Genomic DNA, 143,455 nt, shown 5'->3' with positions numbered 1-143,455 from the left:
TTGTGTGTGTCTTTTTCCGTGAAGCGAATTTGCGAACCTGGAGAAAAGCAGCTTGTTTCTTTCCACGCCTTTTTTCTGTCGCCTGATTTTCGCAGCGAGCGAGAGAGAGCGAGAGAGAGAGAGAGAGAGAGAGGGAGGAGGGATCTGCGGCGGAGAAGAGGAAATTCACACTCGCTTTTTTTTTTTTTTTTAGGAGAGTGAAAACAGCAGACGAGAGAGAGAAACGTCTGATCAATCTGTTGGTGTTTGCGTCGGCCATCTTTGAAAACAGACGAGGGAGAGACAGGTGGGAGACAAAGGAGGGAGAGGAAAGGCTTTTTTAGGGCTGTTTGGGAGTCGAGAGGAGGCCCCGCTTTGTGAACACGACACGGCTGTAACAACAGTTCTTAAAGGGGGGGTATTATGCAAAATGGACTTTTTCAAGCTTTACATCATGTTATTATGTCACTCCCTCATTAAAAACATGCCTGAAGTGTTGCCTTGGCACATTCACGTATTTTTGTGTAATCTGTAAAAACTCTGATGGCGGCCATTTTAGGGATAGGTTTGCCTGAGTCCTCCTAGGAACGCCCCCACCTCCTGGAGACGCCTCCGAGCTTTCGTCACCAGCCGAGTAACCAACCACTGCTCCTCAGCAGAACCCCCTCCCCACTGATGCCACAGACAGCGTGTGGAGGGGGCGTGTCTGAAAGAGTCAGAGGTTCTTAAAGAGACAGAGGCCTATTTCAAGACATTCACTACAGCCATTTTGAGAGAGACATTTTATACAAGGCAGTTATTCTAATTTACTGCATTTACAGACCAACAGAAGGTTTGGTCATCATTGTAGTGTGATATAGACTGGTGCTATGGGACTGAAAAAAGCACAATACCCCCTCTTTAACAGTGATCAAAGTGATCATTTCAGCTGATAAATATCGGCCCTCACTGACTGCCCTGCCCAAAGCAAGTCTCCCTCAATCTAAAATGACGGTACTGCTACTGCCTTTATGTTTGTTTGTTTTGTACGTTTTTTCCCTATAGGGTCTTAGTTTTAGGATTTTTGGAATGCGTTCATGTGCCCTCTCGGCATCTGACAAAAAAAATAATATTTTTTTAACAATGCTGAGCACTCCACGCTGACTCACAGACAAAACAGTTAAGACACACAAGAAGGAAACTATATGTTTATATATGCACGCACTGTCCATGTACACAGGTATATATAGATATAGCAATGATGGTACTATATGGGGCAGTATCAGACGCAGCAATAACCTGTTATCATTCCATATTTAAGAACGCACAGTACAATGTAAGACGGTATTCTAAACCAGATTCTATACATCAAAAGACTATGTAAACTTATTTCCTATGTTTGATTATGGTTATGTATCTATATCCTAAACCTGGGGTAGGCAACAAGGGCCAAGGGCCAAATCCGGGCCAAATCCGGCCCTTCAGCACAGAACCTCTGGCCCTCAAGATGATTTTGAGAAACATTATCACACAAATCAGAGAGTACTTTTAACATTTTTAGAGTTAAATGGGAGAAAAAAAGGTATAAATACTGTCAATACACACAATTAGGTCATGTATTATGTACAACACTGGCATTTGAAGGAAGTGCACTGGAAAAAGAATAATCGTTTTAAGGAAGAAATAACATAAATCTACTTGAATTAAGAGATTAAATCTAAGGTTTGAGTTGATTTGGTCTGGTCTTAGATGAGATAAAACCTCTAGTAGTAGATATTCTCTTAATTCAGATAATTTTGTGTCATTTCAAGTGAAAAACAATTATTTGTCTGATTCCAAGTGGGTTTTATTCTTGTTCCATTGGCGCTACAGCATTTGTATCTTGGATTAGTTCAAACCGACGCAAATTCAACATAGAAGAACTTTAATTCAAGCATTTTTAAGTCATTTATCTCATTTAAGATGCTCATTTTTCCAGTGTTGTGCTTTACTTTGGGCTAATAATCAGCGCCTTCGGCCCTCGGTCTATTTACAATAAAGAAAATCGGCCCCTCCGCCAAGAAAACCTGCCTACCCCTGTCCTAAACCATGTGATGATTATGGTTATGTATCTAAATCCTAAACCATGTGTTGATTATGGTTATGTATATCTTTAATTGTACCAAAATGAGCTGGTTTCAGAGAACAAACCGGAATGTAAAAGAACGGCAGTTGTAAAGTTTGTAAATACGTTTAAAGGGGTCGGCATAAATAAGCATTGTTTGCTTCGGCCTACTCCCTTTTGGGCATTATTGTGTTTCTTTTCTTTTTTCTAGCAACTTTGAACTTGGAATTGAACTAAAACTAAAGGGATTTTTCAGGATTTTTGACATAGGGCCTCATTTCCTCGTTATCCTCGAGTGTTGCTGATTTCTGGAGATATTGTTTTTGTAATTCATGCAGTTCTTATATTTGAAGAGTTTCGTGGTGCTAGGCTGGTGCAAGGCTAGCGCATGTCTATGGTATCAGCTAGCCTGCATTAAAAACAGTCTGACCCGCTCCACAGAGCACCTGAGGCAAATCACTTATAACACCAGACTAACCATATAAATGTTTGTGTCTATACGAGTCTCTATACCAGGGGTAGGCAACGTCAGGCCCGGGGGCCAAATCCGGCTCTCCAGCACAGAACCTCTGGCCCCCAAGATGATCTTGAGAAATATTATTATGTAAATAAAAGATCAAATACCTGTTTAAGTAAGTCTAAAAATGCGAGAAATAGTGTCAGTATTTTAATGTCCTGTCAGAACATCCCGCTTGGTCATATATAATGTTAAACAGTGATTCTCTACTGGTGGGTCGGGACCCAGAAGTGGATCATGGAACTATTTTCAGTGGGTCGCGAGTCTACAGGGAACTTTCATTCAATATTTTCCATCTGAAACTGCACGGAAACACTAACTGTGTCTGTTAAAATGAATGTTATTGGGTTGTTTCAGTCTTAATGGGAAATCTACTGCTTGTTCAACAAAAACTTGTGGAAAATACAAAATTGTATACGATATATGACAAATGACAGTTTTATTTTATCATCCGAATGGTGGTAATGGTGGATCCCAGAGCCCTGCCACCTGAGAGCTGATGAAAAACATTGGCATTTGCAGAAAATAGTTCTTTACTTTAGGCCACAATGTTGAGGTTCGGCCCTTGGGTGTTTTGGGAATGATGAAAATCGGCCTCCACGACGCACACTTGCCTAACCCTGCTCTGTACGATTACAAGAGGCCCTTCGCCAGCCCTGATGGAGCTCGGGCCTAATAATTAATAACTGGTGTAAATTTACTGTCACTATAGTGAAAACTGTAGAAGCATCATTAAAGGATGTAGGGCATGAGCAAAACATTTAGCCCAAAGTGACATTCAAAACAACAAGTCACACATTTCATTATTTGCTCACGTAACCAAGGGAGTTTCCCGTTTTCTCAGTGTCATACAAACACCAGGAATATTGCTAAAAACCGGGAAACTCAAGCCCTTGTAAACGCAGAGTCAGTCAGGGAGGAGTGTGATCGTAACAAATGTGAAGGTTTATCCAGTTTATCCAGAGAGTAACCGAGAACAGTAAAGACAAGTCGAGATCCGAGGGACGACAGCCCGTCTGTGAGAAATATACAAGTGGATTTGCTTCTCGTTAACGTCCCTCAGGTTCTGCAGGAAGTGTCTTGCTCCAGGACGTCAGCGAGTCACGTCCGAGAGGAAAATGAAAGGTCTTGGATTTGGGAACAGGTTCAGGCGGCGGAACGTGGTGAAGCCAAATGTTTCTGGATCGTAATCATATTTTCATAGAAATACTGAGAGAAGCTTACATTAGTTTTGTGGGTCTTAGCTTTCAAATGCACTGGCCTATAGACTTTAAGCTCCAGTCCAGAAGCTTGTAGATTAAGGTAAAGCCGAACTGGACTTTCTGCCATAATTCCTGCCCCCCCCCCCCTCCATCTGTTCTCCCAGGGGTGTAAAGGATTTCCTCCTCTCGTCTCCTCTCACACCTCTGCCCTGTCCACTTCAGACCACCGCACCCTCTACAGGAGGCACGCGGAACTGCAGCTGACCACGGCCAGAGGGAGCAGGGAGTCTCCGAACCGTTTATCCAGGCTGAAGGAGGAGAAGGAAATGTTTTCACAGATATCTGACTCAAAATAGTCTCTTTGCATTTAAACTTTCACCTGGAAACAAAACCATCCCTAATCTTCACAACAACATGTTTAAATATTCACAGATTCAAAGTTTCTCCGTAGGTTTATGTGAGAAATTGTCATTATTTCAAGGCCCATTTTCTTTAGTAGCTCCTACAGACTTTCTTATTTTCTCCAGTTCAGTTTTACCCAAATCTAAAAGCTTCTCGACTGGATCTTACAGCCTACACTGCAAAAAGTATTTAGCTAGATCAGTATAAAGATCTCAATTTGAGCATAATAATCCAAATTTTAGTTGTTTTGACTAGTTAAGAAGTTCTTGGGCATTTGTCCTGGATTATTTCACTTGTTCCGAGATGTTTCTGACTCGTTTCGATGCATTTCGTCCTTATTTCAGGTCAATTTCTTCTAAGAAAATTGTTCTTATCTCATTGGCAATTTTACTTTCTTATTTCAAGCGAGATTTACCCTAGAACTGGTCTGAAATGTCCTCAAACAAGCAAAGTAAACTTGGTCCGATCAGGAAAAGTGTCTAAATGAGTGAAAACCGACAAAAACAAGATACATTTCCTCAATTCAAGTCATTTAAGCCAATGCTTGATATTCACTTTTGTAGTGTACAGGCCAGGGTAACGCTTCATTTGAAAGCTAAGACCGACAAAGCTGATCAGAACCTTTTTGTCGCTGCTTTTTTGGTCGTGTTTTTGTCTCTTTTTCGTTTTGTTTTCATAGTTTTTTTTAAATGTTTTTGTTCTGTTTTTTTTTTCTTCTTTCGTCACGTTTTTGTCACTTTTTATTGTGTTATTGTTGTGCTTCTAGTTCATTTTTGTTGCTCTTTTGTGTCTCTTTTTCATCAGTTTTTCAATCTTGTTTTTTTTTTTTCAGCGTATTTTCACCCTCATTTGGCTTTACCCAAATCTAAAAGCTTCTTGGAGAAAATGTGCCCGGTTCAGGTTGGGGTTAAGGAGTTAATATCTCATTCCTAATCTGATTTATTAGTTTATTTCAACAGGTCAATGTGCAAAAACCTTTAATTAAAGATACTTTGCACCAGCTTCAGCCTGAGCGTGTTTCCATCTGCAGACCCTGAGCAGGTGAGTCACAAAATACACAATATATAATATATTTAAACACTCAGATACTAATATTCATTCATTCAACCAGTCACCCGTTACAGCCACAGAGAATCAGGCTAAAATTACTACAATAAAACTCACTAAAGTCCATACTGGTTTTCTAACAGCACTTTCCTTGTATTTGCGAGAGACTTTTGACTTTTATTTCAGATTTTCCCACAAATAAACAACTTATTTTAGTTTTTATTGACAAAGCGAGCATTGTCAGAGGACGAGCTTCTCTCTCAGTCTCAGAAAGAGCCTGAATCTTTTCGAATGTTTTGCTCCGACAGGTCGAAGGCAGAGAATGAATTTCCCTACGGGGATTAATCGAGTATATTTTAACTTATTTCACTTAATGCCGCGTCATTCTGTGACTTTCCAGACAAGTCTTGCAATTAGACAAGCAAATACAGCAGGATTCAGTTCATTATCATTCGAGGACAGAAGCTTTTGATACAGAGTTGAAAATATTCCACTTTTCGCTATAGTTTCCTCCCTTAAAATCTTAGTTTTCACGTCATGTTTATCCACGTGTCCTGTGTCAGGTGATCAAGATGACGCTCTAATCCAAATATGGTCATTTCCTTTCTGAGGGGAACCTGCAGCACTGCAAAAGCTGTATATCAAGGGTTTAAATGACTTGAATCGAGAATATTAATCTTGTTTTGAACTTGAAATAAGAAAGTGAACAACTCTCTTTCCCCACAGGCAGATAAATCAACGTGAAAGGAAGACAAAATGTTTTGAATCGAGTCAGAAACATCTTAGAAAGAGTAAAATAATTGGAGACATTTAACTAATCTAGATATTCATTTTTTTGGAGTGGATTTTGGTTTAAAAATAAGCTGTTTACTTGTGGGAAAATCTGTAAAAAAAAATTGCTTTGTTTTTTGCTATTCAAAACTCAATAAATCAGGTTAGGAATTAGATATATTAACGCCTTAACCCCCACCTGAACCGGGCACATTCTCTCCAGTTTGGCTTTACCCAAATCCAAAAGCTTCTTGAACAAAGCGTCAAAATGGAAACGAAAACGAGGGAGAAAATACGATGAAAAAAACACGATGACAAAAGAGCAAAAAAACACAATAGTATATCCTACACTGCAAAAAGTAATTAACGAGATAATGATTGATCTAGTTAATGAGTTAAATGTCTGAATTTGAGCATAATAATCCACATTTTAGTTGTTTTGATTAATTCAAATGATGTTGGGCATTCTGAGAATCGTTTTACTATGTTTTGTCTTTATTTCTGGTAAGTTTCTTGGAAAATTGGTCTTATCTTATTTCAAGAAAGATTTTTCTTAGAACTCAGTCTGAAATGTCCTCAATCGAGCAAAGTAAACTCCTAAAGTCCTATCAGGGAAAAGTCTAAATGAGTGAAAACCGCTCAAAACAAGATTAATATTCTCAATTCAAGTCATTAAAGCCAGCGTTTGATATTCACTGTTTGTAGTGCTTAAAGCTTAAAGCTACCTTGTCTGTGAAGCAGGTAGAAGAAGAAGAAGAAGAAGAAGAAGAAGAAGAAGAAGAAGAAGAAGAAGAAGAAGAAGAAGAAGAAGAAGAAGAAGAAGAAGAAGAAGAAGAAGAAGAAGAAGAAGAAGAAGAAGAAGAAGAAGAAGAAGAAGAATGAAATGTTTGTTTTTTGGCAAATGAATGATCTGCCCGTGTCCAGCTTTGAGGAGCGGCAAAGTGAAGCGGGGGGAGAACCACGGTCTGGGTGAATGCTCCACTCTGATTGGCTGGAGCTGGAACTAGCTTCAGGTAAAACAGCTTAAAAAAGTGAAATAACTCTAATAATAAAAATATTCAAACAGGCCCCAAATGAACGGGTTCAGTTTGCAGGACCATCATGCAGATCCGAGGCGTCCATTATCAGAATAACTGGACTCTGCAGAAGCAACAGGGTCACACAGAGCTTAAAGTCATCCCCCATTTGTTTGTTTGTATGTTTGATTTGAGCAGTTAACATTTTCTCTTTCTCCAGAGTTTCACAGTCACACAGTTAATGGAAGCTCAGAGGGAATAATCTGAAGCTTAGAAGCGCCTTTTAATTTACATCAAATAATGCATTCCCCCAATTTTCAGCTTTTCAGGGTAAAGGATCCGTCAAAAACTGGATCTGATACAACGGTGTTTAATGAGAGTGTTTTGGCCTGTGCCCGAATAAAGTGTTCCTGAAAATACTCCTTTACAAATGAAGTTCTCGCCTCCACATCAGTGATTCCTGATACTGGACACTCGTCGCGCTTTATCCTTTACATCAATATTTGGGTGAAGACGATGCAACAATGGGCGGGGCCTTTCTGTGTGGAGTTTACATGTTCTCCACTAAAAACATGTACGACAGACTCCCCTCTGGGGCCAGGACTCCCCTGAAAAAGAGGTTCTTGATCTCAGTGGGACTATCCTGGTTAAATAAAGGTCAATAAAGAAATAATAATAACAAGATCTGTTTTTTCTGAGATGGCAAATATCAATCAGGTAGCCCGGCTTTAACAATGTTTAGAACCCAGAGAAACAAGGCAACACTTGAGTTCCAGCAAATAAAAAACACTTTTGATGAGATTCAAAAACTATGTAAAGGTGACGCAGACATCGTGCAGGATCCAAATAACTGTAAGTTGTGAAAGAAAAAAAAGATCCGTGCAGCTTAAATGCTCCCTAACTATTATTTATTTCACGTACCAGGAAAGTGACGTTTCGGGCACAAATCAGTCCCTCATCAGAAATAAAACAGGGGGAGAAAAACCTGCATCTGTAGTGCCCCGAATGAAAAAAAAATACAATTTACAAAATATTTTTTTTCTCAAAACCAAAGGTGACTGCACCAATACACACACCACTACTCACTACTACCTCGTACTCAGTCATCACTGCAGTATTGTTGATTGAATTGTGTCATTCCTATACATTCCTACTATATATATATATTTTCCTTTAAATATAAAAACGCACAATTGTGTATAATGTATTATGTATATACACTTTTGTGGTTCACTTCATATATTTCTACCATCTATCACTCTGTGGGTACTTGCCACTACTTTTAATAGGAGTTGGAACAAACTGTGCCAAATGACGCTCTATTTGTAACGCTGTTGTAAATTGTATTTTTGGGTCATGTGACCTCGCTGGAGTACTACAAATACAGGTGTTTTCTCCTCCTGCTTTAAGTCTGATGTCGGGCTGATCTGTGCCCGAAACGTCACTTTCCTGGTGTGTGAAATAAAAAGCATTCAAGCAACTTATTCAAAAACTAAATCCAAAACCCCCTCTGAAAACGTCTCTCCTACTAACACGTCAGCAAATAAAAACATGCATTTAAATCTGGCTCTGTCCTTATACAGAAAATATGTTTCCCTCATGTCTATATCAGCATCAGAAACTTCAATGTGATCATTCTAAATGATTATTGTTTCCTCATTCACCTGCAGCATCGGGTTTCTTTCTCTCTCCTCTCTCCTCCCTCCTCCCTCCTCTCTCCTCTCTCCATCCTCCTCTCTCCTCCCTCCTCCTTCCTCTCTCCTCCCTCCTCTCTCCTCCCTCCTCTCTCCTCCTTCCTCTCTCCTCCCTCCTCTCTCCTCTCTCCTCCCTCCTCCTTCCTCTCTCCTCCCTCCTCCCTCTTCTCTCCTCTCTCCTCCCTCCTCTCTCCCCCTCCTCTCTCCTCCCTCCTCTCTCCATCCTCCTCTCTCCTCTCTCCCCCCTCCTCCCTCTTCTCTCCTTTCTCCTCCCTCCTCTCTCCCCCTCTCTCCTCCCTCTTCTCTCCTTTCTCCTCTCTCCTCTCTCCTCCCTCCTCTCTCCTCTCTCCTCCCTCCGCCCTCCTCCCTCCTCCCTCCTCCCTCCTCTCTCCTCTCTCCATCCTCCTCTCTCCTCTCTCCCCCTCCTCTCTCTTCTCTCCTCTCTCCCCCTCTTCTCTCCTCTCTCCGCCCTCCTCTCTCCTCCCTCCTCCCTCCTCTCTCCATCCTCCTCTCTCCTCTCTCCTCTCTCCGCCCTCCTCTCTCTTCTCTCCTCTCTCCTCTCTCCGCCCTCCTCTCTCCTCTCTCCTCCCTCCTCTCTCCTCCCTCTTCTCTCCTCTCTCCTCCCTCCTCTCTCCTCCATCCTCTCTCCTCTCTCCTCCCTCCTCTCTCCTCCATCCTCTCTCCTCCCTCTTCTCTCCTCTCTCCTCCCTCCTCTCTCCTCCATCCTCTCTCCTCCCTCTTCTCTCCTCTCTCCTCCCTCCTCTCTCCTCCCTCTTCTCTCTCCTCCCTCCTCTCTCCTCCCTCCTCTCTCCTCCCTCTTCTCTCCTCTCTCCTCCCTCTTCTCTCCTCTCTCCTCCCTCCTCTCTCCTCCATCCTCTCTCCTCCCTCTTCTCTCCTCTCTCCTCCCTCTTCTCTCTTCTCTCCTCTCTCCTCCCTCCTCCCTCCTCTCTCCTCTCTCCTCTCTCCTCTCTCCTCTCTCCTCTTCTCTCCTCTCTCCTCCCTCCTCCCTCCTCTCTCCTCTCTCCTCTCTCCTCCCTCTTCTCTCTTCTCTCCTCTCTCCTCCCCCCTCTCTCCTCTCTCCTCTCTCCTCTCTCCTCCCTCTTCTCTCTTCTCTCCTCTCTCCTCCCTCCTCCCTCCTCTCTCCTCTCTCCTCTCTCCTCTCTCCTCCCCCCTCTCTCCTCTCTCCTCTTTCAGTCCTTCCTTCATTCTGGTCCGAAGCCTTGATCCAAACCCGGTCTGACCCGCGGCCCCTCTCTCTGTGACACGTCTCTGTTAAATAGAAAAACCACCTCCTCTCAGAGACCGGACTCCGGCGGCACGGTGCCCTCTTTTGGCGGGTCGGGGTACTGCGGCCCCTCGTGTGCACCGCTCGGCCTCACGGCGGGGGGCTGGAGGAGTCTGAGATCGGCTGGTGCTGTGTGTGTGTTTTAATCGGAGAAGAGACGGATGGAAGTGTTATTAAAGCTGCAGTCGCTCAGCGATAGAGAATTAAAGGAAATAAATATTCACCTGCACGTTTTTATGTCACTTTCAAAACTATGTCTCACCAAACAAGCAAACAATTCTACCTCCATTACTCTTGGAATAAGGACATTTGAGTGACTAATTTGAAGAAACCTGTGCATTTGGCAAGTTTTTTATCCTGAAATGAAGAAAAAAGATCTCATCACATTCAAAATTAAAAGAAATGAACAAGAGTGAAAAAATGAGTGACATCAAGGACAGATTATCTTATTTTTGTGATGTATGTGTGAGTGTAAATGTGCTGTTTACACTGAAGGCTCTTAAATGTTTGTGGTGTGGGTTTAAACCCGGACCCTGAATTTCATGCTGCGTCCCTGATCGATAAGACAGAACATTTAAAGTAAAGACAAAATATAACTATATTATATTATCTAGAACAGTGGTTCCCAAAGTGGGGGCCTCAGAGGCGCTGCAGGGGGGCCCCCTAAAGCTTGTTTACAAAACAAGTACATTGAAAACCACAGATTTTGAAAACAAATATACATTGATTGTGTTCCTCTTTAATCAGTATTTAGCTTGTAGATGATTTTCATGTATTTTTAGCTGTAAAATAATAACTCATTATTCAGAATAGAGTGACTTATTATTATTGGGGGGCCCTGGGAGATTTTTGGAGCAGTAAGGGGGCCGTGATGTCCCGGACTTCATGGCTGATCTAGAACATAAGGATCTGTATTGTCCTGCTTCATTTATACATTTTATACAAAGGATCGGTCATGTCCCCAGAGGCCTTTGATGAAGATGAACTCGGAATATAAAATATGTGACGTTCACGACCGGAACGGTTTGTATCAGATCTCAGTTTTGAAACTTTGCACGAAAAATGATTTGTCGGTCTCTTTTTTATTCATTGTTGCACAAGATTTTACTGACACACTTTGTCAAAGCATAAAAATCTATGTTTTGGTCAGTTTGGAGGATTTTGATGAAAAGAAATCAATTGTATTTTTCCCAAAATATTATAATTCAATATTAATATTCCATGGGTCATTTGTGTCAAAGTGTAAGTGTTACTATAGAGTAAGTAGAGTCTGCTCATGGGACGGACTGCTGTGATTCTGGAGGAATCTATGGAGCTGGATTGTCTGAAGATAAATAATAGGTATGGGACAATACACTTGTCACGATCCGTATCATGATACTCCGGGACGGATCCGATACGAACAACAGTCATGTGTCCAAAGTTTATAAACCAAAAGCCATTTATTGAAGTGTTCAGATTGAAAAGTGCATTAACACAATACGTAACAAAGTGCTGAGTAACTGTTACAGGAAAACAAAGGCGTGATGATAAAAAAACCTCCAAACACAAGCGCTCAAAGTATTGCGATACTTGGTATTGCAGCAAAAAGTATTGCTTTACGATATTTAGTCCCAGCCCTAGAGAATAACGCTGAAGCTAACCATGTCTTACAGATCTCAGGTTTTCACAGCTGACAGACAGAAAACCAGAGGAAGAGCGAGCAGGAGAGAGAGGAGGTGGAAAAACTACAGCCACCGCTCGAGCACGAGGAAGGAAACAGCAGTTCACACAAAATCTACATCTCTACAAACTAATCCATAAATGTTGTCCGCCCATTTCGAGATAACAATTGGCTTTTATGATCAGACAGATTTTTTCACATTTCGGCCTTTTCCACTCGTGCATGAGCCCATTACAAAATGTAAAGTCCCGGCTAAAGTTTTGACTCCAGTGATGTTTGGAGTCTGAGTCCATTCCACTCTCGAGGTGCAGCTCAAAGACGGAGCAGGAACAGGGGGGGTCAAAGTCTTTACACTATAAAGACTTTGACTGTAAACAAAATAGTACATACATGAAACTAATAGCAGCTTTAAACGTGTGGGTGTTGCTGCAATAAACAACGGTTCCACCTCCTAAATAGGTTAAATAACACTATTATGGTATTGGAGAAAAAGTACAACCAGTATAGAAAAAATAAAAGCATCGAAAGCAGTCACTGAGAAAAAAAAAAGAGTTCAGGACTGTGATGTCATATCGCTAAGCATTATGGGATTTGCAGCAATAATGGGACTGCGGACGGATATTTACAGCACTAGTTGTCTGTTCATTAATATGCATTGTCCCATTCAAATAAATTAATAAATGAATGAAAAATAAAAAAACTAATGGAGATTACATTTTTTTTCTTTTTACAATTTTTTTCTTACTTTTGCCCCCATTTTTTTTCTTTTTCCCAATTTTTTTATTACTAATATTTTCCCTATGTCCCTAATTTTTTATTTAAAGACACTTTTTCCTTATTTTTGCCACGATTTCTCTCAATTTTCCTCCCAAATTATTCCCCGTTTTTCACACACATTGGAGGTGAACCCGATATTGTAAATTTGCAGATCTTCCACACATTACTGTAACGTTTTCTGGTTCTAGACGACAAATATTTTCGTAAAGGTATTGGAAAAAGTATCGTTCAGGTCTCGGTATCACAAACCAAGTATCGTTAAAGTACTTAAGAACCCACTCCTAAAGTCAACTGAAGACAACAAACAACAACAAAGACCATAAGCCGTATTATAGCAGGGAAAAAAGAAAATGTTCTTTTCTTCATCACTTCTTGCTCGATCGTAGTTGTTGTTTTGCGCAGGAGCCGCAGAATGGCTCATTTAGCGAGTCATGACTCAAAATCCCAGAGAGCCATTCGGGAGCCAAAAGAAACGGCTCTTTTTGGTGAGCCGATCCCAGTAATGTGGTCGCCCAAAAAGAGCCGGAAATCCCATCACTTAAAGCTGATGGTGCTCAGGAATAACTCCGATGCAAATCCTCCACACAGTCCTCCTCCTCCTCCTCCTCCTCCTCCTCCTCCCTCTCCATCGATCCTCGCTCTCTCCATATCATTTCACACAACTGTAATAATTACCGCCGTTATTAATTTCTCCTTAAAACGCTCGGCGACTCCGGGCCGGAGCGGAGGGACGCCGGGAATAAGCCGATCGCAAATGCGCGCGTTACGGAGATCGATGCGCCGGAATGGATATCCCGATAAAAGTCCACCTGAGGACCCCCCCCCTCGGCCCCCCCCCCAGTGCGTTTGGCGCTCGTGCGTGTCGGGCCGCCGCCTGCCGTGCGCTCCCCTCACGCCGCGGTCTGTGAAGGAAAGAAAATGTAGGAATGAGCGGCATATTTCAGGGCAGAGCGTATGGATCTGCGAGGCATTTTAATAAACACGTATCGATCGCGTTGGCGGCGGCGGCGGGGGCGGATCGAGCGGCGGAGGAGTGGGCCGCGGCGGCTACTGGAATTATGTCACGGTTCGGGGAGAGGAGAGAGAGATGCACGAGCACATGGGGCTCCTCTCCCGTCAAGGAAAGACAGTTGTCATTTATATGAACTGTTTAAAACCAAACGTGACATTATTTGATACAAAGAAATCACAGAAGCGGCGCTAGCTAGCTGAGCCTGTTCCTACAAATGCTACGTCTGTTTACAAACGTCTTCATGAACCTGTTTATGGCATTTATAAAATCATATAATGTCTGTGGTTTCCCGAACATTATATAGGATGATTGGATTGCACAGAAATAACGTAAGCAGACAGTTAGCGGCTAGTTCAGGGAGACTGTTGACATTAGCCTGCTGTATTTTCCCTATACATGCCTTTCAGTCATGTGACTTTTGTTGTTATGGCGGCCATTTTGAATACTGAAGCAGCATTATGCAGCACTACAACAAATAATATCTCTACTTAGGATATAAATGAAAGACGACTGATGACAGTGGCCTTTTAATGCACTCGTGATCATTGATCAAGAAGAAAACAGTAAAAACACGGCCCCAAAGACGCACATTTATGTGAAGAAACCAGTGAGTCCGTATTTAAGCTGCTCAAGATGTTAGCATGCTACCAGTTAGCATTCAGCTTCAACAGCTCAGCTCTGACATCTGAAAAAGAAAGCCCTGAACGACACTCAGAGCTCAGAGCTGTTACTGTATTTCCTCAGTGTTCACAGATGTGAGCCACACATGTGTTTATCGTGTTGAAGCCACTGACAGATGATGACAGTTGCTAACCAGTAGCATGCTAACGTCTTGAGCAGCTTAAACACACACTTAAACACTTAAAAGACGCTGTTGACAAACTGTAAAAATCACAGAGAAAGGTTTTCTGTTTTCTCTTTGGTGTGTTAATTGTGGGGCGACAGCGGCGCAGCTGGTCGAGCGGGTCGCCTCATGATCGGAAGGTCGGGGGTTTGAATCCCACCTCCTGAAAGTGCACACCGTCGTTGTGTCCTTGGGCAAGACACTTCCCCCACATTGCCCCCAGTGTCTGCGTACATTGGTGTATGAATGAGAGTATGAATGGGTGAGTGGATCCTTGCTGTAAAGCGCTTTGAGTGGCTAATGTAGGTGGAAAAGCGCTTTTCATCGCTCTTTAGTCGTGTTTCTGTCACGTTTTGGAAGTGTTTTTGTTGCTTTTTCGTCACTTTTCTCGTTGCTTTTTCGTCATGTTATTGTCACTTTTTGATGCCTTTTCATCGCTCTGTAGTGGCTTTTTTATTGTGCTATTGTTGCATTTCCGGTGCGTTTTTGTCGCTCCTTTGACACTTTTTTTGCTTCTAGATTTGGGTAAAGCCGAACTGGAGCATGTGCTTGGTTCATGGGGGTTAGGAGGTTAATATAATAACCTAATAAGGTTAATATAATAAGGTTATATTATATAAGGTTAATATAATATTATATAAGGTTAATATAATAACCTCCTAACTTAACAAAAGTCCACAAACCACATTTTCTCTTATATTTCTTTCTTATATATTTACAGTTTTCAAATTAATAACTTACATTTTATTTTTCACCTTTTCACCTGCATTCAAAACTCTAATTGCACTTTATAATGACACAGTTTTCCATTTCACCACGGCTTCCATATCTGCTTTTTTAAATGTACACAGACTCATTGTGCGATGCGCCTGCATTTGCATGTCTGAGTATTGGTTTCTGCGTGGGCACGTTTTTGTTTTTGTCTTTGAGTCGGAGCGACAGACGAGGCGTTTGATTGTTGCTGAAATAATTAATGAAACGATCCACTCCTCCTCAGTCTGAGTCTAGACACCTGCAGCCCCCGAAGACATCGCCACCGCCGCCGCCGCCATCGCTGCTGCTGCTGCGCACGGGGGCGGGGCTGCAGAAAACACCCAAATACGACTCAATCACATCTGAAAAAAACCCAACACAATCTAAAGTGTTTTTAAACCAATCAGGCGCCGGATTCCCAAACAGGCCGCCCTCCTCCACACTGTGATGACAATACGCACAAATGATCTGTTATTACTGCAAATATCCTGCACAAGATGGAGACTTCAGGAATGCATTCGGAGCAGTGACGAGTGTGGGATACATGGCTCTTCAACTGGAGATGAAATGACACCAGAAAAAAACCCCTCTATTGTCCGAGATCTCGTTTGCTCAGAGGTTTGGCTTTTTAAAAACGATTAAAATGACTAGAACTTACTGTGAGAATTGCAATAATACAGATTATTTTGTTCATACATTTCCTTTGTATGGAGGAATTGTATAGTATTTTTTCTAACAAAATTTAAAAAAACAAAAAGGATGGGAATTTAAGATTCAGGAATCATGCAGGGGCTATTTGTGCGCAAAGTTTAATATTAGAACAAGGCTAATACATCTGACAGAAGGTGGATTCTGATCAAATTTCCTATTGTAATAATTAAAGAGAATTCAAAGTTGATTTCAGGAGGAGGAATCACCGACTTAGATCTAGTATCTCAACAGGAGGCTTTAAACATTAAACAGAGAGGGATTCTTAGACTGACATCTTTCTTCCTCAAATGGCCCGCTGTAAATCATTCCTTCGTATTCCTTTCGGTCTCCCCCTCCCGCGTTGTTTTGCTGCTTCCGACAATCACAAAAATGCGCAGCTGTAAACCGGAGCTTCCAAACACGGAGCCTTTAGTGCGAAATGAAAGAGAAAGTAACGAGGTGAGAGTGTGTATCTGCGGGCGTGAATCTGCAGCGGCTCCAGTCTGCAGGTTTAGCGCCTGAACATGAAAACTAATCTGTTTTTTCTTTCTTTTTCAAGCGCCAATCAGTATATTGAGTACACACAGTTAAAGAACTATGGTCTAAATATTCTCTTAAGCCCTAAAAGCAATCGACAGGAAGTAGGTCTATATCTAACTAGCAGCCTAATAAGAAATAAAATAAAAAGATATCTATTACGAGATTACTTTACACCATGACGAGAACTTACTACTTACTAGGTCTGGGCGTTAGTGACAAATATGAACATCTTTTAAGGACTTTCTCGATAACGATGATGAAGCAATATTCTTGTAAACCCTCAGGAATATGTAAAAATGTGAACATGCAAACATTTTCATTTGCTTTGTTGCTTAAAAAAGATAATTGTCCTGAATAGACTACAAAAGGGCAGAAAAAATCTCCCTTTTACTTTTTTTTTTAGTATTTAAAAATAAATAAATAAATAATACTTTCCCCTCTCTTTCTTCCCAATTTTTTCCTCAAATTTCCCCCCATTTTTCTTACATTTTCCCACTATTTTTTCCACCATGTTTTCCCCCATTTTTCTATTTTTTCCAAAATTTCACCTTAACTTTTTTTTACAATTTTCCCCTGTTTTTTTTGCCATGTTTTGTCTATTTTCCTTTAACTTTCCACCAATGTATTACTAATTTTTCCCCAACTTTTTTCTAAAATTTCCACCAATTTTTCCTAAATTTTTCCACCATGTTTTCCCCCATTTAATTTTTTTTTCTTCAAAAATTTGCCCCTAATTTTTTTTTACAATTTTCCCCTTTTTTTCCCCCATGTTTTGTCTATTTTCCTTCAACTTTCCACCAATGTATTACTCATTACTTTTTTCTAAAATTACCCCATTTCTTCCTTCATTTTTTCTTTCGCAAATCTTCCAAACAACAATTTCAATATTATCTTGTGGACGACGTCTTGCCGAGCTCTGGTTCTTACAGCAGGAAGTGTCTAATTATTTGAAATGCCGCTCATGTGACTAAAACTTTGAGCCACAATTAACAAAAACAAACCGTTCAATGAGCTTTACAGTGAGCACGAGCACCTACAGGATCACAAACAGAGGCTCATGGCTTTGAGGATAATGACTTTAACAGCAGGGGCATCGTGAGCGCCTGATTAGAAAGACTAATTTTAAGAGCCGCCTGATTGAGGTTGGACTGGGCCTTTTTTTTTGGTTTGTAGGAAGATTCTGCAGAGGTTTCCCCTACCACTAAAAACATGTACAATAGGCCAGGATGGATGATAAGACAAGCCTTTATAGATCTGGAGAAATTCACTTGTTAATCAGCTCTCAAGAAACACTGTGCAAAAAGGAAATAGAGGTGTCTTATTTTCAATGAATCAAAAAAAGCTTAAATAATAATTTAAAAAAAAGAGATGATGTGTGTGTGCAGTCGCGACCGTGTTTCTGTCAGTCTCAAACTGAAGCAAACGTAGCTTACCAGGACTAAGTGTGTCTTGAATGCGGAGTTGTCTCATGTAAAGCGCTTTGTGATTATGTCTGTGAAAAGTGTTATACAAATAAAGCTCTTCTTCTATGTTTTTCAGGGTTTCTGCCACTACAAAACCAGTACAATGACAATGCTCAACGATTTTTCTGAACAATCTGCTGTGAACAAACATCCATGTTGACATGATTTAGACTTGACTTTATTTGTATGTGATAAATAAGTTTATATTTCACCAGAAAATGGCTAAAAAGTGTGAAAAACTGATGCGCTGCCGTCTGTATCTATGCTGCGTGAGTCAGAAATGTGCAAATGGCTCTGCTGCTAATCCAAGTGCTGCTTGTTTTGCACATGAGAAAACACTTGATAAATGACCCCCCATGTCACTTCCTTTAAAGAGGGGGTATTATGCTTTTTTCAATCACATAGCACCAGTCTATAGCACACTACAATGATGACCAAACCTTCTGTTGGTCTGTAAATGCAGTAAATTAGAATAACTGCCTTGTATAAAATGTCTCTCTCAAAATGGCTGTAGTGAATGTCTTGAAATAGGCCTCTGTCTCTTTAAGAACCTCTGAGCCTTTCCGACACGCCCCCTCCACACACTGTCTGTGGCATCAGTGGGGAGGGGGTTCTGCTGAGGAGCAGTGGTTGGTTACTCGGCTGGTGACAAAAGCTCGGAGGCGTCTCCAGGAGGTGGGGGCGTTCCTAGGAGGACTCAGGCAAACCTATCCCTAAAATGGCCGCCATCAGAGTTTTTACAGATTACTCAAAAATACGTGAATGTGCCAAGGCAACACTTCAGGCATGTTTTTAATGAGGGAATGACATAATAACATGATGTAAAGCTTGAAAAAGTCGAGTTTGCATAATACCCCCCCTTTAATGCTGTCCCTGGACCAACAGCATCGAAACTTCATCCCCAAACATACTTTAATTTTTTCAATACCAGCAGTAACTAAAGCTATTTTTCGTGATACCATACTGTTAAACCGTACCAGGCCCAATTTAAAACGCATTCAGCTGCATGGAAATTTGACACTACTTTTCTCAAACGTTGCCCGTTCTGCCCAATTTGCTTTTGAATATCAAGGCATTGCATTTGAAAAGTAAAGTTTGAGATCTCACGTGACACTCCTGAATCCTCCGTTCGCAGGTACAGGGCAGCGAGACGGTTTTAATTACCGCTCGCGCCTCGTGATTTCAATTTGTCGGCGTCGAGGTGGGAACGAACGGCAACCCCAACCCCCCCCTTCACTCTCTCTTCTACTTAACTTCTCTTATTTTGTTCTAAAACGCTGGGAGGGAGCGGCGGTAATGTTATTTTTTTTTCTTTTTCTTCGGCACAGATCAATGTGGAATGTATTAGAGACTCGCCTCAGTAATAACGCCATTGATTCCTTTATTTCAGCACGTGACGAGTGTGGGCCGGCCGGAAGTGGATGAGAGACTTCTGTCTGTGATCTTTCAGGGTAATTAAAGAAATGGTCACTGACAGAGCGAAATGACAGTATACAGTTCTATTTATATTCTGAGTACTTTGAGATATTTTGGTTGTTGGGTGATATGCGTTTGCTCATAAAAACCTCAAAAATGCACCAAAATCTAAAAAACTTTGATATGGTATATGGAATGGGCCCAGGGACAAGAATATGTGAATAAATACATTTTGGAGTTTTGTCTTGTATAAAACCTCCAGGCCAATTTAACGTCTCATTTGAAAGCTAAGACCTACATAACGGATTGTTGATAAGTTTCGACATAACAATTCAAAATGTACACAATGAAAACAAACTAAGTGATAAAAAGAAAATCAGATCTTTAAAGGACCTTTAACTCATTGACCGCCAGCCATTTTCAAATCAGAGAGCCCCCCACTGCCAGAGGTTTTTCAGGATTTTGACTGTTTTTTCAAGACCCACAGGAAATTTAGGTCTAGGTCTATGTCAACACGAAACCCACCAAAAGAAAGATTAGACTTTCTTCTTTCATTTAAAAAAAAAGTTTGTTTGTACCTCTTTCCATTCTTTAGTAATCGTCCATAGAAAATAGGTGAAATCACACAAAATGCTGTTTTCTGACCAAAAAGAAAACGAAAGAGCAATGCTGCCACTTAGTGACTCAATAAAAGAACTTGTTGTTCTTTTTTTGAGTCAATAGGTGGCGGCATTAGGCAGCACAACTAAGGTTTTAACACCAGACATAAACAAGGCTTTGCTGCAGCTGTTCCCATTGAAAAACCTAATTGACATCTATAGACGTCATTGGCAGTCAATGAGTTGAACGTCAATACTCATAAGCCACTTGTTTTTGGTTTTCAAAAATTGCGTGGGCATGACTTAACCTTGTAATCCCCACCTGAACCAAGTGCATTCTCGCCTGTCCGGCTTTAGCTAAATCTAAAAGCTTCTCGACTGGAGAGCAACAGTGTAATGCCTCACACACAGCTAAGACCTACAAAAGTGATTGTAACATTTTTTAAGCGTTTTTGTCTCTTTTTTGTTGATTTTTATCATTGCTTTTTTGTCGTGTTTTTGTTGCTTTTTCGGCATTTAGGTTGTCGCTCTTCTGTCACTTTTTCGTTGCGTTTTTAATTCTTGTTTTTGTCACTATTTTTATGTGTTTTTAATCTTTTTTTAGCTTTTATGTGCTCAGTTCAGGTGGGGGTTAAGAGGTTAAAAACACTAAACTGGGAAGGAAACAAGGCCAAGATGGAACAAAATGATGTAAATTGTGACAAAAACACGTTATATTTGTAGGTCATGCTTTCTACAAATGCTTCGTAAGTTTGTCTCTGAAATGTTACTGCTCCTGTACAAGTTTAGACTGAGCACAACAAGCGTTAAAGCTAACTAAAAGCACAGCTGGACATAACGTATAACTTACTATATCGTAGCAACATTAACAACACAAGCTCCAACAAGATCTATTTCAAACCGTTGTAGCTCCTGATTTTACAGGGTTTTTTTTTGCTGGACGTAGAGACCAATAACGCGGCATATGGAGAAACATATTCTCCGATTAAGCCGTGGCTAAAAAAAGACTCGCCGAAGAGGAGGAGGAGGAGGAGGAGGTGAGAGGAGGAAGAGGGAAGCGTCTACAGCGAGAGCGGAAGGTAAAGAGGCTCGTTTAGATGTGGAGAGTTCAGGAGAAATATTGGTGAACATGACGTGAGATTATATAGTGAGGCTTCAGGATGGAAATAAGGAATCTTTCATTACATTATTATCATTTTTACACTTACAGTATTTAGAGGCTTTCTGTAATCAAAATAATAACTTACACTTTTAACTGTAAGTAAAATGTATATTATGATTATGGACTTTTATTATTAGGACACAATATGTAAGGGTAAGAATATTGTTGTGTTTTTTTACATGTGATGGTGATGATGGTGATGATGAGGATGAAATGTAATAAGAGACTGAGTGACTTCTGTTATGGATGTGATGCTGATGAATGACCCCTGACTGCACTGTATATTTATGACACTTTCCCCCAAGGACTACAGATGGAAATTAGCTTGAGAAGCTACAGTCTGGTACGGTCATCTTTGCTCTCGAGCATAATGGAATTGTACACTGTCCTGATAAATAAATAATAATTAAAAAAAAAACACTCACTCCATTCATCCTGGCCTATTGTACATGTTTTTAGTGGTAGGGGCTGTGGTGGAAGAAGCACTCAATATTCTTGAAGCTGCTCTAAGTGATCCCGTTTTGTCGGTCCGGCACGATGCATCACCAATAAGCTCCACTAGATGCACTATCGTGTGGCACACAGGCAGACTGTAGAAGAAGACCTGCACCAATTATGCAAAAACTGCTTTAGCAAATGCTGAATTATGAATATAGTTTCTACTAAATAAAAATACAAAGACATTGGGAGGAGCAAAGAGGTTCAACTGCCCATAAATACATAAACAACAGAGAATGCTAACAGGATGCTTCATATTAGCATTGGGCTAATGCTAACGGTTAGCTAGCACTAGCTATAATTGCTGTTTTTTCACTTCTACTGAACAATCTGCTGTGAGAAAATATCCATATGGGCCCGATTTACACTTGACTTTATTTGTGTGATAAATAAGTTCATATTCCACCAGAAAATGTCTAAAAAGAGTGAAAAAACTGTGTTTCTCTAAAGATTCTATTTTCCCCCTCGGCGAAGCCACGCCCCCTTCTTTGACAAGATGCCGTGTATCTATGTAAAAACGGTGAACTATGCTTTTAACCCCGCCCTTTCCCTTGAGTCTCCATGGAGTCAATCACAGCCGAGGCATGAAGACGATCAAACTAAAACACTTTAGGTTTTACTTTTGAGAGCAGACGAGGAATTTCTAAAACAGAAAGAACTTTTTTTTTTTAAATAAAGGGTTATGTTTTCTCAATGGGCCTAATTGTAGCTACATTATGAATTATTAATGAGCAAATTTGAGTCGGTTTGAACTCATGTAAAATCAGATAAAAATGCCAATGAAACAAGCACAAATCTCACTCGAAATCAGACAAATTCACTTATTTTTCACTTGAAATTATACAAAATAAACTGAATTAAGATGAAATGTGCTTGTTCCATTAGTGATCAGAGGTTTTATCTAATACAAGACCAAACTTAGGCTTCCACTGTAAAAAAAATCAAGTCTACCATAACACACGTAGCTTCACTTTCACCGATCATCAAGGACAATGCGCCAATCTGGTCTCCCTATATTAAAACAAAAAATCGTGAGCGATATAATATATCGTTGTGACAATTTCCCATCCCTTTTCTGGAACGAGTTTCGATGAACAACTGATGAAAAGTGATCAGAAAAACCTGTACCATTTCCCCCCTTCGTCCTGAAAGTAGATCCGGTTGTTTTATGAACATTCTTCCCCAAAGCAAAAGGGGAAACGTGGCCCAAATGCATCCGGACAAAGCCATTACGGCGGATCAGGACGTGTGTAATGGCATCAGAGCTGTGTTTCTGTGAAGTGAGATTGCTTATTTACAAATGCATGTTTTTCCAATCAAGCGAGAAAACAATACGTCGGCCGCGTCGTTCATGCAAAGCAGCGGAAGTGGGAAACAGCAATTTCTTTTAATCCTGCACGCTCCAAAGTTTAGTGAGAAATGTGGCTTATAACAGTTACAGCGATACACAATTATATCCAGCACAATATTAATGGCACGGACAGATTTCTGAAGCCCTAAAGCCACAGGAATGACACAGCAACAGACGCGGCGCTAAAACAGGAGAAACAGAAACATTTAGAGACATCACTTTGAAACCTCTGATGCAACATGACAGCAGGAAATCATTGAAAACTCACAATATTTTTGTTTGGTAGCACTTTATAATAACTATAGCTTTTTTAGCCTCAATAAATTCTTTATTTAAGGATCCCCATTAGTCTTTACCAACACAAAGACTCTACCTGGGGTCCATTCTCATTATAAAGAAGTCAGGTGCATAACAATAAATGCGTTTCCAATGACATCATGCATAATTCTGGCGGACATTTTGAATGCCAAAGTAGAAATATGCAGAACTACAACATGCAACTATATCTCTACTCAGGATGAAAATGAAAGACAACTGATTGGCATTTTTATGAACTTAATCATTCATCAAGAAGATAACAGTTAAAAAACGGCCCCAGAGACGCCCCTTTATGTGATATAACCAGCAGTTTGTCATGTCAACAGAGTCTGAGTCAGTGTTTAAGCTGCTCAAGACGCTAGCATGCTACCGGTTAGCATTTAGCTTCAATCAACTGTCAGTCGCTTCAACACGATAAATGTGTGGCTCACTTCTATGAACATTCTGGAAATACTACAGTAACATGTTGTCTCCAAGGCCAGATGTTTGTGGTTCTCTTGGAGAGGTCAGAGCTGAGCTGTTGAACATGAATGCTAACCGGTAGCATGCTAACGCCTTGAGCAGCTTAAGCACGGACTCACTGGTTTCTTCACATAAACTCTCTGTTTTCTTCTTGAGCAATGATTACGAGTACATAAAAATGTCACTCTCAATCAATACTTTTACATGTATAGTACTGATTCCACTTCAGTATTCAAAATGGCCGCCATAACAACAAAAGTCACATGACTGAAAAGCATATATAGTAAGCAACATTAAAGGGATACGTTTAAAACGTATACGTTTAAAAATGTTAAAATTAAGTATTTTCCTCTAACCTGCAGTTATGCGTAAGACCTGAGGTGGCAGTAGTGAGCATAAAAATGACCAACTTGCATCTAGCCCCTTTAAGTCAGGCTTTATTTTTTATTTTTTGACTGATTTTAAAAGAAACATGACTCTTAATTTCCTGAGGCAGCATATTCCAGTGTGAGACGGCTCGGTATATACATTTACCGTCCGTCTACACCTGGGGCGGCTGTGGCTACAACAGTAACTCCCCATTGTCAGTGAATGAGAGTGTGGCAGGGCAGGGCTGGTACCGTTTCGGAACAGCAGGAAGCCTGGGAGAGTGTCAGAGGGGCCGAGGGCGCAGACTGGCAGCCTCGCTTTCATCAGTCTACCCCCAGGGCAGCTGGTCGTTAAGTATGGAGTGAATGAATAATGTAAAGCACTTTTTGACAAAGGCTTGAAGAAACCAGCAATATGTTTTCTAAAATGTTAATATATACGAGACCAGCACAATAAAGGCTTTTCAGAAAATGTAAACAGAGACTTATGATGTGGGAGGAGTTTTTCTCTGCAATGCAAAGTGTCCAGTACTAGAGGTCGACCAATATGTGTTTTTCTCAGGCCGATGCTGATTATGCACCGCGATTTTTAAAAATGTCCCATCTATAATCCTGTGTGTGATGTTGCTAGACTGTAAAATGTGTTGAGCAGTGACAGCAGGTTTATTAGAGGCAGAGGGCTGATTTATTCAGGACTTTCATGTTTAGGTTCATCAGAGGGAGCTCATATCAAAGACAAAAATCAGTAAATCTATCTGTTATGTAATCCTAATGTAAATGAAATATCAAAGGTACTGGAGAAGGAGTTGGGAGCCGTTCTTCAATGGGTCAAAAACAACAATGTGATTCTAAATGTCTCTCCAAAACTAGATGTAGCTTATTGGGAGTAGAAACAGACTAAATAGTAATACTCAGCTAATACTGAGATCCCATAGTGCTACAGATGAAACTTCTGGGAGTCACAGTGGATCTTTCATGGTGAAAGTAAAATGGGTAAAGCTATAGCTGTGGTCAGAAGGAGCTCATATTACATAACTCTAGCTATTAAAAAAACTAGTAGATCAGTCTTTTGTGTTATCACCTCTGGAATACTGCTCCGTTTTATGGTCCGCTGCAAATAAAACTGACATATAAGGCTTCAGATCGTTCAGAACAGAGCCGCCCGCCTAGTGATCAGGTGTCCATACTCCACCAGTGTTCAGAAAATGCATGCACACCTTAAACTGGCCTTTGCTCCAAAATAAATTCCACTATAATTTATTATTATTTCTAAAGAAAATCATTTTGACTGGGTCCTTAAAGGGATATTTCATGATTTTTGACATAGGGCCTCATTTCCTAGTTATCCAGAGTGTTACATATATATTTTTTTTTTTTGTGATTCATGCAGTTCTTATATTTGAAGAGTTTCGTGGCGCTAGGCTAGCGCATTTCTATGGTATCAGCTAGCCTGCATTAAAAACAGTCTGACCCGCTCCACAGAGCACCTGAGGCAAATCACTTATAACACCAGACTAACCATATAAATGTCTGTGTCCATAGAATAATTTTAACCATTTTGCATTTAAAATAACTTATATTTGAGCGGCATCAGCTTCGTGGTTGTATAAGCTACGCAGCGGCGGAGTGATCTGGGAGAAAATGGTCCCTCAAAATGTGATCATTCACGTGATGCAAGGTCAGTTATATTCCAAAAATTACTCAATGGACACAGACATTTATATGGTTACAAGTGATTTGCCTCAGGTGCTCTGTGGAGCGGGTCAGACTGTTTTTAATGCAGGCTCGCTGATACCATAGAAATGCGCTAGCCTTGCACTAGCCTAGCGCCACGAAACTCTTCAAATATAAGAACTGCATGAATCACAAAAAAAAATATCTCCAGAAATCACTCTGGATAACTAGGAAATGAGGCCCTCAAAAATCCTGAAACATCCCTTTAACAATAAACAATAAAATACATAAAACACGCTCCAAGGTGCACAAACTTGTGACTAATTTTCACTGCGATGTTCCTCTGCTCCTCCGAGGCCGACAGGAGGCTCTGACCAACGCCACAAACAGGTTCAGGAGTGAATTATATCAACACACATATCGCTCGACCTCTAATTATTACAATTATTATTAACATTGCCTTTATATATTTCAAGGGACAAAATCTTAATGCTATAGCACTTCACAGGGAACAACAGAATACATGACATTAATGATAGATTGTTTATTGTATTGACATGTATGATTTAAAAATCCCCATATAAATCCGTGGAGGAAAGTTCACACCGGGAACTAATAAAGGAGATTAAAGACGTAGATCTCACAGTTTCTTTGTTTCCAGGTGAAAGCTCGTCTCTCCCCAAAAAAACCTGACGAGTTCTGCCTGAAGTGCTTTGTCTTAAAACGTACAAATGCATTTTTCCGAAGCGGGATTGCCTTTTCACAAACACATGTTCATCCAATCAACCGGGGGAGAAAAAATATGTCCGCTGTGTCATTCATGCAAAACAGCGAAGGTGACGGGGGGAAAAAAAAGCATTTCTTTTTTCTATTTCTGCAGCAATGGAAGAACAAAGACACTGTTATTTGACCTTCCACAAACAACCAGGCCTGGATCGTGATATTAAAGGGTCGGAAAATATCACGAATAAGCCTCAATTTAACTGGACTAAATGATGAGTCAGAAACTCAGAAAACACATGATTTATCACAGATTCATCACTGACAAAAACACAATCACATCACTAAAAAGGGAAAACAGAGACTATATTGTAATGCTTTACAGTGCGTTTGTGACGATTATTTCTTTTTTTAATATCTTTATTTTATTTATTTATTAATCAAAAAACTATGCTGATATTTTCGGTTTTCTGAACAGTCATAAAAGTACAAATGATTTCAAGTACGCCTCGATTAAGGAGAGGTCTCTGCTTCACACCTGCCCCCTGCTGGCCAGCCCTCACACCGGCGCAAGTAAACTGAGCAGCGCGGCCTGATGACATCATCACACAGCGCTGTTTGTTTTTATGTCAGGCAAAAGCATGAGCCATGGCACGTGAAATGCAAAGGGAAAATAATCCCTGTGCCATGAAATAATGCAAAAATTGAAAAAAATTGAAAAAAGAAAAAATATATATATACTGTATAAGCATTTTTTTGTGATTATGCTAATTTTGGAATCGTTTAGTGTATTAATCGAAATTGTGATCCAATTTTGATGAATTGCACAGCCCTAGTAAGAGTTTATCATAATTGAAGCTGAGGTTGTCGGCCGTGGTTTGTTCTTTGCATGTTGTCAATGTTTGGCTCTGTCTGCTCGTGTGTTTTTACTCACTCAAATTATTATTATTTCCCCACAGGGACAATACATTTCTACAACTGATCTGAACGTGTAAATGCATTGCTCTTAAACAGGGCTGGGTACTGTTACACGATACTAGTGTGGCATTGGGGGGAAAAAAAAAAACATTTTTTAGGTTCTAAATACTTTTAAAAATTAGAGTATTAAAAACAGGAACCTCATTTTTAGATCCAAGTTTTGATGCTGTTGGTCCAGAGAAGCATTAGCCGCTGAACACACAGCTTAAATAAATGTAAGTATTTTCTCCTCTTGTTATTGTAGGGCTGGGCGATATGGACCAAAAGTCATATCCCCGATATATTTAGGTTGAATATCGATATACGATATATATCCCGATATATAAGTCAAAGCCAAATATGAGGAGTTTTATTGAAAATTCACTATAAAATAAAAAAAGCTTGGATAAAATAGCCTATACAATAAAATTGGTCAATCTTTTTCTGAGGGCAGTGTTCATATATAAAGAGAAAACAAAATAAAGTGCTCAGTTTAAGATAAACTTGTTTAAAAATCAGCTTGAGATTACCTGTTTCTTTATATTAACTTAATAGCTTATCTGAATTTGAAATATCCCGATATATGCGATATGGTCTACTTCCATATCTAATTTAAAAATATATCGATCTATATATATATCTATATATCTATATATCTATATATATATCAGCCAGGCTCAGCCCTATGTTATCGCTGTATTGTCTTCACTTTTTCATCGTATTTTTGTCACACTTTTGCTGCTTTTTTGTCGCCTGTTTTGCTGCGTTTTCATCCTCATTTACATCTCATTTTTCTCACCATTTTTTCTCAAGAATATTTAGATTTGGGTAAATTCAAACTGAATATATTGTGCTTGTTTAAGGCGGGAGTTAAGGAAGTGGCTTGGTTGTTTCGCCTCAAGAAAATCATTGTAGGAAGCACTTTATTTTCCACTGCCCTTGATACTTAATGTGGGAGACTGACTGTGCCACATTAAGTACAATGTTTCTGTCGTATATAAATCAGTTTAAGACCATTGTCAGTGAACGGGTTTGCAAACCATCGAATTCTCTTCAGTGCAAATCATGTTTTAATGCAACATGAAACATTTAAACTTTAACGTTACTTGGTTTACGATACCGATACTGATTTATTTGTCGTCTAGAACCAGAAACCAGAACAATTACGTGTGGAAGATCTGCAAATCTCCAACCACAGGAAATGTGTGAAAAATGGGGAATTTGGGGAAAAGTTGGGAGGAATTGTGGCAAAAATACGGAGGCGGACATGGGAAAAACATCAGTAATAAAAAGCAAAAATTAGGGGAAAAAATTAGGGGGGAAAATTGGGAAAACAATTTTTTTTTTTTAGTAAAATAAGGGGAAAAAATGGAAAAATGGGGCAAACACTGGCCCCTCCTGGAACCGCCACCTTATCATGGTGGAGGGGTTTGAGCGCCCGAATGATCCTGGAGCTCTGTTGTCGGGGCTTTGTGCCCCTGTAGGGTCTCCCATGGAGGTGACGGGTCAGACAAAGAGCGGTTCAGAAGCCCCTGACAGACCAACAGGCCTGAGAACCATGAGGCCGTGCTGCCGTGGACCCACCACCTGCAGGAGGAGCCACAGGGGCTGGTGCAATGTGATTTGGGCAGCTCCAACATTTGCCCCACGACTCGGCAACAGGGGGGAAAAAAATGAAAAAATAGGAGGGTAAATCAGGTAGCACTTTATGTTACACTATCTTTGACACACTGTACCTTCCACATCAATGTAACAATGTGTAATAACTTGTACCTACAGGTTACATACACAATGGAATATGTGTATTAGTATTTTGGAGGTGCATAATGTAATAAGACCCAAACTCTAACCTTATGTTTTATTACATTATGTACCTCCAAAGTACTGATACACATTATTCCATTGTGTATGTAACCTGTAGGTACAAGATATTACACATTGTTATAGCACCAGAGCTTAATGTGTAAATGAGTATTTTCAGGAACACTTTTGGTCTCATGTGATGGATTGGTGGAACACTCTCATTTAACACCATTATATCAGATAAATCTTTTGCCGGATCCTCCTAAATATTTCCCGGATCCTTTACCCTGAAAAACTGAGAATTGGAGGAATGCGTTCCCCCAAACAGGGGATCAAATTAAGCACTGCATAGCACATCACATTGTACTAAATTTAGTTAGGCACAATGAATCAAGTATAGTGTAAAATAAAGTGTTACCTGATTTGGTTTTCCTATTGTAAAAATAAAAAATCCACAGTGTTTGCCCAATTTTTCACTTTTTTTTCTTATTTTACTCCTCCTCATTTTGCCCATTTTTTATTACTAATATTTTTCCTCCTTACTTTTATGCAATTTCTCCATCTGTGAGATCAATAAAGTATCATCTTATCTTATCTTATCTTACAACAATTCTTCCCAATTTCCCCCTAAATCATTCCCCATCTTTCACACATTTCCTGTCGCTGGAGATTAGCAGATCTCCCACACATTCTGGTTTCTGGTTCTAGAATCTCGACGACAAATAAATCAGTATCGGTGTCATAAAGCAAGTATCATTAAATTATCTGGAAAAAAAATGTAGCGGTGCCCAGCCCTATATAGCCTTAAGGCATTTCCTGTTCACAAACACGTGATTTTCCAACCAACCAAGAAAAGAATACGTCTGCCGTGTCACTTAAACAAAAGGGAAAGACAGATAAGTCATTCAAAGTGCTTAACGGGACATTAAATAACCTGGATTCGGACATTGTCAGCAAAAAAGGGAGCACATGATTTCCTACAAAGCCTTACAAATGCGACTCTCCTCGCAATATCTGTGAAAAATCTTCAAAGCATTGTCTTAATAAGAGTGGAAAATCCCACGGGGAATGTCGCAATTACGCCCCGATTCTTTGCTTGTTCACAAATACGTGTTTACCCAATCAAGCGAGAAAACAATATGTCCGCCTTGTCATTCATGCAAAACAGCAAAGAGAGAAACAGAAAGAGAGAAGAGAGAGGAGGAAAAAAAAAAAAAAAAAAAGAAACGCTTCTGGTGTCGGACACAGCACCTCTGGCTCGCGGCGGGGAGAGATAGAGAGAGACCGCAGAGCGCGTAGAGGAGGGGAGGGGGCGCCACCGAGCCCGGCTCCAGCCAATAACAATCCAGGGAAACTGACCATAGGGCGCTATCGCCGCAACCACAGACCGGCGTCTCCTCTTGTGGGCACTTTCCGAAAAAAAAAGGAGGAGATTGGGGGGCGAGAGCGCGCGATTCGAGACACAACCCGGCGTGAAATAGCCCGAGAGGGTCCGTCCAGATGCCTTTGAATGTTCTGCAAATAAATCGGGGAAATAAAATGGAGGAAAAAAAGCGCACTTACCTTTATGCAAAATTCACAAATTGGCTGCTAAAAAGCGGCGCCGCGCGTATAACATTGCCTTAAATTCGGCGCGAGCACTAAGTAAGCTTCCCCCTCTTTTGTTCCCAGCCGAAACCCGCCTCCTCCTCCTTCTCTCCTCCTCGCCGCTCGCATCCATTTGCATCTGTTTTTTTTTTCTCCCACTTTTTTTTTTTTTTTTTGCATCTTGCGTTACGGCTTTTGAAGCAGGTGGATGACAAAAACATCCATCCTGACAGGCAGCGCGTGTGTGTGTGTGTGTGTGTGTGTGTGTGTGTGTGTGTGTGTGTGTGTGTGTGTGTGTGTGTGTGTGTGTGTGTGTGTGTGTGTGTGTGTGTGTGTGTGTCTCTCCCCCCCCCCTCTCTCTCTCTCTCTGCTGCATTGACAGTCGACAGTAATCACATGTTAGTTGTTCAGGGAGCCACAATGAAAAAAAAAAAAGGGGAAAACCCAAGGACAAGTGTTTTTATTGTGAGCGTTTGAAGGAGGAGAATGCGGAGCGGCGTAAACAGGAGGGAATTAGCGAGAACGCTCGATGCTGTGGCGGGGAATAAGCGACGCTCCGACAGGCAGCGGCTGGATTATTAAAGACGGCGACTGTGTTATAAACAACAGGAGAGTGTAATGTGGAGATATCGATTTGAAACTGTAGATTACTGAGGTGAAGGGAGAACAAAAAAACGCATTGCAAAGTTTCTGTCATTTTAGGATTCCATATAAATTCACAAACTACAAATTTTCTTCCGTGCAATCATGCAACATTAAACATTAAAACTTGATAGAGATAAATAATACTACTAATAAACTACAACAATGGGGCACGGTAGTTGTGCTTAACCTTAAAGGGATATTTCAGGATTTTTGACATAGGGCCTCATTTCCTAATTATCCAGATTTGTGTTGATTTCCACTTTTTTTTTAAAATATTTTTATTCATGCAGTCCTTATACTTGAAGACTTTAGTGGTGCTAGGCTAGTGCTATGCTAGTGCATGTCTATGGTAACTAGTAGCCTGCATTAAAAACAGTCTGACCCAAGTGCACCTGAGGCAAATCACTTATAACACCAGACTAACCCATATAAATGTCTGTGTTGACTCAATAATTTTTGAAATATAACTTATATTCGAGTAGCATCAGCTTCCTGGTTGTAACTAGCTACGCAGCGGCGGAGTGATCTGCTCGGTTACCGGATCTACAGTAGTTTGTTTACCTGCGGCCGCATTACTACAGGTGGAATTCTACAAATCAGATATGGCAACGTTTGGAGGACGAGCCCATGATTTTGAAGAGGTTTTTAATGCCGGCTACTAGTTACCATAGACATGCACTAGCCTAGCACTAGCCATGACTGCATGAATAAAAAATAAAAATAAATCAACAACACTCTGGATAATTAGGAAATGCGGCCCGAGGTCAAAGGTCCTGAAATATCCCTTAAAGGTCCCGGGTTCTGGACGGGGCCTTTCTATGAGTTTGCATGTTCTCCCTGTGTCTGTCTAGGTTTTCTCCGGTTTTCCCCGACCACTAAAAACATGTAGGTGAATCATCCAGCCAGGTGTTTCTGACCCTCAGCCTGGCTCCACATCTGGAGATGGTCCCCAGACGCTGCACTGTGGTCGCCCACTGCTTCTACAGGTCGCCCAACGGTGTCGAAGGATGGGTCAAATACAGAGGACAAATTTCCAATTTACACGATCTGAGGCTCTTTAAGATTGTCAATAGAAGTTTGGATGATTTGAGTCTATCCTTTTCATTTTTATTTGGTCTTATAATAGTCGACTAAAATATCTGGACATTTTAATCACAGTTTTAGTCATGGAAAACTTTTAGTCCAATTTTTTAGTCGTCAAAAATATCACTTTGACTAAAATGAAGACTAAAAATTTTTCAACACAATTAACACTGTACAGCAAACATTACAGCTGCATTACCTCTGCGAATGAAAGTGTGCTGATGTCAGTTCTGGAGAAGGGTCTCACATGTCCTGGCAAATTGCAGCAGAAGCGGATGAGCTGAATGCAGAAATCCAAGACCCTAGAATAAAATAAAAATGTTTCACTAAAATAAATACAAAATAAATACTCTTTGGTCACATAAATACAGTAAAATGAGATTTCCATAATTTGTTCAAGCAGGTCCACATAAAAAGGTTAAATTACAATGTTAGGTTGAGTTTCCAAATTTTGGCAGAGAGAAAATACTATAATGATAAATTGTTCCCTGTTAACTATTCATGAAAAGCACAAAAGAATGAATTAAGATAATGCTTACATCTTAACAGCTGCAGAACATATTTTTTAACGTGCAGTGGGTTCCCTCCATCTTGAAAGATATGAAAAAAATGTCAATTCATTGTTACTTTTGCAATAATAAAAAAAAAGCTCTGTTCAATAACTCGAAAGAAACTAATATTTTCTACCTCTAATTTACGCCAAAAAAAAAAGGAAATGCAAATAAAAAGTTACAGTTTTCAAAAAGCTCCGAGTTTGTTCGTTCCGTGTTGCGTCATTACGCCTCCTGTGTGACGTCGCACGCTGTTTTGGATTTCGTGGCGCCACCAGGAAGTGAACGTAAACATGAGCAAACTTCGCCAAAAGTGAACTGTAAACGCTCACGCTTTAAACTAACTCCCCTGTTTTACTTTATACTACAGTGCACGAGTCTGCGTCACTTTCACGCGCTCTTCAGACTCGTTTTTGCACGAGTGTTCCATCATTTCGGGAATGCACACGTGCGGATGTTTCGTATTTAACGCTGGGAGCGGATTTATAAAAACATGGACAGTTTGTTGGTGAAAGACAACCCTCTGCTTTTACCCATGAACAAAGAGAGGACCGTCTACGATGGATTTATCACCGTTCAGGTAACAGCACGTGCTTCCAAAGACTTTAATGTAACAAAAAGTCACTCAAGTTGCTTGAAATGTAAAGCAAATCCAGAGCCAGAGAGCAAAACCTTTTAGAGCAGGGGCGTCGAAGTCGTTTGGGTCGTGGGCCGAAATTCAGCCCCCACATAGAGTTCGGGAATGTGACGTCATATCGCTAAACATTATGGGATTAGCAGCAATTGTAAACTAATGGAGATTTTAAAAGTTAAAATACGGGAGTTATTGTTCACATTAAAACACTTGGACACCACAGTGAGTCCGATGTTTTTACCAGCAGTAACTCAGCAGCTAATGGAGTTGTTCCACGGCCCCCTCCACTTTTTATACTGTTTTTAGCTAATGTTAGTCAATGGAAATGTATGCTAACAGCTGCAAAGATGGCGGATCTCCATGGTAACTGGAATTTCCCAAACTCTATTTTGTAAAAGACTGTGCTTCATCAGCCTGTGTCACATGTTTCCCAAAGTGCTACATGAAGTCATTATTCATTCACTCCACACTCGATGGCAGTAAGTTATGATTGGAGCCACAGCCGCCCTGGGGCAGACTGACCTTTTACCACGTGGCTATAATATGCTGTTTAGATCCTGATCTTATTTTCTGTGCCCTCTGCTGGACAGGTGTGGAATTCTTTTCTTTTTTTTCCTCCTTTTTTTTTAAAACTTAACTGCCCCCTAGTGGCTGGAGTGAGCAAACTGGTTATTACTTTAAAACCTCATGACTCAGCACAGGAACGGCCTGGAGACTAAAAAGTGTCAAAAATAGCAACAAAAAAGACAAAAACAAGGATGAAAATGCGACACAAGAGCGACACAAACGTTGCAAAAAAGCAATTAAAAATTCTTAATTAAAGTATGTGACAAAAGTGCAGAAAAGTGATAAGAACGTGACAAAATTACATAAAAGTAAAAAAACCTCAGAAAAGAGCAAGAAAAAAGTGACAAAAACGTGCTGGAAAAGCAACAAATAAATAGGCAAAGCAAAAGTGACCAAAAGATGACAAAAAAAACTACAAAAACATGACAAAAAGTGACAATGTAGTCTTGGAACTGGAGAAAATGCACTTGGTGAAGGTGGGTTAAGTAACTGTAACTGAGTAAATGTATGACTGAATATTAAATGTAACTGAGTAAATGTATGACTAAGTATTAAATGTAACTGAGTACTACACACCTCTGACCTGTATCTCTGTCCTGCTCTTCTGTCTGGGTTATGTGAGTATTTAAATGTCACTCAGACGAATGTTTAATTTGATTTTTCCTCTGTGTTTATTTCAGGAGCAGGATTTCAGAATGAGGATTCTCCTGCCGGCAGATCGACAGATAAAACAGGCCAAGTACAATGTCCTATATTCCCTTTACTATTACTGCAATATACTTTCACAAATGATGAAAACTGATGAGTAAATCTTACCTTTCACTTTGCTTTAAATCAAAAAACGCCATCTTTGCAAGATGGCGCCGCTGTGTTTGGCCTGTCACTTGCTACTCTGTCTTCTGTTGTTTGTTTTAGCTGTCGTTTCGCCGGCAATAGTTTATGATCGGACTACGCTGCTGGAATTGCGTTTTGCATCAAAAAGCCTCCTCAATGTCCAGTCTTTCAAACCACCACCGCCACTGTTCACATCAATTCCTCCGTTTCTGAGACGCCCTGCCTGTCTGCTACCAGGCAGTAAGCGCCGCAGAAGACGCGGTCGGAGGGGCGGGTTGCATGTCAGGCTGAGGACTCACCTGGATTCTCCGTCGTCGAGAAGTGGAGATCGATCGGACCTTGGCAGCGCTAGAAGAACGCGGGATTGTTACGGGTGGCTTAGGCTGGTTAGCCCCGACACCGGCCCTCCGTGTCCGTGCCCCCGCCGCGCAAAAACATCCACTCGGAGCTGCGTCCACGGAAACCTCCGTCCAATTCCTCGCGTGACATCGCCGCCTGTCAGCGCGACCACGTTCCGCATGGCTCCCCCCAGGTGACGTCAGTGCCTTTTCGGAACTCCTCCCCTCTGGCTATAGTTACCTCAACGCCCCACGGCAAACGGGTAGGGGCGGGGGGATAGCCACCACATACAGACAGTCATTGAAGTGCCGCCAGCTGTCCACCAAAGTCTATTCCAGCTTTGAGTTACAAGCATTTGTGCTCTCACTCCCATGTCCTATTTTATGTGCAATAATTTACCGACCGCCTAAATTAAATAAGGACTTCTTAAATGATTTTTCAGAGTTTCTGTCAGAGTTTCTGCCAAAGTTTGACAACATCCTAATCTGTGGTGACTTTAACATCCATGTTTGTTGCCCCTCTGATAAATCTGCTAATGATTTCAAGGCACTTTTAGACTCACTAGATCTGACCCAGTCCATATCCTGCCCAACTCATAGGTTAGGTCACACTCTTGATCTCATCATCTCACGTGGGGTGACAGTGTCAACTTGTGAGGTCCTGGATTTTCCCGTATCTGATCACTCTCTCATACGGTTTGACATCCGTGCTGTTCCACCTGCACCCACATCCACTGCCCCCCAACGTCGGCGCATCATTACCTCATCAACAGTTAATGACTTTACTGCTGCCTTTACTGTCTCTGATCTTTGCTCTACTGCTGATTTGGCATCGCCTCCATGTCCTGACCTTTTCCTCTCCTCCTTTCACACCATTTGCTCCCAGATTATGGACTCTGTTGCGCCCTACAAGGCAATGGGTACCAAAGGCCCATCAGACCCCTGGCTCAATGATACAACTCGGGCTCTTAGGTGTCGGTGTAGACAGGCAGAGCGCAAATGGAAGAAGGATAGGCTGCAGGTGTCACTGGAGATGTTTAGAGACAGTCTTGCCACCTATCAGACAGCAGTGAAGGAAGCTAAAGGACAATACCTTTCCAATCTCATCAATAGCAATAGCCATCGCCCTGGAATCCTGTTCAGCACTATTAACTCTGTGATAAATCCGGTGTCTGTTGGTTTGACTGATGTATCTGAACAAACATGTAACGCATTCAAACAGTACTTTTTGGACAAGGTTTCGTCTGTTAGGCAATCCATCACACAAGCCCCCTCTGTTATCATGCCCTCCCAAGCGGTGCAATGTATGCTGGTGAACTTTGAGGCAGTTACCCTTGTGGACCTCAAAAAAGCGGTCCATGAGTTGAAGGCCACCACCTGCCCTCTAGACACTGTTCCTACCAAAATTATGAAGGAGGCTATTGACATCGTGGGTCCCTGCCTTGTCTCCTTTATAAACAGTTGTCTCAGTTTGGGCACTGTTCCCACTGCTCTCAAACATGCCATTGTCAGACCGCTGCTCAAGAAGCCCAACCTTGATCCCTCCACACTGTCCAACTTCCGCCCAATATCTCATCTGCCGTTCCTGTCTAAGCTGATGGAGAAGCTTGTTGTCTCCCAGCTTCAGTCTCACCTCCAACTGCACGCAATAGCTGATAAGTTCCAGTCCGGCTTCAGGTCTAGGCATAGCACCGAATCAGCGTTACTGAGGGTCCACAATGACATCCTGGGAGCCCTGGACAGTAAAAGCTCTGTGGTTTTGGTGCTACTGGACCTGACCGCTGCATTTGACACCGTGGATCATAACATCCTCATCTCCCGACTTCAACACACTGTCGGTCTGCAGGGCATGGCTCTCAGATGGTTTTCATCATATCTCACAAACAGAACTTTTTCCGTAATGCTCAATGACTGTTCCTCCTCAGCTGCTCCTCTGTCATCCGGTGTGCCCCAAGGATCCATTCTTGGCCCTATTCTGTTTTCACTGTACATGCTGCCACTTGGTCAACTTATCTCTAAACACAACGTCCACTTTCATTTCTATGCAGACGACCTCCAGATCTACCTCCCTGTGACTCTGAGCAACAGTGCTGCATTGGACCCTCTCTACAACTGCCTTCACACCATCAAACAATGGCTCTCCCAGAATTTCCTTCACCTGAATGAAGGAAAGACTGAGTACATCCTGTTCACCCCGGACTCACCTCACAGTTCCCCCAGTTTTGGTCCTCCTACACCTCAGTTTGCCCCCGCCATCCGCAACCTGGGTGTTATTCTTGACAGTGGCATGATCTTTAATAAACAGATAGGTGCAGTTGTGAAAGCAAGCTTTTACCAGCTAAGGCTACTGAGTAAGATCAAGTCTTTCTTGTCCCGAGCTGACTTGGAAAAGGCCATCCATGCCTTCATCAGCTCGAGGATAGACTACTGTAACGCCCTCTACACTGGACTTAACCAATCACTCCTCAATCGGCTTCAACTGGTACAAAACGCAGCAGCTCGTCTCCTCTCCAACACCTCCAGACGCTCACACATCACCCCAGTCCTCCGCTCTCTCCACTGGCTCCCGGTGGCGTTTAGGGTGGACTTTAAGGTCCTGATGTTTGTTTTCAAGGCCATCAATGGTCTGGCCCCGGCCTACCTTGCCGAATTAGTAACGGTCTACGAACCAGCCAGAACTCTGCGCTCCTCTGAACACACCTCCCTGGTCACTCCCAAGTTCAAATACAAAAAGTTTGGAGGCCGGTCATTTGCAGTGCAAGGCCCAAAGCTGTGGAACGCACTTCCGGTCCAGCTTCGAAATATCACAGAGCTGAGTGTTTTTAAATCACAGTTGAAGACACATTTTTTCAGGAAAGCCTTCGATACATAGCCACCGACTCGACTGCTGTTTTTATGTGTCTTTGTATTTATTTTTGTCTACTATGATTCTTGTTTTTATCCTGGAAAGCGCTCTGGGCACCTTCTGGTTGTTGTTGGGCACTATACAAATAAAATTTGATTGATTGATTGATTGAGATCTGTCTCTGTTTCAGACTGCACTGCTGTTGGAAACTCAAACACTTGTTGGCCGGATATGAGCCTATTGTCAAACAGGTATTTCCGTCTTATTTTGATATTTTTCTCTAGAAACTTTGATAAATACAGGGTTTCCGGGGGGCGTTAAAATGCATTAAAAGTCATTAAATTAACGATGCCAAAATGAAGGCCTTAAATGTCATTAAAAAGGATTAACCTCTTACCTCTTACCCCCCATTCTCGGCTGGAGAGTTTAGAGTCTATGGGTCAGTGTAATGCCTCATTTGAAATCTAAGACCTACAAAACTGATCCTAACTTTTTTTGTCGAGTTGTCGCTGTGTTTGTCACAATTTTGTCGTGTTTTTTTGTTGCTTTTTCATAGTTTTTTTGTTGTTGCTTTTTTGTCGTGGTTTTGTCAATTCTTTATCGCTCTTTCACTTTTATGTTGTAGTATTGATGTTGCTTTTTTGGCTCTTTTTCACGCTCTTTTGTGACTTTTGTTGCTTTTTCCATACTTTTTTGTTGTTGCTTTTTCGTCGTTTTCGCCACTAGTTTTTGGAACAGCCTTTTAGATTTGAGTAAAACCAAACTGGAGAAAATGGACTCTGTGAACACATTGAGGCTGCGCTGTTTTGGGGATTTAGCTGTAGAGCGCCAACAATCCAGACCATTTTTCATGATATTTGTAGCACCACAGCGTATTCTATGATATAGCTATGGACAGCTCTAAAAGACGAGACTCTAAGCTCCCCGTAGGTGTTTAATTCTACGTGCCTCGGTTCCTGAGAAATCTAAGCTAAACAGAGGCCAAGTTTGATCAAAATCACAGATTTTTTTTTCTCGATTCTGAGATAATTTATGTTTTATGCAACACTTTCCTTTCTGATTAACTCCTCTCTCCTCTCTGGACAGACACTAACGTTATGGGAAAAGTCAAATGCCTAAATATCTCAGTTTCAAATCAATTTTCAATGACAACATTGTTGACGCGTTTTGAAACACCGCGTGTTATCGATCGCGTGTGCATTTAAAAAGCCTGGTTCTCGGATTGAAGACTTTAACAGGATGTTTCTCAGCCGTCCCTGGACCGATTTTAACCATTTAAAAACTCAGAGAAATGTTAAAATCTCTACTGTTTCGATTTGTCCATGGGAAGTCGCTGTGCTTTGGCAAACGCACTCCAGAGAGCGAGAGAGAAGTGTCGGGCTTACAGCTACACAACACCACGCCCCCTCGGACTAAAAGAAGAGAAAAGAAACGCAACAATATATGAAATGTCCAGATGTGACTCTTCACAAGTTTTGGATCGTCAGTTTTTCACCTCTGTTCATCACAGAGCTCCCAAAATCACACATAAGGTGTGTTAGAGTGTCTAGTTTCGTTTTTTTAAAAATTGGCACTCAATGTGTTAAGGGGTTAAATGTGCACATATGTTTTGTTTGTGACATTAAAAGTATAGCACTGTATTTTATTTTGGCATTACAAAGCATTACATTTGACTTCCTGCTCCCTGTATAAACCCTGTAAATATGGAAAAAGTAATAATAACAACAACATAACAGTTCTTATGATAACAAATGCTACAACCAGGTTAGTTATTTTGAATTATAAAGGAAAGTTCTCATTTAGGTTTAGTGGTTGGTTTAGTTGAACAGGGTCATGTTTATGTTTTTGGAGTTTGGACCTTGTTTAGTCCGGGTTTTGCCTGAACAAATCGAGTGGAGTGTTGGCGTTTGTATCAGAGCTGCCTCTGCCGGCTCTGTGTCTGTGTCTCCCAGGCTTCTTCTTCTTCTGGTTTGCTGCATCACTCCTCTCTCTCTCTCGCTCTCGCTCCTCTCTGTGATGATAACATTTTCTCCTGTTTAATCAAGGCGGCGTGGTGAATGTGCGTATTTGTCATATGTTTGCCCCGCGGGTGATTTGGCCCAGATTGATGCTGCTCCTCCGGCTCCAAAGTTCATTATTTTCTCAGCCTTTAAGCGATCGTTAATTATTTAGGCCAGTGGCAGCCTCCATTAATCAAAAAGCATGTGTTTGATTTGAATGGCTGCGTACACCGGGGCTTCATTACGGACCTGCTCTGGTGAGTGGAGGGACTTTAATGTAGCGCTTCTCAACTGGGGGGTCACGGGCTAAATGTTGTTCTTCGAGCATGGACTTTATAATCGACAGGTTTACAGACATTTCTTTGGCACAAACAGGACCTTGTTTGGGAGTTTGGACGAGACTTTTGTGCGTTGAATGAGACTTGATGAAAGAATTTGTTTTTGTTTGAGCTGAGGTTTGAATAAAAGATGCATGTAATTTTATGAATCAGAAAGATGTAATAAAACTAATTAAGGGATGCACTGATATTGGTTATCGGGCCGATACCACATGCTTGCACTCTTACTCGTACTCATTAATAAGGTCCCGATACCACTTGACGTGTGTCCGGCGCTCCTAAATATCAACAAACTGGAGAATAGTTTAGTGTAAATCCAATATTCCACATAGATCTGACTTTATTACAGACGACACTCCCTAAATCAGAGTCTGTGCTGGATTTAACCAGAGCTAAATGTTGTTAGTGCTGCAGCGTCTGCAGAGTTTACAACATACAGGCTAATGTTGCTAATGTTGCTAACTAGCCGCTAACTCGTGGCTAACAGTTCTGGTGATGCTTACGCCGTTTTATGCCCAGGGGCTTATATATCTGAAAAACTAACCCAGTGACTAAAAAGTCCTCAGAAAATCCAAAATAAAGAGATACAGCATGTTTATATTGAGCCCAAATGAGCTGCAGCAAAATCAAAATCAAAATGCTGAAGCTACTGGATAAGTGTCTATAAACACACGAGAAAATCCACATGGAGCTGAAGTAAAGGAGAAAAGAGACCATTTATTTGCAGTAATAAGTAACATCTCAATACGATTGTGAAAAAAAAATAGATAAATAAATAAAGCATTGAGGAGCTTTTGGACATGAGCTGTTCTGTCTATGATGGACAGAGCAATAAAAATGTAAAATATTAAATGAAAAATACATAAAATGGCATCTGTTCAATTCTGATATAACTTCTCTTAAAAGTGTCGCCTACTTTACTCGGTATTCGGTATCGGCAAGTACTTAAATCAAAGTACTCGAATCGAACTGAAAAATACAGATCGATCAATATGGGGAAAATAATCGTGATTATAGTGGTTAGGGACCACTGTTGTAAGTAATAATACCTTAGGAGCACTTCGACTTTACTGTGTGGACGTGGAAGTGCTTATTTGTCATAATGTTTTGGCAAATTCTTCAGATCATTTTTCATTTCTTTGCTGATCCACAGTGCAAGTAAACTGAGAAACTTAATCAGTTTATTCTTTACAAGCCTCTCTTGTAATGTCCAATGTCATTATCAGTCTGTTTGCACCTGAGCACTGTTTTATTCAGTCTCTCATCCGTATTTTCTGTTGCGTTTCAGAGACTTTCCCAGTCGTCAGATCTGTCCTCGTTCCTCCTGGAGCTGAAGACCGTTCTGGTGAGAAGCAACAGGTCGCGCTGACACTGAACAGGAACTAATCACACAGAGGCCGACGAGGAGCCAATCACACTGTCACTGTAACACGGCTGATGGAGCCGGATAATGGACCATTAGTTTAGCAAACAACACGAGAACAAAATCACAACGCTGTCTCGGATATCGCAGTAAATCGAAAACCTAACCACAAATTTGGGTTCATTCTTGCGATATGGATGATATAAAAATAACTTGATGATATTTTGCGACACTAATGCTCTTCGTGCTCTGGTGCAGGAGGTGTGTGTGCAGAGCCGTCCCTCGCCGCTCTCCATCCTTCGCCCTCAGTCTTACTCTGAGCTCATCGCTGAACTGGAGACCCTCGGCTGGGACAAGTGAGTGGACACGACAGACACACCCCAAGTCCATCAGTAGAAATAAGAGACACTTGATATGGCTATACACTCGTCAATAACAGACCTGGGGTAGATTTTGTTTCATGTGTTCAGTCCCTCCTCCACACTCGGGTGCAGATCTTACGGAGGAATCCAGGAAGTTTTTCTTAAAGGGATATTTCAGGATTTTTGACATAGGGCCTTATTTCCTAGTTATCCAGAGTGTTGCTGATTTCTGGAGATATTTTTTTTGTAATTAATGCAGTTCTTATGTTTGAAGCGTTTCGTGGCGCTAGGCTAGTGCGAGGCTAGCACATTTCTACGGTATCAGCTAGCCTGCATTAAAAACAGTCTGACCCGCTCCACAGAGCACCTGAGGCAAATCAACGCCAGACTAACCATATAAATGTCTGTGTCCATAGAATCATTTAAAAGACCTTATATTTGAGCAGCATCAGCTTCGTGGTTGTATTGTTTGTTTGTTTGTTTGTTAACTTTATTGTCCCCGTAGGGAAATTTGTCCTCTGCATTTAACCCATCCTTCGATGCCGCTGGGGCAACCCGTAAGGAGCAGTGGTCGACGGCAGTGCCGCGCCCGGGGACCCATCTCCATGATGTGGAGCCAGGCTGATGGTCAGAATCACCTGGCTGGAGGATTCACCTATTGCACATGTTTTTTAGTGGTAGGGGAAACCGGAGTACCCGGAGGAAACCTACGCAGACACGGGGAGAACATGCAAACTCCACACAGAAAGGCCCCGTCCTTGGTGGGAGTCGAACCCGGGACCTTCTAGCTGTGAAGCGGAGGCGCTAACCGCTGCGCTACCGTGCCGCCATAAGCTACGCAGCGGCGGAGTGATCTGTTAAAAAATAGTCCCTCAAAATGCGATCATTCATGTGATGCAAGGTCAGTTTTATTCCAAAAAATATTCTATGGACACAGACATGTATATGGTTAGTCTGGTGTTATAAGTGATTTGCCTCAGGTGCTCTGTGGAGCGGGTCAGACTGTTTTTAATGCAGGCTGGCTGATACCATAGAAATGTGCTAGCCTTGCATTAGCCTTCATATATAAGAACTGCATGAATTACAAAAAAAAATATCTTCAGAAATCAGCAACACCCTGGATAACTAGGAAATGAGGCCTTATGTCAAAAATCCTGAAATATCCCTTTAAGTCACTTTCACCAGTCAATTAGTCGAATAATCAAGCGATAACCTTTATTTTTTGAAGTGCCTTCAGTTTCAAGTGCATCTCTCATGAACTTGTAGGATTATTTCTCATGAGCGTCACTAAGGGTGCAAACTACTGCAGTGTGCTAATACATATGCCTGCAGGATTTATTGGCTGCTGAAGGAGTTAGGGAATAGATCGCATTGGGATTTTATTAAGACTAGTGAGTTGTTTTTTACATTAAAGCTGCCCTAAGCCCCCTTCCCCTCACCTGACTTTCCCCCGTCGCCCACGCCCCCTCACTCCCCTCCACACTGCTTAGACCACACGCTGCTCTGATTGCATTCAATGAGCAACGGAAATCTCATTAATCTTGTAAGAAACACACATTCATCCGCATAAATAAGATCTGTACAAAGTCAATATTGTGAGATTTACATTTATTTGCTTAATTGCAACTTTTATGAAAGTCTGTCACTTTTTTGGGACATTTAGAACATAATAATTCCATTTAGAACTAAGTTTACAGAGCAGTACTTTTTTTTCCCGCAACCCTTGAACGCCTCAGCCTCTCCTCCGGTGCTGCTTTGCTTTGTGATCATGAGGAGGAAACAGACCTGAGGCTCCTGTAGGTACTGGATGTATAAACAGGAGGATTTCAGCTGCATCAGAGCAGGTCTGTCACATGTTTGTCAGTTCACCATCTTTTTATAAACGTCTGTCATCATGCTAAACTGTTAGCCACTAACTGTTGCTGCGTCTTCTGCTGCGAACATTTGGGGGGCGGCTTTACAGACTAATTTCACATTGACCATACTAAATATTATCAGGAGCCTCTTAAACCCCACAGGAACCGAGCGCATTTTCACCAGTTTGGCATTACCCAAATCTAAAAGCTTAATAAAAAAAACTTTACAATAGCGATGAAAACCCAACACAAATATATACAAAAAAGTGATGAATAAAAAGCTACAAAAAGCAAAAAAAGCCGACAAACAATAAAAGGGGAACCCACTAAATGAAAATGTTAGTTGTCGTCCAAACTTGTTCCTAACTTTCCTCACATATTTGTAGCATCTCAATTCTTCACAGGGACAAGTTTCAAGGCCCATTTCACAACTAAAATGCTACAAGACCAGCCTGCGAGTTCATAACATTGGCACTAATGTTTTATAATTTAGATGCACAGTGTTTTTTCCTACAAATGTCTGAGTTTACAGAATAGTAAAGGAGGACAAAACAATTTTTTTGAGCATAATATAAACAATATTACCCCAAACACTGGTCTGTAAGAAGAAGAACTTTATATAGATAATATAGATACTTTATTGTAATAGTTCTACCCGCCTCTGGTTCCTCATGAACCCAATAGCCCCACATTCTGACTCCAGCTCTGCAGCTCGTGATGCTCCTGTGATGCCCCGGTGATAAGCAGGCTCTCCAGCCCAGCCCTTTGTAACCAGCTGTGCCCCGAAATGAGGCCCGCCGCTTCACACGGGGGGCGGCCATTTTGGCTCAGTCGCTCTTGACCTCATTCCGCTCATAATTAACACGCACCTCCAGCCTGTTAGGGCGAGCACAGAGGAGCTCCTCCAATCAGAGCGCAAGAACCGCAGCACGAGTCCCCGAAGGCTCTGGCCACGTCCCGGGCCAATTAGGACTCGAAACGGGAGAGAGGGGCGCCGCGTACAGCCGAGTTAGAGGGTTTACTTATATATATGAACTTTAAGAAGCGGAGTGGAAGTCATTTATGGTTGCTTTGTCTTTGTTTAAGGCGAGACACTGCAGGTGAATAGGGGGAAAAGTGATATCAATTTGGAACTTCTGCTGTGGATTACTGACATAAATATGAGAACAAAATGTATTTTCTATAATTTTTTATTTTCATATAAAAGATATTTTATGCCTAAAATGGTCAAAATTGCAGATGTTTTCAGTGACATATTAGTCACTATGTAACAAGGATCTTTAGTTTTTCCTTGTTTTTTGTGTTCAAAGCTCAATAAATCAGACTTGGAATTGGATATTAACCTCTGAACTCCTGCCTGAACTGAGCGCATTTTCTCCATGTTCAGCTTTACCCAAATTTAGAAGCTTCTCGACTGGAGGACTGGAGGTGTATTTGAAAGCTAAGACCTACAAAACTAATCTAAGCTTCTTGCTCATTATGATTGTCACATTCTAGATTGTGTTTTGGTCACAGTTACATTACACTAAAAAACAAAATGCAGCCAAAACACTTCAAAAAAGCAATGGAGACCTGACAAAAATGCATTGAAAACAGGATAAAAACACAACAAAAACATGATAACAAAAAAACGTATGAAGTTTAGATGAGTTCAGTAGGTCTTAGCTTTCAAATGAGGCTTTAAAGGCTGTAACCTCTCCAGTCGAGAAGCTTTTAGATTTTGGGTAAAACTGGAACATCTTCTCGGTTAAGGTGGGGGTTAAGGTTAAACATGGTTTTGTTGAGCACTAGTTAAATCCGATTGGTATGCCCTGCTGAAACCTCATTTACAGCTTGTTTATCTCCAGTTTTAATCCTTATCGTTTGTTAGTTTATTCTTACAGTATTTGTTTCTGTGCAGGTTGTAGTTTAGTCCTGGTTTAAGCCTGACGTGTTCGTATCAGCAGGAGAAAGATCTGCCTCTAACCTCCTCCTCTGGTTCTTATTACGAGCTGAGAGTCTCATTAGCTCCATTAGCATGTTGCTAATATCATAATTGTTGCGGGGGTCGTTAATGCGCAGAAGTGGAGCGTGGAGTGTTTTATCGAGGGCTTAATTTGAGCCGCGGGATCAAAGAAATCATTTGTAATCTTCTCTGTTAGAAATAAGAGTTATTTTCAAGTCGTCTTTTGAACAAGTGCCAATACAAATGTTTATTGTCGTCTGAACAAACAAGTTTTTTTTTTCTTGAGCTGGTTTAGGATTTTTTTTTTGGGAAGAATAACATAATGTAAAATGAGCAGAGTTTTAAATCTGCCTGAGCCTCGTTTGTGTTCGATTAGGCCGATTGATGCTGTCCAGTTGTTACCGCGCTCGCCTCCCGCTCTGCTGATGCGATCAGACACGGCGAGTCCTGCTGAGCCCTGATCCAATTTTATTCAAACTAAATTAAGGCCTAAAGGAGGAGCAGTCCGTCAACATAATAAGGCAGAGTCCGGAGTCATTTTAGCATTTTCATCTGCAGTTTTCACATTTTATTTTTATGATTGGAGTTGTTGGTGAAGTATGTAGTGGGAAACATTCTGTTATGAGGCAGCACTTTGTGACAAAAAGGAATAATAATGGACTTTTCAACCACACGGCTCATTTTGCATTTAAGACAAAATGAACATGTTAGTGACAGCCTTGGTAGTGATATATAAATAGTAAATAAAATAAATAAATAAATAAAAAACAATAATGATGACATGATTTATGTTACTAACTCCAGATACATGCTTATTTCTCTTCTGTTTGACACTTGATTTTGTTCATTATTAATGTTTGTGTTTTGTTTTTTCTCTCGTGGAAGTCTGTAAACTGGGTTAGGCGTAATAAGTTTTCACTTCAGCCTAAACCCTTTCTGTCGTGTTGTACACAAAGAATTGGAAATGTTTGTATAACGTTTAAAGGAATGAACTGACCGAATAAACTACTACTACTACTACTACTACATATTGAGATATATAAATAAATAAAAATAGAGGAAGATAGGAGATAAATCTAATTCTCCATTAAGTCCTGGATATTGGGTTGCTTTTGCTCTTAACACATTGAGTGCCAAAAATGGAAAAACAATGCATTTTTTCAATTATTATTACAAAACTAGACACCCTAATACACCTTATATGTGATTTTGGGTGTGAATGAATAAATGAATTAAATGAATGATAAATGACGATCAAAAGTCACGATCTGGACATTTTATATATTATTGCGTTTCTTTTTGGGGGTTTTTTTGTCCGAGGGCGTGTGGTGTCACGTAGTAAATAGCTGTAAAGCCGACACTTCTCTCTCGCTCTCTGGAGCGTTTGACAAAGCAGAGCGGCTTCACTTGGAAAGTGTTGAGATGTGTTTAAGAGAACAGTTGAGATTTTAGCGTTTCTCTGAGTTTTTAAATGGTTAAAATCCAAGGACGACTGAGAAACATCCTGTTAAAGTCTTCAATCCGAGAACCAGGCTGTTTAAATGCACACATTGCAGTTTGCTTGCTACTGATGCGCTGCAAAAGAGTTTATAGCTAGTGCTAATTTTCAACTCCAGTCACTGGTTGGGCCGTTCTACACAAAATTAACATTTTCAATTTTATCTTAAAAATGTGCCTATATACACTGTATAAATCATTTACACAAACTCAGTGCTATTTACAAATTTACAAATGGGTACAATTCTGTTTCGATTTCAGCCAAGACTTAAAGGGGCTGGAAGCAAGTTCGCCCTTTTATACTCACTACTGCCACCTCAGGCCATATGTGTAACTGCACCTTCTATATTAAGCTCGTGCATGACGGCAATTCGGGCCGAAGTGACACATTTTTGAGTGACCGTACAGGATTTTAGAGGCGGTTGTGGTGAACAGATCTGAGCTCTTTCTACACATTAGGACATGGCTGGAACATGTAGGGGGAGGAAAATACTTAATTTTAACATTTTTAAACTCCTTATAGTCCCTTTAACTCGAGAGGTTTTAAACTCAGTCATGGTTTTAAGTTCAGTGGACAATGAGTTCCATAACTTTGCACTTGTATATGTAAAGGCAGACTGACCAAATGCAGTCTTGCGGTGAGGAACTATGCAGTTTCAAAACGTGTCAAGATATTAAGGCATTTTCCTCTTCACATAACGTTAGTGTCCGACCAGAGAGGAGGAGGAGAGAGGAGGAGAGAGGAGGAGAGAGGAGGAGAGAGGAGTTAATCAGAAAGGAGAGTGTTTCATAAAACCCCTGTTATCTCCAAATCTAGAAAATAATCGGTGATTTTGATCAAAACTAGCCTCTGTTTAGCTTAGATTTCTCAGGAACCGAGAACTGTTTTCACCTACGGAGAGCTTAGAGTCTCACCTTTCAAACGAGCCACATCATGTGTCCACAGCTATAACATAGAATATACTGTGGTGCTACAAATATCATGAAAAATGGTCTGGATTGTTGGCACTCTACAGCTAAAACCCAAAAACAGCAGCATTCAATGTGTTAACCCCCGCCTGAACCGAGCACATTTTCTCCCAAATCTAAAAGCTTCTTGAAAAAAGCATCAAAATAGCAATGAAAACGAGGATGAAAATGCAACAAAAAACCCACATGAGAGCGACAAAAATGTGCCAGAAAAGCGACGAAAGCAAGACAAAATTGTGGTTCTCCAGTCAAGAAGCTGAACTGGAGACAATGCGTTCAGGCGCGGGGGTCAAAGGTTAAACTAAAAACAAAGACTTTATACTCCAGCAGCATTTGACATTATTACCAGACAGTATAATACAGGCCACGTTAGCTGCAGTATTACGCCTATTATTATTTCTGATCTCTGCCACTCTCGCCAAACTGATGATTTAATTTGCCTGAAATGATACAGAGCGGATTCTTTTCCAGCGACGCTCCCATTCGCCGCTAACGGTCCCTGGACGCTCGGGACGCAATTATCGTCAGACAGCTTGATCTAGATATCGGACACGCTTTCTGTTTTTAGAAAGATTAGCTCCAGTAAATTAATACGTGTTGACTCGTGCCACCGTCCCGGGAGGAAAAGGGCACGTCTGCGTTTGTCCCGACGAGGAAATATGGCCGCGTGAAGGGGGCGGGGCTTGTTGTCTAACGTGTAAACTGGACCAGATACTGTGTTTAACAAATGGATCTTAACGGACGGCGTATTTTTAGTTGAGTAATTGGTAAATATCAGTGCATTTATATAAGTCTAAAGCTGGGTCACTGCGGAGACGTCCCCAGTGTTTTATAAAGAAGGCGAAAACCCTCCTCTTGTCAAGAAGACGAACGGCATTTGCATTAAGTGTGATTTATTTAGCTCTTTTGAAAGTACTGTTGGACATGTTAGTATTGTTATTTTGTGTTTTTTTAACTTTAAGTGGACTTTCTTAATGATCCCTCGTTAGAAACATACCTGCAGTTACTATTGTGCCCTTTTCCTTTGGACATTTTTTCTAAAACTGCTGAAGCGCGCTGATGATATGTCTCTAATTAAAAGGTAATTTAATCATGACAAATGTCTGTGAAATAACTTGGGCCTGACTGATATATCAGCCGGCATATAAAAAGCCAGTATCTCTGGAAACCGAAAGTGATTGCATTGGAAAAAAGGCCTCAGGGGATATATATATAATATATTTTATAGATGGTATTATATTATATATTTTATTCTAGCCTTTATTTTTATAGAAGCTGCTGATTTTTGTCTTTAAAGAGCGGGTATTATTATTTTTTCAGTCACATAGCACCAGTCTATAACACACTACAATGATGACCAAACCTTCTGTTGGTCTGTAAATGCAGTAAATTAGAATAACTGCCTTGTATAAAATTGCTCTCTCAAAATGGCTGTAGTGAATGTCTTGAAATAGGCCTCTGTCTCTTTAAGAACCTCTGACCCTTTCAGACACGCCCCCTCCACACGCTGTCTGTGGCATCAGTGGGGAGGGGGTTCTGCTGAGGAGCAGTGGTTGGTGACGAAAGCTCGGAGGCGTCTCCAGGAGGTGGGGGCGTTCCTAGGAGGACTCAGGCAAACCTATCCCTAAAATGGCCACCATCAGAGTTTTTACAGATTACTCAAAAATACGTGAATGTCCCAAGGCAACACTTCAGGCATGTTTTTAGTGAGGGAATGACATAATAACATGATGTAAAGCTCAAAAAAGTTGATTTTGCATAATACCCCCCCTTTAAAACAGGCTCCTTCTGAAGTACCTGCCAATCAAAAACCTACCTCTATCTCTTCTATGATTGAAACCTTCACTATATTTTTACATGTTTAACTATAGGCTACTTGAAAGATTAAAAGAATTTACATCAGAGTAAATGCTTAAAATACCGGCCTTTATATCTGCTTTAGGCCATGGCAACCCTGTTCACATCGGTATCAGACCATGTGCACTCAGGCGTTCTTATTTATATCAAATAATCACTTATGGATAATTATTTGTATGCTGCTCCGTTTTCGCCTTTCTTTCTGAATTGGGTTTAGTTTGGGATTTTGTTATAGTCTGTTTACTTAATTATTTACTGTTTATACTTTTATCGTAGTCATGATACCACTATTTTTGTTTAATTTCCTCACATTTTCTGCCTATTTGCGCACCCTAAGTGTTTCTAAGAGCTGAATGTAACAAGTAAATTTCTCCATTGTGAGATCAATAAAGGCTATCTTATCTTATCTTATTTTTTTATTTAGTTTGGGCGGGGGAGCAGTTTCTACGGCTGCCAGCAGTTGGACTGTGAACTCGCCTTTTTCTGAAGTTTGGCTGCCGCACCTCTGTAGTTTTCATTTGTTACTTTTCCCTTTTTTCCTTATGGGCGTGGGCGCTAAGGGTTTTTGGTTGCAGTTGTCTTTTTCCCCTTCACCCGAAAGCCGCAATGAAGAAGTTAAAGCTTTCTGAAGTTAATTTAACCCTTGTCTTTTGTCCAATGTCCTTCACAAATATGTTTCTACTATTTTGGGTCATAACACAGCAGTGCCATTGATGAGACCCTGCTTTTGGACTGAGGGGCCCAGCCAACGCTTTAAAGGGGAATTTCAGGCTAAATGTACTTTTCAGAGCTTTTTACCGTGTTACAATGTTCTCTCATCAAAAACACGCCTGGAGCTGTGTTTCGACCCAGTTGCACATCTTGGAGTAATCACTAGGTCTTCCCCAAAGGCTTCTATATTTCTTTATTTACTGCTCATAACCATAATCATGGCATGGAGCACAAATAATTTGCTACACAAATACTTCTTTAACCTTTTAACCCTTCTCCCTTTACCTAAATCAAAGACACCCCTTAGATTTAGACCAGAAAAGTCCTTTGCTCCGCTTGTTTGTTCCGGATTTGATGCGGTTCACATTCAGACTGTACTTTTTTCAAGTGAACTATATTTATACAGCAATGACCACAACAAATAAGAATGAATATTTGACACGTACTATGATAATACAAGAAATGTGAGAGGCTAAACCACTGACCTTTAACCTCAGCTTCACCGGAGCAGCTGGAGGAAGAGGAGTTTTGTGCAGATGAATGAGCTGTTTCCATTATGTCCACGGTACAAACTGTCGGTCTTGATCCTCCTCTTCTTTAATGCATCTCGTACTTTCATTTAAGTTTGACAAAGTTTTTTCCACTTTGACGCCCCTCCTTCATTTTCTCGCTAACACAGGCTCAGCGTCTCCTCGAGGCTCCAGGTCTGTGCACGGCTCATTGTTTGTAGCATCCATCCAGTGTTAGCGTTAGCGGCAGTGAAGGCCGTGCTACGGTGGCTCGTTAAGCCCAAAAAGGCGCATGTTTCCCGCAGTTGTTTCGGATCAACAGTGGTTTATATTCACACCTGGAGCGAACTGGACCAGAGTCCGTTTGGAAGCCGGACCGAGACCACCTGAAAAAGTGGGTCTCGGTTCTTTGATCCGCACCAGGATTCGTTTGTTGTATTCACACCTGCATACACCCTAAAGGGTCACAGCCTATTGGCCAGAGTAACGCCTCATTTGAAAGCTAAGACCTACAAAACTGATCTATGATCTTTTTTTTCGCGTTGTTTCCGTCACTTTTTCCACATTCGTTTTTATCAAATTTTTGCTACTTTTTTTGTTGTGTTTTTGTCACTTTCTTGGCACAAAAAACGGGAAGAAAACGAAACAGAAATGTGACATTTTGACACTTTTTCAAGAAGCTTTTAGATTTGAGTAGAGCTAAACTGGAGAAAATGTGCATGGTTCAGGTGGAAGTTAAGAGATTAAAACAGAGAATCATTGTTAAAACATCAGTGATATTAACTTAGACATGGATGCAAGTCTGAGACAAATATTTTCGTCTACACAAGACGACTCAAGCATTAAAACCTTTAATTAAATGAAACTCGTCACCAATAACATTATCATAACAAAGATTAGAGCTGCTCCTACGTTTCCTCACTTCTCTATTTGTTTCTAAGTTTAGTTTAGTGTTTCATCAAGATCAGTATTGCATTTTCTAACCAACCAAGTGTACGAGAGTGATGTGTTCTTACCAAATACCTGCAAAAAGCTTAATGTTGAAAAAACCTGCCTTTGGACCAAACATCGTCTTTGTGAACTTGTATTTCTCAAACAATAATGCTTTTTATTATTTATCCGTAGTGCGTTGCGACGGTGCGGCACATTCATGGAGTTCGCCTGGTTATTAGAAGCTTCAATAAGACACAGAAAAACACATTAAGGCCTCGGTTTGACAAATTGACAGTTGCTAATCTAAAGCGCGTTCTTCCGCTGGGTGTAAATGACAGTGAAGCCCGTGGCGGCGTCACCGCTGCCTCTGCGCCTCGTCTTCTCTCTGGATCATGTCACGTTTTGAAGTGGAGCTGCTTCAAATGGGCCTCGCTCATCAGTCTTCACAGCGGGAGGCGTCACTGTCGCGCTGTTTCCATCTCGCCAAATCTCCACACCCGAGTCTCATTTTTTACATTTAACGGGGAATTTTTTGGACTTCCATTTCAGTTTCGGGAGATTTCTTACATTATTTTGCGCCTCCATTTGATAAACATTAAAGAAATTCCCAGTTTTCATTAGCTCTCGTTGTTATGGGACATGGGCACAGGCTGTACTTTACAACCACACTGTACATGAGGGTCGCCGGTTTTAGATTCTATAATAAAGAACATACAACTTTCAAGTATTTTTTTCCAATTTTCTTCATGAAAATGGCCACTTTACTGGTGAAAAATGAATGAATACTCTCTCAATCCAGTCATATAATTACCAAATCAAAGGTCTTTTTGACTTCTCAGGTGATTCTTTGGACCCCGTTGTTTAGATGCTGCTACATTTCTGTATAGGCCAGACAGATGGTACTAGAAACAAGGCAGATGATCAGTTTTTGAAATCAATCTCCAAACACAAAATGCACAAATGTTGAACCTGATCATTATTTGGAAGTGAGTGGATTCACAAACCTGCCATAATAATCTGATAGCTGAACGTTCTTTTAACTGACCAACATCAGGAACGTCCTTATCAACACTGTCACCACTTTGAGACGACTTTATGATAAAGTCGTTTGACCTCAGGGGCTAGGGATCGAAATTGAGGTTTTAGCTACTGCGATGACCTAACCTCAAGGCCCTGAATGATCGAGCCTCGTCTCCTTTGGCTGCTGCCAATGAGAAATGGCTGCAGGAGAATCATGTTTGTTTGCACTGCAGTCGCTGAAAACAAACTCCTCGTGTGTCTCGCGCTGTTGGAACTGCAAACCGCAGGTCGGTTTGTGTCACGGAATCATCATTTGTTCGCGGCGAGGGTTCAGGTGGTCAAAAAAAGGACTGCTGTGTGCGCTCGAATCATTTCGAACTTGGGAACCAATCACAGAAGGAGGAGGGACGGCAAGACGAAGACGCACCACTCGACATACAAGCTTGTAGTTTGTTTACGGATAAAAAAAGAAAAGTTTATTTACAGATCCAACATGACAGCAGCTTTAGGCCATGTTCTAAATAGTTTAGCTGGAAAGTTTACAGCGGGTACGTCATAGGTCATCAGATACGATGATACGATTGGCTGTGGCTACGAGCAGACACACATGATAGACATTTGTAGCGCCCAATCTTTGCCTTGTGTACGAAATGCGCGGTATAAATAAAGTTGCCTTGCCTTGCCTAAACGGCTATGGATGAGCCTAAACCACACCTCTCCTACGAGAAAATGAATTGGTGGTCCCCAGACTAAATATCACTTGTGCATCTGTAGCATTGTATTAAACTGCGTCTTAACGTATCATCAGCAGGTTTTTGAAGTAAATATGAGGCAGTTTTTCTTAAAACAAGCCGCGTTTTGTAGCTTGAGATTTGGAGAATGCATTCATGCCGCTGAATTGGAAGAAAGAGATTTAAACTAAGCTTGTTTTTTCTGATAACTCCATAAAATGCCCTTTGCAGATTTATATCTTGTAGCTGAAGCTGAAATGTAATAACTAAGCACCAGGATGTTTAACCTCTTAAATCTGAAAGTGTCAAAGTGACGAGGATGAAAATGCAGCTAAAAAGCGATGAAAACATGACCAAAAAGTGATGAAAAAATGAATGGAAATTGTGGTTTAAAAAGAAAAAGGGAGCAAAACGCAAAAAAACAAAAGTGACAACAACGCGAAGAAACAGATCCGTTTAGATGAGTTTTGTAGGTCTGTTTAAAATAAGGCGTTACACTGGCCTTTAGATTTGGGTAAATCTGAACTGGAGAAAACGTACTTTGAGTACTTGATGTTCAGTTGCATGAAAAATAAAACTGGCTATACAGAAAATATTAAAATGGCCAATTGAATCACAATATCTGTCAGATCTTCAGTGATTTTGCGGAATCTAATATTGTGATACGATATTTTCTGCGATGTTTGAGCCCGATTTTAAACCATACAATACTTTGAAGCCTGACATTTGAGGAAAAAAATGTGAAACTACTGATGTCCTTTCAGAATGTACAGTTTGCCTGAGTTAGCGCCGTATGTTGTCGACAACATCGGACTGACAGGAGACGTCCTATACGACAGGATGCTTTGTTTTGGCAGGACAAGTGGGTATTGTGACCTCCACTTGCCTCGCGCCGCGTGAAGGTGTGAAATATTGTGTTTTTGGAGGAGTTGGACAGTTTTGGTAGTTTATTTCGTGTGCGTTGTCAGCCCAAAAGGTGAGCGCTGATACTGGCTTTGACGTGTGGCACATCATGAGGAGAGTGCGTCCGGGAGATACGCCTTTGTGAATATGCTGCGGGTGATTTTAGACAGTGGTGGAGGGGTTTTTACATCACTCTGAGGGACGGAAGGGACACTGTGAGGTTCAATGATTATAAGGTGTAAGGACATATATTTCATTTTTTTTAATGTGTAAATAACTAACATATCTTGATTATGTAAAAGTATAATTTGCTCTCATTGCTCCGTAAATCTAAAATTGCTGCTAGAAGTTATTTATTAGTAACCATCTAGTTTGCATTAGGCTTATACTGCCCTGAGCTAAACAGAGAGTTAACCTCTTAACCCCCACCTGAACCAAGCACATTATTTCCAGTTTGGCGTTACCCAAATCTAAAAGCTTCTTGGAAAAAGTGTCAAAATAGCAACAGAAATTAGACGAAAACGAGAAAACACAACCAAAAAATGACCAAAAAAAGCGACAAAAAACTAACAAAAGAACTACAAATGAGATAAACAAGAAGCTGGGCCTGAGCCAAACCATGGTCCATCAAACTCAATTTTAATGATGTTAAGATCGTTACCTACGTCCTTTAAACTCGCATGGCAGTCGGGGGCAGTGCTCCTGGACTGGCAGACCGGGGTGGTGGTCCCTCTCTTCGTCTCTCTTCGTCCTGGTCGTGGCACACTGGAACAGCTCTACACCCTTCACCCCGGGTGCTCGAGGGTTCATGGGAGTTCACCTAACCAGTCCACATGTGTTTTGTGGATCTGGAGAAAGCGTTCGACCGCGTCCCTCGTGGTGCTCTGTGGGGGGTGCTCCGGGAGTATGGGGTCCGGGGCCCTCTGCTAGGGGCTGTCCGTTCCCTGTATGATTCAGCAGGAGCTTGGTTCATTGCCGGCAGTAAGTCAGACCTGTTCCTGGTGCGTGTTGGTCTCCGCCAGGGCTGCCCTTTGTCACCGGTTCTGTTCATGACCTTTATGGACAGAATTTCTAGGCGCAGGCAGGGGCCGGAGGGTGTCTGGTTTGGGAGACTCAGGATCTCAGCTCTGCTGTTTGCAGACGATGTGGTTCTGTTGGCTTCAACAAATCAGGACCTTCAGCTGCTCTGGGGCGGTTTGCAGTCGAGTGTGAAGCGGCCGGGATGAGGATCAGCAAATGAGGCCATGGTTCTCCTTCCCCTCTTCAGGTCGGTGGGGAGTCCTTGCCTCAAATGGAGGAGCTCAAGTATCTCGGGGTCGTGTTCATGAGTGAGGGACGGATGGAGCGGGAGATCAGCAGTGATGCGGTCGCTGTATCGGTCTGTCGTGGTGAAGAGGGAGCTGAGTCGGGGCAAAGCTCTCGATTTACCGATCGATCTACGTTCCCACCCTCACCTATGGTCATGAGATCTGGGTAATGACCGAAAGGACAAGATCACTGTTTTAGTTTATGTGTCTTTCTTTATGTGATTCTGATAGCTATTAAATCGAATGATCATATTCAAAGTTTAATCAAACATGCTCTAAAAACACTCTAGAAAACAGGAAATCACATTTTCAATTGCTTTTTGTTGGAAATACAAATTAGAATGACTGATGTGAGGCAGAGAAACCGGAGAGACATAACTAAAAATACTCAAAAACAATCCAAACAATGCATAAATGTGAAGTGATATCAGGGTAAGTTTAAATAATACATGGGATTGACTAGTATAGAATTGATAAATTATAAAATAAGAGTCAAACATTAACTTAAGTGCAGAGGATGTTTTAAATGTGTTTGTGATCTGCAATGCTTTTGGTTCATTGTACCTTTTGGCAGGGCCGTGACGATGAAGGGGGCTAACTGGGCATTTGGTGAGCGGTCCCGATTAAAAGGGGGCCCCAGCAAATGACTTCTTTAACACTAGAAAATGGAGCTGCTGATAGTATTATCTATGACAGCCCTGGCTTAATTATATTGGGCCAGACTGAGTTACTGTTGGATAATCAGAAATGGAAGTTAAGTCATGAAAGGAGACCATGTTGGCCTTATGTGTCTGGAGATGCTTTTGTTCCTGTGAATATTCCGTCATTGTATAAACGACGGGCTCCTGGCGGCGCTCCATCACTCCGCGGCGCCGCGCGTCAGATCGGCCTGATGTGCGGCGTATGACGGTTTCGTTTGTGTCCTTCGCCGCGGTCGATGTCTTGAGTTTCCGGACATCTTTACGAGGCGCTCATTCCGTCACGTCTTTAAGTGTCTGTGTCATCCTCGGCTCCTCGCGCTCATCGCTCCTGCCGAACTCGCTCCATAAATCCGCTTCAGAAATACAACCGCGTCAAAGCAAGCGCCATAATGTGCTGTAAATCTGCAGCGAGCCGTCCGAGCCTTTGTCTGCCGCCGCGGGGCAGAAAACAAATCTACAGTTGGTGAACATCGTCTTACTTGAACGGTGATCTTAAAGACAATGTGTCGTTGTCCTAGTACTGCCTTTCTACCACTAATAAGAAACATGCACAATAGGTTCCCCTCTGAGGCTAAGAGCCAGCCCTAGCCAGCTGTCTGACCTAGGCAAGATTGGGGTTTAACTTCCCCCATGTTTCATTTGCAATAGGCTGGTTCTTAAAAAATTTAATTCTGAAAATCCAACCCTTGGAATGCATTAAAATGGAGGAAAGAACTTTATTGGTATAGAGCCTTTCACAGAAAATTCATCCATCTTCTTCCACTTGTCCGTATCCGGGTCGTGGGGGCAGCTGTTTGGAGTTGCCCAAACCACACTGCACCAGCCCCTTATGGCTCCTCCTGCAGGTGGTGGGTCCACAGAAGGACGGCCTCACGATTCAAACCGGGCCTGTTGGTCTCTCATAAGGGGCTTCTGAACCACTCTTTGTCTGACCCGTCACCTACGACCTGTTTGCCCTGGGAGACCCTACCAAGGGCACGAAGCCCCCGACAACAGAGCTCCCAGGATCATTCGGGCACTCAAACCCCTCCACCGCGTTAAGGTGGCGGTTCAAGGAGGGGCAAAGTGAACATTTTAAGACTTCCTAAACTGCAACTTTCCTGCCACTCTCTTTTTTTTTTTTGCCTGGCCGGCCAAACTACAGGTTTTTCATAGATACTTCAAAGACATATAGTTTGGGAGCGAGCATGATCTCAACGATTTCCCATAGGGCGTGATTGACAGACGGCATCAACCAATCAGAGCAACGCTAGATACGTTGCAGTAACAAGTGGCAGGAAGTCTTTTCAAATATGTCCTTTTTTACGAGGAACGCTTCTTTTCGAATGCTGTTTCTTACTCCGGTTTGAGGGATTTCATTTTTTGTATCGGTCGCGCCATCTTTACTGTTTTGGAAGAGTGCATGGTGGTGACAGGTGACGGCTTCCGTCTCGTGGTGCGTGATTGGACCGATTGTGAAATGATTGGCTGTGAGCAGTCGCCCAGATGGTTCTTCTTTAGAACAGAAAGGAGGAGTGTCTGGCCGGCCAGGCAATCGTTTTTTGGCATTTAGAACGTAATACTTCTGTTTAGAACTGAGTTTACAGTGCAGAACTTTTTTTTGCCACAACCCTTGACCGCCTCAGTATAAGAGGAAAAAAGACGTGACCTGTACTTGGATTGTTAAACAAATGGTCATTTCATGAGGATTTCAGCTGATGCTAAACTCTGACTGTGTTAGCCGCTAACCGTCTGCCACTTCAAACATTTTCGATCGTTTTCCAAGATTGTTTTCATTCTTTTCTGTATTTGTTCTCATTTCAATATTCCCAGACACAAAGTGCCTCTATGGGATTCCTGGGCATAGGCCTGTGTTGCCTATGCCCAGGGCCTCCTCTGGGACGATAGAATTCTCCTGGAAAAGAGATTCTGAGGCCCCAGCGTAACTTCCCTGGGTAATTAAAGGTAAAATAAATTTAAAAACAAAAGAATAAATTGAATAATGAAGCAAAAGTTATAAACCAAATGTTTATCAGTCTGACTCGTGCAGTGGTTCTCAAACTGCGGTATGTGAACCACCGGTGGTACTCAAGTTCATCAGCAAGTTTTTACTTTATTCATTTTAATTTGAGATTATTTAATTCATGCTTTAGTTATGCACATGTTTTTATTTACTGTGTAATTGGCTGGGTTTTTTTCTCAGTTTAGACGCAACTTAGTCCAATTTCGATCTATTTTAGACCTTTTTTTAGGCCTGTGTTAGTCCTGAACTGGTCTTAATCCAGGCCTGGTTGTTCTTGGAGGGTCAGATTTTTTACTTTGTGTCCTGGCTGAATCCTGCTGATCACTCCTGACTATGAAAGCAATGGCGCCTCATTAATCTGCACGTCATTAAAGGGGCTAGATGCAAGTTAACCATTTTATACTCACTACTGCCACCTCAGGTCATATGTGTAACTGCACCTTCTATATTAAGCTCGTGCATGACGGCACTTCGGGCCGAAGCAACACCGTTTTGAGTGACAGTGCAGGATTTTAGAGGCAGTTGTGGTGAACAGGTCTGGGCTCATTCTACACATTAGGACATTGTTGGAACATGTAGGGGGAGGAAAATACTTAATTTTAACATTTTTAAACTCCGTATAGTCCCTTTAAAGTCTCATTAACGTTTGTGATATTAGTTACAAAACATCTCTCAGCCCTAATTACCATTAATATTTAAACTTGTCCTGAATATGTGAATGCTGCACAGCCCTGTTGTTGTGTCTTCTTTGTCTGCCGTTGTTTGGGCTCTGGACAGGCTGGTTATGATGACACACACTGAGCTGAGGACTTGATATACTCCGCGGCCGTAAATCTGCTCCGTGGCAGCGCTCGCAGAGGAGTGCAGTGTCCCCAGCTCCAGTCTGTTATAATGAGACACACAGACTGATTTAAAACACGGGCAGATGTCATAATGAGAGGCTGATTTAGAACAAAGGGTAAAGTGAGCTGCACCTGAAGGGCACGCAGACAAATCACCGCAGAGGCCAAAGGATTTACTGTTCCAGACTGCAGATAACATTGTTTAAAGGAATTCCACTGAAACTCGCTTATGCAGTAGAAGGAGCAGTTTCATGGACGGTGGAGGTTCTGCAGAGGGTTTCTACAGGAAATAACATCACCTCTGCAGGACGGCAGCTCAACCCCTTAACTCCCACCTGAACCGAGCACATTTTCTCCAGTTTGGCTTTACCCCAGTCCAAAAGCTTCTGGAAAAAAGCAAAACTGAGACGAAAACAATGAATGAAATGTGACAAAAAAGTGAGAAAACATTGACAAAAAAGTGACAAGAAATTAATGAAAAAGTGGCAAAAATGTCACAAGAAATTGACAAAAAATGTACGAAAAAATGACAAAAAATTGACAAAATGTGACCAAAAAATGACAAAAATTTGATTAAAAAAAGATTTAAAAAAATTTCCACAAGAAAAATGACTAAAAAAATTACAAAAATGTGACAAAATGTGACAGAAAAATGACAAAAATTTAATAAAAAATTGACCAAAAAAAATTACAATAAATGTGACAAAATGTGACAAAAAAATGACAAAAAATTTGATGAAAAATGACATAAAATTACAAAAATTACGAAGAAATGACAAAAATGTGACAAAATATGACAAAAAAGTTACAAAAATTAGTAACTTTTTACTCATTTTTGAATACCCAACAAAAAAATTATGGAAAAAAAATCTGATGACGTGAAGAAAAAGATCCTCTCGGTTCAGGCGGGAGTTAAGAGGTTAAACTAACCCAAACTAACCCGAAATGTACTTGGTTAGAAATATAGTGGAAATTTAAATGTGTCTTTCAAATACTACTCAATTTAAGTACAGATCCTCAAAAACTCTAGATTTACTGAATTACTGATCCCTCCTTCACAATAGGAAAGGGATACTGTAAATAACATGTTCTGCATCTTTAAACCTTTCATTATTACCGACGAGGAAAGCACTTCTCTGCATGGGTATTGTGTTTTATGGTGCATGTACTTTTTAATAACCATAACGGTTTGGTTTGTTATAATCGTAAGAGATGTAGTTTTGACACTGTAGAAATATGAATAAAAAAGAAAATCTGCAATTTCAACATGTTCCAGCTTTCAGAATTATATCCATGTTAATAACGTTTGTAAGAAACCAAACTGTTTGTAAATCCGTCAAGATTTCAGCGAGATAAGAGGATTTGTGTTTGTACCTTACTTCAGAACCACAGAGCTCGCCAGAAAGCTTCCCTGTGGCAAGATGGCCGCCGGTGATGAAGGAAGTGACTGCCTTAAAGGGACTATAGGGAGTTTGAAAATGTTAAAGCTATGTATTTTCCTCCCCCTACATGTTCCAGCCATGTTCTATTGTGTAGAATGAGCCCAGACCTGTTCACCACAACTGCCTCTAAAATCCTGCACTCAAAAAGTTGTTAATTTGGGTCTGAAGTGCCGTCATGCACGAGCTTAATATAGAAGCTGCAGTTACACATATGACCTGAGGTGACAGTAGTGAGTATTAAATGGGCAACTTGTACCTAGTCCCTTTAAAGGAACAGGCCATCGTTTTTCCATACTGTGATATGTTCTTACCGGAGCTTAGATGAGTTGATACGTACCTGTCTGGGCTTTATGCATACCCTCAGTCACGCAGAATGACCAAAGATGTTGTTAGCATTTGGCCTCTCCCAGTATATTCCTATAGCTCCAAACGGGGGTGAAGTTAGAAGCGACCATGCTCTTCCACGGGCACAAAGACCAGACAGGTATGTATAAACTCGTCTAACTCAAGGGAAAAACATATCACAGTATGGAAAAATGGTGGCCTGTTCCTTTAAGTACAGATCCTCAAAAACTCTAGATTTACTGAATTACTGATCACTTCTTCACAATAGGAAAGGAATACTGTAAATAACATGTTCTGGATCTTTACACATTTGATTATTACCGATGGGTTAGTCCTCAAGATGGGGAGCTGACATTGCTGCAATACCACCCCGTGGTCGGCGGGGGGCGACTCCAAAAGACACTTGATAAAAGGGATTCCAATGAAGACGTTGCACCTCACTAGCACGGCTTAAAAGCCTGGCTCCACAGATTGATTTTTTTGTAAAAAATGCTATAACCCATGTGACAACGCTGGGCTGGATACCCATTTTTATGATGAAGTTTTGATTGACTCTCGCTCTGTGGAGGCTCGTAGTCAGTCCACCCATTCCTCGAGGGAGGGGCTTCCTGCCTTTTTGCCCTTTTTTGGAACATGTTCTGTAGGAGGAGATTGAGCAGCCATCATGGATTTTCTCCCGAACGGTGTAATTCATGTAAATAGGGAGAAGTGAGCACAAGAGGTCTATTTTACCTAGGATCTTTTCTTCAATATACACAATATACACAAATTATAAAAAAAACTCCATATTACTCCTTCAATCTCCAGTTAGCTGTAAACGATTAGAAGCACCGTTACTTCAGATGTACCATACAGCTGGGATTATGGTTTGCACAGCTCACATTAGCTTCTTTTTCCATTAAAGATCGTAAAAGATCATCTAAACTCCAAACATATTAGGCACACGTGTCTATGAAGGACTGACGGTGCAGTTTGTTGAGATTCAGCTCAGTGATCCGGGCGGTCGTGTACAGTAATGTGTTTAGTGCAGTCAGTGGGTTTCCTCTCAGATCGAGTGGTTTACAGACGGTCCTTTCAGTCCTGCGGTCACTCGCTGTGAGCAGCTCAGCGGGACCTCAACCGGTTTATTCAACTTTCTGAGCGAAAACAAAACACGAGGAAGAGGGAGAAGAGACTTGTAAATTTAACAGGTGTCTGGGGCTGCTGTGGTTTGCAAAAATAGAAGTTAAAATCAGAGATGTAGTCAGTTTTTGTTATTATTTTCTAAACTGCATCCTTGAATCTGAGAGCCTTTAACTACCTTTACCTGAGCTGATCTGCGCGGCGTTCATCCATTTCTGGTGTAATTTAATTTGAAAGCTCAGTTAAGGGCCTCGACGGCGTTTTGCTTTGAACACATGTTAATGTCTCCTCTGTCTGCGTGTTGTTTGACGGCGCTGGAGCCTGACGTCATGTGACACAGTGATAAATGTTTGGCTCGGGTCTTAATATCACGTGTGAGATTAATGTGGAAGTATGGCTGCTGTCACCCCCCTCTCCCCCCCCTCCTCTCTCTCTCTGTGTTATTTAGTTGAGTGATGATTTACGCCTCTTGTGGTGTTCCAGGCTGATGTTCATAGACTCAGACTTCAGGACTCTGCGGCTGAAGGCGGAGGACTCGTCTGGACGAGAGCACGTGCTCACGGTTAAACTGAAGACAAAGGTTTGTCGATCATGAAACAGACTCTGCACACACTGGGATGTAACGAAGCACTCAAGCCCCGACTCCATTTTCTATTTTTAGGTCCCGATTGACTTTATTTTATTTTTTTGTCACATTACAATTATGGGGGGGGGATTTTTTGATGAATCGTTGCATCCCCAGCACACACACAAACATGAAAACAATCAAACTATCAAAACATCTGGACCAGGTTGTTTGAAATTAAAAATATTCTGTCTCTCATCCTCGAAGGGTGACCATTAGGGCTAGGACAAAGTATTTTAAAAGTAATTTTTTCTGTCCCTTTGGTCTGTACCGCAAAGAATTACGGGCAATATGCTTCGCCAAAGTCTGCTTGGATGCGGGCTTCGGCGAAGTGTGGATCAGGGGCGCAAAGGGGGCGTGGCCAAAGACCCCTCTGGAGGATTGGGACACCCTACGCACTCACACCCATCATCGGGAACGCGTATATGAGGGGCGTGAGAGTGGAAGTGCGAGTATTGGGACAGGGCCGTTATGTTGTTCTCTGAAGTGGTGTTACGCTGTTTATCGTCCCACCGAAACACGGAGAGGTAGTTCCGCCTTGACGTCACTGTTAAAACTAGGCCATTATCCGGTGTTTGGCCCAGCATAAACAAACTACGACTACTACTTTCCTATTGTTATGGCAGACGTACGTAAAACAGACCGTGGACAAAACGTACTCGGTGTAAATGAGCCGTTACAGAGTAGCTCCCATCTTTTCAAACGGGGGAAACACGGGGACGGCTCAGTCCTTCTTTGATCAGGAGAACATCAGTAAAGCACACCTTTATGTTCACATGAGTTTAGTTCCAAATCACTTGAATGCAGAGGTTCCAAGAGTGTAGAAGGAACTTGTTTTCCGTGTTGAGCCTGGCCATTGCTTTGTGTCTCACTCACATTGAAATCTAATCTATATCGTCGATCCTAAATCTCGCGTTCACCTTCAGGAGCGTTTCCTCCTGTACGTCCGTCCGATCCTGAAGCTCCACATGTAGAAACCGCTGCTTTTTGACCTGGTTCAGACTCAATCACTCTCTCGGTTTGAGTCGTGTGGAGTTCAATCTGCAGATAACGCTCAAGTCATTTACATCTGTCTCCATCTGGGTCAAATCAGAGGCACGGAGATGAGACGGAGGGAGATCCAGCACAGATAAGGCTTTTCCAATGTACTATAGTCACAAATTCAATTATGGGACGAGTTCACAGACGCTGATGTGCCTGTAACAAGCTGCAACTTTTAGTTCATGGCTAAAAATATCACGTACAGTATCCGGCTCAGATCATCTTTTTCAGATGCTTCTGAGGAAATTAGGTCATTTCTCAGTCGCACACATCATGTTCTCTAATGCTGGACTGATACAATGAGCTGATACACAGTCAAAGTGTAACTGAAATGTCACAGGATTTTGTTTCTTTCTAAAAACTATTGCAATTATAATTAAAACATTTCATTGAAAGATCATGCTTTTGGAACAAGAGTTTAAACTTCGGAGTTAACAGGTTTTATACGTTGTAGAGACTAGAGCTGGGACGATACGCTTTTGTCTTTCAATGGGAACATTACCTTGGACGTTTTGGGAATTTTCAAAAGTTAAAAACTGCCAAAATGCTTAAAGGTCCTATATCATGCAAAATCGACTTCCTGGAGCTTTTAGCCATGTTGTTAAGCTATTCCCTTCTCAAAACCCCCCCCAGAGTGGTTTTGGCTTCTTTCACACAGTTCTCAGCAATCCTCCTGAATCCAGGAATTGCCCGACGTCTGTAATGTAACGTCCCACGGCCTGATTTTTTTGATCAGACACTTTTTTTTTAAATAAATAAAAGAAAAAGTAAAAAGGAAGTGCCCGACTAGTCCGCGCTGCCCCTGTGGTAACTTTCAGTTCAACATGAACAGACGTCATGTTTGCACTGAAAGTTGTGAAGAAGGAGCTCTTTCTAACCTACTCTGGACACACCTGTTCTTTTTTCTCACTTAACGATAATGTCGATGAGAAAAGCGCGCTTGACTACGAGACGACAGGACTTTATTCAACCTTCCTAAAGAAGAGGCCACTCGCCACAAGTTGAAATTTCTTTCCGGGATTCGGCGACTTCTGTGACTGTCTCTGATGGATGTTTGGTGAACCTTCGCCAGAATCAAAGTGGATTAACTTTTATAACCAACACAAGTCCCATATTGTAAACACCGATGGAGCGGCCAGGACAGAGCAGTGAGTCAATCAAAGCACGTCTTGGTGTGTGTGTTAGCCATTTATGAAGCTGTGTTGCAGATGTGAAGGACTTATTGCATTGTGAGGTAACTTCACCTATTGCTCTGATATTTATATTTCTTTTACTGCTAATAATGCACTGGCGAATTAGCTCGGAGAGAGGGGGCGGAGTTAACTGAATCGAAGCATCTTCCAGGTTTGCAAAATACCCCCAGAAAATACTTATATTTCTCACAATTATAAAATAGTACTCCATAGTGGTAGAGGTACAACATATCATATAAATGCCTATAGTTTACTTTGAGATGGCTTATCCAAAACTGACAGCGTCTCCATCAATATTGACAACTCAACAGTCCTCCCCTCCCCTCAGGTTAAGAGTCTGGGTGTCATCCTGGACAGCACACTCTCCTTTCAGGCCCATATCAGCAATATCACCCGTTCTGCATATTTCCATCTCCGGAACATCACCCGTCTCCGCCCCTCCCTCACCCCCAATACAGCTGCCATTCTGGTCCACAGTCTTGTCACATCCCGGTTAGATTACTGTAACTCACTCCTCTTTGGTCTCCCCCAAAAATCACTCCACAGACTCCAGCTCGTCCAAAACTCCGCCGCCCGAATAATCACCAGAACTCCATCCACTCATCACATCACCCCAGTTCTTCAGCAGCTCCACTGGCTCCCCATCAAACATCGCATTCAATACAAGATCCTTCTCCTCACCTTCAAATCTCTGAATAACCTGGCCCCTCCTTATCTCACTGAGCTCCTTCATGTGCCTCCTCCCTCCCGCACCCTCCGGTCCTCCTCTGCCCCTCAGCTGTCTGTACCCACTGCCCACTTAGCCACCATGGGTGCTCGAGCTTTTAGCCGCTCAGCCCCAAACCTCTGGAACTCACTTCCTGCTGAACTCCGACAAATGACCTCACTGCCCCTTTTTAAATCGCGTCTCAAAACCCACCTATTTAAAGTTAGCTACTTACTTTGATGTGTTTTATTTTTCATGCTTTTATCATTGTAGCTCATGTAAGGTGACCTTGGGTGTTTTGAAAGGCGCCGACAAATAAAATGTATTATTATTATTATTATTATTAAATAGCAGGATACAGATCCTTTAAAAGAACATGATATGTTTGCATTTTTGGTTGAATTAACAATTGGCGAATGACTAGCCTCCCATTAATGAAGCATAAAACATGCGTTTGACACAAACCTGACCCACAACACTGAAGCAAAGTTGTGTCAGTGATAAACAGCCGCAGATCGATCTACGCTGACAGCACATCACCGTGTTTTTACAAGCAAATTAAACTTTGGTGGCTTTTTATTTGGAAAAGTCGGTAAAAGTCAAGACCGTCGTCCCGAGCGTAAAAATAGCCTCTGGTTTCGGCCCACGCTTCCATTTAGTTAACTTTAAACTGTCCCAAACCCAACGGTGCCTCTCCATTACCTCCCTCCCCGGAGTCCCCCATCCCTCCGCGTCTCCTCTGGGTGTCTGCAGCCCCGCGGTGGGTGCAGGGGGAGATGGTGCTGATCTATGCCCAGATGACAGCGCCTCGGTCGGACTCCTGAGCGTGCCCACCTGCCCACCTGGCCCCGGCGCACCTCTGGCACCACAGAAATAGCTCAGAGTGGCCCATACATCCAGCTGCTTCCCCGAGCACCGCGCCAGCCTCGCCCCAGAGAGAGAGGGCTCTGGCACGGGCTCAGGGGGAGCGGGCACACGGGGAGGACGCTGAAGGTGATCCAGGAACTACTCACACAACTAAAGTTTAGTTTGGACAAAGAAAAGACGAACAGCTGCTCTTTGACCATTGGAGTGAAAGTTTGTAAAGGAGGTTTTGTTCTATTCGCAGCACCCCAATGAAGCTCCCGAATGCTCTGCAGATGTTCCCGTCCCTCTGGCCTTCAGCTGGACCCCACAGGTAACATCACCACCTCCATCACCTCCAACACCTCCACCTAATCAGTCACTCCAAGGTTTCACAGGCATTTTTTGTGATTGTCCCCTGCCTTAAAATGTAAATGACACCGGTTTTGCCAAGACTCGCGTTATTGGAAGTGCATTTTAAAGCAGAACTAAGCTAACTCATGCCCCCTAGAGGCCATAACTGCCACTGCAGGTGTCGTAGCAATACTACACTGACAGAAAAGACAAAGGGACAGGGTTGGAGATGATTTTTTTCACTCAAACTTGGTTGTAAATACTGTTAAAGTGGCGCTAGCCCGCAGTTAGCTTTGCCTGTTAGCCTGTTAGCTTCTTCTTCGTGATTCCATTAGTGTGTATTGGTGCTCCAGGTCGGAGGCAGGAAAGTTGAATGGGTGGATTTCTGGCCAGAGACCCCAGGGGGAGATGAAAGACCCCCCAATCATCCCATTAACACTTGTATTACCCCCAGAGGCACTATGGGGAGGATTTACTAAGGTAAACAAGTTACTTAGTTCTTCTTTAACAGCAACATCAACAAAGCTGCCTCAGATTCAGAAAAGTGACGTATTTCCATCTCTCTCCTCTATTGTTGTCTACGTTTATGTCGTGAGTCGTCTTCAGGCTGAAAATGTGACTTGTCGCAGGCGTTACGTCACACCATGAGACGCAAGAAAAAAAATTATATTTCTTAACAAAAATGACAGAATAGTAGCTCCACTGTGAGTTACTATTTGGAAAAGTAACTTTAATCTGATTACTGGTCTGGAACAAGTAATGCGTTAGATTACTTGTTCATGAAAAAAGTAGTCAGATTAGAGTAATCCGCTCGCTGTAAAGTCAGACCAAGGCGAGTGAGTGGAGGACGGGGAGCAGGTGTAAAAGTCTGAGCGAATCAACACCATGGAGGTGCTGGACACTTCCTACCTACAAATATAACAAGTAAAATGTATTTCTACTGATAAGGAACTCTCTTTAGTTGCCAGAAGTTTTGGAATAGTTTGCGAAAGAAATTGCAACTATTCGGATTATTGGAATGGTTGCAATGGCGCGGATTTTCCTCGATTTTGCATTAGTCACAGCATCGCGATAAAACTGCAAATCCGACAAACTTTCCAGCCTTATTTTAGTCATGACGAGGAATGCCAAAAACGTAACCAAACAATTTTACAATCCTAAATTCACGTCTCTTTATTGTAGGGTACCATTAAACGATGCCAGTATGGTATCGGAAAAAAGGTTTAGGTATTACTCGTATCGACTAATAAAAGTATTGAAAGCAAGTACAGAAGAAATAAGACCAAGTTTTGATCCTGTTGGGAAAGTATTAGAGGAAGTTACATGGTTGTCAGATAAATCGTTAGTAGCATCGAAAACCAAGAGTCATTAAGTACCGGTATAGGAAAAAATGTAATGGTACCCAGCCCTACTTGATTGCCAATTCAATCTTCAATCTGAAGATACTGAGATATGTTCTCACCTGAGCTTAGACGAGTTGATGCGTATCTGTCTGGTCTGGACCAAAATGACCAAAGATGTTGTTAGCATTTGGCCTATCCAAGCATATTCCTATAGCTTCAAACAGGGGTGAAGTTGAAAGCTACCACAGGTACGCATCAACTCGTCTAAGCTCAGGTTAGAACATATCTCAGTATGGAAAAACGGTTTCCTGTTCCTTTAAACTGAACCTCGTCTTCCTGCCCTCTCTTGCCACGTCTTTTCCATCAGATCCAGCCTCTCACTGTCCTGTGTGTAGCTCATTGATTTTTATTGACTGCATTGACTTCATTAATAGAAGACTTAAATACCAGAGGAAGTGACCCTTGGGGCTGGATTATCTTGAGTTCTTCTTTATCGCCTGTTTTCACTTCCTAAGCAGTCGGCCCGCTGATTTCCTTCTTTAAAAGTGAGCCGTCGGTGAGTGGCACTTGAGTTGTTTGAAAAGGCTGCTCTCCTCGGCCCTTTGAATCCTGTCATTATCGCGTGTCTGCGCTCCTCGCTGCCCGCCGCATAATTTCCCCTCCACTTCTCCACCTGTGAATTAGGCCTCCTCTGTATCAGGACTCTGTAATTGCACTAAAACACTTTGAAGCTGCTGTGCCGTTTCCTTTTGTTTGTTGTTTTCCCCGTTTCATCTCTGCCACGGCGCCGCGTCCGGAGTTCGTTATTTACTCATAAACAAACGGCGCGGCTCTGTCCGTCAAACGCCGGGCTATAAATGAGAGCTGGAATAATGGATTTGTTGGGGATCCCGATGCTTTCCTTCTGAGGTTGAATATATAAATTTCACTGTCAGTAGTTGCGGCACATGCAGTGTGGCTGAAAATGTGTATTGTAAATGAGTTAGAATTCAGATTTACATTATTCTTAAAGCCTTTTTTTTTTAAGGAACCCTTAAAAACATTGCGTGAAGAAGGAAAATGTTCCGTAACTGTGCAAACCCACTGGACACTGGCAGTGAGGGAGTGTCAGGTCTTTCGTTGGGAATTACGTAGTTTTTGGTGATTTCTTTTTTTTTTTTAATACCTAACTTTATGGCTTATGACATTGCCTGACCAAAAAACGCTCTGATATTTGGTTAAGGTTGGGCGCTACGAATCTATCATGTGTGTCTGCTCGTAGCCATAGCCAATCGTATCATCGTATCTGATGACGTAGCCGCTGTAAACTTTCCAGCAAAACTATTTAGAACATGGTCTAAAGCAGGGGTAGGCAACGTCAGGCCCGGGGGCCAAATCCGGCCCTCCAGCACAAGATGATTTTGAGAAATATTACCATGCAAATAAGAGATCAGATACCTGTTAAAGTACACTTAAAATGCGAGAAATAGTGTCAGTATTTAAAAAATGTCCTGTCAGAACATCCCGATTGGTCATATATGATGTTAAACAGTGATTCTCTACTGGTGGCTCGGGCCCCAAAAGTGGGTGACGGAACCATTTTCAGTGGGTCGCGAGTCTACAGGGAACTTTTTTTTCAATATTTTCCATCTGAAACTGCATGGAAACACTAACTGTGTCTGTTAAAATTAATGTTATAGGGTTGTTATGATCATAATTTCAGTCTTAATGGGAAATCTACTACTCATTCAACAAAAACTTGTGTGGAAAGTCCAAATTTTTTATACGATATATGACAAATGACAGTTTTATTTGGGTCCTCGGCTCGTCATCCCAGGGTAATGGTGGGTCCCAAAGCCCTGCCACTTGGGAACCACTGATGTAAAACTCTTTCTGCATTTGCAGAAAATAGTTATTTGCTTTAGGTGACAATGTTGAGGTTCGGCCCTTGGGTGTTTTGGGAATGATGAAAATCGGCCTCCACGACGTCATGTTGGATCCGTAAACAAACTACAAGCTTCCGTAGGTCAAATAGCGCGTCATCGTCTTGCCGTCCCGCCTCGTTCTGTGATTGGTCCCAAATCCATGCGAAGATTTCGGGTTTTGGTCCCAAGGCTACTGTGCTGTTCGAAATGTTTCGAGTGCACACAGCAGGCGAGGCAAACATCTAAGTTCACTTAAATGTACTTGTTCTGAAGATACTCCAAAAGGGCAGAATAACACACTTTCCAAATGTTTTCCATTTTTCTTTACATTGGAGATAAACTTGATGTTTTAGATTAGCATATCTCCCAAACATCAATTTCGATATTAGCTTTTAGGCGATGTATTTCCCACCTCTAGTGGTTCCAAAGCTTTTGTGTCTCACATACCCCTTGACTTTTCCGTTTCATTTCCTTTTACTGAACAGTGGAAAATCTATAATTGTTTAAGTGCAAACTAATATATGTAGATATTGGTGGGTAACTTTTAACTAATTATTCCATGCAGCGCAGTAAAATAAAGAAAATAATCCATTATATTAATCTACTCAGGTCCCAAAAACCTTTGATCTTGTGAGATCATGTAGCTTTTTAGTCTTAGATCTTGCGGCACCAGATCTTGGCCCATCCCTTATTAATAATGTTTTTTAACATGTGGCTCCTTCAAACGTTGGACCCATGACTGTGTCCCTCAAAAACTCTAATATCTGTTTTCTTCGTGAAGGAGCAACAACTCTACTCCGAGCTAGCTCCTCACCCGATCTGGAAGGGTGCGCCCAACCACCCTGCGAAGGAAGCTCCTTTCGGCCGCTTGTATCTGTGATCTCATCCTTTCGGTTAATACTCAGATCTCATGACCATAGGTGAGGGTGGAAACGTAGATCAACCGATAAATCGAGAGCTTTGCCAACGACTCAGCTCCCTCTTCACCGTAACAGTTCGATACAGCGACCGCATCACTGCTGACGCCGCACTGATCCGTCTATCGATCTCACGCTCCATCCGTCCCTCACTCGTGAACAAGACCCCGAGATACTTGAACTCCTCCACTTGAGGCGAGGACTCCCCACCGACCTGTAGAGGGGAAGCACCTTTTTCTGGTGGAGAACCATGGCCTCGGATTTGGAGGTCCTGATCCCCATCCCGGCCGCTTCACACTCGGCTGCAAACCGCCCCAGAGCAGCTGAAGGTCCTGCTTTGATGAAGCCAACAGAACAACATCGTCTGCAAACAGAAGAGATGCGATTGTGAGGTTCCCAAACCCATTGCTGCGCCTAGAAATGTAATAAATCTAATAAAGTAGTAACGTTTTTGCAGGATACCCCCTTTAAAAAATAGGACTTGCACTGAAATATGTTGTTTCCATCAATTTCTCCTTTAGGAAATGCACAATTGCAGCAAATATTTTAAATGCTTTTGTGCGTATAATGTGATTTTTACAATGTTCAAAATAAAGAAATAATCAACATGAGAATCCGGACGTGGAGTTTTCGCTGATCACGATAAATCCGCAAAAATCCAGCATTTGCATCCCCGATTGGAAGCACAAAAGGATGTTGTTTCTCTTTCCTCCACAAACTGCAGAGACAGAGCGAGGGAGAGAGTGGCACGTCTTGGCCTCGCAACAGAACAAGCAATAATTACTCATTCAAATGGAGCCGTCAGCCGCAGACAGACAGCCCCCCGCCCGTCTCGCTCTCTGTTTATACGCACACGCCGGCGCGCCCAACGCACGCGCGCCCAACGCACGGGCGCCGCAGAAACGCACGGGCGCGGGGCGAGGGGGGAGAGTCACACGCTTCATGTTAGGGCAGGGGAGCGATCCATCAGCCACGCAGCGGGAAGACAGGCTCCATACGGCCTTTCTGAGCGGCTGCCATGTTGGACCTGCCCACGCACACACACACACAGGCACACACACACACACACACACACACACACAGTCACACACACACACACACACGCACACACAGGCGGTATATGAGTCTATATCCAGCGCTGTGTCCTCCTCCTGCGTCAGTCACGGCTCAAACCGGAGCTGACAGGAGCCTTCTGGAGACTGTACTCCCCATGTCCCTCTCTCCCTCTGCCTCGCTTTTGTTCATCTTCTACTGTATTTCTCTCTCTCTCTCTCTCAATCACTCTGGTTTCCACACAGGTTGGACCCATGACAGATCAGCTTTACCCAAATCTAAAAGCTTCTCGACGCCTATAGGCCAGTGTAACGCCTCATTTGAAAGCTCAGACCTGTATGACTGATTGTAGCTTCTTTTGTCAGGTTGTCACTGTGTTTTTATCACTTTTCTTTTTTTTTTCATTCATTTTTTTGTCATGTTCTTGATGCTTTTTATCGCTTTTTTTCATTGCGTTTTCATCACAGTTTTTGTTGCATTTTTGTCACTTTTTCATCACATTTTTTGCTGTGTTTTCATCATCATTTTTGTCTCGTTTTTATCGCTGTTTTGACGCTTTTTCTTTTAGACTTGGGTAAAGCCAACCTGGGGAAAATGCACTCGGTCAAGGTGTAGGTTAAGAGGTTAAAACACTATTGCTCAAAATCAAACCCCGGGTGATTTTTTACCCGAGATAATACACCCGCAAAAACTGTGCACAGAATGAAGTATTTAGGAAAACACTTCATCACATCACATAAACAATAAGCCGAATGCCCGTCTCGGGTCGCCCGTTGCATTATGGGGAATGGAATTTGATTCGGCTACCAAACAATATTGATCGTTCGCGTAAAGCAACGAAGAAAGCTCTGATTTGGACCGTTTTTTAACCACTGGAAAGTTTATGATTTAATGTGTTTTTGTCGTCGTCGTGGGGCTTGTTTTATTTATTTTATTTATTTATTTATTTATTTGACAGGGACACTGTACATTAATCAACATTTCTGTAAATGTACCGGAATTAACCAAAAGGCTATTTTTCATCCGTAGTCCCTGGACCGATGTGAATAGTCTCCCTAAGACAATGAAACATTTAAAGTCACATTTAAAGTTGTTACAATATAAGCTTAAACTTAAAGAACTGAACGGCCGTTCTTATGTAGAGATGCTTCAAAAGTGACACCAGTCCTTGTTCACATAGTTGGAAAAACTATGTGAGAAAAACATTTCTGACCCTTGAAGGCGACTGTTGGACAAAGTAAAGTAGAACAGAACATTCAGAACATTTAAACTGGAATGAGAAATAAAACAACATATGCTTTTTTTTAAAATTTGTGTCAATAAGGAGGTGGACCGTTAAAAAAATCTTTAATTGTGAGTTTTATTGTGACCAGAGATCCACATACACATAAGGCAACTTTATTTATACCACGCATTTCGTACACAAGGCAACTCAATGAGCCTGGGTTAGGGTTATAGGCTATACCTCTAAATGTACTTACGATTGATCTGATGGTACAACATAGCAAATCGATCGCTAATATGACAAGCGGAAATGTACTCACTATATTTAACATCAACACAGTTTTGAAACTTTTCCCTGTGATTCCAAGACTAATTGAAATGATTTAAAAGTGGCGGTGTTTGTGTCGGGCTGATCCCAGGTCCTGTCGTTCCCCCTGTCCTCTATGGTCCACTATGGTCCTCTATGGTCCTCTATGGTCCACTATGGTCCACTATTGTCCACTATGGTCCACAAAGGTCCCCTCCTGCCTACTTTTCCCTCGCTTTCAAGATATTGACAACATAAATATTTGCAAGAAATGTCACTTGAGACTCATAGTCTTTAAACCAGTGCCCGTAAGCCTGACAGTTCACAGTTATGGCTCATATACTTCAGTGTTCAGGCTCCGCTACCTGAACTCACTCACACGTTTATGGCGATGTGGTTTGTTTGGAAACTGAAACTTAGGAGCCTGATTGACTCACGCATGCGCAGTGGAGACGGGTGTTATTTAAACGTGGTAAGCTTCCTCTGTCTTTGTTTGAAAGTGGGAAAGCACAGGTACAAAGGTCTTTTTTTATTAAACAGCCATGTCCATTCCCTCGTATCTGTGGCGGCGACTCCTCCCCGCACCTGCTCGAAGGCCTCGCCATCAGGTCCGTGTCTGCGGATCGTAGGCGTGGGAGTGAAAGGCGATCTGATGCCGGAGACGCGAAAACACGGAAAAATTAGGCGAAAAAATGAACCGAAAATTAGGGGTCATTGTGCCGGCACAGTGCACACAATTAAGCATCGTCCAGGTGCTCGGAGCCGCGGCAATTACCGGCAAATTAATGCCAAACGCAGCGCCACGGTTAGGGCTCGGTAACCACCAACGCTCAAGAAAAACATCCAGGAGGAGAGAGCGTGATTGAAACTGAAGGAGACACTCGAGGAGGATCTGGAGGAGAGGGATTTGATTAAAACAAGTGGCCATTTTCTTAAAGTGCAGAGTTAATGTCTGACCAGAGGAGGATGTGAATCGGTAAAGTTATTAAGCCGGTAAATGGCTCTTTTTTTAAACCAGGGATATCGTGTCAATTATTTAAGTTAATTTGAACCATTTGAATAGACTGAAACACAAGCAATCATTTCATATGCTCGGCCGATATGACAGTTTTTTCCAAATGTCGGGTCTATAATCCTGTAAAAACATAAATACTTGGCCTCTTTTGCAGGGGCAGATTTTACTTTAGATCAGGGGTCCCCAATTGGCGGACCTGGGTCTAGATCCAGACCTCCAGAGGCTTTAGTCCAGACCCTAAAGCCTTTTCTTCCTCTCAATACACTTAATTTCTAAGGCTGAATTAAAAATGATCCAAACAATTTGGAAACACCGAAAGAAAGAAAAAGGCAACATTTTTGATTAATTTATCAGTTCTGCTTTGTAAATCGACAACCTGTGTTCATGTTTTAACATTTTCAAGAGCTGTGACTGTATATTATATCCGGACCCTGGACATTATGTTGAAAATTACGAAAGAAAGGTTTCCGGACCTCAAGCTGGTTTAGTTGCCCCTGCTTTAGGTGATTCAATCAGTTTCTGTCCCAGCCTTGATTAGTTGCCATTAGCATTAGCATAGTGTTGCTAGCTGTGGCATTTTTTGCTGTGATCAAAAATACAATTGTGGAGGTTGAAATTAAAGCAATTCTAGTAACTTGTTTACCTTAAAAGAGCTATCCTTGATTTTTTAAATTTTCTGTATTGGAATAAAATTCGTTTTGTCCTTTAGTATATGGTAAAAGCAGACATTTATCCAAAAAACACTGGTTTTAAAGCTTTTTAAACAGTCATAAAATATCAGGCTTTCAGTGAAGTGACAGTTTTCCTCCCTGAAAGTTGTGAAACCTGGTTTTAACTCAGTCCCTGTGACGAATTTTGATGTTGTAGATGCATTAGGAAAGTTTCAGATGAGTTTGGACCAGAAAATAGCAATTTGAAATTTGAGTGACCCTGTTTCTTTGTACAATCAGGTATAGCTCCTTTAATAAATCCTTTCCTCGTCCCTCTGGGGGTAATACTAGTGTTAATGGGATGATTGGAGGGTCTTTCATCTCCCCCGGTGTCTCTGTCCAGAAAATCACAATTGCAATTTCGTCACCAATACACCCTATCACGAAGAAGAAGCTAACAGGCTAGCGGGCAAAGCTAACAGTGGGCTAGCACCACTTAAACAGTATTTACAGCCAAGTTTGAGTGAAAAAAATTATCTCCTTTGTGTATTTGGATGTACAATATCCCTCTCTCCCTTTGTCTTTTCTGTCAGCGTAGTATTTACTCTCATGGACAATTAATGAGTAAAAATACCTACATGCTACGACACCTGCAGTGGCGCTTATGGCCTCTAGGGGCAAGAGTTACTTAGTACTGCTTACTCAAACTTGTAGCTAACCAATTTTCATGGCAGTGTTTCTCCTCGGAAGTTGTGGGACGACTCGTTTTAAAGCCCTGACTTCGCTCTTTCCAACGCAAAAAGTATCACTTTCGGTCCCAGAGATATCGTTTTTTATCGGTAATAGATCTGCCGATAGCTGATATTGTAAAATCCCTAAATATCGGCCCGATATATTGGTTGACCTCTAGTGCAAATGAACCTATTAAAGAGGGGGTATTATCCTTTTTTCAATCACATAGCACCAGTCTATATCACACTACATTGATGACCAAACCTTCTGTTGGTCTGTAAATGCAGTAAATTAGAATATCTGCCTTGTAAAAAATTGCTCTCTCAAAATGGCTGTAGTGAATGTCTTGAAATAGGCCTCTGTCTCTTTAAGAACCTCTGAGCCTTTCCGACACGCCCCCTCCACACGCTGTCTGTGGCATCAGTGGGGAGGGGGTTCTGCTGAGGAGCAGAGGTTGGTTATTCGGCTGGTGACGAAAGCTCGGAGGCGTCTCAGGGAGGTGGGGGCGTTCCTAGGAGGACTCAGGCAAACCTATCCCTAAAATGGCCGCCATCTGAGTTTTTACAGATTACTCAAAAATACGTGAATGTGCCAAGGCAACACTTCAGGCATGTTTTTAATGAGGAAGTGACATAAAAAAATGATGTAAAGCTTGAAAAAGTCGATTTTGCATAATACCCCCCCTTTAATTCACTACCTAGAGCCATAAAAAAGAAATATAAAGTTAATTTATTCCACAAAATATTATCAAGACACACCAAGGCTTCAACAATAGTGGCCCAGTTTATCTGTATCCAGCTCTAGGACCCCATTGTATGTGTTTTTGTGGGTAGTGGTCCCTGGAGGACACTTTTATAAACACAGGGAAACATGAAAACTCAAAAGACGGGACCTTTTTGCTAACTACGATACTGACGTGTTGTTTGCAGACGACTCTGGCCCAGCTGCATGGTCAGTTCCTGCTGCTGCTCGAGTCTCTGTCCGATTTTTGGGACGTTTTGGACGAAATCGACCAGAAGACGTGGGTCCTGGAGCCGGAGAAGCCCAGCCGCTCGGACACGATGAGGCGCATCGCGATCGGTGAAAACAAACCCAGACTTTACTTCTTCTGGTGTCTCTCAAGGCAGTGAACACGACTCTCTGTGTGTTTTTTAGGAAACAACGCGTCGATCAAAGTGGAGGTGGACCCCAAACACCCGAGGATGCTGCCGGAGTGCTGTCTGTTAGGAGCAGAGCACGGTGGGTCAGAGAAACATGTCAATCCAGTGCATTTACTGCCAACACGGGGCACCGCCAATGTAAACCCGACAATTTGAGGTCGATATCGGGCCGATATTTGGGTATCGGCTATTATTGGCTGGCCGATCTAATGACTGATTTCTCCGTAACCAAATGTGATAGAGAGCACAGCCTTAAAATGGGCCCTCCCACAACTTCCTTAGGCTGAGGAAAATCGGTCACAAGTTTGTTAAGTTTTTATATTTTATGTGTAGACTTTTACTTATCATTTCAGAACCATAAGAGATGGACTTAACACTTTTTGTTTTGGAATCTGCTTATTTTTGTCTTTAAAACGAGCTCCCGAGCTTGAAGAATATACTAAACAGGAATGTTTTTTAATAAAGCCTCCCCTGCTTGTTCACATGGAAAAATCGGCCAAAAATATTAGAAAAAAACATATCGGTCGACCTCTTAAAAAAATACGGGGAAAGAAAGGAAAATCTTAAGGATAATTGTGTTTCATTAGTTGTCTCTAAAGTGTCAGTTTAAGTAACTACATAATAAGCCCTATTCGCACGGGATTAGAATTACCTGGGGATGTCGGTAAAACTGAAATTACAGTAAGTCAGTAATTCAGTTTTTTACAGACTTTTTTTACAGAAATGATAGATAGATAATGACACTGGCCTCATGGAGGTTTCTGGCGAACAGAAAACGGGACTTCTCATGGTTTTCTTTCAAAAATGTCCTGTTCTAGCCAGTCTTGTGCAGTGATCGACTAATAGTTGTTCTGTGGACAGTTTCCCCCACCTGAGCTGTGTCTCTCTGCAGTTCATCCAGGGTCATCATAGGCTTCTTGGTAACAGCTCTGGTCAGTGCCTTCCTTGTTGGGTCAGTAAGTTTAGGAGGACGGTCGGGTCTTGGTAGGTTTGCAGTGATGCCAGACTCTTTCCATTCAAAGTTAAGTACTGCACTCATTTCCAGAGTCTAGGGGCAACTGCCTTTGTGGAGAGCTCGGTCACGGGCGGGTGAAGGGTGTGGGTGGACGTGGACCATAAGCGCCTTATGGTGGTGTGTGGAGTCACTAGCTTAGTGAGGTCTGCAGGGGCTGTTCATGGACACTGGTGTGTGAGGAGGCAGATTTTATAGTGGATTCTGTAATGGATGGGCGGCCAATGAAGGGACCAGAGGACAGGGGTGATTTGGTCATATTTGCGACAAACTACATTTTATTGAAGTAAAGTTCGAGACCTGTCTTGTCTAAGGCCCGGATCACTGCAATAAACCATCACCAGACTCGTTCTTCTCTCAAACTGCGTTCATCTCAGCGCCATCATTTTCTTAGCATATCATTGATGAGCCAAAAATGGTGACTTGTATTGATTTTACCTGGTTTAATTCATCTCGCTGCCAGCAGAGGGAGCTCCACACATGAAACAAGCTGCTAGGAGATCAGAGTTTTCTCATCAAGTGTCTTTTCCATAGATTTAAGTCCTAAAACGTGTCGTATCAAAGCGGAGGTTCCAGAAACAGGTTGATAAGCCACGATAATGAAAAGTCCTCTTGTAAACCATCCTCCTCGCGCGTTTCCTCTCCCACATGTGTTTTATATTCACCGCGTCTTTGTCTCTTCTGTCACGTCAAACCTCTTTCTGTTCCTCGTCAATCGGTCGCCATTGTTTCTTGCGCGCCAAGGTCACATGACTCCGAGCGCGTTTCCACAGCGACGCGACTCCAAAGATATTAAACGCGACGGAGACGAGACCCCGGACGCGAGAGGAGCAGCCGGGAAATATTGGATTTTTGCATTTAGGGAAAATACGGGAGAGCGCGCGAAGAGACGGACGGAGGGAAACGGGCTTCACTGAAGAGACGTGGAGGGAATGTGAGAGGGCGAGAGGATGATGAGAGGATGATGAGAGGACGATGAGAGGACGATGAGGGGCAGGAAGAAGGATTTAGGAGACACAAGTAACCACAAACCCACAATGCAGACCAAACATCAGCACATATTTCTTTCTTTAAAGCCGCCCTCAGCTTCTCCATGTTGCCGGACTGGAGTGGTTGCATTCCCACATCACTACAGTAGATGTGCCACCTCCCTCGCCTCGCAGTGCGCCCCCACCATGGAAACACAAACACGTGCAGGGATCGCAGATGTTAGCGGCGAACACAGTCAGAGTTTAGCGTTCACAAAAGAAACATCTGAGCGACCTGCTCTGATGCAGCTGAAATCCTCCTGAAATGTCCTTGTCGTTTATAATCCAATATCTACAGTGAGCCGTCAGGTCTTTGTTTTTGTTTTTCATAAAGAGGTCATTGGGAAGAGTGTGAGGCTTCAAGGGTTGCGGGAAACAGTGTTTATTTTGTCGACTAAAATATTTAGTCTTAATTTTAGTCAAAGTGATATTTTTGACGACTAAAAGTGGACTAAAACTAAATTAAAAGTTGTTCATGAGACTAAAACTATGACTAAAATGTCCAGATATTTTCGTCGACTAAAATAAGACTAAATAGAAATGAAAAGGAGAGACTAAAATCATCCAAACTTCTATTGACCGTCTGAAAGAGCCTCATCATGTTAATTCTCTGCCAAAGGATCAGCTCTGAGCTTTGTTCATGTGGAGCAGCTCCATGAGGCAGAGGAACAACATTAAATATGATTATAATGAATATTATCAATGCAAAGTTGACTAAATTAGTCTTGAATATAGTCGACTAAAATTACTTGCAATCTTAGTCAACTAAAACTAGACTAAATTTAAATGACATTTTAGTCAAAAGACTAAGACTAAATTAAAATATGTTGTCAAAATTAACACTGGCGGGAAATAAAAGCTCTGCACTGTAACTTTAGTTCTGAATGGAAGTATAATGTTCTAAATGCCAAAAAACATAGACTTGCATGAAAATTGTAGTTTAGTAACTTTGCTGCATATCTCATTTATTCTGCTGATAATGTTGCACACAAGATTATTGATATTTCCTTTGTTTAATGCATCACAAGGGCAGCGTGGGGGAAGAAGAGCAGGGTTCACTACTGAGAACTAAAATCCACAATAGCTGAAGGCCAGCCTGGCTGACGGCAGACTAAAATCACAAGTTAGGTTTAGTCTGGGGAGAGTGTGGTTTACGATCGTCCATAGCCGTTTATTGGGCGCTGATCAAAAGATGGCGTCGCGTCTGCTGCTGTCATGTTGGATCCGTAAAGAAACTTTATTTTTTTCTTTTATCCGTAAACAAACTCAAAGCTTCTGTATATTGAATAGCTCGTCATCGTCTCGCCGTCCCTCCTCGTTCTGTGATTGGTCCCAAATCCATGCGAAGATTTCGGCCATGGTCCCCAGGCGCACACAGCAGCTGAAGGTAAAGGCATTTGAAAACATTTCAAACAGCGACACGGTGACTGAGCGGTCCCTGGTTCGATTCCTGGACCCCACGGGCTTCTCTGAGTCTTTCAAATGTGAAGCTTCTGAACATGCTCAAAATGTCGCACTAAAAGCTGAATTTTGATTCTAAAACATAAACATTTTATCACAATGCTTTGCACAAAGATCTTAATTACAGAATTGCTGTTTTTCCAAATAGTTCACTGAGAAATCTCACCACTTTGAGCCTCTTGTTGTCATCGTTGGTAAATTGTGTAAAATAATTTGTGTCGTTCTGTTGTTTCAGTGGTGACTCCTCTGAGGAATAAACTCAACGCCAACATGCACCTGTGGTGAGCACAATCTGCACATTCTCTAACCTTTAGGAGACACGGTGGCTCAGCGGTTAGTGCTCGTGCCTCACAGTAAACAGGTCTTGGGTTCAATCCCCGCCGGACGAGACCTTTTGCAACTGGGCTGCAGCTTGTTTATGCAGCATGTACGTGTTCGGCCGAAACGTGCGATGTCTAGTTTAATTACATCAGATATTTTATGAAAAAATGGTTGTTTTGCTCTTTCTGTTGTTTAGTTTTATTGAGAAGTAAAGTGTGGGAGGAGAGGAGAGCGCAGCAGTGAGGGGAGGGGCCACACGAGGAGAAGAGACAGACCTGGTTACAAAAAAGTATCTTTAAAGGGGCTAGACGCAAGTTAGCCATTGTATACTCACTACTGCCACCTCAGGTCAGATGTGTAACTGCAGCTTCTATATTAAGCTCGTGGATGACGGCAATTCGGACCCGAAGTAACATCAAATCATTTTATTTTAATCAATTTTATTTGTATAGTGCCCAACAACAGCCAGAAGGTGCCCAGAGCGCTTTCCAGGATAAAAACAAGAATCACAATAGACAACAATAAATACAACAACACATAAAAGCAGCAGTTGAGTCGGTGGCTCTGTATCGAAAGCTTTTCTGAAAAGATTTGTCGTGACATCTTTCTGAGTGACAGTGCAGGATTTTAGAGGCAGCTGAGCAGGTCTGAGCTCATTCTACACATTAGGACATGGAGGAACATGTAGGGGGAGGAAAATACATTATTTTAACATTTTTAAACTCTGTATAATCCCTTTAAGTTAAAAAAAAAAAGTTTGTAGGCATCATTAACCTCTTATTTCAACAAAAAGCAAATTTTCCTGTTTTTTGTGTGGTGTGCAGTTTTCTGTTTTTTTTTTTAAGTGTCCCCACCAATAATGAGATCAAACCTACGCCCTTGCCTCAGGGTGCTCTCTTTGTCCTGCCTCTATAAAGCGACGCTAAGACGTTACAAAAATTGCAGAGATCTTCTTATGTAACTGCGACTTTAACCCAAAAGAATCAGAACCTAAGATGAGACCATATTTTATTCTGCAAAACTCTCCCGGTTTGAGCATGTTGCTAATGACTCTGTGAATCCTCGTCTCCGTCTCTGTTTTTTTGGCAGGAACCCTGAATGCGGCATGTTGCTGAACCTCGGGGATGTTTTGGAGCTCCAGTTCCCGTCACCTGCCACCCACGAAAAGTCTGTAAGTCACAAAGCGTTTATACATTTCAAACACTCCTCGGTCGCTTCAAGGCCCCGCGGACATTTCGTTTTTTGTTTTTTTTTTCATATGATTTCTGTCTAATTACACTGTAAAAAGGAACATGGTGTTTAAAGTGAGAGTCTGGGACGCGGCGCTGTCTCTGTGAGTAACTTCTGACGAGCGCGATTGACAGGTATGAGAACGATGTGAAAAAATAAATGAATAAAAGACTTGAGAAACAGCGCCATCTTCATCTACAGCAACAAATCTGAGAAGTGACAAGTGAGAGAAGTTCTGAAGTTTGTTCCGAAAGATTCCTCCGCATTGGATTGTTTCAACTACAAGTAAAAAAAAGTGTGTCAGGCTTTTTAACTAAGAACAACCACAAGTGGAGGATTCAAAGATTACTCAAAGATGCGCCGGCGGCATCAGTTTTAGACATAAATGAAGTTACACAAATGTTTTTTTTGTTTTGAAATCAGAGCTTTCACATTGCGCTTCGTCTTCAGTGCTGAAGCGAGAGCCGCTACTGGACGCTGAAGTGACTCATAGCCCTTTTCCACCAAGCTGGTTCTGGGCCAGTTCCAGTTTCAGAACCGGTTCTTTCATTTTCCACTGAAAAAACGCTGGCTCTTGGTTCCAAAATCTGGTGCCGGTTGGGAACCAATTAAAAGCTGGACCAAGAAACGAGCACCAGTGATGTCAGCAGCTGGGGGCGTGGCTTTCTCCTCCAACAAACAATCCATATTAGTTAGTTTGTGCTTATAACTTCCTGGAGAAGCCAAAACAGTCTCTGTGGAGGAAACTGTTGTTTTGCTTTATGCTCTTCAGCTAAAACAAGAGTTAGAAAGAAGAAATCAAAATGTTGACGGCTGCTGTGACTGGAACATAAACTTATTTTTCTGTATTTTATAACCAGAAGTGGCTGTAGTGAGATGTTACTATCCATGTTTGATGTTGACTTCCCAAAGCGTTGCTATGAAAATAGGCACAGCTCTCATTTTGGTAGAAAACCAAGTCAGTCTGGAACCAACCCGGCACCAGAACCAGCTCTGAACCAGCCCAGAACCAACACCTTGGTGGAAAAGCCCTATCAGAGATAGAGGTGGGAGATATAGTGTTTCCCAACCAGGGGTACTTGAGCACTTAGCAGGGGTACTTGATTATTTCAGATAAAAAGAGAAGGTGAAACTGAGTAGAATTTCAATATGAATTTCAAAGGAAAGTTAGTTTTCAGTAAATGGTTTGATTTTTAGTGTATTTTAGCTTAATTTTGAACACAACACACTGTTAAATACTGTATAATATTAATTTAGTTGGTCACTTTGTAATAATATTGGCAAAATCCTCAAGGTAGGGGGTACTCAGAGTATAAATCCACGACTCAAGGGGTACGCGAGGCAACGAGGGATGGAAACCACTGGATTAGAAGATAATAACCAAATTGTTGTCTGGACAATATGCAAAATTGAGCTATCGAATATTTCATCATTTGTACAATCCGACCCCCTCAAACATGTCTTTTCGGACTTTGTGGCGTTGTCCTTGTGGGTTACCGTAGCGCGGTGCAAGCCAGCCGCCCCCTCCCCCTGCGTAACAGTCAAAACAACAACATGGCAGCGTGGAGCCATTACAGAGATGAAGAATCCAATGATATGAATGAAGTTTGAGTTTCAATTGAGTCGCTCATATTTGCGAGGAAAGGGCTCAGGACAAGTTGTAGCACTGCCTTTGCTAGCTAGCTTGCTTTTAGCCTGATGCTAACTAACAACACGGTGAAGAAACCCACGATGCAAACGCGGTTAAGGCTAATAATATCCTTCTCACCCGTTTTCTTCAGATCTCACGTAAGTCTCAGGACAAACTCGTCTCCATTTCTCTCTGTGAAATCTGTGCCTACTTTGTCAGGTGTAAATGTCGTTATCGTGATATTTCTTTTTCATACTGTTTTTGTTCATGTCGCCCTAACGTTTAAATCAATGTCTTATATCTTTATGTACTAGCAATTCTATACAACAGTAGGTCAGACACTCAATGAATGAAAAATGCATAAATTGTAAGTTTTTCATTTGCAAAACTCAAAGCTGTCGGTGGAGATGTGTCAGGCCCAGATTATGTAGCAGCTAATGTGAGAGGAGAAAGAACGAGGGCCCGAGCGCGATAAATTGGGCCGATAGTTGGGTATTCCGGCCGATAAAAGGCAGATATCGGCTATCGACCGATATCTCCGGAGCCTAAAGTGATAGAGACTTCGCGTTGACTGCTCTGGAAAGCGCTCAGTCTCCCACAACGGAGAAGATTCACAGTGAAAATCAGTCACCAGTTTCTCACCTATTTTATGTTGCAGACTTTTGTGTACAATTTCGGAACAATAAGAGAATAGAGACACGCCGTTTATTGTTTTGGAATCGTTAAAACAGGCTCCCTTTGAAGTACCTACTAAATATGAATATACAGCGCCCCCTGCTGTCACAGCTCAACACTGGCACGTTTAGAAGCTTCATAAACAGGAATATAGACGGGACATTTTAACCCCTTAACTCCCACCTGAACCGAGCACATTTTCTCCAGTTTGGCTTTACCCCAGTCCAAAAGCTTCTGGAAAAAAGCTGTGAAAATAGCAACAAAACTGAGACGAAAACAATGATGGTAATGTGATGAAAAAAAGTGAGAAAACATTGACAAAAAAGTGACGAAAAATTGATGAAAAAGTGGCAAAAATGTCACAAGAAATTGACAAAAAATGACAAAAAATTTATTAAAAAATTATGAAAAAATTACAAAAAATGTGACAAAAAAAAGATAAAAAAAACTGACAAAAAATTGACAAAATGTTACAAAAAAATACAAGAATATGATAAAAATTTGACCAAAAAAATACAAAAATTTGACAAAAAATGACAAAAAAAGACAAAAAATTGACAAAAAAATGAGTTGAATACCCAACAAAAAAATGATGGGAAAAAAAATCTGACGTGAGGAAAAAGATCCTCTCGGTTCAGGCGGGAGTTAAGAGGTTAAAAATATCAGTAGTGCAGATCGGCATCAGTCGACTTCCATTAGATACATTTTTTTCTGATTTAAACCTTTCCTATAATAATAATAAGAATATTTAACTATTCAAAAAAACCACCAAATGAAATGACTTAAAATATCGGCCTATATATATATCGGCTTATTCATATCGGTATCGGACCCCAGAACTCCTCATCCTGTCGTGTATCTGTATTAAACTAAATAAAGCTCACAGATAAAGACTCTCTGTGTACTTTAACTTCCTGAAGATTGTTTTTACAGTACATGTGTTTTGTATATTTGCTGCTCATATATTCTCCTGTAATTGGGCCGTTTACAGATGATTTAAATAACAAAGATCTCCCTCCCCTTTAATCACTGGAACGCGCTTATCTCGGCCGCCTCGCGCTGAAGCGACGGGTCAGAGGTTCCCGTGTTTATTTTCCCGTCGTCGAAATGATTAATGCCTGAACTTCATTAAAATTCACAACGCCACCGAAAAGTTGCATTGACCAGATGTTGATTTTTTTGTTTATCCTTTTTTTCCCCCTGTTCTTTAAACGAGCCGTCAGCGCGAGGCCTAATGGATGAGGAACGGCAGCGAAATGCAAACGAGGCCAGGTAGAACCAGGAGGCAGGATGTGTGGATATTTATATATTTATGTTTTTCTACCTTCTTTTCTACCAGTTTATCCTTAGATATAAGTTTGTATATGAGTTTTATGTTGGAATATTCATAATTCCCTAGAGGGCGAAGAATCAATCTTGATTTTGTATTTGATTGGATTTCTTCTGAAAGCTTTTCCTTGTTCAAACTGTGATATTTTTAGTTTTGGTTCCAGCTCTGACGATCCCTCCTGCACATCCTCGGTCGAGCAAACTGATCATTTGAGTAGGTTTTTTGCTCAGTGTCAAACAGACAATATGGGCCAGTCGTTCAAAAAATATAATCTGGATCAAAATTATCCGGATTTTGACATTTTTTGCCCTCCAGGATCAGGTAATCCGTTTACTTTTATGCAAGTTTTTCAAAGCAACATAGATTATTAGATTATTAACATAGACATTAGATTAGATCATAGGTGTCAAACTCTGGCCCGCAATGTAATTATATTTGGCCCGCGAGGCTATACTAAATGACTACTCGAGCTGGCCCACCGGTATTATACTTTTCTTTTTTTTTTTTCAGATTTTGCATATCTGGACTATTAAGTTATATATTGTATAGTAATACGTGATGCTTGTTCCATATTCAATGTTAAAGCAAATCTTGTTTGGGTCCATATTAAAAGGTTCATTTGTTCAATGCTGGCCCGCGACTTTGTTCAAGTTTTACATTTTGGCCCACTGTGTATTTGAGTTTGACACCCCTGGATTAGATCATCCTGATCCAGATACAGTCGGTGCTTAATCTGATCAGCCGTTTGGGGAAACGCATTCCCCCAATTCTCAGTTTTTCAGGGTAAAGGATCCGGGAAATATTTTGGAGGATCTGGCAAAACATTTATCTGATATGAGGGTGTTTAATGCGAGTGTTCCCCCAATCCATCACATCAGACCAAAAGTGTTCCTGAAAACACTTATTTACAAATTAGGCACTGGATACAGTTTTAAAGAAACCAAATCTGAATCAACCGTGCTCTTAAAGGGACAGATCACAATGTGGGCGACCAGCAACGTAAGGAACAACATGAGGTCACTTACAGTGTTTGTTTTCACTGACTGGACCTGCAGTCGGGGACGCAAAGGTTCATCTGATGATTGTTTTGTTGGAGTTAATAAACAGCGATGAATGACAGAAATATTGAATATATCATTTCTGCTTGTTATTCAAATCTGTTTGGGGGTTTACTTCATGGGGACAAGATTATTTTGTTTTTACTTGACCAAACTGAAAGGTTTAATTGGTGCCTTTGTTACTTTATCTCCTTCATCAGTGTTGAACAAATCAAGTGTAAAACATAAATAAAAGTATTTACACAAATTGATACAAATTGACCAATGTTAAAGTTTTGCTTTGTTTTCTTCCTGTAATCCACCTTGAAATCCACGGCCTTGTTAGATCAGAATAATCCTGTTTTTCTGGATCAAAGTTATTCAGATCCTACTGAAATGTTCTGAACAACACAAAGTGAAGGTTTGATTAAAACTAGGATTGGATTAAGGCTGAAACAACTCATTGATTGTTGAAATATTTGACTAAAGTTTAACTATTTCAGTAATCGATTAATAGTTTTCCGGTTCTGGTTTGCTTTTGTATGCTTTTTGCTTTTATAATGTTTTGTACATTGTAAATTTCATAAATATCTGTCTGAAAAATAATTGTTAGTTGCAACCCTAGACTGGATGATCTACTCAGATTTCAGAATCCTTCTTTCTCTTTTGATCCAAAATCAGATTAGCTTTTCTAAACCAGTGCTTCTCAACTGTTACGGTGACCCACATTCACCCTGGGACGAAGAGCAGTGACCCAAACACCACTTAGACTTGTAAATTCAATGTAAATATTGTCTTAGAATTCTTAAAACCCTGTGAGCCGTTGAGAATCTGTGTGTTTTCCCTCACAGAAGTGCAGCGTGTCTTTGTGTCTGTGTCCAGAGCCTGAGTGTGGAGTGTGGCATCTGCTACTCGTACCTCCTGGACTCCTGCATCCCGGACCAGGTCTGCAACGACCCTCGCTGTGGTCAGCCCTTCCACCAGGACTGTCTCTACCAGGTACTGCTCAAATATCCCCGACTGGACTCAGGACGGTCTGCTTCTTACTGTCCTTTAAGTCAGAACATTAACACTGGTTTAACGCACGAGCGACTGGCCTGTTTAACCAGCATTTAACCTCTTAACCCCCACCTGAACCGAGTGCATTTTCTCCAGTTCAGCTTTACCCAAATCTAAAAGCACATTTTCTGCACTTTTTTGTCACTTTTCTGTTGCTCTCGTGTGTTTTTTTTATTGTGTTTTGTGTCACGTTTTTGTCACTTTCCCATCAGTGTTTTATCATCATGTTCTTGTCCCCTTTTTCCATGTTCATCCTCGTTTTCATGTCTTTTTTTTTTTTTGACACTTTCAAGAAGCTCTTAGATCTGGGTAAAGCCAAACTGAAGTAAATGTGCTCAGTTCAGGTGGAGGTTAAAGGGATACTTAAGGATTTTTAACATAGGGCCTCATTTCCTAGTTTTCCAGAGTGATTTCTGGAGATATATATATTTTAAATTCATGTAGTCCTAATATTAGAAGAGTTTAGTGGTGCTAGGCTAGTGCATGTCTATGGTAACTAGTGGCCTGCATTTTCTACAAATCACATAGGGCAATATTTGGAGGACGAGCCCATGAGTTTGAAGAGGTTTTTAATGCAGGCTACTAGTTACCATAGACATGCACTAGCCTAGCACCACTAAACTCTTCAAATAAAATCAGCAACCCTCTGGATAACTAGTAAATGAGGCCCGATGTCAATAATCTGGAAATATCCCTTTAAAGAGGGGGTATTGTGCTTTTTTCAGTCATATAGCACCAGTCTATATCACACTACAATGATGACCAAACCTTCTGTCGGTCTGTAAATGCAGTAAATTAGAATAACTGCCTTGTATAAAATGTCTCTCTCAAAATGTCTGTAGTGAATGTCTTGAAATAGGCCTCTGTCTCCTTAAGAACCTCTGAGCCTTTAGACACGCCCCCTCCACACGCTGTCTGTGGCATCAGTGGGGAGGGGGTTCTGCTGAGGGGCAGTGGTTGGTTACTCGGCTGGTGACGAAAGCTCGGAGGCGTCTCCAGGAGGTGGGGGCGTTCCTAGGAGGACTCAGGCAAACCTATCCCTAAAATGGCCGCCATCAGAGTTTTTACAGATTACTCAAAAATACGTGAATGTGCCAAGGCAACACTTCAGGCATGTTTTTAATGAGGGAGTGACATAATAACATGATGTAAACCTTGAAAAAGTCAATTTTGCATGATACCCCCCCTTTAAAGCTGGGGTACCTGATTTTTTGGTGTTGTAGAATGCAGTTATTTTTGGCCACCTCAGAGTATGTTGTAAACACAACAAAATACAAACCTTGTTGTATTGTCTTCACATAAAGTTTTACTGAGCAATGGACGATAGAAGTCCAATCTATATTAGAGGAATTTATCTTGGGAGTAAGTAAGTAAGTATTAGTTACCATAGACATGCACTAGCCTAGCATTAGCCTAGCACCACTAAACTCTTCATATAAAATCAGCAACACTCTGGCTAACTAGGAAATGAGGCCCTATGTCAAAAATCCTGAAATATCCCTTTAAGAAGTGAAATCATTCTTGTCACTGGACAGCAATGACGTCCACAATTAGGGAAACTTTCACATGGTTTTATTACATGTCCGTTCATATAAAAGTGCAAAGCCAGCAGGATTTCACTAGTTTTACAGTACAGTGACACACAGAACTATAAAGCCCTTCAATATCTTCAAGCAAAAGAGAAATCGTATCAATACCGTTTCATTTTGCTCTTTACAAGGCTCTTTTCAGCCGGTCATACTTGACACGGAGACACGAAAATGCAAGTTAAAAGAGCTGTGCATCGCGATTGTCTGGCCTTCATATTTAAAGCCAGCGTTAATATAAATATCACATAAAAAAAAAAAAACGATGAAACGAGTTTTATCTCTCTGCTCTCTTGACTCTGACCTCGTTTTTAAAAATAAATTCTTTGTGTTTTCAGTGGCTGCGCGCGCTGCCTTCCTCGCGCCAAAGCTTCAACATTGTTTTTGGAGAGTGTCCTTACTGCAACAAGGTAAGCTCATTCAGGAAAAAAAAAAGAAAAAAACCTTGCTAGACGAGAGCGCGGTAGACAAAGGCGGCCATTTTAGCGGCGCCATGAAACTCGGCGCGAGTCAATGGAAGGAGGTCAGCGGTGATCGAGCGTCAAAGGTAGATAATTTTCGAATAGTTTGTTTTATTATGCCCGAAGCGTCCTTGCCGTGATCTCGAGTGGATTCCCGGCGTCTAAAAAGGGGACGCTTTGTTTACGGAGGTCTGGTATGAAGCACTCGGCGACCTTCACAAGACGGCAGCGGGAAAAAGGCAAAGATTAAAATTCATCTCTTTAATACTGCGTGATATTATTACAAAAGAAACGAAAGCTAACTTCACGTCCCCGTTCATCCACAAGGTAAATGAAGTTCACTGGGAGACGTTTTATACTTTATAGAAGAATTATCGATTACAGTGAAGCGGTATCGATCATAATCCAAATTTAAGGCGCCAAATTAGGGTCTGCTGCAACGTAAACGTTAAAGAGAAATCTGTAAATGTTAGGGATGCACCGATACCACATGCTAGTACTCATACTCGTACTCATTCATGAGGTCCCGATACCAGAAACCGATTCCGGCGCTCCTCCAGCTCTAAAATATCAACAAACTGGAGAATAGTTTAGTGTGAATCCAATATTCCACATAGAGCTGACTTTATTACAGACGACACTCCCTAAACCAGAGTCTGAGCTGGATTTAACCAGAGCTAAATGTTGTTTGTGCTGCAGCGTCTGCAGAGTTTACAAGATACAGGCTAATGTTGCTAACTAGCCGCTAACTTACTCCGTTTTATGCCCAGGGGCTTAATCATCTGAAAAACTAAACCAGTGACTGAAACGTCCTCAGAAAATCCAAATTAAAGAGATACAGCATGTTTATATTGAGCCAAAATGAGCTGCAGCAAAACACTGGAAACGCTGAAGCTACTGGATAAGTTTCTATAAACACAGGAGAAAATCCACACGGAGCTGAAGTAAAGGAGAAAAGCGACCATTTATCTGCAGTAATAAGTAACATCTCAATACTATTGTGAAATAAAAATACATAAATGAATAAAGCACAAGCATTGAGGAGCTTTTGGGCATGAGCTGTTCTGTCTATGATGGACAAAGTGTCGCCTACTTTACTCTAGGAAATGTAAATGAGTAAATGAACTAATTACGAAAAAGTCAGTCTATAAACCATTTATTCACTTCAAAAAGTCTGTTGAAGAAAATGCCTTGTACTTTCATCAGTATCGGCAAGTACTTAAATCAAAGTACTCCTATCGGTTTTAGAAAAAGTGGTATCGGTGCATCCCTAGTAAATGTAACTCTAAAATTATAAAAAGAGTCAGAAATAAATTTAGCGTAACCGTAACTTGTGAAGTGAGGAATGAAAAGTAGAAAAGTCATTCAAAGTTTTACGTTTATATATAGTATTGTATAATATAGTTTTTTTTCTATTTATGATTTTAGAGATACTACATTTATAGTTCTCTCTTTATGTTTACAATACGCCATACGAGACACGACAGGTGAAAGTATTCATTTTTCACACAGGGGTGAAGTGAAGATTTTTAGCTCGTTTCCTCCCTTCACATCTTAGTTTTCATGTCAGAATAAAAAAGCATCGTACGGGGTAAGTTTTGTCAATAGCTGAAAACTTGCAATGCATTTTTTCCTCATATTTACATCTGTGTTTAGCAAATGTTTTACTGTGATTTCTCTAAATGTAATTTTTTTCCCTATTCACCTGCAGTGTCTCGCTGGGGGGGTTCAGTTCAGCAAGTACGATGGGAAGAATAAGTTGGTTTTGAAATAGCCTGAATGTTCATCATTAGGCAGAATTATAATACAACTAAAAAACTAAACACTTAAAGCAGTACTAAGTAACATGTTTACCTTAATAAATCCTTGTATAAATGTTTACCTTAATAAATCCTTGTATTTATGCAACTGTGAAGCACTTTGAATTGCCTTGTGTATGAATTGTGCTCTACAAATAAACTTGCCTTGCCTTGCCTTTTCGTAGTCCCTGTGGGGGTAATACAAGTGTTTATGGGATGATTGGAGGGTCTTTCATCTCCCCCTGGTGTCTCTGGACAGAAAATCATGTTTTCAACTTGACTGCCACCGGTCCTGAGCCACCAATACACACTAATGGGATCACGAAGAAGAAGCTAACATGCTAACGGGCAAAGCTTACTGCGAGCTAACGTCACTTTAAACAGTATTTACAGCAAAGTTTGAGTGAAAAAAAAAAATTCCATTGTATAATTGGATGTACAGTAACCCTCTCTCCCTTCGCCTTTCCTGTCAGCGTAGTATTTACCCTCCAAGACAATTAATAAGTTAAAAAATCGTAACTTGCTACTACACCTGCAGTTGCGCTTATGGCCTCTAGGGGGAAGAGTTACTTAGTACTGCTTTAACAGAAAATCATAGTGTTGTAAAGTTAAGTGTTGAGTTTCAGTTTTCGGTTGTAGTGACACCATATTCATATCTTACTCTAAAGCTGGATTTTTCAGAATGTTTGAGCTGCACGGAGCATTTCATTTTAATTTCTTTGGCAATAGTGACTTTACTCACCTTTAACTCCAAAGCTTTGTCAAAAAGACAAAAAACATGGTTCAAAACACATTAATTTGCTGGTTTCTTTTAAAAGTTTCTACAAAAAATGGATGCAAATCTTCAGAAATGATGTTTGTATTTGTAGCATTTAAAAAGCCTTGATTTCGTCTGGTTTCTGCCTGTGCGAACATGATTCTGACCCTGGATAAAACTGTCTCCTCTTCAGCCGATCACGGTGAAAATGGCGGTGCAGAAGTGAGTTTTAAAAGCTGATGGTGGCGAGAACGATGAGAAAACAGACTCCAGCGCAGACCCACCAGCCCCACGCTCCGCTCCTCTGGGCCACGGCGACCGGAGCGCCCCCTTCAGGTCTGCGGCTGTTCTGTGGTTCTGTGTTGTGATAGTGGACGTTGTTGTAGATTATATATGAACGTTCGTCTCTGTAGGAGAGGTCCTTCAGGTCACTCCAGGCTCTGGGCTCACGTCTCCATTGGGGACGAGTTTCCGGAGTCATGTCTGTCTGTGGAAGAGCGGTATTTGTGAATGGATTAAAAAATAAACATTTATATTTGCACCCTTGTGTTCGTTGTTGCTGATCCTCTATGATGCCACCTGCTGTATCTGTGTTTAAACTCTGGTTAGAGAAAATCCACTCCATTAAAGTTCAGTGGCAGTTTAATAGTTCAGCGCCGGGGCCTCACCGCCTGAGAGTCCGCCTCGTCCCTCGGCCTGATGGGAGGTCCACGCAGATATTCAGACGGGATCTGTTTGGGCTTCCTTCTTTCTCCTTCTTCAGTCTGAGCAGAAAGAAACCAGTGAATGGGTTTGATGGTGAAATACTTTCAAGCACTTTAACATCCATTCCACCACTGACACACTGAGAAAAGGATGAGGGACAGAGAGTGGGAGCTGCATCACGATAGAAGTGGCTAAAGCGTTGGAGAAGTTTCCCCCTATTGTTCTACGGCGAAACGTTTAATTGACTCTGTGCAAATCTTCAAGTCAAAACAACGCCAGTGTTAAAAGCATGATCTAAGCATGTTTTGCTGAGTTTTTCATTAACAGGGTTAGCAGTAGGGCTGAAAGATATATCGATATCGAGATATGAACATTCAAAATATTAAAATAGAAAAAGCAATATATAAACGATAAGGATTTATATCAATAAAACTGCACTCTTTTGTATTATGCTTTAATTTTTCTGAAAAATGCTTAGTTTTCACCTAGCCCACAGTTATATCTTATCGATGTCGGGATATCTGGCAGAAATATCGAGATATGAATCGTTCAGCCCAAGTTAGCAGGTTGTATTGCAATACAAACCCAGACTGATGTTAAAATGTGCAATGTTTTCAAAGAGGATTAATGTTTGCTGTCTTTATAATTTGTAATGTGTAATATTTTTAGAATGTGTATGAATGTTTGATTTTATGACTGGATGGATGGTGTAGTAGCAGTGTCCCGGGTCGGGTGGGGGGTAAGTCCGTCGACTGCCCTGTCTGATTGGATCGTTAAATACAAACTGTAGCAGTCAGACTTTGTTATCCTGGATGAAACCTGCTCCTCACCTGTGGCTTGTTAATGGGAGGTCCTCTTAAATATCTGGCAGGGATTTGTTTAGGCCGCCTCGTCTGCTCTTCTTCCTCTTCTTCTTCTTCATCATCGTATTCATCCACCTCCATCGCTTCTGCTGTGGACTGGGAGCACAGGGCGAGGGGTTAGGCACGAAAAGAACAACCACCTCTGACTAAACTGCTCTGGGCTGATGTTTAAACAACATGAGGAGCAGGTCGTGTCGACGCAGTCTTCAAAGTCATAGATAAATCCATCGTCCCTCTCCTGCAGCAGCTCTTACTTGTTTGGGGATGGGAGGTCCTCTCAAATATCTGGCTGAGATCTGTTTAGGCCTCCTCCTCTGCACCTCTTCCTCCTCCACCTCCATCGCTTCCACTTGGGACAGACCTTGACCTCTTCCTGGATTCTATCCAACAAAAATATTAGAAATTCTCAACATTAGGACTTAAAAAGCCGCTGACTGGAATGAGTGACCTTTGCTCGGCTCTTGATTTGAGCGGGATGGCACTGGCCTCTCATCAGGGGAATAATTACTTCTGCTCTCAGGTAAAGTGTGTCATCTGCCTCAAACGGTCCACTCGCTGACACACAGCAGAGAGAGGGGACACAGTGGAGGCAAAATGAGGTTAAAAAGGGGTTAACCTACGATTGAGCCGTTTAAGAGGCCGAGACACCTGTGACCCGGAGAGAGCGGGTGAAAAGACATCATTTTTTTGTACGAAATGTTCTCTATGTTTCTCTGTATCGACTTTTCAAGCTGTACTGAAACTGCCCCTCATGGACATGTGAACAGAGGAGTTCTCAAGTGCATGCAGGGCCGCCTTAACCCTGGGATGGCCTGGGCTGGAGCCAAGGTGCCTACAGAAAAAAAAAAAGATGTATATATTTTTTTTTGTATATAACATTTTTTTCTCCCTTTAGGGAACTTTAGGGGCTTCGTAGTTTCCTGATTGGAAACACCTCCTTGAATATAAATGAGCATGAAAACAGTAAAATTCACAGGATGGCTATGATCGCTTACATTAGTCAGCTGAACGCGTAGTGGAGCCGTCTCAGGTTCCAGTGGGTGTGTGTGTGTGTGGGGGGGGGGGGGGGGGGGGGCCTATATTTCACGGTCAGCCCAGGGGCCGATGTGTAGGTTAAGTCGGCCCTGAGTACATGCAATAAAAACATGTACAATTGGTGAATCCTCCAGCCAGGTGCCCTGGCGCAGCACTGCAGTCGCCCACTGCTCCTTAGGGGTTGGAACGTAAATATACCTTAACTTACAGTTACACAGTACTTTTTACTTCTACTTCATTAATATTAAAGGGGGGGTATTATGCAAAATCAACATTTTCAAGCTTTCCATCATGTTATTCTGTCATTCCCTCAATAAAAACATGCCTGAAGCGTTGCCTTGGCACATTCACGTATTTTTGAGTAATCTGTAAAAACTCTGAAGGCCATTTTAGGGATAGGTTTGCCTGAGTCCTCCTAGGAACGCCCCCACCTCCTGGAGACGCCTCCGAGCTTTCGTCACCAGCCGAATAACCAACCACTGCTCCTCAGCAGAACCCCCTCCCCAGTGATGCCACAGACAGCGTGTGGAGGGGGCGTGTCAGAAAGGGTCTGAGGTTCTTAAAGAGACAGAGGCCTATTTCAAGACATTCACTACAGCCATTTTGAGAGAGACATTTTATACAAGGCAGTTATTCTAATTTACTGCATTTACAGACAAACAGAAGGCTTGGTCATCATTGTAGTGTGATATAGACTGGTGCTATGTGACTGAAAAAAGCATAATACCCCCTCTTTAAATCAAATGTTGTGTCACTGAGTAAATCTTTTAGTAAATCTTCGTTTTGATACGAAAAAAAATAATTTTGTTACTTAATTCTTCATAATTTTCTTTGAAAATATTTCAATGTTCCATTATTTCATGTTTTGTTTCTCATAATTTAAGTCACGACTGAAACATGAATCAAACTTTTATGCAATACTATTCAACTTCAAAGTATTGTTATATCTTTCTGTGAAGCACTTTGTTCTTCCTGGTGCTATATAAATAAACTTTGATTGATTGAAATATGTAATTTTTACTCTTGTGTAATTGTTTGGGTCACTACTTATTACCTCTATTTTAGAAATTATATAAAGTTATATATAAACGTTGCTCTTACTCGAGTAAATATTATGGCCTCTCCACCCACCTCTGCTTATGAATCCTTGTGTCTTATAAACCTTCTGTTGAACCCATTTGTGAAACCACCTCAGCACCAGAACCTGCGTCCAGTCCTGACCTTGTTTTTGGGCAGTGGGTCCTCAGTCCTGGAGTGAAACCCAGGGCCAGGTCTTGTGGACGGGTCTAAGTCCAGTCCACGTCCGGGGCAGGTCAGGATCCCTCTGAGGAGCTGATAATCCGGTTTATCCAGATACTGCAGCGACTTCACATGGAGGAGGAACGACACCACTGCATCTGGAGGAACAGGGCAGGGAAATGTAGTTTAAGCTTTAATATTTGGTGCCTCGGAATTAGAAACAATGTCTCTGTAAGAATAAGACAGTAACAATGCTGGTAAAGACTTAGACTGGAACTCCCCCTGCAGGCCGCAGTGGGAATAACAGATAAGTAACTTATTTTCGCCTTTTCTTTTGTTAAAACATGTGTTCATTCATAAACGCCTTTCAGTCAGAATCTACAAAGTAAATAGTCTTGAAATTAAAGCAAAAACAATTTATCCACATATACATTTACCCTCCCGTTTCCGTAATGTTCCGTAATGTGGCTTTAATCCATCCCTGTGTGTGTGTGAGAGTCAGACAGTGGAGCAGAGGGCGCCGTTGCCTCTGTGCTGAATACAAAGCCTTATCAGAGCCCGCAGCCCCCGCGCACACGCCCATACATCACCCACACATCACCCTGACCCCCCCCCCATCCACAGAGGACAGATAACACACCGACACCAGCCAAACGGAGCAACTTATGGAGACGGTGCTGCCTCTGGAGAAACTTAGGGCTCACAAAGAGACACTTGGAGGCAATTTGGGCGCTCGAATTAACGGAGCAGGTCCAATCCTCGAAGCTTTGGTCTAGTAAGACGGACGAAAGAAGCCAGTTAAGTAAATTTAAGCGAACTTGTTTGAAAAAGGTGCTCCTTCTAAGATCTACTGTCTTATAACTAACGGAAAAAAACAAAAAAAAAACAGTGGGAAGCAGAATTGGGAAAACAACTGAATGAGGTTGTTTGAAGGAGAAATTTCACTAAATACGATTTAAGACTGTTCACCACATTTATTTTACAAACTCAAGACTATCAAACAAGTTTCTAATGTCAAAGACGAATGTAACAGATGTCATGTCTCCTGCCAATATGACACACATGTTTTGGTCATGTCCCACTACAATCTACTGGGTTATCATTTATAATCATCTGACAAGAGCTTTAGAAGTCACCTTGACACCATCAGAAGATGTAGCCATTTTTGGAACCTTTTTCAATCCTAATTGGAAGTCATACTCATGAAAGGAATATTATTGCCTTCTCAATTTTAATAGCTAGAACAAAAACACTATTAGAGCGGAAATCAACGGACAACCCTAAAGCCTCGCATTGGAATAGGGATCTCTTGCTCTTTCTAGACCTGGAAAAGATTAAATATGATTTAAGAGGCAAACCCTCCCAATTTGATGCCAAAAGCTGTAAAAACGTTGTATTTGTGTTAAGTAGGGCTGCATGATATTGAAGAAACCAGCGATACCACTGGGTAGTGTCGCGATAACATTGTTAAAATGCAGACATTTATAAATCCAGTGCTTTTTTCTGTTTCTCGACTTTAGTGACTGATTTTGGGTCCTATTGCTGATGGTTAACAGTGGAGATGGGTTGTCATAATGCTTTATATAGGACCGCAGGGTGGTGGGGGAGGATTTTTTTTAAAGCTGTACTAAGTAACTCTTGCCCCTAGAGGCCATAAGTGCAACTGCAGGTGTCGTTGTGATTTTTTAACTTATTAATTGTCTTGGAGAGTAAATACTACGCTAACAGAAAAGGCAAAGGGATAGAGGGATATTGTTCAACCAATTATACAATGGAAATAATTTTTTTCACTCAAACTTGGCTGTAAATACTGTTTAAAGTGACGCTAGCCCGCAGTTAGCTTTGCCCGTTAGCCTGTTAGCTTCTTCTTCATGATTCTATTCCGGTGACCGTCAAGTTGCAATTGTGGTTTTCTAGCCAGAGACACCAGCGGGAGATGAAAGACACCCCAACCATCCCATTAACACTTGTATTACCCCCACAGGGACTACGAAAAGGATTTATTAAGGTAAACACGTTACTTAGTACTGCTACTCGCTTGCACTATTATTATTATTTACAAATTTTCTTCTGGATTTTCAATTCTCATCTTTTTTATGTCGTTTTTTCTTTTTGTTGTTATTTTCTCCTTTTTCTTTTTTGGTTCTTTTTTGTTGGGGGGGGGTCATGGGTATTTGTTAGGGGGAAGGGGGAAAAAAATAATCAAAAAGACCTTTGTTGTTCACCTTAGTTATTGTTCTGACTTGTCAATAAACAAAATGATGAAAAAAATATATAATTTAAGCGAACTTAAATTACACACCCCTTTCTCGAACAGGGGGTGTACGGAACATCTTCAACATCAACAATGACTAGATTCTTGAAAAGTAACTCTACAAACCTGTCCCTACTCCGCCCGCTGACAGTTCCTGGACAGACTCCGGCAGATTCTGCATAAACCTGAAACAAACAGAGAGACATTTCATAAGCAAGACGACAGAACACGAGCCGTATATCCGTGATTCTTGGTTTAGGGGCAGTGGTTGATCTGAAGGTCATGAAGATCGATCCCAGCCCCAGATGGTGAAGCTGTGTCCTGGGGCAAGTTCCTGACCCTCTTTGCCCCCAGTGAGTGAGTGTGAATGAGAGTAATGTAAAGCACTTGGGGGGCTTGGGAGTAAAGCAGCATCAAAAAGCAACAGAAACTGGAGTGTAGAGCCCGTTTATAACAAAGAACTTGAGGAGGAGTGTGGAGTTCTGCACCTGGTCTTGGCGTCCTGGACCTGCTCTGGGCGGTGGAGCAGACGGTCCCAGGGCAGACGGCCGCAGAGCCAGTGCAGCAGACAGAAGCCCAGGATCTGGAGGTCACTGCGGCGAGCCGGAGCTGGAACAAAACGGGGACAGAACATCACACTACACACACTGACAGGACTGCGTTATGTTTACATTTTTGACAAACACTTGCATTTGAGATCTACACATCTATGAACAACAGCTTTACAGGGACGGGAAGGGGTTCAGTCGCTCCACTGCTGAGGGCGAGATACGAATCTGAATCTCATTTTCAGGGATGTCCCGGCTCCATAGGGGAACTATTGAAGGCGGGCAATATATCGTCTACAAGATAATATTGAAATTGCCGTTTGGAAGATATTCAAATGTACAATATCGAATTATCTCCAATGTAAAGAAGTGGAGGAAATCGGTCAAATAAAAAAATATGGCGAAACGTTTTCATGATATTTGTAGCACTACCGCGTATTCTATGTTACAGCTGTGGACACATGATGTGGCTCGTTTGAAAGACGAGACTCTAAGCTCTCCGAGTCTCCGTAGGTGGAAACAGTTTAATTCTACGTGTCTCGGTTCCTGAGAAATCTAAGCTAAACAGAGGCTAGTTTTCATCAAAATCACAGATTTTATTTCTAGATTCGGAGATAATGCGTCTTTTATGAAACTCTCCTTTCTGATTAACTCCTCTCTCCTCCTCTCTGGACGGACACTAACGTTATGTGAAGAGACAAATGCCTATATATCTCTGTTTCAAGTAAATTTTCAATGACAACATCGTTGGCACGTTTTGAAACACGCGTGTTATTGATCTCTTTTTATGGCGTGTGCTTTTAAACAGCCTGGTTCTGGATTGAAGACTTTAACAGGATGTTTCTCAGTCATCCTTGGACCGATTCTGACCGTCTAAAAACTCAGAGAAATGTTAAAATATCAACTGTATCAATCTTTCCATGGAAAATAAAAGAAAGAAAAGAAACGAAATAATAAACATAAAATGTCCAGATCGTCATTTATTTCACTTGTGTTCATCATAAAGCTTCCAAAATCACACATAAGGTGTATCAGAGAGTCTAGTTTCGTAATAAAAAAAACGCAAAAACATTTTTTTTCAATGTGTTAAAGGGTAAACATTTGCAAAAAATACAATAAAAAAAAAACAAATGAATAAATTGTGGGCAAAATTGGGGAAAAAATGGGTTAGAATTTTTTATTTATTTTTTTAATTGGGGACAATTTAGAAAAAATGGGGGCAATGGGGAAAAAAGTGGAAAAATGTTAAAATAAATAAAAATGTGTGCTGCTGTCTGCTAAAAAATGTATTAAAAATTGTGAAACATTTTTTGTAGCCTGTATCTTTTTGAGCGACAAAGCAAATGTAAATGTAGATGTTTCCGCATTTTTCTGATGGTTTGCAAACAAACTGCTTCATTATCATTATCCAGAAAGTCCCCTAAAATACTGAGATGTTCAACAGTAGGGCTGGGTGATATTGACAAAAAATGAACTACTGATCATGTTTTTAGCGGTAAACTCTTCACGGGCCAAAATCAAACCCACTAAATGGTCAAACCTGTCCCGCTGACCCCACTTTTGGGCTGAGCTAAACTTCATTCACCCCAACAACAGTTCAGCTTCTGAAACTGCCACAGTGGGTTCTAACTCGCCGTCATCCGGCCTCGCGTGTTTCTCCCTCAGCACAACCCCTGGAGTCGTGAACATCTGGCTCATTGGTCTCTGCGTGTTGGCGTGGTCCGTCGATACGGAGTCCGGTCCAGCGCCGGAGCGGGACCTGGGGGAGTTTACTTCGATTTCGGAGACGCACAGACAGGTTTCCGCGGCTCTGGAGAAATTACCTATCGACTGTCTCCGTCAGAAGAGTGCCCCGAGCTACAGACGCATTGATTCAAATGGAAAACTACACTGGACTAAACAAATGCACTGACCACACCGCAGCGAGGGCTAGAAACCTGGAGACTCCTGGACAAATGACTGGAACATTGATATTACAGCTCAATTTCTTAATTATGCCACACAGCAATATCCCACACGCCACACTTATGAAGCCAAGCAACACTAAGCCATAGACTGCATTACTCTGAGAACTTACAGAGAAGTGGATTCACTCAGCTGCCGATCTCTGTAATTATGTGTTCAATATGTTTTCCACTGCTTTTCTCTCGCTTCTCCTCCGGCTTCAACAATGCACTCTCCTCTCATTCAACAACGACGAGAACCAGCGCGACCCTCCACGCGCTCACAAGGCCAACGCGCTGACGGGGTTAAGTCTTAAAGGCAGTTCTGTTCAAAGCAGGTCACAAGAAAACACTCGAGGCCTCGTCGGATCAAGCGTTGGAAGAATGCGGCGAGTGTGAAGCGTTGGAGATAATGGACGAGCGACAGAGACCAAACGAGAGAGGAGAAAAGTGTAAGATGATGTACAAGTCACTGGTGAATGAGCCATGAGTTTATGATCGGCCGCCTCAGTCTCCAATCCAAGAGAAAAAGAAATATTTTACTAATTAGGGCTGCAAGACAGATTCCAATATAAAGGTCGCTATAGAGCTCAGGATTGTAGTGTCAAAACTGCTAAGTATTTTAGCCGTCTGCGATAAACAATCAGTCATCATGGGGAAAATCTTCAGTCGTAGGTCTCACACTTTGAGGCGGAGACAAAGATAATAATGCTATATAAAGCTTCAGGGAGAACACAAGGCAGCACAATATTAGAATGTGAGGCTGCCATAATAAGCCACGCCTCAGTGGAAGATGACCATCGTGTTTGGAGCAGCGCTGTCCTTGTGGAAAATCTGGTCCAATGTTTGCTGGTTCCCGGTACAAAGCTAGATTCCTGTGCTAACCTTTAGCACAGTGAGGCCGCGCTGTTTTGGGGATTTAGCTGTAGAGCGCCAACGATCCAGACCATTTTTTCATGATATCTGTAGCACCACAGCGTATTACAGGGGTGGGCAAGTTTATGTCATGGAGGCCGATTTTCTTCATTGCCAAAACACCAAGGGCCGAAACACACAATTGTAGCCCAATGTAAAGCACCTTTTTTCTACAAATATAAGTTTTGGACATAATATATGACCTAATGGGTTGTTTTGCTGGGAAATGTGAAAATACTGACAGCATTTTCCACGTTTTAGAGTTCTTTCAATGTATTTGGTCTCTGATTTATGAATAAATGTTTCTTCAAAATTCTCTTGGGGGCCAAAGGTTTTATGCTGGAGGGCCGAATTTGGCCCCCGGGCCTGACGTTGCCTACCCCTGGCGTATTATATGCTATAGCTACGGCTCGTTTGCAAGACGAGACTTACAGAGGCTAGTTTGGATCAAAATCGCTGATTTTTTTTCTAGAAACAGAGATAATATTCAGCACTGTCCTTTCTGATTAACTCCTCTCTCCTCCTCTCTCCTCCTCTCTCCTCCTCTTTTCTCCTCTCTGGACTCACACCAACATTATGTGAAGAGACAAATGCCTAAATATCTGTTTCAAGTCAATTTTCAACGACAACATTGTTGACACGTTTTGAAACACTGTGTTATTGATCGCTTGTGTATTTAAACAGCCTGGTTCTCGGATTGAAGACTTTAACAGTCGTCCTTGGACCAATTTTGACCATTTGAAAACTCAGAGAAATGTTAAAATGTCAACTGTTTTGATCTGTCCATGAGCTCCAGAGATCTCCAGAGAAGTGCTGGGTTTCTCTATGCATCACCGCGCCCCTGTGGACTAAAAGAAAAGAAAAGAATCGCAGTAATATATGAAATGTCCAGATCGTGACTTTTTACAAGATTTGATCGTTATTTATTTCACTTCTGTTCATCACAGAGCTCCCAAAAATCACTCATAAGGTGTATTAGAGTGTCTAGTTTCGTAATAATAATAATAATTGAAAAAAAAAGCAAATCACAAAGTTAGGTGGTATCATGTTCTTTGCAAACAACAAAATGGTTTCGAGGCAGACGCCACATTTCCCCAAGTAAAGTACAGGTTGAGCTTAACCTTCGCCTCACAGCTGCCCCAACTTTGAAGCATTAGATGTACGAGTCTCTTTAAGTAAGTTTATCCTCTACACTGGGCTCTGCAGAGACACAGAGAGCTGTTGTGGTAATTATCTGCCATTGTCCTCCCTGTTCCCAAAGCGCGCTGCAGCGTCTCCTCCGCTAACCTCTCGCTTCGGTCGGCTCCGCTCGGCTCCCTTCCACCGGACGCCCACCCGATGTCGCTAATTACACCGTTTAGCTTAGCGGGGTCAGGGGTCGCCGCTCGTACGTCTCCATGGAAACCCGTCAACATCTCAGAAACAAACACGGAGCAGGAGCGGACGCCGGGTGGACTACTAGTGAGAGGGAGAAAGTTTGACGGTTTTAAATATAAATTAAACATGGCTTCCTTTATACGCCGCGTGTATGACAGGCAGGTGTGAAGCTTTTGTGCAGGTGGAAGTAAAAAGCATAGGGCCCGACTGATATGGATTTTTGGGGTTCGGTATCGGGTAAAGCCGAGATATAGGCCGATATTTTAAGTCATTTAATTTCTTCCTTTCCTTTCCTTCCTTTCCTTCCTTTCCTTTCCTTCCTTTCCTTCCTTTCCTTCCTTTCCTTCCTTCCTTCCTTCCTTTCCTTCCTTTCCTTCCTTTCCTTCCTTTCCTTCCTTTCCTTCCTTCCTTCCTTCCTTCCTTCCTTCCTTCCTTCCTTCCTTCCTTTCAAATAGCCGATTGCAAAACATTTATTATTGTAGTAAAGATTTCAATCATAGAAATATATAGAAATGTATCTTATACAGGTCGACCGATGTGGGTTTTTCTAAGGCCGATGCCGATATGCACCGCTGACATTTTTTTAAATGACTCCAAATGTCTATAATCCTGTGTCAGTGTTGAACTATGACAGCAGGGGGCGCTATATCAGGGGCTGATGTATTCAGGAGATTCATGTTTAGTAGGTGCTTCAGAAAGAGCAAAAATCAGCACATTCCAAAACAGAAAAAAGTCTATTTATCATGGTTCCGAAATTATACGCAAAAGTCTACGAGTTAAAATATGTGAAACAACTTGTGACCGATTCTCACCGCAATGTTTCCCCCCTACCTGTAGCTTAAAGTCGAATTTTTTAGTTTTGGCTCAAACTCATTTCTAGCTGTCACAATCCCTTCTGCATATCAGAATTGTTCAAGAAAATTGGTTTTATGCAGCTCGTCTCGTTGATTAGTTCTGCTACTTGCAACATTACAAGAATATAATTAAATACCCAAATAATAAGTGTTTTGTCTGTTAATAGTTAGGCAGAAAGAAAGTTGAACTAATGAACTGTTGAACTAATGAATAAGACGGTGCTTTTATTTTGGTGTGCTGGATCGAAACAGGACGTCACTTCTTGGGCAGCGTTGCTATGATTCGATTAACAATTTTTTGAGTGACACAGTGCAGAATTTTAAAGGCAGTTGTGGTGAACAAGTCTGAGCTCATTCTACACATCAGGACATGGCTGGATCAAGTAGGGGGAGGAAAATACAACATTTTTACATTTCTAAACTCCGTGTAGTCCCTTTAATACGAGCCAAGTCAAGTCGGCAATGTGAGTCTTTAAAACACTGCACCCTGCAAACGTTAAACGCACCACTTTTTTTTTTCTAGTAGTGTAATAAATTTAGTGACTAAAGTCGGAAATTTGTGGGAAAAACACTGTCCATCTAATTACAAAGCATTTGCATCAATTTCACAAAATCCCAGGTGAGTTTTCTAACATTTCTGTGACAATGACCCTGAAAAATGACCCTGCGAGTTTTGAAATGTGGCGATAAACTCGTCCCTGTGAAGGATCGGGATATTACAAATACGTTAGAACGTTAGTAATCAACTTCTAAAACATGAAACGCTGAAGCAAAGGCACAGTCGTATTTCACAAAGGCCGAGTAAAGATAATATAGCAGCATTAAACAGGCCGTCCCTCACGTATCGACACACGAACAGCAGCCTCTCCTCCTCTCGCTCATATTGGGAACACATTAGCCGCTAAATTGCCGACATGCTCCTTCCCTTCACCGAGCATCGATTGCGTGTCCAGGGTCTTCCTTTTCCTCCTCCCTCTCCCGCTCTAACTAGCCCCACTCATAACCCTCTCCCGTTTTAATTAAGGGCTTTTGATACGGGGCCGAGCAGATAAGTCCGCCTCGATAAGGGGAGCTGGACTAATCGCCGCCGCGGTGTTTCCTATCACGCAGATCGATACGGAACAAGAGGAGGGAAATGTCCGCTCAGCAATAAGCGGCGCGTGAGGCGAGGCCGAACATGACGGCAGCGGACGCAGGTGAGTGAGTCGAGGAAAATGAACTTCTGCAAGAACAACATGCAATAAGGCTGTGATGTGGTGCAAACAATGAACAGGGCTTTTGCCTCATATTGATCCATTTGGAGGTATTTTTCATATTAAAAACAAATAAAAATGGCAATGTTCAAGTCTGAGTAAGTCCGAGTATTAGACTTAGATTGCAAGAGTAAGTCAAAGTCCTAATCAATAAATCAATTTAAGTCTGAGTCTGAATGAGAGCCTGTTTGTGAGTAGATAGAAACGACCCCATCTGACAAACTGACCGTCATCTCTTCAAATGCTTTTAAAGGAACAATAAATCTCTGTGTTTATTTGGGAATTTGTCTAGATCGGCTGTCGGCCGATCTTAGGCCGATAAGTGCGATATCTCCGGAAGTGAAAGTGATAGAGACTTCACATTTTTTGCACTGGGAAATGCCTCAAGGGGACTGAGAAACATCACAATGAAAATCAGTTACAGCTCTGTGAAAGTTGCACCAACTAAACCTCAGTCAGTTTGAAGCACAGAACCTGGAGAAATCAATCGCAATTGTATTTTTGATACTTGCATGAACTAGTCAAAGCTGGGACTATGATTGAATCACCTAAAGAAATAAAATAGACTTTAGTTTATAAAAAAAACGGATCTAACATATTTGTAATGATCACAGTATGTGAGTTGGTTATATTGACACATTGAGTGTCAAAAACAGAAAAACTTGTTTGTTTGTTTATTTGTTTGTTTTTTTTTGGCGGGGGGGTAAATTACGTAACTAGACACTCTAATGCACCTTATGTGTGATTTTGGGAGCTCTGTGATGAACAGAAGTGAAATAAATGACGATCAAAAACGTTTTGTCCGAGGGGGCGTGGGGTAGCAATCAGCTGTAAAGCCGACACCTCTCTGGAGCGCGGTTGACAAAGTTTTTAAGTTTTTAAATGGTCAAAATCAGTCCAAGGACAGCTGAGAAACATCCTGTTAAAGTCTTCAATCCGAGAACCAGCGATCGATAACACGCAGTGTTTCAAAAGGTGTCAACAATGTTGTCCTGGAAAATTTACTTGAAACTAGGGCTGCTCGATTATAGAAAAAATAATAATCACGATTATTTTAGTAATAATTGAAATCACGATTATTCAAACGATTATTTGTTGCCTTAATTAAAGAAAATAATTAAGAGGAAGCGTAGTCATTTGCCGTGATCAAGGAACGACACCCGTCTGCGCACTCGTCTTCTCTACAGCCTGAGCTATGAACCACAAGATCTGGCCCTGAGACTTTTCTACTAAACAAAACCAGTGTCTGAGCAAAGGATGTCGAGGCTTCTAAAACAGCTGTTCTCCTTTCAGCACAAGGAGAGCTCTTAACAGAGGCGTTATCTCAAGAGTTAGGTATAAAACATATTAGTAGATATTATTTACAGTTTTGTCAGGCTGCACTGGTGTTTCAGCTGATCAGACGCGTCACATAAACCGCACAGGACGGACTTTTTGTGCTTTGGATGGACGAGCGGGAGGGCATCCTTAATAACCGTTTGTTCTCGATTATGCTATTTTTGTGATCGTCTAGTGTAATAATCAAAATCGAATTTCGATGAATTGCACAGCCCTACTTGAAACTGATATATTTAGGCATTTGCCGCTTCACATAACGTTAGTGTCCGTCCAGAGAGGAGAGAGGAGTTAATCAGAAAGGAGAGAGTTTCATAAAACCCCCGTTATCTCTGAATCTAGAAAAAAATCTGTGATTTTGATCAAACTTGGCCTCTGTTTAGCTTAGATTTCTCAGGAACCGCGGCACGTAGAATTAAACTGCTTTCACCTACTGAGAGCTTAGAGTCTCGTCTTACAAACGAGCCACATCATGTGTCCATAGCTATAACATAGAATACGCTGTGGTGCCACAAATATCATGAAAAAAGGTCTGGATTGTTGACACTCTACAGCTAAAACACCAGCGCGGCACTCAATGTGTCAATATAGCCTAAAGCTTTATCCAGTTCGACTTTACTCAAATCAAGAAGCTTCTGGACTGGAGCTTACAGCCTATAGGCCAGTAAAACGCCTCATTTGAAAGCTAAGACCTACAAAACATCCACTTTCTTCATTCGGGTGGGGTTAAGAGGTTATTAATGCCTTATACCTGACTCAATGAAAATGGGCATATTGACCAATGACAAAGCAGCCTCGTCCACGCCTGGTGCTGCTCCTCTGTGCTTTACTGCTCCACGCTGCCACACACTTTATTTATTGTTGTTATTCCATGATAGACACTTCGCCGAGAGCCTTAACTTTTCTGTGTCCTTCTCCAATCCTTTGTTGCAGCCCTTTCGAGCCAGGGTCGTAACACAATAAAGGACACTTGTGACAATACTATTCTAGTAAAGCTGCTACGGTTCCACACTGCTCTCGTCCGTGATAAAAGTTATGAAGAAAACTCTGAAGCGTCCTTCCAGACAAAGTCGTGTGAGAGCTTCAGTCCAACACTCGCGCTGAAAGCATCTGTAGAGGCATTTCGCTCATGAGGCCGTCTTAATTCACTCTCACGTGAATGAACACTCCGTCAACTCTGAGTGCCTTTGAGAAAAGTAAAGCCTCTATTCTGTACAAGGACATAGTTAAGACTGGCTCCTCTGTACGGCCTTTATATGTAGATGTTTATAACGTAGTATAATGGAGACTTTGAAGACTCGATTGGTCTTGGTGTTCTGTACAGCAAAAGAGAAAATGCATACGGACTTTCTGACTATAAAAGTTCCTAATGTTCAGGCCTTTACTACTTCTTTTCTTCACCTTCACTTTGGCATAAAGGGTTAAAAAGCATTAAGGTGAGACGCTCTGCAGGTGAATGGGGGAAATCATATAAATATAAGACATTTTATTAGTGATGGCCAAAAAACTCAGCACTCCGGAGCTTTTCTTCCTGAAGCAGATGCTTCAAAACACTGCGTCGGAGCCTCTTTCAGTAACACCTGGTCACGTGACTGTCTCGAAAACTGCTTCATTCTGTGAGTTGCGTATCAAAGCGAGTCATCGGCTCAGAGCGTCTCACTGAGCTGCCTTTAGCGGCGAGGCGCTAAACAACGGATGTTTTCTCGTCCATATAGTGATGTAAATCATTAATGATAGAGAAATAAATGCGTGGAGAAAGTGGCTGTGAGCCAGAATACATTTAATATGTTATATATTTCCTTACTCTTTACAAAGTCCTGCTTTTGAACAGATACTAAAGCAGGCGTGGAGCTGATTAGGTGAGGGAAACATAACGAGCGCCGTCAACAGGAAATAGTGCCAAAACCAGCTGACTAAATGAAGTAAAAAGATCGCACATTGATGTCCTGCCTTTGAGCAGCAGAGCCACAGGAGACTGAGGCCCCGCCCACTGGAGCTCTTAAAGGGGCTAGATGCAAGTTTGTGATTTTATACTCACTACTGCCATATCAGGTCTTACACGTAACTGCAGCTTCTATATTAAGCTCGTGCATGACGGCACTTCGGACCCGAAGTAACAACTTTCTGAGTGACAGTGCAGGATTTTAGAGGCAGTTGTGGTGAACAGGTCTGAGCTCATTCTACACATTAGGACATGGCTGGAACATGTAGGGGGAGGAAAATACATCATTTTAATATGTATAAACTCCATAGAGTCCCTTTAAATAATGACTCTTATTTATCGGCCTATGAGTGATTTGATCAAACATCAATATCAGGCTACAAATAATGAAACTGCCACACGTGTTCACAATAATCACAATAATAAAGAGGTCAGTGTTCAAACAAAGTGTTACAAGGCTTCACTCGCCCATCACTACATTTTATGCATAAAAATGGCAAATTTATGATATTTTTGTGACGAAAGCTAAATAATGAATATAACTAGGTTTAAATGTATGGCTTTATTTTGTAAAGATTAAGATTTTTTTCAGAGAGTTTTTGGGTTCAAAGCTGAATAAATCGGGTTGAAAATTAGATATTAAAAAATCCTTCTGAAAAATCTTAATATATTGTTATCTTAATATATTGTTAAGTCAAAGACTGGAATGTTTGGAGTCTGTAGGAGCTATAAAGTGAAGTGGTTGTTGCACTTCAAGAGTGGAATGACAACCTAATTTTGAGAAAACAGGCCCTAAAGTTTTGTAATATCTGCACATGCGCCACAGATTACTCCGGTCTTTCTCCCACAAAGGAAATTACCATATTTGGATTATAGCGTCATCTCAGGGACCCTTCGCAGGACACATGGATATATAATATGTCAATATTTGTGCATGAATAAGCGTGGGAAAGTGGCGTTTGCGACACAAGTTGCTTCCTGAATCTCTCAACCGAGAGGGAGTGAAACCATTTAAATCAAGCTAAAAACAATAGTCAGCTATAAGAAAAAAGTGCTTTACATTGGAGGCATTTGTCTGGAAGCAGTAGCTGGAAGCGGGTGTTTTGGAGCTTGTGGGAAGGACTAAATATGCAGCGTTACTTGAACTAGGTGGGTTTAGAGCAGCCTTACCCACTCCCTTGTGCGCGTCCAGGCTGGTGTATTCCATGGTCCCGTCATGGGCCTTTTTGGGGTTCTCCTTGTACTCTTTGTGTACTCCGTCGGGGCAGTATCGGTAGGACAGCCCATAGTCCGCCAGGTAAACCTACAGCACACAATAGTTTGGTCTCGGAAAGGCTTTGGATGGATTACAGAATTAAAACAAATGAAGCGTAGCCAAGTTACATGAAACATTTAGTAAAACATTATATTACAGGGACCAGTCTATTGTGTATTATATTATTGCAACTGAAAAAGGCAAAAGCAACAAAGAAATCACAACAATATTTTTAATACGACTTTATATTTGTTGTGTTATACGTAAGCTATGATTATTGTCAATAGAAGGAAGCTCTTCCTCACCCGCTGTGGGTCGGCGTGCCCCTGCATCAGGTTGGCTGCTTTAATATCAGCGTGGACGTATTCATTCTCATGGATGTACTCCAGCACGTCCACCTGCACACAGAGGCACAGACATTAGATCAGGGTCTACCCGGCTGTGCAACAAAAACATCCGAGAGCTGTTGATGAGCTTGTTCAAAATCGTCTCTATAATTGCACAGTTTACGCCCACCTGATAAACCTGAGACCGTACATCTTGAGAACCAAGTTTTGATGCTATTGGTCCAGGGACAGCATTAAAGGAAGTGACTGGGTTGTTTGAGCTCAAATAAAAAACTTTTTTCCATTTTCACTTTTGCCCAATATTTGACCCATTTGTTCAATTTATTTATTTATTTTTACTCCAATTATTTCTCATTTTCCCTTTTTCTTCCCTCATTTTTGTTATTTCTTAAAATATTTTCCCTATTTTCTCCCTTTTTTCCCCAATTTGTTTCCCATTTTTGCCCAATTTCTTTCCTCGATTTTTCCTTATTTTTGTCACAATTACTCCCAAATTATTCCCCATTTTTCACACATTTTTTGACATTTGAGTTGAACCCAATATTGTAAATGTGCAGATTTCCTCACATTATTGTTCCATTTTCTGGTTCTAGACAACAAATATTTTAGAATAAGAAAAAAGTATTATTCAGGTATGTATTAAAGTATTGATGGTTTCTAGTCCTCCTAAAACAGTAAAGCACCAGTCTGCGCTCCTCACCAGGCTCTTCCCGAGCTGGAGCACAGTGTTGGGCTTGAATCGGCCTCCGTTCTGGACACAAATCTTCTGCAGGTCGCTGCCCAGACGGTCCATGGCCATGAAGCGGTACCTGAGCCGTGAGACAAACACGATTACAATAACACGATCACGATGAATAAAGCGATGATCTTTCATAAGAAATACCAACCCGCGGTTGTTGTATTGAGCCTGGCCTGAGCCCCAGTACGTAGGGATTCCCAAGAAGTCCAGCTTCCTGCTTTTCACCCATTTCTGAACTGAATTAGATCACATCAAACTAGTATATTACATACAAACATTCACAATAATATACAAAGGCTGGTGCTAATGAACTATTCTGATGTTTTACAGACGCTTTGCCAAATATTTCCTTTTTTCCTTTTAAAACGGACACGTCATACATAATTGTGGCTCATAAACCTACTTTTGAGCATTTTAACTTGCAATCAGTTCTGTGTTCTCCATGAAACTAAGTGCTGTGTTTGGTTGGAGCGCTCTCTGCAGGCTGTAGTTGGAATTCTCTGTCTTAAAGGACAAAGAGTCTAGGCGCAGAACCACTCGGAATGGATCTGGTGATTGTTCATGGACAGTTCGGGATTCCATCTATTACGCAACAAAAAACAGGAAATAAAAATATGGAGACACTCCCGCAGTAGAAGAAGAAACAGCCAAAGTAAACAGGAGAGTGTTAACCAAACCTGTGTGAAAACAAAATACTCCTCCAGGTGTGTTTTTGTTAATAACGTGGATAAAAGTCAGTGCTTCTCCTCCTCATCCAGAGGAGCAGGAACGCGGTGCAGAGATTAACCCACTGCAGGCTGGTACTCACTCATGTCCTTCTTGGCGGCTCTTTGGTAAAACTTCAGCTCTGAAAACAAAGGCCCGTTCTCAAGGTACTCCTGAACGAGACACAAGGAGGAAAAAAACAACAGCATGATACAATGTGACAGATCTGTGACTTTTAGCTATGAGCCAATAATCCGAATGCCCATCTCGACTGCGCATGCCGGGGTCAATCAGGCTCCTAATTTTGGCCCAAACAAACCACTCCGCTATTAAAATGTGTGAGTGAGTTCAGTTAGCGGAGCCTGAACTTAAGCTAGTATTGTAACAAGCTCCACGACGGCGACAAAAACACTTTAAATCATACACTTTCCAGCGGTTAAAATGGTCCAAATTAGAGCTTTCTTCGTTTATTCTATCAATATTGTTTAGTAGCCAAAAGAAATTCCATTACCCATAAAGCAACGGGCGACCTGAGATGTGCATTCAGCTTATATAATCACGACTGAAAAGCTGAACATATTTCACTATCACGACATAAAAACGCCGCTCACTCGTCAAAGACAACAACACCCAAAGCTGCCGATATAACGCTCTGTTTCCACAATACTGGGATGCATGATTTGTTACTACATCAAGTCTGTGCGTGAAGTCTCTCCTGATGCATTACATCATAAAGAAAAGAAAACTAAACATGCAGATTTTGGTTTCGTTTTCCGAAGTAAATCATGAGTAATTCCCCTTTCGATAGTTGAAGAGAAAAGCCAGGTTTGACTCACTCACCACTTTGATGACGAACTCTGAGTCGGCCCGAACCGGTCGTTCCACGTTCAGAGACGCTTCGGGGCAGAAGGAATTCATGATGTTAAGTTTCGCTATTACTTTTATTTATTATATTTGCAGAAAAAAAAAACATTTGCAACTTTTACTTCTTTGTTAAAGCTAAAATTATACATTCATCAATATTGTGTACATATATTTGTACATTTTATACAGTTCTTTCGAGTCCCTGTACTTGTCGAATGTTCTTGCTAATCTACATCAGCTGATATAGTTGTCTGAAGAGGAATACTGCACATTGGATAATGATTTGAAATAGAAATACAGGCATTGCCACTTACCGAGGTAGATGAGTCCAAAGCCTCCCTGACCGATGATCCGCCCCAGCCTCCATCTCTTCTTCTCTGTGTCCGTCAGAATGAAGCCGTCGGGCAGAGGTTTGGGCAACGCCTGCTTCTTTGGAGCCATGAGGACTGACAGGCTGGAAATTAGTATTAAAACTAAAATTACAAGCCAAATGAAAAGTATCCAAAGATGGAGCAAGCGCCTCACTGCTGGTATGAGGTAATAATAAATTGTTCAAAAAAGCAATGCCTAATAATAAATGATATATTCAAAACAAAGCTTTACTGATGTGAAAAGGGATATAAAAAGACCTACAAAGTAAAACCAAAAAAAGTGCATATTTATCCAGAGGTGAGGAGACAGACGGCAGAAGCACAGGGCGAGTAACTGACTGTCTCAAGGTAAAACGAAACTGAAAGAGTGACCTTGTTCAACGAGTTAAATGCATATTAATGAACTTAGAAAAGGGGAAAGTTGAGCAATCTCCAGCCCATCGTTCTCTACAATACTCTCTTTACAAAAACGTTAAGCAGTTGATGTGATTAAACCTTTAACCTGCAAGAGGCCAAAGTGTGGCTGCAGAGTTACATGTCAACTACAATCAGTAAACATTGATATGGGCCAAAAACAACAACATCGACTGCACTCTGAACGCCTAGTTAACTCGTGGAAATAGAGAAATGAATGGGCAGCTCTATAAACTAACTGTTCAGTGGAGAGATTTGTGGAATTACTATTTTAATGTTAGCTTAGAAAAACTGTTTCCTCAAATAATTCTTCAAGTTTCGAAGTTTATTTGAGCAATTTACATTCTTGATTTCAAAATGGCATTATTACAAACCAACAAAGATTGTCCTCAATCATCCAGGAAAATAGACACAACACAGAAGGCTTAATCTTCATCCGGACATTTTTAACCCAAGAACTCTATCGCTGAAATTCATAACACCGTCACTAACGCCGGGTGATCAAAACATGACAATACATGACACATGTGAGTCGAGTTCTTTTATATTAAACTGTGTCATGTCTAATAAAATGAAAGAAAAGCATCACGAGAGGACCAGATAAAAATGCTACAAAAAATACTGGAAGATTTTGGAACAAAAAATTCCTAAAAAATAAAATAATGAAGATGTAAACTTGGTTTTTGGTCCAGCCATTCCTGGGATATGTGAGACTTCTCTGGTGAAGCTCAGTGTCCTCGGCACAAACAGCCACAGGAGAAAGAAACAAAACATGTCATATTTTAAATGTGTATAAATGACCAGCTGACTTTGTGTTACTCACTTACTGTGAGGCCAGAGACACCGAACTCTGTGACAGGAGCAAAGCTGTGTCCTGAATGTCAGCCATGAAAGGGGCAAGATTGCCTGATTAAATACATTAACCTAGCCTGGTTTTACTAGACCCTCGTACTCATTGTGTTTCGTACAAGGGTCTGGACCTTTACAATTGAGCTCCGTTATCGGGTGGGAGGTGAACTCCTTTGAAACAATTGGATTTGATTTTTGCTAGCGTTTGGTCGTGACGTATGTAATGCAACCGAGTGAGTGAAGCAGCTTTTATAACTCTATCATAACACTATCATTACTCTATCATAACTCTATCATAGCTCTATCATGACTCTATCATGACTCTATCATAACTCTATCATAGCTCTATCATAGCTCTATCATAACTCTATCATAACTCTATCATAACTATCATGACTTTATCATAACTGTATCATAGCTCTATCATAACTCTATCATAGCTCTATCATAGCTCTATCATAACTCTATCATAACTCTATCATAGCTCTATCATAGCTCTATCATGACTCTATCATAACTCTATCATAGCTCTATCATAGCTCTATCATAGCTCTATCATAACTCTATCATAACTCTATCATGACTCTATCATAACTATCATAACTCTATCATGACTCTATCATAGCTCTATCATAACTCTATCATGACTCTATCATAGCTCTATCATAACTCTATCATAACTCTATCATAGCTCTATCATAGCTCTATCATAACTCTATCATAACTCTATCATAACTCTATCATAGCTCTATCATAGCTCTATCATAACTCTATCATAACTCTATCATAACTCTATCATGACTCTATCATAGCTCTATCATAACTCTATCATAACTCTATCATAGCTCTATCATAGCTCTATCATAACTCTATCATAACTCTATCATAGCTCTATCATAGCTCTATCATAGCTCTATCATAGCTCTATCATTACTCTATCATAGCTCTATCATAACTCTATCATAACTCTATCATAGCTCTATCATAGCTCTATCATAACTCTATCATAGCTCTATCATAGCTCTATCATAACTCTATCATAACTCTATCATAACTCTATCATAGCTCTATCATAGCTCTATCATAGCTCTATCATAACTCTATCATAACTCTATCATAGCTCTATCATTACTCTATCATAGCTCTATCATAACTCTATCATAACTCTATCATAACTCTATCATAGCTCTATCATAGCTCTATCATAACTCTATCATAGCTCTATCATAGCTCTATCATAGCTCTATCATAACTCTATCATAACTCTATCATAACTCTATCATAACTCTATCATAACTCTATCATAACTCTATCATAACTCTATCATGGCTCTATCATAGCTCTATCATAGCTCTATCATAACTCTATCATAACTCTATCATAACTCTATCATAGCTCTATCATAGCTCTATCATAGCTCTATCATAACTCTATCATAACTCTATCATAACTCTATCATGACTCTATCATAGCTCTATCATAACTCTATCATAACTCTATCATAGCTCTATCATAACTCTATCATAGCTCTATCATAACTCTATCATGACTCTATCATAGCTCTATCATAGCTCTATCATAACTCTATCATAACTCTATCATAGCTCTATCATAACTCTATCATAGCTCTATCATTACTCTATCATAGCTCTATCATAACTCTATCATAACTCTATCATAACTCTATCATAACTCTATCATAACTCTATCATAACTCTATCATAGCTCTATCATAGCTCTATCATAACTCTATCATAGCTCTATCATAACTCTATCATAACTCTATCATGACTCTATCATAACTCTATCATAACTCTATCATAGCTCTATCATAGCTCTATCATAACTCTATCATGACTCTATCATAACTCTTGGAGGCATTCCTTGCACATTCCAAGGTTTTAATTTTAATTTCTGGATATTTGGGAGCCGAGCCAGAACAGATTGAAGAGCTTCCATTACCTTCGTATCTGCCGCCATTGCTAAACTACAACCAGCAAATGCGCCGCAAATGCGCCGCAAATGCGCCGCAAATGCGCCGCAAATGCTTGACGTCACCTACAACACCTGCCGATTCAACCGATGTAACGCGGCCACTGAGATCAGACCCAGACATACATGTAGGGAAATTATAATGGACCAGAGCTTATGGATGGCTAAGGCCAGGTTTACCCTACCCTACCACCTATCACTACCGTTGGATGAAAATCACCCAAACAAAAAAGTGTGTTTTGGATTAGGAAAACACCCAGGCAATCAAGCCCAGAGACCCAGAATACTCAGATAAACGCAGCATCATGAAAATCACATAAATGTATTTGCTCGGGTGAAAACCACACAGCAGTAGTGTTCTAGGGTTAATATACAAAGATCTAGAACACCTGTTGTTAGGTTGTCACCACCAAATCTAACATCTAATGGGACATAACAGCTTTGCCCTTGAAGAACTGAACTGGATGAAAAAATCAAAAGGAGTAGACAAAAGCAAGAAAGTGCCTATCCCATATTCTCATTAACATTCATGCATTTCAGAATAACACAAGTACAAGTGAGGACCAAAAACACCAGTCTATCATTTGAGTAGAAAAGAGTCCTCTGAGTGACACGCATGTGAACAGCTGCAAGCGTTCCCAATGAGGTGAATAATACTGTCCGTAAGAGCAGCATCTCTTACTCAGAGTTTTACATTTCATGAACATTCACTGAGGTCCCAAGTACTACACCCTGTACAACAAACAAACAAACGTGTGCTGTCAGTTAAAGCGTCACGTAAACTAACAGTAAAGTACTACGCTACTATCAAACTGCACCTAAAGTTTTCATGACACATAAGAAATTACCAAAATAAATCATAATAACCAGGCTAAATTTCACATACCTAAAACCTACCACTTCTGCTACAATAATCACTTGCAGTTTTCTCTCGTGGCCTTTAAATGAAAAACAAAAGTTGGTCCAGAGACGTTGTTAGCATCAAGGCTAGCGGGAGCGGCTAACTTCCCTCAGCTTTTATGGCACGGTAACTTAGGAAAACAGTGTCAAAAACAAACACTGACCTTCGAAATAACCACAGATACGTCCTCGGCTCGGCCCTCGTTTTGAAATTGATTTCATAAGTCCGTGAAGTCCATTTATAACGAGACAAACAGGAGACAAACTCGTAGCATAACAATCACAGCACAGCCGATACTTCCGGGAACTTGTCCCTCCCGCTCCGCGTCTCAGCCAATAGGAATATGGGAATGTTTCTAAGTAACCAATCAGAACACAGAAGACTCATAGTGGCCCATGTAAATAACTTTCAGCGCTAGGCTCACACTTTTTAATTCTATTTTTATTTGGTGTGGTCAAAGTAGCCAAAATGTGTACTCAAGTAAGAGGAAAATTACTTTAAAAATAATTAAAGTTAAATTCAATTTAAAAAAAAGTGCTGTGTGATAAAACTACTCCATGAAATAGTTACTCTCGTGCAAGTGCTTCAGTAGTAGCCTTATGGAATATACATATTATTAGACCAATATCATAGCTTAACTTTATATTCATATATATACATATTATATGTGTATCAAGGCACATGTTGTATTCCTCCCTTGGCTGGCGGTTCCATGAGTATAAAGTGTAAAGGGAAGTCCTTTAGTTTCTCGTTCCCTCACCTCAAACACTTCCTGTTTCTGTGCCACCCGCTTCCCTATTCTCAGGAATAGCCTTTTCAAATTGCTTTAGAAACATCATTTTTAGATATTAGATCTAATGTATTGCTTCTCTAAGTGACTCTGTAGTGATTCTGTAGAGCGCGTCCAAACTCTGGCTCCACTTTACCTGTATGTCCGCCTGGCTGTTTGTGAAGATAAGTCGTATTAAGGTTCAGAATCAGAATCAGAATTGTTTTTATTGCCATTATTAGTGAACAGCTCCACAAACAAGGATTTTTTTCCAGTTCAATTGTGCGACATGAAACATAAAACATATTAGGGCTAAAAGACATATCGTTGTCGTATCGATATCGAGATATGAACATTGAAGATATTAATATCGAACAAGCAACGATATAAACAATATAGATTTTCATCAATAAAACTGCACTCTTTAGCCTATTATGTCTTAATTTTTCTGAAAAATGCCTGGTTTTCACCTAACCCATAGTATATAGATATCGAGATATCTGGCATGAATATCGAGATATGAAATTTTGTCCATATCGTTCAGCCCTAAAACATATAACAGATAACTTAGATAAATAATAAAAAACTTAGGGTAACTATAAGACCATAAGGGCATGCATAAAGAAGATTAAAATAAATTGTGACAAAGACAACGACAATTTGACACTCCATTTTTTTGAGCTGCGATGAGAACAATGTGCACAAATAATGCCTTTTGGTGGAGTTTTTGGGATTATTCAGAAGTCAAGCCAAATACTAGAGGAAAGAATTAGCTAAAAGACGACATATGAAGGTGAGCTAAATGCTAATGTCATGCTAACACCAGCTTAAGTTGTGCTATCATCGGCAAATTCACCTTTTTCAACAGCGGTACGATGTTGTGAAATATTAAAACTCATATGACCTGCCTGTTTTCTGACCGGCCTCTCTCCTCTGGCCTCCATTCTGCTCATCCAACACTTCAGCTGTTTGCTCTGGTGAATCCGCACAATCTCGTCTCTCCCTGCTCATGTTTCCTCGCATGTTTCAGTGTCTTCGTTTTGACGAGGAGGAGGGAATGACTGGCCGTGCAGAAGCAGAGCACCTGCAGAGAAGATATCGATCAGCTCGGCGTAGCCTCAGGGCCTTGTTTAAACGACGTGCATTTCCAACTAAAACATCAGTCGTTACATGATCCGGGGGTTCAGGGGGAAACGCAGGGCTGTTGTAACATCACAGAGAACTCATTAGGAACAGGCTTGTGTGGGTAATTCTTTCATGCAATGTTTCCCCCTTCGTATTAACGGGTGGAAAAGATTCAATCCCCAATACACTGTTGTGTCTTTCGGCTATAATCTTCACCTGAATTTGTTTTTATGAGTTGACATAAAATATCTATGAAATTTTAGTCGCATTTGTGTTTTTTGATCACGTTTCTGTAGCGCGGACTTTTCCCAGCGCTCTTAAACCTCTTACCACCCGCCAAAACCAAATCCATTCTCTCCTCTATGCCATTTTTGTCACTTTTTATTTCCCTTATGTGTTTTTGTCACTTTTTTATTACTTTTTTTGCTGCTCTTCTGTCACTTTTTCTGCTGGATTTTGTCTTTTTTTTCCTCTGGATTTTTGTCATTTTTTGCTGATTTTTTGACATTTTTTCTGCTGGATTTTTGTCTTTTTGCTGGATTTTTATCTTTTTTTTGCTGGATTTTTATCTTTTTTTTGCTGGATTTTTGTCACTTTTTTGCTGGATTTTTATCTTTTTTTTGCTGGATTTTTGTCACTTTTTTGTTGAGTTTTTGTCATTTTTGTCACTTTTTTCCGTCACTTTTTAGCTTTTTTGTCGTGTTTACATCCTCGTTTTCTGCCTCTGTTTTGAAGAAGCTTTTAGATTTGGAGAATTTGGAGAAATCCTTTGTCTTTTGTGAGAACTTAATAAGGTATGTGTGACTTCCGAGTGGAATCTCCGGACACCGCAGTCCTTCCTCTCGTTGTTTTGCCATTGAGGATTAGCGATGTCTTGCACAAATCAAAAGTCACTGGCTACAGTTTAATAACATTACGTTAGATGTAAATGTTAGACACAGGAAATGACTCAGAGTTAACGGCTAGTATAAAAAAAAAACACTGCAAAATGAATCAACAAAAAGTATTTATCCAAAAGACAGGCCGATTATTTTTTGAGGCTTGTTCAAAATCTTGATCCTATTTCAATTTTTAATTAGTGTTAGCCGCTTCAAGACGAAAACACTTACAGAGAAAAGCAGTAAGTTTCCTCAGGTGAATTCTTTGCTCCTGTCGTGATGTGTTTAACATGATGCTGTGACCGTCTACCTGTAACCCCCTGTAACCCCCTGCTGCCACGTCTGGAGCTATTTATTTTTTTAGACAAGACGGTGCTATGCCCCTCCTGGAACCGCTACATTAACATGGTGGAGGGGTTTGAGCAGCTGAATGATCCTGGAGCCTTGTAGGGTCTCCCCACTGTGTCTGTTTCTATTTGGGAAACACTGAACTGACCCCAAGCAACACTTTTACTGCACAGATTTGTAGGGTCTCCCAGGGCAAACAGGTCCTATAGGTGATGGGTCACACAAAGAGTGGTTCAGAAGCCCCTTATGAGAGACCAATGAACCATGAGGCCGTCCTTCTGTGGACCCACCACCTGCAGGAGGAGGGGCTGGTGCAATGTGATTTGAGCAGCTCCAACAGCTGCCCCCACGACCCAGCAACGGAAAAGTGGAAGAAAATGGATGGATAGAACAGTGGTTCCCAACGTTTTTTTGTCTTTCGTACCCCTTTGGCCTTTCAGTGGTCAACCGTGTACTCCCTACCTCAAGGCTGTTACAGTTTATTTAAAAAGTAATTACCTAAAAGTGGTATTTGTAAGAAAAAGGACAATGTTGCAGTCAAAAAACAATTCTCCCAAAGCAACACATTTTACGGAAAAATATAGCTTTTACTATAAAAAATGATGTTACATTTTCCGCTTTTTTCAATCTGAAATAGTTCCAAGTACCCCTTGCTAGGTCCTCAAGTACCCCTGGTTGGGAAACACTGGGATAGAAGACGGTGCTATGAACTCATGGGGAAACAACACAGACAGGATGAGCAGTGCCTCCTGAGGATCCACTCAGAGTCACGTGAAGCTTGCGTGCATCGGGCCCCAAGTCTTTTTCCCATTTGTTTGGTTCTTCTTCTAATGCACTTTAACAGACCACACCGGTGCTGCCCCCTATAGATCACATATCACATACATAAAAATAAAACACATTACATATTTGGTAACACGCCACACCAGATGATGTGTAGCCATTGACTCATTTCCATCTGTTGTCCCACACTCACCCTCTCATACACACTCTCATTCATCTTGGCCTATTGTACATGTTTTTAGCGGCAGATTAAACTGGAGTACCCGGAGGAAACCTAGAAGAAGAAGAAGAGCCACCACTGTGTCTTCTCTGTGAGCCTGAGTTTCTATTTGGGAAACACCGAACTGACCCCAAGCAACACTTTTACCGCCCAGATTTGTGTTTCATTCACTTCTGCAGCTTTTTTAATCAATTTTACTGTTAACCTAATTGCTCTTTTTATGGTTCTGATGTTAAACCTAATGCCCAGTGGAGGAAAACCTTTCTCAAGTGCTTCGAATGTTTACTGTTCCGGGTAGGTAGGAGTCTTTTGAATGGTCGCAAATTAATCGTAATGAACGGTTAAATATTCCTCTCTCTTTCTCCAACAGCGGCGCGAGGCTTTGCAAATTACAGCTAACCAGCCGCGCTCGTCTCCCGTTTCCAATCCCCATCAAGAAACGCAAGAACTAAATGATGTTTGCTTTGCCGTTTTGCATTTCAATTCCGGCCCCGGGCAGCAAAGCCATTACGTCCTAATCTGGAATACTGGTCAGCGCTCGCGCCCCGGAGCGAAAAGAGAAATGTCGTTTTATTAGAACGGAATGAGAGAAAGGCGCCGCACGTCGAACAAACGGAGGGGGGGGTGGAAAGGGGGCTCTTATTACTGCCCATTAGGTTTGTGTTACTTTCATTTGAACCGGCAATACGTCTGATATTCATAATCGTCGCAACACGAGGCGAGGGCGGCGCAGCTGGGCGAGGGGAGCCGCGGGGGAGAGAGGGGCCGACAAATGACTCAGAAAATGGGAAAACGCCGGCGAAGTGTGTGGAAGTGTGGTTTGCGACACGGAAGATTACAGAGTTTGCACCAGGTTTAGGCCAAAAGCAACAGAAGAGTGACTGAAAAGTGAGAAAAATGTGTAACAAAACATGAAAGCCAAAAAAGAGCAACACAAAAGTCACAAACAGCAATAAAAACAACGTCAACGTGAGGAAAAAGATCCATGTAAGTCATTATTCCACAGGCAGGCGCGTATCAGCCCAATGCCCGCTCAACCCGGTTTGGTGAGCCTTTCCACAGCGGAGGCCAGGAGCAAACCGGTCTGATGAAGTTTTGGGACCGGCCTCTGGCTGTGGACAAAGCGCCGAATCGTACTAACGTGACGTGAACAGACTGTTGGCTGCTGATTGGCCAACGAGAGAGAGGACAGCCCTCACCATTGACACGCAGGTCGTACGGATTTAATATTTCACAACATCACACCGCTGTTCTACAAGGGGATTTTGCCGATATTAGCATTTAGCCGCTGTTAGCGCAACTTAAGCTGGTGTTGGCCTAACCTTACCTTCATAGTTCATGTTTTAGCTGTTGCATTTCTGTTTTATTAGCCTTGGCACCTCTGAATGATTCCACAACTCCCACCAGAAGGCAGCTTTTGTCCACATTTGTTCTCATCGCGGCTTACAAAACTCTTAATGACGATCTGTAAAGCGTGCTCCTCTGTGGGGGCGCGGCCCACAACAAATGTGTGTGTGGTGGAAACAGAAGTGTGTCCTGGGTCGAGTCTCGCTATGTGGAATAGTGGCTTTAGATAAGTTTTGTGGGTCTTAGCTCTAAAATGATGCGCTACACTGGCCTATTACCCGTCAATTGTTAGAGGAGCATGCTGGACCGGCGCTCTTCGAAAGTCCACAACAATCTCTTTTGTCTTCTCCACATTTAGAGAGAGATTGTTCTGTGTGCACCACAGGGCCAGACTGCTCACCTCACTCCTGTAGTTTGACTTATCTCTGTTGCTGATGAGACCCACCACTGTTGTGTTGTCTGCAAACTCGACGAGGAGGTTTGAGTCGTACTTTGGAGTACAGTCATGGGTCAGCAGAGTGAACAGGAGGGGGCTCAGCACACAGCCTTGGGGAGCCCCCGTGTTCAGTGTGATGGTTCTGGAGGACACGCACAACCTGAAAGTCCAGCAGCCAGTTGCACAGTGATGTGTTGATCCCCAGGTGGAGCAGTTTGTGTACAAGCTGCTGTGGGATTATAGTGTTGTAACGTAGGAGTCCTTTGTTTTGAGGTGAGTGAGGGCTGTATGAAGCGATGAGCGATTGGACCGATAAGCAAGCTGGTTTGGGTCCAGGGTGGGAGGGAGAACTGACATGATGTGGTCCATGACAAGCCGCTCGAAGCACTTCATAAGAATTGGAGCGAGTGCTACTGGGCGATAGTCGTTAAAGGAATAGGCCACCGTTTTTACATACTGAGATATGTTCTTACCTTAGCTTTGACGAGTTCTTTAGGACCTGTCTGATCTTCCCCCCTTGCCTTCAGTCACGTAAACACAGCGCAGACGGCGTTAGCATTTAGCCTCTCCCCCTCTCCTCTATAGCTCCAAAACAGGTCAAGATAGAAGCTACCAAGCTCTTCCACGTTTTCCCTATTTAAATATGGTTACGTGTTTCACTACAAAGTGTATTTGCACAAAATTAAACAATGTGGATTTTCTAAGCGGATAAATGGGGGAACTATATTGTAAGGTGTAATAATACCAGGAGTAGTTCGAAATCCACGCAGTAATCTTCACTTTACTGCGCAGTAATCTTCACTTTACCGTGCGGATGCCAAATTACTCCTGGTATTATTACGCCTTACAATATAGTTCCCCCTTTTATCCGCTTAGAAAATCCACATTGTTTAATTTTGTGTCATTATACTTTGTAGTGTAACACTTCACGTAACCATATTTAAATAGGGAAAACGTGGAAGAGCTTGGTAGCTTCTATCTTGACCTGTTTTGGAGCTATAGTGGAGAGAGGGAGAGGCTAAATGCTAACACCGTCTGCACTGTGTTTTACGTGACTGAAGGCACGGGTGAAGATCAGACAGGTCCTAAAGAACTCGTCAAAGCTAAGGTAAGAACATATCTCAGTATGTAAAAACGGTGGCCTATTCCTTTAAAGCAGGAGGGCGGTGACTTCTTTGGCACTGGAATGATGGCCGTTGCTTTGAGGCATGTTGGGCCTACAGCCTGCTGCAGAGATGTGTTAAAAATGTCTAAAACTACATCTTCACTAAGCGATGACATGAAGTGCTTTGACCATGAATGCGAGTGGCGTCCGAGGCCGAAGACCACATCATCACGGACTAAACTTGAACCCGTGACAGCCGACACTGAGGTCGTCCAGCCTCTCCTCCACACATTGTGTCCGCTCAGGGCCGCGCAGCAATGATTTCTCTGAGCGTGCGGTCCATACAGTCACCTCTCCTTCAGCCCTGGAACACAACAAAGCGCATTGTCTTGATCCAGCGCTTTCTCCCTTTTGTGAAGCGAAACGCAACAAAACACTCGACTCTGACTGAGACGCGTTTCGGCTCCTTCAGCTTCGTCGTCTCTGGACTCGATCGGTTCCAAGTCCAGTTTATTGTTGACGCACAAACAATGCAGAGAAATGGAAGGAGAAGCACAAAAGTATCCGGGTGTTGGACATTCGGCTCTTGGATGGGAACCGAAACTTTGGGATCTTTTCATTTCAAAGAGCCGTTTCAGAGGCCAGTGCTGTGACATATCCACAGACTTTTATTTTGTGTAATTAGTGCTAATGTGTAATCAAATGTAACTGTCAATTGCAATGCCATGTTGCAGCTATTGTGTGGAGGTGTGGGGTAATACATACCATAGTAACCTGCAACCTCCATTCATACTTAAAACAAAAAGCAAACCTGTCTGGTTGCCCTCTGTCTCTGATCCACTGAAACAGAGCACTGCCTCCTGTTTCAGAGCATGGTGTCCTGCGCTGGTCAGCTCCATCTCCTCCTTCCTCTTTCTCCTGCAGCTCCCTCCGCTCCACAACCGTCCTTCACCATCTCCTCATTTGTCCCTTTTTTGTTTCCTGTAGCTCCTCTTGTGATGCCTCCTCTGCGCTGCAGGTGTGGGGGCTCTTGGTGCCTCTTCAGTGTCAATAAATACTGTTTAAAGTGACGTTAGCCCGCAGTTAGCTTTTCCCGTTAGCATGTTAGCTTCTTCTTCGTGATTCCATTAGTGTGTATTGGTGACTCTGGACTGGTGGCAGTCAAGTTGCAAACATGGTTTTCTGGTCAGAGACACCAGGGGGAGATGAAAGACCCTCCAATCATCCCATTAACACTTGTATTACCCCCAGAGGGACTACGAAAAGGATTTATTAAAGTAAACACGTACTTAGTACTGCTTTAACTCATTCGTAACTTCCTTAACATATTTGTAGCATCCAAATTATTTACAGACACATTTCACTATTCAGGGTCACTTTCACAAAACTGCTACAAAAATAGCCTGAAAGTTCATAAGATTGATACAAATGTTTTATAATTTGATGCACACCATTTTCCCCATAAATATTTCAGTTTCCAATATACTAAAGGAGGATAAAAGAAATGTCCACTAGTTCTTAAAGTAAAATCAGGTATAGCTTCTTTAAAGAGGCTAGATGCAAGTTAGTCATTTTATACTCACTACTGCCACTTCAGGTCTTGTGCGTAACTGCAGCTTCTATATTAAGCTGTGCATGACGGCACTTCGGACCTGAATTAACACCTTTTTGAGTGACAGTGCAGGATTTTAACAGGTCTGAGCTCATTCTACACCTTAGGACATGGCTGGAACATGCAAGGGAACATTTTTAAACTCCATATAGTCCCTTTAAGGACTAAGGATTGGATCCAGGCAAGTCCAATTTATTTAAAGGGCTTTCAAAGGCTGTTACATTTGTGTAACTCTGCAGAAAGAACAGATCCAATTCTTGTGACTAATGAGATCTTTTAAAATCCTTTCTTCCAAAGAGCCGTTCAAAAGATCCGATTCTCCGACATGTCGCCGCAGGAGAATTTGCCACAAAGCTGCCGTAGTTCACCTTGGCATTTGCTAAACTTGACCAACCCCCGGAGCCGGCGTCTTTGTGCCGCCGGGTCACGGACACCACCTCCATTTGAATCAACAAAGAATTAGTGCATAACATCAGCGCTTTTGAAGCTGCTTGGCCTTACAAATCTCCCTCTGAGGTCAAAGCGTCTTCAGCCAAAAGCATTCAACTCCGCCAATTCATTTCAACATGCGCTTTTTTAAATATTTTTGTCTAATTTAAAATCTATCAAAAAGGTCAAAAGTTTGCACGACCAAGTTCTTTCAAAAAAAGCCAGGAAGCAGCGGAGACGCGAACACAAGCGGGCCCTGCGGGTCGGGCAAAGGCCAGCGATTTAAAAGCCTGGATGCGACGGCAACTTTACTTTTCGCACGTTTGCTCGGGAGAATGAAAGAGAAATCATGAAGACAGAGGAGCGTCCTTGAAAAAGCTGGTGAATGGAGAAAGTTGGACAAACAATGGGAGACAAAGGCAGACACCGGGCGAGAGGCAGGAACCGCACAATGGCCCACACGTGTGAGAGACTCAAATGAAGAAGATGAAAAGATTGTGTGGAGAGAAAACAAAGGGGAAAAAAGCTATGGAAGGAGGTCTTTGGTTTGTGGTAGTGGATTATTTTAACTAATGCAAAGAAACGTCAAGCTCCAGGAGAAAAATCGAAAATCACAGCTTGTTTTCAAGATGTCGGTTCCCCATGCCTTACCAGAACCACTAAGCTCCTATCAAAATCAGAATTGGTTTTATTGCCATTGTCAGCAGGTTCACAAACTATGAACTTTCTCTGGTCCAATCGTGCAACCAGAAACATAAGACCCACTCGCCTCCGGGTCCTGGAGGTGTTCAGGTCCTGGAGAGATGGGAGCTCACAGCCAATCACCTTCTCAGCAGCAGCACAATGCAGTCGGTGCCTGTCCCGGTCTGTGGGGCTGGGGAACCACACGGTGATGGAGGAGGTGAGGATGGACCACACGGTGATGGAGGAGGTGAGAATGGACCACACGGTGATGGAGGAGGTGAGGATGGACCACACAGTGATGGAGGAGGTGAGGATGGACCACACGGTGAGGGAGGAGGTGAGAATGGACCACACAGTGATGGAGGAGGTGAGGATGAACCGTGTAGAACTGCACCGGCATCTTGGTCGGCAGCATAAGTTTCCTCAACAGGAAGATCATCCTCTGCTGGGCCTTCTTGATGAGGGAGCTGATGGTTGGCTGTCATGTGAGGTCCTGGGTGATGGTGGTGCCCAGGAAATGGAAGGAGTCCACGATGGAGATGGAGGAGGGGGAGTCCCTGATACAAGCGGTCAAAATAGGGACAATCCATGCGAGACAGGCTGAGGAACTCGGAGTGGATGCTCTCGGCCTCCCGTGTGCCATCCTTTGACTGTTGAGGGAACTTCTCTGTCCAAACTGCTGCTCACTAAAACCACGTGACTGCAAATAAATAAATCTGATTACACAGTTTTCTGTTTGAGTTTGGATCGAGCAGCGAGTGAGGGCGATCTGACCAGCCTGACGTCCCTAAAGGTATCATTTTGGACTTGCTTGAGGGACTCATGGTTGGCCTTTGGGTCCCTCGAGCTCAGCTGCTGGTGTTGCGATCCTTCTCTGATGAAGTGGAAGAAAATGGAGGTTCTCATCTAAATGATCCAATGGTGCAGAGATTTTTCAGACATCATTGACTGGACTCAATTGGTTGAATTGAGGACATTTTGCTTCTTCTTTTTTCTCACTCTATATGGTAAGAAAGTAAACACACAAACTAGAGGTCTATGTAAACTCTGGCCACTCTCAATCTCTAAACACCCGCAAATTTTTCACATTTTTTCTAAGCTTCTTGAAAAAAGTTTCAAAGTAGCAACGGAAACAAGGATAAAGAAGCCACAAAAAGTCAAAAAAGTGACCACGATGCTGCAGCAATGCAAGGAAAAAGATCCGTTTAGATCAGTTTTGTAGGCCTTAGCTTTCAAATGAGGCTTTACACTGGCCGATTGGCTGTAAACTTTTAGATTTGTGTGTAAAGTTTAAGAGGTTAAGACGATGGATCAGGACGGCCATAATCCCACCTATTCCACTCATGAGAAAAGTTCTGGAAGTATCTGAAACTGGGCAGAAGTTAATTCCCATCTTCCATCGATGGGTTCACTTTAGCTTTACTACGAATGATCCTGTTTCCAAACCAAGTCACGTGTTTTAATGTGAGTTAAAGGGATATTTCAGGATTTTTGACATAGGGCCTCACTTCCTAGTTATCCAGAGTGTTGCTGATTTCTAGAGATATAGAGTTTTGTGGCGCTAGGCTAGTGCAAGGCTAGTGCATTTCTATGGTATCAGCTAGCCTGCATTAAAAACAGTCTGACCAAATCACTTATAACACCAGACTAACCATATAAATGTCTGTGTCCATAGAGTAATTATAACCATTTTGCATTTAAGAGACCTTATATTTGAGCAGCATCAGCTTCGTGGTTGTATAAGCTATGCGGCGGCGGAGTGATCTGCTAGAAAATAGTCCCTCAAAATGCGATCATTCATGTGATACAGGGTCAGTTATATTCCAAAAATTATTCTATCCACACAGACATTTATATGGTTAGTCTGGCATTGTTTTTCATGCAGGCTAGCTGATACCATAGACATGCGCTAGCCTTGCACTAGCCTAGCGCCACGTAACTCTTCAAATATAAGAACTGCATGAATTACAAAAAAAAAAATATCTCCAGAAATCAGCAACACTCTGGACAACTAGGAAATGAGGCCCTATGTCAAAAATCCTGAAATATCCCTTTAATGAGTCCACATTTTGAGCGAGAGAAACGCCAATGCAGTAGAATCCGTCAAGTATCTGATCTCGTAAATCCATGACATTTAGAAAACAAAGAACATGGAGGAACCGACATCAACGCGAGAAGAACATGCAAACTCACCGTACAGTCTCTCACGGTCGAGGAACTGAATTATTCATCCTGTTGGTTGCTATTAAAGCGCATCATTATCACGGACAGAAACGCTGCTTTTGAACTCGTGAATGCACCTTTCTGTATCTTTGTCATCTGCCTAAAAACATTTAAATTCCCCAAATCAATTAACTGCACACGGAGCGGCTGTTTATTCACCGCGCGCCGGAGGTCACCGCGGCGGCTGCTCCTTCATTTGAATGAGCCGAGGATAAAAATGCGACAGACATCTCTCCGTATATGCAAAGTATGCCGGGACTTAACGCCGCCACATTAACAAATAGGGAAAGTTCAAGAAGTCAAGAGCGCTCGGCATAGCTGCGGTGTCACAGAGCGGCGCCTCCATTGAAACGAGCGGCGGCTTTTCGAAAACGCAAACATCCGAAACGGCGGCCGAGTGAATGAACCGGGAGCGCGGCGGGAATCAAGAGGAATTTACCGTGAATATAAAGTACAAACAAAGAGCTAATCTGACAGAAGGTCACGGGAGTTGCACATTTCTCTGCAAAGGCCTGTTCAGAAGAGCGTGGGGAACGTTAATCGCAATAATGAGTGACTTATTTAGATATATATAGAGTTATGAAGCTGTGGAGTTCGGGCGTAGCTGGTCTTGAAGAAGCTGTGTGAGACGTCTTTAACTTAACCTCTTTACTCCCACCTGAACGGTTTCCATTTTCTCCAGTTTGGCTTTACCCTAATCAAAAAGCTTCTTGGGACAAAGGCACCAAAGTAGCCACAAAAAATTAGAAGAAAACAAGGATGTAAACGCAACAAAAATGTGTCAAAAACTCAACGAAAAAAATACAAAAACTCAACAAAAATGTGACCAAAATTGAAAAAAATTAATTTAAAATGAGGTGCTACACAGGCCTATATACAGTAATAGCCAAAGAGGACAGAATGCATTTGGTTTAGGCGGGTGGTAAGAGGTTAAAGCCAACTAACTCATGCCCCTGGAGGCCATAAGCGCCACTGCAGGTGTCGTAGCATGACATGCACTTAAAACATATTTTTATTTGAAAGATTGTCTGCCTGTCATCATGTATCCAAACCATAGATATAATAATTAAAGACAGATGATTATCTATTCAGCTTCATTCATTGTAAAGGTCCCGAGTCCTCTGTGAAAGTTACATGGCTGCTCGATCTCCTCCTACGCCGCCTGTTCCTTAAAAGGACAAAAAGGCAGGAAGCCCTGTACTCAGGGGGCGGAGCCTCCACAGAGCTCCAGAGCTTGATTGACAGGCTCTGGAGCCAGTCAATGCACTGAAAATGCTTCCACAATTTCGGGCTGATAAACTAAAAACAGCATAGCTAAAAATATGTCACCCAGCCCAGCGTGGTCACATGGGTCATTTTTAGAAAAAAATACAACTTTTTGGAGCCAGGCTAGGCCGTTCTAGGGAGGTCTGAAGTCCCCTCAGAATCCTGACAACCAAGTGTCTTTTGGAGTCACCCCTGGCCACCAGGGGGTGCTATTACAGTAGTGTCAGCTCCATGAGGACCATAGAGAAGTTCCTCGCCCGTTGATTCACATGAACCTGTGTGTCTGCATTTCTAACGTTACCCCGTTTGGCCCCATAGAGCAGTGTTTTTCAACCTTTGTTGAGCCACTGTATCTCACTAGCCACAATGCCTCAATACATCACTAATTCTCTTGTCTCAAAGAAATTAACTACCTGATATGTAAGAGTATAATATGGTTACTCTGCCGATCACTAGACAGCATAGACACTCGAAAATGGTACATTTGTGGATAATATTGCATTTGTTTAAAAAACAAAAAAAACAACAACTAGGTGAGATTGGATAATTTCCCAAGGCACACCAGACAATATCTCACGGCACACTAGTGTGCCACGGCACAGTGGTTGAAAAACACTGCCATAGAGGAGAAGAGGAGAGGCTAAATGCCAACAACATCTTTGGTCTTGTTGTGTGACTGAGCAAATGCGTAAAGACCAGACAGGTACGCATCAACTCGTCTAAGCTCAGGTAAGAACATATCTCAGTATGGAAGAACGGTGGCCTGTTCCTTTAACCCCCTGATGAAGCTTCGTCCACCATTAAATGCATTCCTATATGCACCAGTCACATTGCCCCACATGTTACTAGTCAAGATGATAGATTTGGGTAAGACAAAGGTCCTATAACACGCATTGGACATATCCATGTAAAAATGTATGTACAATGTTAATTTTTACAGATATTGTCTATCTATTGCAGGGTTAAATGTATCTTTGAGCTGTAGACCTTTATTGTCATCCAAAAAATGTTAGCGAGAATAAAGACCATTATTCTTTTATTCATTGCTGTAGCTGATAACTTGCCAATAGTGGATCTGATACTGAGTCATACTGATTGTTGTGGCTACAACTAGAGACTCACATGCAAGAGTATTATGTGAATTCCATAAGGGACATTTTACAGGCGAGTGAATCAAAATGATCTGCTTCAGCAAAGTTTTTCAGTGCGATTTTTCAATATCTAATTCCTAGCCTGATTTATTCAGCTTTGGAAACAAAAAGCAAGACGAAAATAGATTTTTTTCACTTATGATTCACTTGCTCAGAAACAAAACAAGATTCAAAATCCCCTTTGAAAAAGTCTGAGTAATATATCACAAAATAAAATCATAAATTTAAATCTGGGTTCTTCTATTATTTAGATTTCATCGCTGAAAAATGAAGATATACATTTTTATGCATGAAATTGTCTACAGTAATCTACAGCAGAGGTTTCAAATTTTCTCCACTTCGGCTTTACCCAAATCTAAGAGCTTCTCGACTTTTTTCATTGCTTTGTTGTTGTGTTTTCATCACTTTTTCATCACTTTTATGTTGTGTCTGTCACTTTTTCATTGCGATTTTGTTGCTTTTCCTGCATATTTTTGTTTCGTTTTCATCCTCATTTTGTCGCTTTTCTTTTAAGCTTCTTTTAGATTTGGGTAAAGCTCGGTGGCCCTTCTGTGCTCTTCCAGAATGGACATATGGCCAGTCCTTCCCTGGTCGTTTCTTGCTTTATTATTGTGCTTTTTGTGCTTTTCATTGGGGTTTTTTGTGGTCACATTTTGTCACTTTTCTTGTTGAGTTTTTGTCACTTTTTGATACTTTTTTGTAGCGTTTTCATCCTTGTTTTTGATGTTTTCTTGATGCTTTTCAGCCGGAAAAACCCTGCGCAGACTCTGACCACCAACTTCAACAACACAGTAATGACTTCACAACAATCAAATGAAACAATAAAGAAGTCACGAGTGGAGTTTCTGTAATCAACATTTGGATCATTTCCCCAAAGCTCGGTGCTGGCTCAGGCTTTTGTATCGATTCAGTCCCAACCGGGGACCGCCTCACAATCCAAACCGCTCCGGTCTTTTGTCTTCTCCCAAACCCCGCCTCCAAACCGCTCCCAACAAAACAATGGGCTTTTTTTTTTCCTGCAGAAGAAGAACGATTTTTGTTTTTGCTATTAATTATGCTTCTCTGTGATGTGGGGCCAAAGCTTTGAATCCAGGTGTTGCTTTTATTACGACTTCCGAGAGTTGGTCCTGGGAGACGATCATTATTACGATTGGACGAGATACAGCTCCGGCTTTTGAAGTTCGGTGAAACAAAAACAGTATGATCTGTCCGTGTCCCCCCGAAGGAGCGCAGTTTGGTAATTACCGCGATGATTAAAATCTGCATGACGGGAGAGTTACCGGCTTAAAAATCACTTTTCTGACCCTCTCCTCTGCGTCTTCTGCTTTCACACCAGAAAACTTTAGGTTTACTTTCATTAATATTTTCATTTTCCATCGCCAGCACTCGCTGAAAACTCAAGACAAAGAAGAACCCCAATGGATAATGATAATATCACTGCATTGGTTTTATATAATGCATTATTCATTCACTCCATACTTGGTGGTGGTGAGTTGCTTTTGTAGCCAGATCTATGTTTCACTGACAGTGGGTTTAGATGCGCCTCTACATTCACTGTCATTGTATTAAACAGATTAGTTTGTGGATGCAAAACAACTTCCTCCAGTTAACTATATGGGACTATATGGAGTTTTAAAATGTCAAAATTATGTATTTTCCTCCCTCTGCATGTTCCAAAAATGTCCTAATGTGTAGAATGAGTCCAGACCTGTTCACAACTTCCTCTAAAATCCTGCACTGTCACTCAGAAAAGTGTTAATTCGGGTCTGAAGTGCCGTCATGCACGGGACATTTCAGGATTTTTGACATAGGGCCTCATTTCCTAGTTATCCAGAGTGTTGCTGATTTCTGGAGATTTTTTTTTTTTTGTAATTCATGCAGTTCTTATATTTGAAGAGTTTCGGGGCGCTAGGCTAGTGCATTTCTATGGTATCAGCTAGCCTGCATTAAAAACAGTGTGACCCGCTCCACAGGGCACCTGAGGCAAACCACTTATAAATATCTGTGTCGATAGAGTAATTATAACCATTTTACATTTAAAATAACTTATATTTGAGCAGCATCAGCTTCGTGGTTGTATAGGCTACGCAGCGGCGGAGTGATCTGCTAGAAAATAGTCCCTCAAAATATGGTAATTCATGTGATGCAGGTCAGTTATATTCCAGAAATTACTCTATGGACATAGACATTTATATGGTTAGTCTGGTGTTATAAGTGATTTGCCCCAGGTGCACTGTGGAGCGGGTCACACTGTTTTTAATACAGGCTAGCTGATATCATAGAAATGCACTAGCCTTGCACTAGCCTAGCGCCACGAAACTCTTCAAATATAAGAACTGCATGAATTACAAAAAAAAATATCTCCAGAAATCAGCAACACTCTGGATAACTAGGAAATGAGGCCCTATGTCAAAAATCCTGAAATATCCCTTTAATATAGAAGGTGCAGTTACACGTATGACCTGAGGTAGTGAGTATAAAATGGCTAACTTGCATCTAGCCCCTTTAAATACAGATAAAACGTAGATAATTGTCTTTGGCCACAACAACACAGAGAGGTTGTCTTTGGTCATTTTGAAGCTCTTTCACTAGAACCAAAAAATCTAGTTAGAAATCATGGAATAATCTTGAACTCAGACCTGAATTTGAACAGTCATATTAAGTCCACTACATCAGTGGCCTATTACCATCTAAAAAACATTGTTAAATAAAAACCATAGTGTCTGAAACCAGACCTGGAGAGATTAATTCATGCGTTGGTCTCCCAAAGTGGGGTTCGGGACCCCTCGGGGGGCCTTGGGTGGGGGTCCCCAGATGATTTCAAGAAAAATGCTACTGGTTTTAGCATATTTTTGAGTGTAAAACAGCCTAGAATTTGTTAAATCCACTAAATTAATCAACAGTTTAAATACATTAACTTAATTTTTCAATCTTTTTCTGGTCTAAAGTAGCGTAGGAGGCAATAACTTAATACAATGGGGGTCCCGAGTTCTTTACGTGTCTGTTTTTGGGGTCCCAGCCAAAGTTTGAGAACCCCTGGGTTAGACAATTGTAAACGGCCTGTTCACTGGCCTTTCCAAACGAGCTGTTACAACTGCAGTTTATCCAGAACGTCGCTGCTCAAGTCCTGACCAGAACCAGGAAATACGACCACATTAGTCCAGTGCTCCGGTCTCTGCACTGGCTTCCTGTCACTCAGAGAATAGACTTTAAAACAGCTCCGCTTGTGCATAAGCCTTTCCATGGTCGAGCACCAAAGTACATGCTAAAGCCATGTGCAGGGAGGGGTCTCTTGGTGGTTCCCAGAGTCAGGACTAAACACGGTGAGGCTGCATTTCAGGCTCATGCAGCAAAGGTCTGGAGCCGCCTCAGTGAGGATGTGAGACAGGCCTCAGAACCTGACTGTGTTTAAGTCCAGGTTAAAAACATGCCTTTTTACTGCTGCCTATGGGAACTGACTGTATTTGTATATGTTGTATTGATGGATTGGTTTCATTGTGTTTTTATGATGTTTTTACTGTGTTTATGGTGTTGCTGTGAGGCACATTGAGTTGCCTTGTGCATGAAATGTGCTGTAGAAATGAATTTGCCTTGCCTTGCCTGGCCACAGCGGCTCTAGGGTGGACTCACTGCACCGCTCACTTGAAGGGTCTGGATGCGGAAAGTGGAGGGGCACCAGGAAATGACGTCACCTCTGCAGGACAGCGCTCGCGTAAACTAATCGAAACTAACCCTAATCCTAACCCTCAGGATCGTGGAGTGCACGGAAGCTGCTTTATTGAGATTAACTTAAATATATGTCGCGGGAAGAAAAGTTGAGCTCCACTAATCACGTGACTCTCCATCGACTGCAGCCAGATGCTCTTGACTCACTCACACGATTCCATTGTTATTGATTATCTTCTGGAGTCACCCCTGGCCACTAGGGGGTAGGGACGGGCGATACCACATTTTTTGGAATCGATACGATACCGATACTTTTGGGGTCTTTTTTGTCGATACCGATACCGATACTGGTCATTTCATATAGGTGAATGTATTTCAATCAATATACATCTCTAAAACTGGTTGTTTTATATAATTAATTGGTCAATTAAAATTATATTACTTTAACTGGTTAATTAAACAATGTTAATGTGAAATTAAATACATAAACAACATTTAAAATTAATACTTAAATGACAAACAGAACCTAAACCAGAATGATATGCCCGGCTCAGTTCAATCCTTTGCTGTTGTGAATGTTTTGGCTCAGAACAAAGAAATAAATCATCCTTTTGTGTTGATAATTGCTGCCCCGCCTTTCCTTTTACATATCGTTAGCCACATAGCATAATTGCCTAACTCATTTTTGTAAAAAGACGTTTTATAGTAAACACATTGTTTTTCTCTTATTGCCATTTTAACAAAATGACTTAAGCAGTTATGCTATGTGGCTAACGATATGCAAATTAGTATCGATACTTTTTGCCCAATATCGATACTTAAAAAGTAGCCGTTTGGTATCAATATATCGATACTTTGGTATCGATCCGCCCATCCCTACTAGGGGGCAGTATTGCAGCAATGAGAAGTGCTCCGTTTCTCTTCACCATCTACACATAGGACTTCACATACAACACGGACAGTTGTCATCTCCAGAAGTTCTCCGACGACTCCGCCATCGTGGGCTGTGTGTCTAAGGGGAATGACCTGGAGTACCGGTCAGTCATCCTAGACTTTGTGGACTGGTGTGAGCGCAACCACCTGTGCTTGAACATCAGTAAGACGAAGGAGATGGTGATCGACTTCACGAGGAAGCCACTACCGCACACACCGCTGAACATCCAGGGGGAGGACATTGAGGAGGTGGACAGTTTCAAGTACCTGGGTGTTCACCTCAACAATAAACTGGACTGGTCCCACAACACCAACGCCCTGTACAAGAAGGGCCAAAGTCGCCTTCACCTTCTGAGGAGACTGAGGTCCTTCGGAGTGAGCAGGCCTCTGCTCAGGACTTTTTATGACTCTGTGGTAGCCTCTGCTCTCCACTACGCTGCCGTGTGCTGGGCCCCGAGCAGCACAGAGCGGGACAAGAACAGACTGAACAAGCTGGTCAGGAGGGCCAGCTCCGTCCTGGGCTGCCCCCTGGACTCTGTGGAGGTGGTGAGGGACAGGAGGGTGTTAGCCAAGCTCACTTCCATCATGGACAACACCTCCCACCCACTGCACGGGACTGTAGAAGAGCTGAGCAGCTCTCTCAGTGGCAGACTGAGACACCCTCAGTGCAGGACGGAGCGCTACCGCAAAGCCTTCATCCCCACTGCTGTCAGACTGTACAATAAGACTGTAAAGTAACATGTGCAATAATCTATGTATCAGCTGCACTTTATTAACTCTGAGTGATCTTCTTGAACGCCGACTGTAACAAGTGAATTTCTCCTTTGTGAGATCAATAAAGGTTTATATTATCTTATCTTTCCTCTGCCTCTTTCTAGCTCTAAAAAGCCAGTTTTGCTGGATCCTTAAAAGTGCATATTTTGTTCACACATTCCCAAACGTCAGTCACTTTCCAACCGCGTGACTCTCGTGAGCTGCTAAATATTAAAAGAACAATTATCCGTGTCGCACTCCGTCTCCTCCCGTCTGTCGAACTCGAGGAGTAAACTTTGTGTCGACCGTATCGTTCCAAATATCACACAGAGCGGCGTCGCGGAGCCCGTCCCGACGCCGCCTCTTAATTTGGTTACACTTTATTAATGTCAGCGCGTCCCGGCATTAATCACGTTAGGCCACCCCTGACTGCGGCGACGAGACAACAATATCCGATAGGGTTTTTTTCTTTCCCTTCTTCCGCCGAGTCGTTATCGCCGTTGGGTCGCTCCCGCCGTGGCCCCCGCGTTTCACCGCGCTCCCAATCCGGCCTCATTAATATGCAAACGAATTCAAATGAGATTGTAATTAAGCACCGGCCGAGTGGGAAGCCTTTTCATGTTAATTTATGATAAACTCCACTTTTGATTGAGACGGATATTTGCGAGCATGACCTGAATACGCGGCGGAGAGGACCCCACCTGAGAGGGGGAAAAAAAAAAAAAGCCACACACGCACAAAGTTATTTCACGGCTGATTGTCGTCGCGGAGGAGTAATAAAGATCTATTTGAATAATGTTGCCCTGCTGTGGCGCTGATGAAAAAATAAAGGCGATGGCTTGTCTTTAAAATGTGAGCCGTAATGGAAGACAAACCGAGGATTTGGATTCAGAATGTAACCGGGAAAGGAAACGCTTTGTTAGAGCAACATCCTTTACTCCGTGATTATTGGAAGCAGAGTTTAAAAACGGTTCAGCTTTTCTCTGTGGCATCACTTTGAGCTGAGTTTTTCCACAATATTTGACCTTTTGTCCAGTGGCATTTTATAATCATATGCTGTATTTATACATAACTATGATGCAAATCATTGTAATAGTATTCTAAGTTTTCAGAATGCAGTACTCTCTGGTAGGACAAGGTAATGGAACTGGTTAGAAAATACATTTTAAGGCAAGTTTTCACTGTTTTGTAACTAATTACAGTTTCAAAGTATTCTCGGTCCTAAGATCACCGCCAGGTCTAGATCCAGAGTCTAAAATGGACATCCATCCATCCATCCATCCATCCATTTTCTTCCGCTTTATCCGGGGCCGGGTCGCGGGGGCAGCAGTCTCAGCAGAGATGCCCAAACTTCCCGATCCACACACACCTCCTCCAGCCGTTCTGGGGGGACCCCGAGGCGTCCAGGAGGCATCCGGAACAGATGCCCGAGCCACCTCAGCTGCTCCTTTCGACCTGAAGGAGCAGCGACTCTACTCCAAGCTCCTCCCGGGTAACTGAGCTCCTTACCCGATCTCGAAGGGTGCGTCCAGACACCCTGCAAAGAATTTGACTGGCTCTGCCATACTCTTCCCTGTCCATTCCACGCAGGGAAAAAGTCTGGTCACGGAGCAATTGGAGCATTTTGAAGGGACGGGCCTAACGCGCACAGTCAGTGAAATCAACCAATTAGCGATTAGCGATTAGCGGACATGACAACAGCCGTGGTCCAATTTAAAAAATGAAGTGAATATAAACTCACGTGGAGAACGTGAGGCAAAATCCTCGACTTCTTCATCCATGAGTCATATTGGCTAAAGTTAATGTTAATTGAACTAACAACATGGCGGTGCAGCGAGTGACGTAACCTTGTCATTTCTCTGTGACGTCGTGATTGGTTCGGCCTTAGCCGCCAATTAACAACCGTTTGTGCTGTGTGTGGCCAGACCCACCTTCTTTCACGCAGAAAGAAGTGGGTGTGGTTTATCAGGCTAGCGAAGAATACTGATTTCGGCCCCTTCTATTTGCGATCTTGTCTTTTCGGTCGTTTCCCAGATCTCATGACCATAGGTGAGAGTGGGAACGTAGATCGATCGGTGAATCGAGAGCTTTGCCCCCGACTCAGCTCCCTCTTCACCACGACAGACCGATACAGCGACCGCATCACTGCTGACGCCGCACCGATCCGTCTGTCCATCTCACGCTCCATCCGTCCCTCACTGAGAACAAGACCCCGAGATACTTGAACTCCTCCACTTGAGGCAAGGACTCCCCACCGACCTGAAGAGGGGAAGGAGAACCATGGCCTCAGATTTGGAGGCGCTGATCCTCATCCTGCAACCGCCCCCCCAACAGAACAACATCGTCTGCAAACAGAAGAGATGAGATCCTGAGGTTCCCAAACAGGCCCCTGGCTGCGCCTAGAAATTCTGTCCATGAAGGTAATGAACAGAACCGGTGACAAAGGGAAGCCCTGTGGAGACCAACATGCACTGGAAACAGGTCTGAACCAAGCAGGCCTTAGCAGCTACTTCATAGGTCAATAATAAAATACAACATACCAAAAGGAACACGAGCATAAGCTGAAAATGATGATTATTATCAGGACATGTCACTCTCCAACATCACAATAACTTCACCTGCATCAATTAAGCCTCTGATCCCGCAGGAGGATCTTTAAGCTTTACCTAATTACATCCTCAACACAAAGATACGTCTCAAAGTCATTAGTGTCGTCTGATTGAGAGAAATGTGAATTTGCAATAGAGACGTGGATCTGACGGCGGTTTCTCCAGAGCCGGGGCCGCAGAGGAGCTGAGGGGCCCCCGCTGAGGCCCCTGCTTTGGGACTGGGGTTAATGGACCGGCCCCTTCATTATTTAGCGTTTAATGTGGTGAATGATATTGTAACGTGAGCAGATAAAGGTGACGTCAGTCGCTCTAGAAAGGTTTGAAAACAGAGACGAATCAGACGAAAAAGTGATATAAATGTGAAATCTAGGGGTAATCATGGAGTCAGGCCGGGACCTAAGCAGCCACTTATAATCCATATCATCAGCAGACTTTTATTATCAGAGATTACACTGGTTATCGGTACATGAAAGACTTCTGTATCATTACTACGTGTGTCAGAAATCTACTACGTACGATTGTACTACATTTATTTATGTACGATGTATCATTCCCCTAAAAGCATTGCTCAAATCAAAGGGTAGTGTCAAAACCAGACTTTAAGAGACTAGTCCGTGCGTTTGTCTCCAGTCGGGCGACTCTCTCTGCCAGGGGCATGCTGGGACATTTAAACCAGAGCACGTATCCCCGGAGTTTTAGCTCACCTCGTAGAGCAGACATGTCAGACTTTTGTTCATCACATGAACATTGGACAAACCAGATACAATGTTTTCAGTGCGTGTCCATTAAAGCAGCAAACAGTTCATATTAAAACATAACATGAAAGACAAAAGAAGTCATCATTCATTTTGTTATTCATGAGAACAATGTTGGGTAGATTTTAAGTGTTTTAATTTCATCTTAAATTTGGTATCGTTTGTTTGTCATTTCAAGTCTTGGTAGTTTATTCCAGAGCCTGGCCCCAAGTGCTGAGAAGGCAGTCAGACCAAAGCTCGATCTAAACATTGGAACAATTACCATTGTTTACTCCTCTTGTAGCTCTGTTGGTACAGTTTATATGAACGGCTAATTCTGAATGTGGGAGTGAGTCAGAGTTCAGACAATTAAAAAATAGTTTAAGAGTGTTATAATTAATAAAGCTGTCAACATTTAAAAATGTATACTTGTGTATAATTTCACAATGATGCCAGTGTTTGGGTTTCTTGTCAAAGACCTTAAGAGTTGTTTTAGACTCAAGGCTGTGTATTTGTATTGTACACTGCGTTCCAAATTATTATGCAAATGACAGACAGATTTTCTAAATTGTCAACTCAAATGAGAGTCAGCATAATTTTCAAGTCTTTAACTGGTAGAGGATCATTTAAAGGTGGTCCCAGTGATAACAGTATTTTTTTCAAAAATAAATATAGTAAGAACCTCAAAATCTACTGTTCCAAATTATTATGCAACTCATCGTTTCGATACCTTTTAAAGCTTGTAATTAACTGAAAATGGTCATTTGTTGTATTTGTAGCATTAGGAGGTCATATTTACTGAAATCAAAAGCTATTTCAATCAAACAAATCTTAACAAGTCAAGTTATGTTTTACCATAGGAGCCCTTCTTTGAGCAGCTTCAAAATTCTTAAATCCATTAAATCCATTGTGAGTTTTTGTAGAGTTTCTGCTTGGATTTCTTTGCAGGATGTTAGAAAAACCTCCCAGAGCTGCTGTTTGGATGAAAACTGCCTCCCACCCTCACAGATGTTTTTTTTGTTGAGGCTCCAAAGGTTCTCAACAGGGTTGAGGTCAGGGGAGGAGGGGGTCCACATCATGAGTTTCTCTCCTTTTATGCCCATAGCAGCCAGTGATGCAGAGGTATTCTTTACAGCAGGACATGGTGCGTTGTCATGCATGAAGAGGATCTTCTTAGGGAAAGCACGACTCTTCTTTTTGTAGCATAGAAGACAGTGGTCAGTCAGAAACTCCACATATTTTTCAAAGGTCATTTTCACACATTCAGGGAGCCTAAAAGGGCCTTAAGGGGCCAACCAGCTCTCTCACCATGATTCTGGCCCAAAATATGACTCCGCCACCTCCTTACTGACGTCACAGCCTTGTTGGGACATTGCGGCCATTCACCAACATCCACTACTCCATTGAGTTGACCATCCAGGGCTACACGGCCTCATCAGTGAACAAGACTGTTTGAAAATGAGTCTCATGTATTTCTGAGCCGGTTGCAGCTGTTTCTGTTCTTCAGCTTCAATGAACAGTTTAGGGGAGGCCCGGATAGAAGGTTTATGCACAACTGCAGCCTCTGGAGGGTCCTACACCTTGATGTTCGGGAGACTCCAGAGGCACCAGCAGCTTCAAATACCTGTATGCTGCTTTGTAGCATCTGTTCTCTTAATCTGATGTGTTTCTCTGGCAGAAACCGTCCTCATTGTGCCTTTATCGGCACAAACCGGAGTGTGCTCTGAATCATCCACAGATCTGTTATCAGTACGATGATTACGCTTAATCTTTCATGAAATACCAAAGGTTTTCATACCTAGACCAAGGCATTCAACTATTTCACGCTTTTCATCAGCAGACAGACCCTTTTTCTTTACAATATTGCTTGAAAATGATGATCTGCTTAATAATGTGGAATGTCCTTTTTCAGTAGTTTTTCCCTTAACTGGGCTTAACCTGAAAACTAATTATCCCAGGTCTCTGAGATTAATGTCAATGATTCATAGAGCCCCAAGACACGATACCATCCATGAATTTCATGATTTTTTTTTTTTTTTTTTACCTTTTTGACACAAAAATACAATTTCCATAATAATTTGGAACGCAGTGTATTGTATTAAAGACATGAGGATGTAGAGCAAGTGGACTCATTCAAATATTTAGGAACAATTTCTGGACAAGTCTCTCACATTTAATGAACCTGTTGACTGTGTCCTCCAAAGTTCGGGGTCACAGAGGTCAGTTCAAGAGCTTCTCTGATCAGCAACAGCTTTGGTTGAACTTATGGAAAAAATATAGTCAAATATAGTGCTTGCTGGAATCAAATTGAAGGCTTTTAACTGAT

The 143,455-nt window shown here is 41.8% G+C and overlaps 2 protein-coding genes across 2 annotated transcripts; one reads left to right on the top strand and one right to left on the bottom strand.

Moving 5' to 3' along the window:
- Positions 1-33,375: 33,375 nt before the first annotated feature.
- fancl (FA complementation group L) lies at positions 33,376-93,683 on the top strand. The gene is made up of 14 exons (XM_079567136.1): positions 33,376-33,512; positions 34,814-34,872; positions 38,341-38,401; positions 41,777-41,833; positions 42,110-42,207; positions 63,389-63,485; positions 67,579-67,647; positions 77,742-77,892; positions 77,968-78,051; positions 81,709-81,754; positions 82,884-82,965; positions 88,579-88,695; positions 90,680-90,751; positions 93,552-93,683. Exons 1-14 carry the CDS (start codon positions 33,426-33,428, stop codon positions 93,582-93,584), a joined length of 1,113 nt encoding a protein of 370 aa, XP_079423262.1. The 5' UTR covers positions 33,376-33,425; the 3' UTR covers positions 93,585-93,683.
- A 1,183-nt stretch (positions 93,684-94,866) lies between these two features.
- On the bottom strand, positions 94,867-118,353 carry LOC306971911 (serine/threonine-protein kinase VRK1-like; the record flags this gene model as incomplete). Its single annotated transcript, XM_079568350.1, has 13 exons — positions 118,222-118,353; positions 113,846-113,985; positions 113,508-113,563; positions 112,771-112,840; positions 112,111-112,198; positions 111,924-112,032; positions 111,182-111,274; positions 110,792-110,924; positions 99,943-100,063; positions 99,581-99,639; positions 97,183-97,358; positions 95,181-95,306; positions 94,867-95,022 (listed from the first exon to the last, which is right to left on the bottom strand). Exons 2-13 carry the CDS (start codon positions 113,970-113,972, stop codon positions 94,867-94,869), a joined length of 1,314 nt encoding a protein of 437 aa, XP_079424476.1. The 5' UTR covers positions 113,973-113,985; positions 118,222-118,353.
- Between the last annotated feature and the right edge of the window lie 25,102 nt (positions 118,354-143,455).

Source organism: Gobius niger (assembly GCF_951799975.1).
Source record: "Gobius niger genome assembly, chromosome: 12".
NCBI lineage: Eukaryota > Metazoa > Chordata > Actinopteri > Gobiiformes > Gobiidae > Gobius > Gobius niger.
The sequence above is the reverse complement of the archived record's forward strand: the minus strand, read 5'-3'. Positions and strand labels throughout refer to the sequence as shown.

Coding starts and splice junctions, on each gene's coding strand:
- fancl (XM_079567136.1), top strand. CDS start 33,426: ATGGACAGTTTGTTGGTGAAAGACAACCCTCTGCTTTTACCCATGAAC. Junction 33,513..34,813: donor ATGGATTTATCACCGTTCAG/GTAACAGCACGT, acceptor TGTTTATTTCAG/GAGCAGGATTTCAGAATGAG. Junction 67,648..77,741: donor CCTTCAGCTGGACCCCACAG/GTAACATCACCA, acceptor TGTTGTTTGCAG/ACGACTCTGGCCCAGCTGCA.